This window comes from Bubalus kerabau, chromosome 2 (assembly GCF_029407905.1).
Source record: "Bubalus kerabau isolate K-KA32 ecotype Philippines breed swamp buffalo chromosome 2, PCC_UOA_SB_1v2, whole genome shotgun sequence".
Lineage (NCBI taxonomy): Eukaryota > Metazoa > Chordata > Mammalia > Artiodactyla > Bovidae > Bubalus > Bubalus kerabau.
This window is the reverse complement of record NC_073625.1, coordinates 141,074,353-141,218,531: the sequence shown is the minus strand read 5'-3', so window position 1 is coordinate 141,218,531 and position 144,179 is coordinate 141,074,353. Positions and strand designations below refer to the sequence as shown.

Below are 144,179 nucleotides of genomic sequence, written 5' to 3'. Positions count from 1 at the left end.
CTGCAGCCAAGAGTGGGATTGGCTTCCTCTGAGGAAAGGAACTGCATGGAGCATGCAGAATAAAGATAGATAAATGAACAAGATCAGAATTTTGTGAGGAAGGAAAAGAAGATATTTCATAGTGAGGAGAGATAGTAGAAGACAGGAGGGTAAACTGGTGGTTCTCAACTCAAACTCCACATCAAAAGCATCCTTTTTAGGATTCCAATTAAAATCCAGTACTGTCTGGCTCCACCAGGGCAGGGCTTGGACTGCCAAGGCTCTGGGTGGCCTGGACCTCGTGGCTGTGGGTGGTCCTGAGCCCATGGGCTCTGTGCCTGGGGGTGTGCCTGAAGCTCCTGTTGCAGACCTGGCGGCTCTACCTGTCTGGGGCCATGGGGCTGACCCCAGCTCCATGACTGCTGAGTATTGCCCTAACAGGGGGCTCTCTAAGTGGCCCCCTCTTCGGGAAAGAGTTCATCTGAGCCTCTTTTATAAAAATGCTAATTTTATTCATGAGGATTCTGCCTAATAGCCTCCCAAAGGCCCACCTCCTAGCACCATGGCATTAGGTACTAAGCTTCAACATATGAACTTGGGAGGCATACAAACATGCAGACCATAGCACCAGAGAACATGTTTAAAGTGAAAATTCCTGGGTTCGTTTCTAATAATTCAGATTCAGTAGGTTTAGGATGAATTCTAGGAATCCACTTAAAAAAAAAAAAAAACACCAAAAAACACAGATTTACTAGGTAGCTCTTAGGTAGAAGCTTTTTAAATAAGATGAGTCATTTTTAATGGCTATCATCAACAAAATCCACAAACAATAAATGCTAGAGAGGGTGTGGAGAGAAGGGAACCCTCTTACATTGTTGGTACATGTGTTCAGTTCAGTTCAGTCACTCAGTCGTGTCCGACTCTTTGCGACCCCATGAATCGCAGTATGCCAGGCCTCCCTGTCCATCACCAACTCCCGGAGTTCACCCAGACTCACATCCATCAAGTCAGTGATGCCATCCAGCCATCTCATCCTCTGTCGTCCCCTTCTCCTCTTGCCCCCAATCCTTCCCAGCATCAGAGTCTTTTCCAATAAGTCAACTCTTTGCATGAGGTGGCCAAAGTACTGGAGTTTTAGCTTTAGCATCATTCCTTCTAAAGAAATCCCAGGACTGATTTTAGTGAATGTACATTAGTGAAGGTAAATTGGTACAGCCACTATGGAGAACAGTATGGAGGGTCCTTAAAGAACTAAAAATAGAGCTATACTATGAGCCTGTAATCCCACTCCTGGGCATGTATCTGGAGAGAAAGATGATCTGATGCAGCCCAATATTCATTCCAGCACTGTTTACAATCGTCAGCACATGGAAGCAACCTAAATGTCCACTGACAGAGGAATGGATAAAGAAGATGTGGTACATATATAATGAACTATTACTCAACCATTAAAAAGAATGAAATAATACTATTTGCAGCAACATGGATAGACCTAGAGATTGGCATACTGAGTGAAGTAAGACAGAGAAGGACAAATTTCATATGACATCCCTTATAGGTAGAATCTAAAAAGAAATGATACACATAAACTTATTTATAAAACAGAAACAGAGTTGCAAACCTAAAGAATGAAGTTATGGTTGCTGAGAGAAGTATGTGGGGGAAGGGATAGTTAGGGAATTTGGGATCAAAATGTATACACTGCTTTATTTAAAATGGATAACCGACAAGGTCCTATTGTATGGCACATGAAACTTTGCTCAAAGTTATGGAGCAGCCTGGGCGTGAGGGGAGTCCGGGGGAGAATGGATACATGTATACATATGACTCGGAGAAGGCAATGGCAACCCACTCCAGTACTCTTGCCTGGAAAATCCCATGGATGGAGGAGCCTGGTAGGCTGCAGTCCATGGGGTCGCTAGGAGTCGGACACGACTGAGCGACTTCACTTTCACTTTTCACTTTCATGCATTGGAGAAGGAAATGGCAACCCACTCCAGTGTTCTTGCCCGGAGAATCCCAGGGACGGGGGAGCCTGGTGGGCTGCTGTCTACGGGGTCGCACAGAGTCGGACACGACTGAAGCGACTTACCAGCATACATATGACTGAGTTCTTTCACTGTTCACTGGCAACTATCACAACTTTGTTAATTGGTCATACCCCAAAACAAAATAAAAAGTTTTTTAAAAGAGAGGAGCCATTTTTAACCATTCACAAATTTTCCCCTGTACGTATATGCACCCAAGGACCCCTCACTGCTCTGTAACCCTCCAGGACCTGCAGCTTTCATGTTGAGGTCCACTAGTGGACTCTGCATTACTGAAGGAGTATTCATACGTCCACATGCAACACTAGAAGGATCATGGGAACATCCACACAGGATAATGGATGGCTACAAAAATTGGATGGGACAAAAGGAAAACACCAGTCCGACTGGACACTGAAGAGGCACATGGAATTGTTCACGGCAGACATTAGTGGAACACAGAGAACACCCACATGGATAATGGATAAGCAGACAATGTAGGACATGGAAGGACCACATGGGAATGTCCCCACGAGACACTAAAAGGTGATATGTATCCATAAGGGGCTCTGGAAAGGTGTGTGGGTTCTGCATACTAATTTTTTAATATATATATTTTGTTTTTACTGAACAATTGATTTACAATGTTGTTAGTTTCAGGTGTATAACAAAATGATTCAGTTATTCATACTTGTATGTATAACTCTTGCTTGTTCCTTGAAAGAAAAGCTATGACCAACCTAGATAGTATATTAAAGCGCAGAGACAGCACTTTGCCAACAAAGGTCCATATAGTCAAAGCTAGTCAGTAGTCAGTAGTCATGTACAGTTGTGAGAGTTGGACTATAAAGATGGCTGAGCAGCAAAAAATTTATGCTTTTGAACTGTGGTGTTGGAGAAGATGCTTGAGAGTCCCTTGGACTACAAGGAGATCAAACCAGTCAATCCTAAAGGAAAGCAATTCTGAATATTCATTATTTATTGGAAAGACTGATGCTGAAGCTGAAGCTCCAATACTTTTGCCACCTGATGCGAAGAGCCAACTCACTGGAAAAGACCCTGAGAAAGACTGAGGCAGGAGGAGAAGGGGACAACAGAGGATGAGATGGTTGGATGGCATCACTGAGTCAATGGACATGAGTTTGAGCAAGCTCCAGGAGATGATGACAAGACAGGGAAGCCTGGCATACTGCAGTCCATGGGGTCGCAAAGAGTCAGACATGACTCTGCAACTAAACAACAACAAGGGCTATATATATATATAATATATATATATTAGTATATATATTTATATATGTTAATATACATAAATATATATTGGTGTATATATTTATATGTTAATATATATAATATATATTAGTATATATATTTATATATGTTAATATATATTATATATTAGTATATATATTTATGTATGTTAATATATATATAATATATATTAGTATATATATTTATATATGTTAGTATATATATTTATGTTAGTATATATAAGTATAAATATATAGTATATATATTTATATATGTTAGTATTCATATTTATTTACATATATATGTAAGTATATATATTTACATATATATATTTTAAGATTCTTTTCCTCTGCTATACAGTAGGAACCTAGTTGGTTTTCTATTTTATGTACAGTAGCCCTTCACACTAATTTTAAAGAAACATGGTTCTTATTAAATAGTAATATATGTTTAAAGAGATAAAAGCAGTGGTTTGGTAGGTGGTTTAGTTGCTAAGTCATGTCTGACTCTTGCAACCCCACAGACTGTTCTGCCAGGTGCCTCTGTCCATGGGATTTTCCAGGGAAGAATACTGGAGTGGGTTGCCATTTCCTTCTCCAGGGGATCTTCCTGACCCAGGGATCGAACCTAGGTTCGATCTGCAGGCAGATTCTTTACCAACTGAGCACCAGGGAATACCTCCTACAGGATAAAAGCAGAAACAATGTGAAAGTGAAACTATCAGGACCTGAGGAAGTAGTTCTAGGCTTAACCTTCCCCACCCATACAAGGTACAGACCCCAGCCTAGACCCCATGCTGTCACTCCTGCCAGAAGTTTGAACTCTGCCATGCCCCTACGCCCCAGGCTACAGCTGTCTTCTTTCCCCATTTTAGAGCAGAAGAGCCACAGACTTGTGTAACAAGCAAGAGTCAATTTTGACTTCATGCTGGATCTGTTTCTTTGACTTTTGACCCTTGATTTTTGCCGCTTTTGTTATTATAATCATACACAATGGCCTGCCTCAAAGGATCCTGCCCACCTGCCTGAACTTTAAGCTAAAGTGCCTTGGTTTAGCTCAAAGGGTGATAATCTGACCCTGCCTGCTGTGAGTGACTATAAGAAAGAAAAGACTAACACATACCCCTGCCTGAGGCTTGCCATTCTAGGAGATATTGCAAGATTAAATGGCCTTTCTACTTTGTTTCCTCACCTCCCCTTTCTCTGATCCATAAAATAACCTAGCATCAAGACCCAGGGAAGATGCCTTCTTGATCTGCCGGCTCTTCGAATAAAGTTAATGTTAAGAATAAATATTCCTTGCCTCAACACCTCGTCTTGGATTCATTGGCCTGTCATGCAGCGAGCACAGTGAGCTTGGAGGGTAAAAGAAGGTAAGTAGTCCAGTAAGACTGTTTAGACGTTATGGACATAAAAAGTATTTACAACCTAAAAGTTGAGCGTTACGTTTTACTGAGTGAGTGGGAATTTTTAGGACTTCAAGTCTGGGAAGGGCTTCCCTTGTGGCTTGGCTTGTAAAGAATCCACCTGCAATGTGGGAGACCTGGGTTCAATCTCCGGGTTGGGAAGATTCCCTGGAGAAGGGAAAGGCTACCCATTCCAGTATTCTGGCCTGGATAATTCCATAGACTGTATAGTCCATGAGGTCGCAGAGTCAGACACGACTGAGCAACTTTCATCATCATCAAGCCTGGGAGATAGCATCTCAAATAACCCAGAGAAAACTGCTCCGAGAAGGCGAGTAGAGGGCAGCGGGGCGGAGAGCCAGGTTATATAGAAGTTTTACAACAAAGGGCAGGTAGTCAGGACATCAAAAGATGATTTGATTAAATCAAAAGATGATTTAATTAAAGAAAACCAGATATCCCAAGTTACGGAATTTAGTACTTTTCTGTGTATGGGAAGACCCAAGAGTCTAGGCTCATTGAAATCATTCGTTTGGTATGTACCTCAGCTGTAAGAGCCAAGTATTCTGTGTTTTCACAATTTGAGTTTCCTCAGGGCTCAACACCTCACCACCCCTGGTGGCTGCGTTGCTGATGACTGTGACATGCTTTGTCTACTTATACGGCAGGAAATACTCCATGTCTCAGTGCGTTTGGTCATGCCTTTCAGAAGGAGCTATGTGTACTCTGGGCACGCCTGTTAACTTTCCCGATGGAAATTTCTTGTCTGGAAAGCTTTAGTTCTAGCAGCTGTGTGGCATTCAGGGTAGGCCCAAGGATGCAAATGAGATATAAGAGTGGCTTCCTCCCCTTTTCCCAGGCTTTCTGCCTTTAGCCCTGCAGTTCAGAACACTGACAGGTTCAGTGAGTTTAACCGCAAGAGGGTGATATACAAGGACCAGGAAATTTACTTAATGGGAGGAGGCAGAAGGCAATACAGGTGTAAACTCCTGGGGGAACAGTTTTTCACTCTTTATTTTCTATTGGACAACAGGTGATGAACAATGTTGTGTTAGTTTCAGGTGTACAGAAAAGTGATTCAGTTATACATATACATGTATCTGTTCTTTTTCAGGAGAAGGAAATGGCAACCCACTCCAGTGTTCTTGCCTGGAGAATCCCAGGGACGGGGGAGCCTGGTGGGCTGCCGTCAATGGGGTCACACAGAGTCGGACACAACTGAAGCGACTTAGCAGCAGCAGCAGCAGTTCTTTTTCAAATTCTTTTCCCATTTAGATTTTTACATAAAATTGAGTAGAGGCCCCTGTGCTATACAGTAAGTCCTTTTTGGTTATCTATTTTATATATAGCAGTGTATACATGTTAATCCCAAAGTCCCTAACTATCCCTCCCTCACCAACCACAAGTTTGTTCCCTTAAAGTCTGTGAGTCTGTTTCTGTTTTGTAAATAAGTTCATTTCTATTTTTTAAATATTTCCCATGTAAGCAATATCATATGATATTTATCTTTCTCTGTCTGACTTACTTCACTCAGTAAAATCTCTAGCTCCATCCATGTCACTGCAAATGGCATTATTTCATTCTTTTTAATGGCTGGGTGATATGCCATTCTGTGTGTGTGTGTGTGTGTGTGTGTGTGTTGAGAACTGGAAAAAGGAATGGATAAAGATGTGGTGTGTATATATGTGTATACACAGCACATCTTTATCCATTCCTCTGTCGATGGACATTTAGGTTGCTTCCATGTCTTGCTTATTGTAAACAGTGCTGCAATGAACACTGAGGTGCTTGTATCCTTTCGGACCATGTTTTTCTCCAGAGGTGTGCTCAGTATTAGGATTGCAGGATCATATGGTAGCTCTTTTTTTTTTTTTTTTTTTTTAAAGAACCTCCATACTGCCGTGGGAACAGTTTTCTATCCTTCTACCCATACATGTAGAATCCTTGCTTCATTCTTTGTCTCTTAGTTTTCAAAAAATCTGTGACACTTTATTGCATTTGAAACTCATCACAGGTTGAATTCCTTCACAAGATTGTCTCCTACACAGTCAGAGACATCTAGTGTCTTTGGTTTCCAGTGCTAGGAGTTCTTAGCACTTAGTAAGTAAGCAGCACCTGTTCGTATGAAGGGATGAAGAGAGAGAGGGAAAGAGACAAAAGCACTGGCAGAAGCCCCATGCTGTGGCACCGGTGCAGCAAGGGAGTGGGCATGTGTGGATGCTGAGAGGGCTTCCTGGAGGACGTGTGCCTCATTGGCAGCCTTGGTCCTGGAGCCCCCACCCAGTGCTAAACGCAAACCCTCGTGACTTGGGATTCGACCTCCTGACCTAGGGACCTGCCTGCCTGACCTGCCTGCCTAACCCTAACCGCTATGCTACTGGTGCTGGCTGGTCCGGGGCCGGCACCAGAGCAACCTTCAACCCTAACCCCAACCCTAAACCTAACCCGAACCCTAACTCTAGGGGAGGTTCCCTAACCCTAACTCTAACCCTAAAAAGTGGGGGTCCCCGCCCACAACCATAAGCCCCGCCCCTTCCGGGTAATCCCCCTTCCTGTCTAAGTCCCACCCCTTACTGTCTTAGTCCCGCCCACGAAAAAGAGAGGGGAGGCCCTAACTCTAATGCCTGAACCCTAACCCTACAAAGATCCTGACCTGGGATTCAACCTCCTGACCTAGGTACCCTAGCCTGCCTGACCCTGACCTGCCTGCTTGACCCTAACAGCTGTGCTACCAGGGCTTGCTGGTCCTGGGCTGGTTCCTGGGTGCCCTGCAACCTCTAACCCTACTGCCTAACCCTAAGGATAACCCTAGGGCCTACCCCTCGGCTCTGGCCCCTTCCGGTCTGAGGCTCCGCCCCTTCCAGGCTAAGCCCCTCCTCTTTGGCCCAAAAGTCCCACCCCCAAAAGAGGAAGGCCCGCCCCTCATTTTCTGTCCCAGGCTCCTCCCCTTCCAGCCTATGCCACCCCCATTCCTGTCCAAATGCCCTGCCCCCTGGAAGTTTGGTCAAGGAAAGGGAACAGCGCTGAAGAGCGTGAGAAATTTCCACAACACATGCTCTATGACAGTTCGGCCTATTCCAGGTCCTAGATACCACAGCTGGCAGTGTCCCAGGAAAAGCTGGTGGAGACTCGAAGGCCAGGAAGGCTTGTTTTTAAGTTGGTGATAAGCATGTAAGTGTAGGAAAGGAGCTTTGGGGCTAGTGTCACTTTTCAGTACATTAGTTCCTGCCCCTTTTCTGTTCTATCATGGGAAGGCAGAATCAAGCCTCAAACACCTGCCAGACAGGCTGTGAGATTGCTTGAAGGCTGAGACTTTTGCTATTGATCTCAGCATTAAGGTGGCACCAAATAAATGTTTAAGAACGGCAGTGCTAAAGAATGTTCAAACTATTACACAACTGCACTCATTTCACATGCTAGCAAGGCAATGCTCAAAATCCTTCAAACTAGGCTTCAACAATACATAAACCAAGAACTTCCAGATGTACAAGCTGCATTTAGAAAAGGCAAAGGAAGCAGAGATCAAACTGCCAACATCTGTTGGATCATCAAAAAAGCAAGAAAGTTCCAGAAAAACATCTACGTCTGCTTTATTGACTATGCTAAATCCTTTAACTGTGTGGATCACAACAAGCTGTGGAAAATTCTTAAAAGAGAGGGAACTACCAGACCTCCTTACCTGCCTCCTGAGAAACCTGTAGGCAGGTCGAGAAGCAACAGTTAGAATTGGACATAGAATAACAGACTAGTTCAAAATTGGGGAAGGAATACATCATATTGTCACTCTATTTAACTTCTGTGCAGAGTACATCATGTGAAATGCCAGACTGGATGAGGCTCAAGCTGGAATCAAGATTGCTGGGAGAATTATCAATAATCTCAGATATGAAGATGACAGTATACTTATAGCAGAAAGCAAAGAGGAACTAAAGGGCCTCTTAATGAAGGTGAAAGAGGAGAATGAAAAAGCTGGCTAAAACTCAATATTCAAAAAACTAAGGTCAGGGCGTCCAGTCCCACCACTACATCCCGTATTGTCTAAAAGAGGAAATTCTACTACAAACACCAATGAGAAAATAATCTTCCTGTCTGCATTCAAGAGTCTGGGTAAACAACATTTGCCTGTCTGTAAAATGGTAGCCTTTGAGCTGAAGGATATTTTCTGTACAGCAAAATGTGCGAGAAGAATAAATTTTGAATGGTTATATCCAGACACCTGTTGACTCTGCCTCAAAGGCTTTTAGGTCACTTCTACTGAACACAGAGGAAAATAGGGCTGTGTGATTGGCCAGGAAATAAAGATGCTCAATCTGTTTGCACCTCCGTTGTAGTAGCAGTATCTAACTAATGGAGGTCACTATGTCCAGTTCGGGACCAAGGTTAATCAGTCTGTCAGACGTACCCATGGAGACTAGGGCTGTTACTTTGCTTGCCCCTTGAGTGAAGTGGATCACGGTCTTATTTCTTTGGGGTATGGCAGCCAATTTACTGTTTCTCAGGAGGTTTCTTTTCCTCTCTTTTTCACGGACTCCACTCTGACATGTCCCACCAGGTAGCTCTGCACAGGGACCAGTTCCTCTTCTTGACCAAGAATCACTCAGCAAGCAATGATGTGAAGACCTCCATGAGGGAATGGGAAGAGGGATGTCTGGAATCCCATGACTGCACGTTAAAAACATCTTTGTTTTCCAAAGTGAATTCAATTTAGAATATCTGAAGAGTATTTATTCGTAAGATACTAACAGTTCTAAGATTATTATAAAATGCAGCAACTCTAGGTTTTGTCTCTCAGGGAAGACTTCTGCTGTCTGAAAAGCCAGGTTGATGGCACATGAATTGTATCCAATATCTGCAGTCAATCTGTGTTTGGTTACTGCAGGGTTTTATAGCTGGTAAAGAAGTTGGCATAGAGTTAAATCTCAGAAGTGAAGTAAACAGCTTGTTTGGTGCCTGACTGTTGATCTAACCAGGTCACTCCCTACATTAGTAAACTATTAAAATTTCGTATCTGGGATGGTCATCGGATGTAGTGATAAAGACCATGGAGTTAGTAAACAGGAGGTTTGATTCAAGGCCTTGTGGTTATTTCCTCTAGGATTTTTAAAACAGTGTATTGTTTATTTTTGGCAGCACTCGGTCTTTGTTGCTTTGTGCGGCTTCCTCTAGTTGCAATAAGTGGGGGCTACTCTTGTTGCGGCGCTCAGGTTTCTCACTGCAGTGACTTCTCTTTTGCTGTAGAGCACAGGCTCTGGGCATGCAGGCTTCAGGAGCTGTGGCACACGGGCTTAGTTGCCCCATGGCATGTGAAATTCTCCCACACTGGGGATCAAAACCATGTCCCCTGCATTGGCAGGAGGATAATAATCCACTGTGCCACCAGGGAAGTACCTTCTGGGACTTCTTTAGGCTGTAGTTTTCTCATCTATAAAGTGGGAATAGCGCTAATATTTATGTCATGTGCGTTGTGTGGAGGTTAAGTAAGACAAAGCATATAACTGAGTGAACACAATGCCTGGCACTTACAAGGACTGAGAGCTCTTAGCAGGGCTGGCTTAGCTACCAGCCACAGCAGGCATAGTACCTAAGGACCAGACAACTTTGAAGGGCCTGGGAAAATGGTTTAATTTCTTTTAGAATTGGAAGGAAAAATATGAATATGATAATAATGAATTCACTTGGCTTATAATTTGCCTTTTTACTAATATGGTCATAAACCATGTGTTTTAATATAAAATAAGGAGCCTGGGAAAGCAGAAGCACCTGGGGCCCAGGAAAGTCATAACGCAACTCCAGCCATTAGCAGTCTTATTTGTCACTTTGCAGCAAAATTGAGGTGAACAAAATGATAAGGTGTGACTGAGTCCTTTACAGAGTGTTGTAGTTAATCTCTCAGTGAAAGCAATACAGTGCTGGTAAAATCAAACATTTTGTAGGATTAGTAGTAAAATAGCTCTAAAGATGGGGGGGAATAAACATTTCTTTTGATAATATCAAGACTGCGTCATCACTGAAGAATGCATTGTCTGGAATGACTGTGCGTGACTGAATCACACTGACTTTCTCCCCGATCCTCCTGGATTAAGTAGACCCCAGCTGGGCCCTTCACTTGCCTGGTGTAGCTCCCAACAGTTACATGAGACCAGGTTCAGCAATGCAGAGCAGAAACTTTATTCACTGATCAAGGATGGAGAAGGGAAAGCTCATGCTCTATAGCTATCTTCTCCCTGAAGGGAAGAAAGAGGGGGTGGGGTGGGGTGGGGGTATGGGGGGAGGGTGGTGGTTTCTAAGTGGCGAAAGGCAGGTGCATCATCAGAAGCTGAGGGAAAGGGCAGAGGTTTCCATGAGTAGCTAGGGCATCATGGTCCCTTAGGCTCCCTTGCACAAGGCACTCAACGTGCCTAGAAAAGTACAAGCACTTTGACCAGATTTCTTAGCATGATAATGAAGCAAAGGGGCTTTGAGGAGACACCTAGGTTTTCTCTGCACAGGAACTGCTCTTGCAGTTATGCTGGATCCATTCAGGTCAGTTGACTGTCAAGTTTCCTCTGGGGTGTAATTGATAAACATCTTTGACAAACATCAGGTGTTTTGGAACAAGACTAGAAATAGGTTAAAATAGACCTTTCAGCTCCCTGGGGCTTCCCTGATAGCTCAGTTGGTAAAGAATCCACCGACAATGCAGGACACCCTGGTTCGATTCCTGGGCCAGGAAGATCCCTTGGAGAAGGGATAAGAAGGGATAAGCCAATATTCTTGGGCTTTCTTTGTGGCTCAGCTGGTAAAGAATCTGCCTGCAATGTGGGAGACCTGGGTTCGATCCCTGGGTTGGGAAGATCCCCTGGAGAAGGGAATGGCTATCCACTCCAGGATTCTGGCCTAGAGAATTCCATGGACTGTACAGTCCATGGGGTCGCAATGAGTCAGACATGACCGAGTAACTTTCACTTTCACTTCACTTTTTCAGCTCCTGGAATGTGTATGGGTGACAACCTAATTTTGTTAGTCCCACATGAGGCCCAAAGTCCTACCTCTCCCTCTTTCTTTTCATGCCTGAACTTTAGACTAGTTGCAGGGAAGCTCCCAAGCTGGAGATGTGGCCTATCAGCTTTTACCTTTGCTTTCATTTGATATGAAATCTGGAAAAATACCTTTAGCTGATGCAGATGATTAATGGTTATGAGACACCCTGCCAGAGGTGGGGGTGCTTCTGACTCTCACTGGTAGTCAGATTCTATCTTTAGTTTCAGTCCCTTGGAATACCCTGTATCTCTTTCAAAGACATGGAATACAGCTGTGAATACCTCTGGATTATCTTCTGCTCCATCCTGCCTGCACCTAAGTTACTCATAATAAACTCCAAAATTGCACTTATGGAGTGGCCTGTTCATTTTTCAGTCTCAAAGTCCTTTCTCGGCTCAGAGGAGATTATTTAATATTCTTGCCTTGGTGCAGACAGAAATGGTCATGCTTACCCTACATGCTCAGGAGAAGAAAATCATGTTCTATACAAATTGTATCAAGGAGTAAAACACACCAGATATTACTATATTTTGTTTCACTTCAGTTCAGTTCATTTCAGTTCAGTTGCTCAGTCATGTCTGACTCTTTGTGACCCCATGAACTGCAGCACACCAGACCTCCCCGTCCATCACCAACTCCTGGAGTTCACCCAAACCCATGTCCATCAAGTTAGTGATGCCGTCCAACCATCTCATCCTCTGTCGTCCCCTTCTCCTCCTGCCCTCAATCTTTCCCAGCATCAGGGTCTTTTCAGATGAGTCAGGTCTTTTCAAATGAGTCAGCTCTTTGCATCAGGGCCAAAGTATTGGAGTTTCAGTTTCAACATCAGTCCTTCCAGTGAACACCCAGGACTGATCTCTTTTAGGATGGACTGGTTGGATCTTCTTGCCGTCCAAGGGACTCTCAAGAGTCTTCTCCAACACCACAGTTCAAAAGCATCAATTCTTCTGTGCTCAACCCTCTTTATAGTCCAAATGTCCTTGACTAGACGGACCTATGTTGGCAAAGTAATGTCTCTTCTTTTTAATATGCTGTCTAGGTTGGTCATAACTTTCTTTCCAAGGAGTAAGCATCTTTTAATTTCATGGCTGCAATCACCATCTGCAGTGATTTTGGAGCCAAGAAAAATAAAGTCAGCCACTATTTCCACTGTTTCCCCATCTATTTGCCATGAAGTGATGGGACCTTATGAACACATAAATGCCATTTCTTTTAAAAACAACATAAAACATCTATATTTTATCCACATTATGGTTAGTCTACTTTAGTAAATTTCTATTTTAATTAAAACTGTCATATACAGAAAGAAAAGTACTGTATGATCTAACTTATATGTGGAATCTTAAAAAAAAATAATAAAAGCTCATATAAAATGAGATGAAATTTGTGGTTACCAGAAGAAGATGATATAGAGAGGGGGAATTGGGAGAAGGTGGTTCAAAAACATAAAATCGCAGTTATAAATAAGTACTAGTGGTGAAATGCTTAACTTGATGACTAGAGCGAACTCTGAGGTATGACATATAGGAAAGTAGTTAAAAGAATGAATCTAAGAGTTCTCACTCATTACAGGGAAAGATTTTTGTTCCTTTTTTTTTTAACCCCCTTTTTTTTTGTATCTATATGATAAGGTCTATGTTAACAGAACATATTATAGTAATCATTTTATAGTATATGTAATTCAAACCATCACACTGTATGCCTTAAATTTATACAGTGATGTGTGTCAATTATTTCTCAGTAAAACTTTGAAAAGCTGGATGTTATAAAACTACATGTTTTATGAAACAAAAAAAATTCCTGCTAAACAAGCAATGGGACACATATTTGTTTTTGTTGGAAAGTGTATTTATAACTGAGCTAATCAGCTTGTTTCTCCACTGATCAAAGACAAGGGTTATTGGTGGGATTAAAATCATTTCCAAACTTACTGAATATAATCTTATATATTAAGCACCTATAAAATGAAGGAAGATAAAGGAAAGGAATGAATGAAGACCATGTCCGCTTTGGCCTCAGACATTAGGGACAGCAGCATTGTGGAAGGGTATTAGGAAAAAGAGCAACTTGGTAATAGTAGTTTTTCTCATTTGAATTTCTCCCCAGAACATCTTTAGTCTATGATTCCATTTAATATATTTTAACATCAAAATGGTTTCTATTGACAAAGTGTTTGTCAGTTCAGATTTGATCAGTAGTTTTAAACAACTGGATGGATTCCTAGTCTTAGTGGCTTTCCCAGAACTTTGTCTCTTCTCTCATTGTCTGTAGAAAGATGTGGGAGGTTATTCCTCATATAAACAAGTCTCCTGGGTATTAAACATTTTTCTATGAAGGTCTATTACCTTGTCCAGTAACTTGGATACTCCCTGTGTGCTCTCACTGCTCCCAAAGAAAATAGCTATCTTGATTTTTGTGATACTTAGTTTCTTGCTTTAAAAAATATGTAGTTTTACTGCCTGATTTCTATGTAGAAAGTGAAAGTCTCTGCAACCCCATGGACTATATGGTCCATGGAATTTTCCAGGCCAGAATACTGAAGAGGGTAGCCTATACCTTCTCCAGGGGATCTTCCCAACCCAGGGATCGAACCAGGGTCTCCTGGATTGCAGGCGGATTCTTTACCAGCTGAGCTACCAGGGAAGCCCTGAATTCTATGTACATGGATTCATATAGTAAATGTTCTTTTGTGAGTTGTTTTTACTCAATCATATTATGTTTAAGGTTCATTCATAGTGATCTATGAAGCTGCAGTTTGATAAAATTCTCACCACTTTAAAATATTCCATTACGTAAAAATTTGACAATTTATCCACTTAATTGTTAAAAGGCTTTGGGGTTGTTTTTTAGTGCTGCCATGAACATTCTTATACACAGGTGCTCTGATGCACATGCCCATTTATCTGTATTATAGGTTATGTTCCTGTCACTTTAACAGGGAAAGTTTCTAAAGGCTAGTACCAATTGGTAATTCCATCTGCGGTAAAAGACTTCCTGAAAGTTCACCAATACTTGACATTGTAGCAGTCTTTTTTTATCAGTCTGTTTGATGTATAATGAGAAGCTATTGTGACATAATATGCATTTCCTTACAATAACACTCAGTATCTCTTGATATGTTATTATTCATTTACAGATCTATCTTCTGTGCAGTGACTGTTCAAGTTTATTTTTTAACCTTCTCTTTCTGTGGGATTACATGAAAAATCTTCATATATTTGGGATTCATGTGTTTTGTTGTTTGTATATGTTGTAGATATCTGGTACTTTTCTGTATTTTCTTTGCACTCTCTAAATAATGCCTTTTGATAAGCAGATAGTCCTAATTTTTATATAGTCAAATTTATTAATCTGTTCCATTATGGCTTATGTTTTATGTCTTGTTTAAGAAACCCTCTCTGTCTCCAAATTGCAACTATGGTATGAAACTCCATTTACTTAGGTCTTGATATTTATGCTTTCAATCACCTTGAATTTATTATTATTATTTTGGGGCTTCCCTGGTGGCTCAGACAGTAATTAATCTGCCTGCAATGCCGGAGACCTAGGATTAATCCCTGGGTTGGGTAGATCTCCTGGAGAATGGCGTGGCAACCCATCGCAGTATTCTTGCCTGGAGAATCCCTATGGACAGAGGAGTCTAGTGGGCTACAGTCCAAGGGGTTGCAAAAAGTCAGACACAACTGAGCAACTAAACAAACACATTATTATTTTTTGGTTTGGAGTATGGTAGGATGTCTCAGTTCCTTTTATATGGATAGCCAACTGTCTCAGAATCTTTTATTGATAAATCCACACTTTGCCTATCTATCTCAAATACTAACTCTGTCACATACTGAATATCTTTATATGCATAAGTCTTTTGAGTTCCCAGTTTTGTTCATTGATTTATTTGTTTGTTGCCATGGGAATGCCACATTATCTTCGATAGAAAGCCCTCTCACCTTCTTCAAGATAGTCTTGGATATTCTTGTCTTTTCTTAACTTCAGAATTAGGAGTTAGTACTAGATCATCCCTATGGTTCTCTCTAGATCCAAAAGATGTATTATATTCTACATCACATTATACTGTATAATAACATGGTTGCTTTTCTTCATGGTACCACTGGATATACCAATTATTGCCAAACTACATTAATCTTTTAAAATAATTTTACATGGTTCTGTGGTTATTAAATTAATACCTGTCCTTTTTTGAGGATTTTAATGCTCTTAGCCTCAATACCATTTTAGAATAATGGCATTGCTGATATACAAGTATTTATAGAGTATTACATGCGCCCAGCAGTTGCCTGGGGTTTAGAGGAAATGCAAAGAACCATGCATCACTGTCTGATGGGGAATAACACATACTTTAACTGGGGAGACATGGCAATGACACAGTACTACCTTTGACTATATCTGGATTTAATCATCAAATTTTCAGGACCTCAGATTTTTGTCCCTTATTTGAAAAAACACCCCTTTTAGGCCCTCATATATGATGAATTGCCATACAACAGCTCTCTCTGTACCCTGCTCATCAGAAGGCTGTCAAAACACAGATAACTTCCTGAAACTTATATAGTATTGTATGACAACGGTGACTCCATTTTTTAAAAAGCAAGCCAACCTACACATAATAGGGATTCCAGGAAGAGACCACAGCAGTATGCAACTAGATATCCACCACAGAAAGAAAAATGAGAAAAGAAGAGATTACATGGAGACTAAACAACATTCCACTAAAATACTAATGGGTCAATGTGGAAATCAGAAGATAGCTTGAGACAAACAACATTGAAAACACCACCACAAAAAATCCATAGGATGCAGCAAAAGCAGTTTTAAGATGGGTGTTTATAGCAGGACTTTATGCTCAGTTGTGTCTGATTCTTTGAGGCCCTATGGACCATAATCCACCAGGCTCCTCTGTCAATGGAATTTTGACAAGAATTCTTGCCTGGAATTCCAGGCAAGAATACCGGAGTGGGTAACACTTCCTGCTCCAGGGGATTTTCTCAATCTAGGGCTCGAACCTGTGTCTCTTGCATCTCCTGCATTGGCAGGTGGTTTCTTTACCACTAGCACCACTTGGGAAGCCCCAGGCCTTCCTCAAAACCCAAGAAAAATTTTAAATGAAGAGCAAATGAAACCATAAACAAAATAAAAGGAAAATCAACAGAATGGGAGTAAATATTTGCAAACAAAGCAACTGACAAAGAATTAGTCTCCAAAATTTACAAATAGCTTATTCAGCCCAATATCAGAAAAACAAATGACCCAATCAAAATATGGATGGAAGACCTAAATAGACATTTCTCCAAAGAAGACATAAAGATGGCCAACAGGCACATGAAATGATACTGAACATCATTAATTATTAGATAAATGCAAATCAAAACTATAATGAGGTGCAATCTCACACTGGTCAGAATGACTATCATTAAAAAGTGCACAAATAACAAATCCTGGAGAGGGTGTGAAGAAACGGGTACACCCCTACACTGTTGGTGGGAAACTAAATTTGTGTAACCACCATAAAGAACAATATCAGATCAGATCAGTCGCTCAGTCGTGTCCGACTCTTTTCGACCCCGTGAATCGCGGCACCCCAGGCCTCCCTGGCCATCACCAACTCCTGGAGTTCACTGAGACTCACGTCCATCGAGTCAGGAATGCCATCCAGCCATCTCATCCTCTGTCGTCCTCTTCTCCTCCTGCACCCAATCCCTCCCAGCATCAGAGTCTTTTCAATGAGTCAACTCTTCGCATGAGGTGGCCAAAGTACTGCAGTTTCAGCTTTAGCATCATTCCTTCCAAAGAAATCCCAGGGCTGATCTCCTTCAGAATGGACTGGTTGGATCTCCTTGCAGTCCAAGGGACTCTCAAGAGTCTTCTCCAACACCACAGTTCAAAAGCATCAATTCTTTGGCACTCAGCCTTCTTCACAGTCCAACTCTCACGTCCATACATGACTACAGGAAAAACCATAGCCTTGACTAGACGAACCTGTGTTGGCAAAGTAATGTCTCTGCTTTTGAATATGCTATCTAGGTTGGTCATAACTTTCCTTCCAAGGAGTAAGCGTCTTTTACTTTCATGGCTGCAGTCACTATCTGTAGTGATTTTGGGGCCCAGAAAAATAAAGTCTGACACTGTTTCCCCATCTATTTCCCATGAAGTGGTGGGACTGGATGCCATGATCTTCATTTTCTGAATGTTGAGCTTTAAGCCAAGTTTTTCACTCTCCTCTTTCACTTTCATCAAGAGGCTTTTGAGTTCCTCTTCACTTTCTGCCATAAGAGTGGTGTCATCTGTATATCTGAGGTTATTGATATTTCTCCCGGCAATCTTGATTCCAGTTTGTGTTTCTTCTAGTCCAGCATTTCTCATGATGTACTCTGCATATAAGTTAAATAAGCAGGGTGACAATATACAGCCTTGACATACTCCTTCTCCTATTTGGAACCAGTCTGTTGTTCCATGTCCAGTTCTAACTGTTGCTTCCTGACCTGCATACAGGTTTCTCAAGAGGCAGATCAGGTGGTCTGGTATTCCCATCTCTTGAAGAATTTTCCACAGTTTATTGTGATCCACACAGTCAAAGGCTTTGGCATAGTCAATAAAGCAGAAATCGATGTTTTTCTGGAACTCTCTTGCTTTTTCCATGATCCAGCAGATGTTGGCAATTTGATCTCTGGTTCCTCTGCCTTTTCTAAAACCAGCTTGAGCATCAGGAAGTTCACGGTTCACATATTGCTGAAGCCTGGCTTGGAGAATTTTGAGCATTACTTTACTAGCATATGAGATGAGTGCAATTGTGTGGTAGTTTGAGCATTCTTTGGCATTGCCTTTCTTTGGGATTGGAATGAAAACTGACCTTTTCCAGTCCTGTGGCCACTGCTGAGTTTTCCAAATTTGCTGGCATATTGAGTGCAGCACTTTCACAGCATCATCTTTCAGGATTTGGAATAGTTCAACTGGAATTCCATCACCTCCACTAGCTTTGTTCATAGTGATGCTTTCTAAGGCCCACTTGACTTCACATTCCAGGATGTCTGGCTCTAGGTCAGTGATCACACCATCGTGATAGAGTTTTCTTAAACTAAAAAGTGTTACCCCATGATTCAGCAATCTCATTCCTTGGCATATATCCAGAAAAGATAACAATCTAACTTGAAAAGATACATGCACCCCAATGTTCATTGCAACACATAAGACATGGAAGACATGGAAGCAACCCAAGTGTTTGTCAATGGAAGAATGGATAAACAAGATGCTGTACATATATACAATAGAATATTCAGTTCAGTTCAGTTCAGTCACTCAGTCGTGTCCTACTCTTTGCGACCCCATGAATCGCAGCACCCCAGGCCTCCCTGTCCATCACCAACTCCCGGAGTTCACTCAGACTCACGTCCATCGAGTCAGTGATGCCATCCAGCCACCTCATCCTCTGTCATCCCTTTCTCCTCTTGCCCCCAATCCCTCCCAACATCAGAGTCTTTTCCAATGAGTCAACTCTTCACATGAGGTGGCCAGGGTACTGGAGTTTCAGCTTCAGCACCATTCCCTCCAAAGAAATCCCAGGGCTGATCTCCTTCAGAATGGACTGGTTGGATCTCCTTGCAGGCCAAGGGACTCTCAAGAGTCTTCTCCAACACCACAGTTCAAAAGCTCAATTCTTCGGCCCTCAGCTTTCTTCACAGTCCAACTCTCACATCCATACATGACCACTGGAAAAACCATAGCCTTGACTAGATGCACCTTTGTTGACAAAGTAATGTCTCTGCTTTTGAATATGCTATCTAGGTTGGTCATAACTTTCCTTCCAAGGAGTAAGCGTCTTTTAATTTCATGGCTGCAGTCACCATCTGCAGTGATTTTGGAGCCCCCCAAAATAAAGTCTGACACTGTTTCCACTGTTTCCCCATCTATTTCCCATGAAGTGATGGGACCAGATGCCATCTGAGCCATAAAAAGGAATGAAATAATGCCATTTCAGTAATATAAATGGACCTAGAGATTATCATATGAAGTGAAGTTAGAGAAAGACAAATATTGTATGTAGTGTATCATACAAATATTGTACGATAGCACTTATATGTGAAAGTGAAAGTTACTCAGTCGTGTCCGACTCTTTGCTACCCCATGGACTATACAGTCCATGGCATTCTCCAGGCCAGAATACTGGAGCAGGTAGCCTTTCCCTTTTCCAGGGGATCTTTCCAACCCAAGGATTGAACCCAGGTCTCCCGCATTGCAGGAAGATTCTTTACCAGCTGAGCCACAAGGGAAGCCCACTTATATGTGAAATCTAAGCTATTTTACAAGTGAATACACAAAACAGACCCACAGACATAGAAAACAAACTTGTGATTACCAAAGGGGAAAGAGGTAGGGAGGGATAAATTAGGAATATGGGATTAGCAAATATACAACTCTCTATACAAAATAGATAAACAAGAAGATTTTACTGCATAGCACAGGGAACTATGTTCAGTATCTTATAATAATGTATAGTGAAAAAGAATCAGAAAAAAAATATGTATAACTGAATCTCTGTGTTGTACATCGGAAACACAGTATTGAGAAAGATGACCTTTCTCTGTACTATGTGAGGACACAGCAAGAGGATGTCTGTCTTCAAACCAAGGACACACTTACCAGACACCAAGTCAGCCAAAACCTTCATCTTGGACTTCCCAGCCTCCAGAACTGTGAGAAATAAATGTTCATTTTTAAGACAAAAAACCTAAACCAACAACAACAACAAAAACTTCACACAAACAGAAACAGATAACCTGCAAGGTGATTCGTCTAGGGAAGAGAAAAGAAAAACTTGGAAGAGATAGTATCTCCTTTAAAGAAACAGGAAACATAAAAATAACCCACCACATCTGTGCCAATTAAAAAAACAAAAAAACCTTTGTGTTCTCTTCTCTCTGTTGAAATCAGAGTCTCAATTAAGTTGTTTGGTTAGGAAGGAGCCTGGACTCTTGCCATAGTAATCTGCTTTGCTGCTTTGTATGCCATCCAAATGTTAGGTATGATGACAAAGGAACTGCATGAAAACAGTAACGCACCAATGATCTTTGAAATATTTTGAACCTAAGTGAAAAATGCTGAAAGGGAGCCTCCTTCCCAAGTGAATGCTGCAGGGTGACTTTGCCTTGCCCTACAGAGGCAGGGTAATTTTCCTTAGATTATCCAACTAGACAGAGGTAAAACCATGACTAGAATTCTGATTCCCAGACTCCTGATTGGCTCTTCCTCCACACTGTTGGTGTTGTTTAGTCACTAAGTCATATCCAGCTATTCCCTACCCTCCCCCCACCCGCCATGGAAAACCTCCAGGTTCCTTTGTCCTTGAGATTTCCTTGGCAAGAACACCGGAGTGGGTTGCCATTTACTTCTCTAGGGGATATTCCTGACCCAGGGATTGAACCCACATCTCCTATTTTGGAATGTGGGTTCTTTGCCACTGAGCCATCAGGGAAGCCATCTTTCTCCACATAGAAATAAATAAACCTGATCCATATAGCCTTTGGGGGAAGCCTGTGGGAGACAGGAAATGCACTCTCTCCTAAATGATATTAAAACAAGTATTTCAAATGCAGATAGCGATGGCATTTTCCTAGGAGTGCAGAGAGGGAAATCATGTATTTCATATACCACAGAGGTAAATATTTATAGTCTGAGTTCAAGGTTAATAAATATTTTTCAGGAGATAGAATTTTGGGCAGTACATCAAAAAATATGTTTGATCTATATTAATATCTGTTATGGGCCTGATTGTGTTCCTTCCAAAGTGATATGTTGAAACCTAATCTCCAGTACCTTAGAAATGCAAATGGAAGCTTTATAGAGGTAATTAATGAAGGTTATAAGAATGGAGCACTAATCTAATATGTCTGATGTCCTCATAGGAAAAAGAATAAACCACAGAGATGGGCACACACAGAGAAAAGGCCATAGGAAGACACAGTGAGAAGGCGCCCATCTACAAGCCAAGGAGAGCGGCCTCAGGAGAAACTAAGTCTGCTCATATCTTACATGTTTGGCCTCCAGAACTATGAGAATGCAAATATATATAGAAATGTAAATTCCTGTTATTTAAGCCACCTAGTCTGGGATATTTTATTATGGCAGCCCTAAGAAATGAATACAGTATCTATTGAATCTCCTTATCTAAAAATTACTCATTATCCCTCTAAATGTTTTATTGTCTTAATTCTATAAAAAATATTCTGCTGAAGTCTCCTTTCTCTATTAAACAAAGTACAAGAACCTTCACCTGGCTGTCTTGGGCTCTGGCTAACTGCTTTTCCTGTGTATGTATTTTGGGCCAAACTCTCCTATCTGAGAGTGGAGCCTCTTACTCTGGCCTCCATGTCCCCTGGGATTCCTCTCAGGAGTTCAGGGGATACTGTAAAGGTAGGGTCACCCAGACTTGAGATGCAGGTGGACTGCAGTTTTTCACATCAACACATAACATGTTATTAAGTAAATAAAGTCAAGAGTATTTTTGCCAGAATATTATGTGGCCAAGGTGGAAAATTGATGTTGATTTGGAAAACACTAGCAAGGTAGATGCTAATTTTCCTAGAATTAAAATAATAATTCTTTTTTTAAATGCAGAGATCTCTGGATTGTCAATAGGGATATCTGTCCAAAGTTATCTTGCTTAATTGTTTACCCAGTTCAAATTCTTCAGATAATACTCTCCATTTTGTGATGAGTAAGTATGGTTCAATTTTACTGAATCAGTATTTTGTAAAATGTAATTCATGGAGTTTCTCTGGGTTGTATTTAAAAAGAGAAAGTTTTCTGCTGCTTAAGAATAGTAAACAGTCCTCTCTTGCCCCTGTAACCCAAGGCACTTTTATTTATTTACTTGTCCTTATTGACTTTGTGCCTGACACTGTGCTAAGTGCCTTTTATGCATTCTAGCATTTAATTCTTGCAGTGTATTTATCATTCATGTGCTAATAAATTTTATATGTAAGAAACCTGGGATCAGAAAAGTTAAATGATGATCCTAACTAATGGTTTGTGGCTGAGTTAGGATTTGAACACAAATCTGCCACTTAACACAAAGTATTTTACTAATTTTTTTTTCTTTCTTGAGTGTCAAATTAACCTGAGAAATGTTTTCCACAAAGCATACCCTAGAGAAATTTTAAAACTGGAGGAAAAAAATGCTGCAAATATACCAGTTTTAATGGTGACAAGTATCTTTTTATAGAAGCACAATTAAAATGCCACTAATTAAAATGTTGGCAATTTGATCTCTGTTTCCTCTGCCTCTTGAGAAACCTGTATGAAAGTCAGGAAGCAACAGTAAAAACTGGACATGGAACAAGAAACTGGTTCCAAATAGGAAAAGGAGTACGTCAAGGCTGTATATTGTCACCCTGTTTATTTAACTTCTATGCAGAGTACATCATGAGAAATGCTGGACTGGAAGAGACATAAGCTGGAATCAAGATTGCCTCGAGAAATATCAATAACCTCAGATATGCAGATGACACCACCCTTATGGCAGACAGTGAAGAAGAACTAAAGAGCCTCTCTATGAAAGTGAGAGAAGAGAGTGAAAAAGTTGGCTTAAAGCTCAACATTCAGAAAACTAAGATCATGGCATCTGGTCCCATCACTTCTTGGCAAATAGATGGGGAAACAGTGGCTGACTTCTTTTTTGGGCTCCAAAATCACTGCAGATGGTGACTGCAGCCATGAAAGTAAAAGACGCTTACTCCTTGGAAGGAAAGTTATGACCAACCTAGACAGCATATTAAAAAGCAGAGACATTACTTGTCAACAAAGATCTGTCTAGTCAAGGCTATGGTTTTTCCAGGAGTCATGTATGGATGTGCGAGTTGTACTATAAAGAAAGCTGAGGGCCGAAGAATTGATGTTTTAGAACTGTGGTGTTGGAGAAGACTCTTGAGAGTCCCTTGGACTGTAAGGAGATCCAACCAGTCCATCCTAAAAGAGATCAGTCCTGGGCGTTCATTGGAAGGACTGATCTTGAAGCTGAAACTCCAATACTTTGGCCACCTGATGCAAAAAACTGACTCATTTGAAAAGACCCTGATGCTGGGAAAGATTGAGGGCATGAGGAGAAGGGGACAACAGAGGATGAGATGGTTGGATGGCATCACCAACTCAATGGACATGAGTTTGGGTAAACTCTGGCAGTTGGTGATGGACAGGGAGTTCTGGCGTGCTGCAGTTCATGGGGTCGCAAAGAGTCGGACATGACTGAGTGACTGAACTGAACTGAATTAAAATGTAATTAATCAGAAAGTTTTTTAAGTAACGTGAATGGTGACTGTTTGGGGTCACCCTAGAAGCGGAACTTGAGATGGGGGTTCTTATGCAAGGGATATGATAAAGAGTGTTCTCAGAAGAGGGAAAGGGTTCCCTGAGCATGCAGGACAGAACAAGGGAAGAAGTTAGGCACAGATGAAGCCTCAACACAGGCTTAGCTTTGAGCTGATCCCAAGAGATGCTCTGGAGCATGAATTTCACCACATCATTTATCCCACAGCAGGACAAGTGAAAGTGTTAGTCACTCAGTCATGTCTGATTGTTTGTGACCCCATGGACTGTAGCCTGCCAGACTCCTCTGTCCATGGGATTCTCCAGGCAAGAATACTGGAGAGGATTGCGATTCTCTTCTCCAGGGGCTCTTCCCAACCCAGGGATCGAACCCAGGTCTCCTGCATTGCAGGTAGATTCTTTACCATCTGAGCCACCAGGGAAGCCCACCAAGACAAGGGGACTGTCTTTTTGTACTGTGTATCAGTCAGTGATTTGTTTCACATTGCTCCTATGGGGAGGAGAGATGGGAGGGCATAGCTTCTTGAGGCAGCTCCCATTGGTTAAAGACAATTCTTTGGAGACTGAACAGCCAATAAGGCAGAGGACTGGGGACTGGGTCACCAGCTCCCTAGAGGAGATCTGAGATATGAAGAGCACCCACTCTGTCCTCTCTATGTACTGGTCAAATCCACTTGCTCCTTGTATTAATTTCACTCTGTCTAGGTATAGATTCTTTAGGGTCCTCATTGATCAAAATTCCTGGGAAAGTTTACAAAAAGATTTGATGGGATGAACTACAGTGTCCACTGTTGCAGTTGGTCCTGGGACAGTAAATGATGCTCAATTATCTTCCTCCCCCACTGATAATAGTTGCCATCCTTGTCTATTAATACTTAGGCTGGTCTGGTTAAGTGTCCCAGACCATCATCTCTGGGGTAATCTGAGCCATTGGTGACTGTGGCCAAAACAGGCTGTGGTTGCTACCCTTGCCCACATACAGCTAAAATTCAGCACAGAGTGCTAATATATGCCCTAGTAGAACACACGAGAACCAAATATATTCCCATTATGTAGTATAAGCTCTGCATCTTAGGGAATATCTCTCAATTAAAGAAAACTGAGTGCCAAAGAATTGACGCTTTTGAACTGTGGTATTGGAGAAGACTCTTGAGAGTGCCTTGGACTGCAAGGAGATCCAACCAGTCCATCCCAAAGGAGATCAGTCCTGGGTGTTCATTGGTAGGACTGATGTTGAAGCTGAAACTCCAGTACTTTGGCCACCTGATGCGAAGAGCTGACTCATTTGAAAAGACCCTGATGCTGGGAAGATTGAGGGCAGGAGCAGAAGGGGACAACAGAGGATGAGATGGTTGGATGGCATCACCGACTCAATGGACATGGGTTTGCGTGGACTCCAGGAATTGGTGATGGACAGGGAGACCTGGAGTGCTGCAGTTCACGGGGTTGCAAAGAGTTGGACACTACTGAGCGACTGAACTGAACTCTTGCTGGTGTGCTCTTTTTGTAGCTATTGCTCCATTTGTGCAAGCACCCTAAAATGACCAGGGTGAAGCTAAAGCTTCAAACTTAGTGGTACTCTTGCTATGTGAATAGTGTAATTGACCATTGGGAAACCAGGATATTCAGACCTACAGAGACTAAAGCTATAGGAATAGCAAATATAAATTTCCCAAATGAGTTTGGAAATGAAGTCAAGTGGTGCCCTTCTGATTTTTGCATCTTGTTTCCCAGGCTCATGTATTCTACCTACTGAGTTCAGCTTCACAGACTGGCCATTGGTTTAGGGTATATATTGCACCTTGAAGTTTAGTGCCTCATCATTATATGTGTGTGGGGGGAGAGGGGAGGGTTACCTCCAAGCTGGTGTCTCAGTTTCAAAAATCCATCCTAGCACTCTTAGTGGTCAGCATCTTCCAGATGGAACGTTATGTGGTAGGGTCAGTGGGTCCCATTGCCATTTTCCTGCCAACTCACTCGTTATACTATAAAGAGGATCCTTTGGGCTGAGGTGATATTATATGGAATCCCATGTTGGTAGATTAGGCCTTGAGTGGTGGTGCTGATTGAAATATCAAAAGCAAAAATGTAATTCACTTGCTACCAAGTGACTGGTGAGCCCCTTCAAGGAATGGTTTCAGGTCGGGGGCTCTGCATTCATCTCTATACCAACAGGGTGGATATTCAGCAGTCATGCATTTTGACAAGAGTCTGCACAGTTGGATACATGTGTAAGTCCCTCTCTGCTATCATGAGCCCATTGCACAGTTGGGGTGGTTGAGACAGTTGCTGCCTGACATTTGCTTTCTGAGTTATCCTGTCCACTTGTTTGTTTAGTGCTTCTTCTGTGATGGATGCTTTTTGGTGGACACTAATGGAGACTATCAACGATAGTGAGAGATCAGGCTTCAACAGCTGCTACAGAAGCCAGGGGAAATAGACATGACACTTCCCATAGCCCCGGCAGCTGGATTGTCCAAGCAGATGCCTCTACCAATTCTTGACTCTCAAAGTAGACTCAGATAGCTCTCAGTTACTGCAGCTACAGCTACAAAGTCTAGATTCCAGGGCCTGAGGGTGGAAGAGTCCTGCAGCATAGAAAGCTGAGATGAGAGTCAGCCAGCAGCATCAGCAATAACAAATGATGTCCTAAGAGGCAGTTCAGGCAGTTCAGTTGCTCAGTTGTGTCTGACTCTGTGACTCCATGGATTGCAGCATGCCAGGCTTCCCTGTCCATCACCAACTCCTGGAGCTTGCTCAAACTCATGTCTATGGAGTCGGTGATGCCATCCAACCATCTCACCCTCTGTCGTCCCCTTCTCCTCCCACCTTCAATCTTTCCCAGCATCAGAGTCTTTACAAATGAGTCAGTTTTTCACATCAGGTGGCCAAAGTATTGGAGTTTTGGCTTCAACATCAGTCCTTCCAGTGAATATTCAGGACTGATTTCCTTTGGGATGGACTGGTTGGATCTCCTTGCAGTCCAAGGGACTCTCAAGAGTCTTCTCCAACACCACAGTTCTAAAGCATCAATTCTTCGGTCCTCAGCTTTCTTTTTAGTTCAACTCTCACATCCATACATGACTACTGGAAAAACCATAGTTTGACTAGATGGACCTTTGTTTGCAAAGTAATGTCTCTGCTTTCTAATATGCTGTCTAGGTTGGTCATAGCTTTTCTTCCAAGGAGCAAGTGTCTTTTAATGTCATGGCTGCAGTCACCATCTGCAGTGATTTTGGAGCCCAAAGAAATAAACTCTCTCACTGTTTCCATGGTTTCCCCATCTTTTTGCCATGAAGTGATGGGACCAGATGCCATGATCTTCGTTTTCTGAATGTTGAGCTTTAAGCCAACTTTTTCACTCTCCTCTTTCACTTTCATCAAGAGGCTCTTTAGTTCTTCTTCACTTTCTGCCGTAAGCGTGATGTCATCTGCATATCTGAGGTTATTGATATTTCTCCCAGAAATCTTGATTTCAGCTTGTGTTCCTCCAGCCCAGCATTTTGCATAATGTTCTCTACATATAAGTAAATAAACAGGGTTACAATATACAGCCTTGATGTACACCTTTCCTGATTTGGAACCAGTCTGTTGTTCATGTCCAGTTTTTACTGTTGCTTCTTGACCTGCATACAGATTTCTCAGAAGGCAGGTAAGGTGGTCTGGTATTCCCATCTCTTTTAGAATTTTCCACAGTTTGTTGCAACGCACACGGTCAATGGTTTTGGCGTAGTCAATAAAGCAGAAGTAGAATGTTTTTCTACATCTAAGAAAAAGATACCTCTTTTCTGTCCTAAGAGGCAGTTCCTGTGAAAAGGTTGTGGCTGTGCTTTCCTCCCTTGATTTTGCTGGGATCTGGCTGTTTGAACTTCTCTCCAATGCTGTCAGCAACCCAAGACTCTTTCAATGATTTCCTTTTCTTACTAAGTTATCTAGAATCAGTTTTTGGTTTTGCAAGAATCATGACAAATCCATTCTTTTGTTAATATCAATGAAAACTGGAAAGGTAGGTAGTGCTAGATAATAGACACAGAAAGACCTTTAGAAAGAGAATTACCAAGCCAAGATAGTGTAAGGAAATGAATCCATGTGTCAGGCACTCATATAACCTGGCCAAGTAGGGAAGAGCCTCATTAAAGGGAAGAGATTTTACTATTTCAAGAAGTGAACTCCGGGAGTTGGTGATGGACAGGGAGGCCTGGTGTGCTGCTATTCATGGGGTCACAAAGAGTTGGACATGACTGAGCGACTGAATTGAACTTAACTGAACTGAACTGATATCTTGTTATTGAAGTTACAAACAAACACTGACACCATATTTGTCCCCATCATCTTTTGTTTATAAACTTCAGGGACCAAAGTCCACCTACTGGCTCTCCATTTCATTTAAATTATTTGCCTTTCCTCCTCATGCCACGAAACACTTTGAAAAGGAAAAATACTCTTATCTATATTGCCACATTTAGCAGTTCAACCAAAATTTTTATGTTTTCTTCTTTTCCAGAATATAATTAAAAAAAAAAAAAAAAAAGATATAGAGCTTCCCTGGTGATAAAGAACCTGCCTGCCAATGCAAGAGACACGTGTTCAATCCCTGGTCTGGGAAGATCCCACATGCCTTGAAGCAACTAAGCCCATGTGCCGCAACTATTGAGCCTGTGCTCTAGAGCCCAGGAACCGCACCTACTGAAGACTGCATGCCCTGGAGCCCATGCTCCACAAGAGAAGTTACTGTAATAAAAAGCTTGTGCAACATGATTAGAGAGTAGCCCCCACTTGCCACAACTAGAGAAAATCCCTTGCAGCAATGAAGACCCAGCACAGTCAAAAATAAACAAACAAAATTTTAAAAGATATTTACTTACTTCCAAACCACTCTGAAATTAATATTTCCTTCCTTCCTCCATCAGATGGAAATCTGTCTCTCCATCCTTCCCACACTTCCTTCCTTTCTTTCATTCTTTGTCCTTTTCTTTTACAACATTTATTTAAGAAAATTTAATATATATATATATATTTTAAGGGATTAGAATGGACAAAAATGTAAAAGAAAACAATCATCAGTAATTGTACTTGCCATAGGTCTTTTGTTTTTGTTTCTTTGATATATTTCCTTCAAGATTTTTTCCTGTTCATTTAGGTCTGTAGTAACAAAATTGTGATAAGAAATTAACAATGAAGGGAAATATTTGCATACATACAATATATGTATAATATGTATATCGTACATTTTGCTTTACCCACTTAATATTTTAATTTTCCATTTTATAAAGCTATTTGAAGATATCATTTTTATTATATAATATTCTATCATGTGACTTAACTTTTTATCCATTTCTCTGATAACACTTGGATTGCTTCCAAATATTACAACTAAAATAATATTGTGAAATTTCATTTATTCATGACTATTTCCTTCCCCACATACCAAATTACCTTGTAGCAGAACTACTAGGTTAAGAGATATAAAAATCTTAAGTTTATTGAAGCATACTGTCAAGTTATTTTCAGAAAGATTATACTAATTTACATTCTCACCAGCACTGCATAAGAATACCAATCTCAATATTGTATTTTTATTTATTTATTTTTTTAATTTTATTTTATTTTTAAACTTTACATAATTGTATTAGTTTTGCCAAATATCAAAATGAATCCGCCACAGGTATACATGTGTTCCCCATCCTGAACCCTCCTCCCTCCTCCCTCCCCATTCCATCCCTCTGGGTCGTCCCAGTGCACCAGCCCCAAGCATCCAGTATCGTGCATTGAACCTGGACTGGCAACTCGTTTCATACATGAAAGCTTTACTGAGTTGATAATTATCATCTCAATGATGATTTACCCAGCTTTAACATATAAATTCTGTTTCTGCTTTGATGATTAAAGCTGTCATTCATCTTTTATTTCAGATTTACAAATGCACAGCTTGTTGGAAGAGAACCGATGATTTTAAAAACATTCTTTATCAGAAAAATATCTAGTGTGAGTTAGACTACTGTAGGAAAGGAGAAATACTCTGTTGACTAATTTCTTCGTGTGACTAGGTAACTCCATGTGAAATTTCAGACAGGTTTGCCCCCAAGCTTTTGACCTTTCATGGCTGGTTCACACTTCAAAAAAATTTTTTTGTACTTGATACTTTAGAGAGAATAACAGCTTTCCTTTATACCCAGTCAGTTGTTACCTGTAGAAGAATGAACTTCAGGATCCCCAAATATACACTCATACACATATTTATGCACACACATTTACCATACCACATCCCCCTCAGCCTTCCTTCACCAGTTTCCATTTAAGGCATCGGAGAAGCAAGCCCAAAGTGTGGCTTCTGCATCTTTCAGTGCAGGTTAACTTGATAATCATAAATTAAGCACTGGACACTATGCTTAGAATCATATCTGGTCTAGAGGGTATGTCTAGAGGAAGTGATTTGAAGATAAGGCAATTCTCCCAGTTCTTTAAAGAGGCTCTCAAGAACTAAAGAGCTGCATGACTGTATGTGAGCAAGTTTCATCCTCAGACCTACATTAACTAAGGATTTAGAAAGGTTCTGGACACACAAAAATACTGTTTCCTAAAATTTAAACTGAAAGCCTATGCTGGAAGGTGACTAATAGTTGCATGATTTCATGGTATTAGTATGAGGATTGACTAATTGTTAACTGCTCAGTCATGTCCGACTCTTTGCAGCCCCACGGACTGTAGCCACCAGGCCCCTCCGTCCATGGAACTCTCCAGGCAAGAACACTGGAGAGGGTTCCTAGCTGAACTCAATAACATAATAACTTTTTAAAAAGTAGTGAGAATGCTAAATAAATCAGCATTATCTAGAGGAAAAACTGGAAACACCTATCACAGGCCATAATACAAGCCAAAAACATCCATCTTTCTTGATCTAGCAATCTCACTACTAGAAATTTATCCTAAAAAAACAGAGTCTTCAAAGAGATTTATCTCAAAATTCCCACTGCATCATTATTTATAAAATAAAAAACTGGAAATAACCTAGAAATCCAGGAAGAGGGAAATATTGGGTTGAAACACATAAAGTTGATGATATTCAACTTGTGCTAAGTTGCTTCAGTCATGTCTGACTCTTTGTAACCCCATGGACTGTAGCCTGCCAGGCTCCTCTGTCCATGGGATTCTCCAGACAAGAATACTGGAGTGGGTTGCCATTTCCTTCTCCAAGGGATCTTCCCATATTCAACTATTTTGACCTGCAAAATGGCAATTTTACTTAGTTCAACTTAAATATATATTAAATATATTGTGTTAGATATGATTTTAGACCAGATACTTCAATAAAGAAGATACTTCAATAAAGAATCATGTATTTAAAAAACACTTAATGATGTGAAAAAACATCACAACATACTGATGAGAGAAAAACATAACAAAACAGTGAATAGGACATGTTATTTTAGTGACTGGATAGATATACATCCATGACTTAACATGTATTATCTCTGGCTACGGAAGTATGGGTTATTTTATACTCATCTTTATGACTTTGTCTTCCTGGTAATCATGTATTATTTTTGTAATCATTGGGTTTCCCTGGTGGCTCAGTGGTAAAGAATCCACCTGCCAAAGCAGGAGACGCAAGTTTGATCCCTGGGTCAGGAAGATCCCCTGGAGAAGGAACGGGCCACCCACACCAGTATTCTTGCCTGAAAAATCACAGAGGAGCGTGGTGGTCTACAGCCCATGGGGTCACAAAAGAGTTGGATATGACTTAGTAACTAAAAACAACAATAACAATATGTACACACAACTCAGTAAAAAGACATGGGAGTGTATTTGCACTTTGCTTTCCCTCACAGCTTTCCACAACTCTTGTCATGGGGCCATTTTCATTTGAAAGTAGGCAGATTGTCATGGACGTAAAATAATGTATTGTTGTTGTTGTTGTTGTTTAGTGGCCCAGTTATGTCCAACTCTTTGTGACCCCATGGACTGCAGCTTGCCAGGCCTCCCTGTCCCTGACTATCTCCCGAAGTTTGCCCAAGATCATATCCATTGCAGTGGGGATGCCATCCAGCCATCTCATCCTCTGACACTCTCTTCTCCTTCTGCCCTCAATCTTTCCTAGCATGAGGGACTTTTCCAATGAGTCAGCTATTCGCATCAGGTGACCAAAATACTGGAGCTTTGGCTTGATTGATTGATTGATTTCCTTTAAGACTGATGAGTTGGATCTCCTTGTCCACCCTTAAATCAAGGTTGGCTATTAGTTTAGACAGTTAATTAGGTGAGGGGTGATGTGCCTTCAGAAAAAGCATTCTCTGCTTCTCAGATGGTTGAAATATCTTTAAAAGAGGAGAAGCTTTCAACAGGACAGGCTTCTTCCCTGAGAGGTAAAATTCTCATTAGATTGGGGGAAGGGCATGGGGCTAGTGCACAAAGACTGATCAGAGGCCAATACAAGAGCAGTATAGAGGGCAGGGCAGGAAAAGCTGAGAAAGAGTAGGTTGGTGCCACTGCAGACCTCCTTGAGGTCCCAGTAAAGCAACAGAAAAAATAAGAAAATAAAATGAACAAGAGCAATGAGCTTCTAATACCTCTTCAAGTTGGGATATTAGAGAAAGATCTTGGAGTCCCTCTGAATACTTAGGTTTAGATCCAGTTGTTGAGAAATCTATTTGGACTAAATTCCAAAATTCACTGGAGATAGTAAAAACATGTCAAAACATTAGGGTAAATAATTACAAATATGAATAATTCCATTCTTGTTTCAATACGTGTGACATCTCAAAGCATGAATTTCGTTGCTTCATCATTTGGCAAGACTGAAACAAGATAGTTCTCTGCTAGGGCCTTCAGATAAACTGCTGGATCCACCTAGAATTTCAGAATTCTTGTTTCAGTGATAATAAAGTAAGTTTCTTTCCTATGGTTTAATAAAACAAAGAGTTGAGAAAAACACAGTGATTTACTACGTAGTTCATATGGACAACTATTTTAACATAAATGAGTGTCATTTTAACTGCTGTTTTCTTTAGTCAGGGACTAGTAACAGAACTAACTCCGGAGCCAGACTGCCTGGGTTTGCATACCAGCATAGCCATTCATCAGCTGTGTGACCATAGTCAAGTTACCTAACCTCGCTGTGTCTCAGTTTTTCTATCTATAAAATGGCAGTAGTTATAATAAATAACCCCCTTGTTGGATTATTGTGAAAACTAAATGAGTTGAAATATGTAAAGCACTGTAATAACTGGGCATAGCAAACAAAAGGGAAGTATTGGCTCTCAGTATCTCAGCATTCCTTTGTCTTCTATATCAGTCATTAATTTTTCTCATCACAGTGAGAAATACAATATGCTCGTCAGTAATGGTTGCTTATTATGGCAGTGATTTTTAAAAGGAGGGCATAAGACTTCCCATGTGGGAGGAGGAGGTCCCTCACTTTTTAAAAGCTCTCTAGATGATTCTGATATCCACTCACTTCCAGGAGAGTGATAGGGTAGAACAGGTCATCCAGTGACACTGTTCTGCATTGTACTCCTCTCATCCACTCTAATCTATTTCTTGGATGGCTTTAGTCCTGGACAGAATAGTTCTTGGATACCACCCCCACCCCCACAACTCACACACCATTTCAAATTATTAATAACATATATTTGATTCTCTTTGTGTAAAAGCTTGATGACAATGCTTATACCACACCTGTCACGGGTGTTCTTTTTGCCACTGCACACTCCATTCACTAGCCAATCCACTCTTTATCCCTCACTGAGTCATGCCACCTGTCTAAGTGGGAAACAGCTCTGTATACTCCATACTTTGGCAACATGTTATGGATTAACCCTGTGATTTGGGGCAAAAAGAGCCAATATATGGGGATGTTGTTAAAGCATTACTTCTTCCTTTTGCTATAGGAAAACCTCCAAAGGCCATCTCTCTGCAGGTTTCCCTGTCTTCTACTACAAAAGACTACAGGTCAAAGAATTACCTTTCCCTCAGGCCACAGCCAGAACTACACAATGACTCTCCTGGGCTCAAGGCACTTCGGCTTGATGGACCCTTCCTTCATAAAAATATTGTTACATTTTATGACTATGTTGGTATAAAGAAGAATATATCAATATTACATATTAAAATTTTTATTTTAACCTAAAAGTTTAGGGTTTATTTCTGATTTTGAAAGAAGTTAATTCCCATTTCTATGGGCCTGTAAAAGCACAGTGGACCTGAGTTATGGCTCTCATTATGCCTAATGACAAGTTGGCTCTGGCCACACACTTGCCTGGGGCCCAGCACAGAAGAGCCTTATCATTATTCCCAGCTTTCACCATGGCTGCACTAACTCCATGGCAAAACCTAGGAGGGGTAACTCAATAAGTCGAGATTGGGGTATGTTAGTATCCTACACCCAGGGAGCAGATACTATTGCCTTTTATGCTGAAGGAACGATTGTCATCAAAGCCTGCACTGTATACTACAAATGCCAGTGCCTTATACTAACTATGTATGGATTGTTAGTTGAATTGGATGGACTGAAAATTCAAAGGGCAAAACTAGTCACCTAAAGTAACCAGGCCCTACTCAGTGTCTTTTGTTGTTTCAGTTGCTAAGTCATGTCTGACTCTTGGACTGCGGTACACCAGGCTTCCTGGTCCTTTGCACTCTTCATGGGGTTCTCACAGCAAGGATACGGGAGTGATTTGCTGTTTCCTCCTCCAGTGGACTACATTTTATCAGAACTCTTTGCTATGACTTGTCCTTCTTGGTGGCTCTGAACAGCACCACTCATAGCTGCATTGAGTTGTGCAAACCCCTTCTCTACAACAAGGCTGTGATCCATGAAGGGAACTCAGTGTCTGGGTACTATCATAAGAATTCTGTACCTATGGAGTCTTCAGGGCTTTTTATTTTTATTTTGTCTTTCAGACATTCTTGTCCTTTCATATATATAAGCATACCTCATTATATGCTGAAGTAGCACTGATTGGTTATAATACTATTTATCTCAGAAATAAGTTATTTAAATATGTGTGTAGATTCATGCAAATGTAGCATATTTATTTGTATATTAACATTTATATGTTCTTTTGAGTGCTATGTATATTTTCAGGAAACAAAAACAGGGATTACAGATTTGTGTACACTCTTGGCCATTGAGCTTTAATTGAAAATGCAAAGACTATTAACCAGTGAGCACTTTGGCATGCTATTCTGAGTTCTGATTTCCATAACACATGTAATTTACTTCACTGTAACTTCTTTTTCTGCAATTTATTTGGTATTTTGTAAAATACTTAAAACCATTAATGGTTCACTAAAGTTGTGTAAGTAATACTGCTGAAAATGATGCAAAGAATTAAAGGAAAAGGTACCATGGTGAATGTTAATATGCGTATTTTAAGGGGTCTAGAAGCTAGGCCTCTGGAGGATGAAATGACAACCCACTCCAGTATTCTTGCCTGGAGAATTCTATGGACAGAAGATCCTAGAGGGCTACAGTCCATGAGGTTGCAACAAGTCAGACATGACTGACGCGACTTAGCACACAGGCACAGAAGCTAGACCTAGGTGGAGATCAACAACTAATTTGGGATTGTTGTAGAGGTTTAAAAGACAATAAAAGGACACTGTGAAATATTTTATGTCAATAGATGTAAAAATTTAAATGAAGTAGATGAACTTCTGAAAACAAATAATATACTGAATGGACTCAGAATGACTGACAATCACCCACTTGAGTTGGCAGTTGGGTAGTTGATGACCTTGACAAGACTGATTTCAATGCAACCGTGGATGGAAGGAAAATAAGAAGTAAGAAGAAACAGTTCTATTAAGGGGTTTTTTGTGAAGGGGAACAAATTTAAATCTGCTTCACATCTCATTTTAAGCACACTCACACACACACACACACACACACACACACACACACACAGATCTTGCTTCACCAGGCTTCACCACTTGATTGAATCCATCTCATATGTTAACTTCTGGATTCTATATTGAATTGTTTTTATGTTATCCCTGTATAGATGGATCGCAATACTTATAGATACTTAGATAACATTGCATGTCAGTTTGCATAACTCTAAAGGCTTAGCCTGTCTCTAGAGTCATAGAGTTATGCTAATATGCCAAGTTATTTCATTTCTCTCTTTTAAGTTTCTAATTGGATTTTTTAAGATGTCTCACTCCCCCACTCTTAGTTATTATGTAGTATCTGCTATGGCACTATATCCAGTCTGCCAGTCTTTAGGGTTTTTTCTCTTGACATCTATTTACAAAATTCAGCTGGACTGGCATTTTCCAAAATGGTTTCTCAGTTCAGTTCAGTTGTTCAGTGTGTCCAACTCTTTGCAACCCCATGGACTCCAGCACACCAGTCTTCCCTATTCTTCACCAACCCCCAGAGCTTGCTCAAACTCATGTCCGTCAAGTAGGTGATGCCATCCAACCATCTCACCCTCTGTCATCCTCTTCTCTTCCTGCCTTCAATCTTTCCCAGCATCAGGGTCTTTTCCAAGGAGTCAGTTCTTTGCATCAGGTGGCCAAAGTATTGGAACTTCAGCATCAGTCCTTCCAATGAATATTCAGGACTGATTTTCTTTAGGATTGACTGGTTGGGTCTCTTTGCAGTGCAAGGGATTCTCAAGAGTCTTCTTCAACATCACAATTCAAAAGCATCAATTCTTCAGTGCTCAACTTTGTGGCCCAACTCTCATGTTTTCTAAGGAACACTAATTTCACAAGCCACACAATCAAAAAGGTTTCCATGGTCAGCTAAGTTTAGGAAACACTGCATATTGGATCCACCACCACCCTCCCGATTATCCTTTTGGAAATTTACACTGTGCATAGATAGCATTGTAAAGGTTTTAAGAGGCTTCAAACTTGTTGAGTTTTATTTAGCACAGCTTTTTACAATAGAAATACTTGTAATTGGGTCTGAAAATATGTAATGATATCTGCACTTTAACTTTAGCGTGGACTCAAACTGTGTCCCTAAAAGAATGGGCCACAGCCAACATTGCTGATCAGCCAACATTTTAAATGCCAGAAGTGATTATTTCAAATGCTTCTCTTGGCACTTACTGGGAGGTCCAGTGGTTAAGACTCTGCACTTCCACTGCAGCAGGCATGGGATCAGAAAACTAACATCCCACATGCTGCACGGCATGGCCAAAAAAAAAAAAAAAATTTTGGCATAGTAAATATGAGAAATTTTTTGATGAAAATAATGGCTGATTAACTCACTTTCAGGCAATGGATAAGGAAATGGCAACCCACTCCAGTGTTCTTGCCTGGAGAATCCCAGGGACGGCAGAGCCTGGTGGGCTGCTGTCTATGGGGTCGTACAGAGTCGGACACAACTGAAGCGACTTAGCAGCAGCAGCAACTAACCTAACAAATGATAGAAATGAATTTCACTGGTGAAATGAAGGTTTTTAGGATATGTAAATTGACTACAATCTGATACTTGGCTTTCATTGTAACCTGGCAGCAAAGTTGCATGGAGTTAATGACCCAAACTCTCTGCAACCTTTTTCAGTGACTACTATTATCTACTGAAAAAACTGAAAGAGTCAGGCATTCCCAAATTTTGTTTGCAAAACAGTATTTAAAAAAACAAACAAAAAAACCCCCACAAAAACAGGTGTTATGGATTGGAGAGTACAGATGAGTAAGTGAAGGGTGATCTCTGAGGCAAGAATTCCAAATAAAGTGAGGATAAAAGCGTGACTTCCCCTGAGTCTACAGATGATTACGTATTAGTTCCTCTGATTGTATTACCTCAGGCAGAAGACAATGGCTAGAGAAAATGAGTCTGTAGAGGATTTGTCCAGGACACCTGCCTGAAAATTAGTCAGAGACATCCACAACTCCCACATATCCTCTCAACTCCATCCATGATAGAACTGTCAGAAGAAAATAGTGCTGCTGCCATGTTAATGCATCTATAATTCATGGAGCCCAGGGGATCTAAGCAAAAGTGAAAACTTCTAACTGTTCTATGAGCTAGTAAGTGTTGTGAACTGACTTAAGCATGTTTGGCTGATTACAGAAATCAGATTCTTTGGGGGAACCTCTAATATTTAGTTCAGGGCTAGAACTCTCCTCTTCTCATAACCTGCCTTCCAGGTAACAATGACGTCAAGGATCAGTTAGCATTCTGCTACACAAACACCAGCAATGGTTATCGCAGCTGCCCTTATTAGCTTGATGAAGTGCAAACTCTGTTCTATCAAAAATGGGCTCAACCTGCATCTTTCATAAACAGTTTACTTCAGGTAAACTCAATAAATTCTAACGGCAGAATTCAGCCTCTCTTCCTAGTGAGAGTCAGTGAACAGTAATACTCAGGGAAATCTACTGGGCAAGGAGTACACTGGGGTCCTAAATCTAAGGGGTCATGACAAAGGGTGTGGACTACTGGTCTCATTAAATACTTTGACCTTGTTCAGGCTGGCACAGAAATGCAGGTACAAAATCCCCAGAGAGCCTGAACACCTTGATTACCACGTGTTGCACTGAAGAAAAATTTATTTCTACAAGTTAATTATGGTACTCAACCAGGTCCCTTTTTTTGATCTAAGAGAAACACAGCAGAAACACTAGTAGGTTTTTAAAGGTTACTATAAATCTCAGGCATCTGGTCCCATCACTTCATGGGAAATAGATGGGGAAACAGTGGAAACAGTGTCAGACTTTATTTTTCTGGGCTCCAAAATCACTGCAGATGGTGACTGCAGCCATGAAATTAAAAGACGCTTACTCCTTGGAAGGAAAGTTATGACCAACCTAGATAGCACATTCAAAAGCAGAGACATTACTTTGCCAACAAAGGTTCGTCTAGTCAAGGCTATGGTTTTTCCTGTGGTCATGTATGGATGTGAGAGTTGGACTGTGAAGAAGGCTGAGCGCCAATGAATTGATGCTTTTGAACTGTGGTATTGGAGAAGACTCTTGAGAGTCCCTTGGACTGCAAGGAGATCCAACCAGTCCACTTTGAAGGAGATCAGCCCTGGGATTTCTTTGGAAGGAATGATGCTAAAGCTGAAACTCCAGTACTTTGGCCACCTCATGCAAAAGTTGACTCATTGGAAAAGACTCTGATGCTGGGAGGGATTGGGGGCAGGAGGAGAAGGGGACGACAGAGGATGAGATGGGTGGATGGCATCACTGACTTGATGGATGTGAGTCTGGGTGAACTCCAGGAGTTGGTGATGGACAGGGAGGCCTGGCGTGCTGCGATTCATGGGGTCGCAAAGAGTCGGACACGACTGAGCGACTGATCTGATCTGATAAATCTCAGGAGTATATGCTCAATTCAGATAGAATGTAGATTTAAATTAATAAAACCTTCTATTCCAACCACAATTGGGTAACTTGTCCTCGACCCATCTTTCTACCATTAAACAACTAGATGCATGCATGAATGACTATTTTCAGATGTTGAACTGCAGGGAGTTGTAGTGATCCCTGAAAGAAGGAAACAAACAAGGTGAACTCAGAGATCACCCAGCTCTGTGCCTGGAGGCACTTTTGAGACTGCAGCACTAACGGGAAACCCAAGTACAGCATGGCCCCCTCCCCGAGCTGAGTACAACCAGGGAGAAAGGAGCTACATGAAAAAACCTACACATTGGTCCCTTGGTCTCTGTGTCCTAGCCTGCTCATTCCCTGGATGCAGTTTCATGAGGCTAGACAAAGGAGAACTACTACTGAGGAAAGACAAACCACCAGGGAGCTGTGAGCTGAACAACTGTCAGAGATTCGGAGAGCTGGAAGATGTTCCCAGCTACTCTGAATGAAAGGACATCTGTAGCCTATGGGCATTCAGTGGTGACCCTAGGAAGGTGGGGCCTTGCTGCTGCTGCTGCTACTGCTGCCAAGTCGCTTCAGTCGTGTCCGACTCTGTGCGACCCCATTGATGGCAGCCCACCAGGCTCCCCCGTCCCTGGGATTCTCCAGGCAAGAACACTGGAGGGGGTTGCCATTTCCTTCTCCAATGCATGAAAGTGAAAAGTGAAAGTGAAGTCGCTCAGTTGTGTCCGACTCTGTGTGACCCCATGGACTGCAGCCCACCAGGCTCCTCCATCCATGGGATTTTCCAGGCAAGAGTACTGGAGTGGGGTGCCATTGCCTTCTCTGAGGTGATGCCTTAGGAGCCTACTAATCCTAGTCTCTTGAGGGCCTACCAGGGGCTAGAGAGTAAATAACATAGGGTGTTTCTACCCTTTATGTAACAGAGGACTTTTCCCGAATCTCATGACAGTCTGGATTATGCAACTTTGGGTATAGGAGTAAAGACAGAGCTGAATTCTCCCACCAAATATTAAAAGAAGGGAGGTGGGACAATGGTGAGAAGGGATTCGGGAGAAACAGAAAGAGTGGCCAGTAAACTGGGCCAGGGAGCAGAAAGTCCAGGGTCAAGTTTTTGGCAGCTAAAACAGCTACAGAAGGAACATTGAAGAAAGAAATACCTAATAGACATGAAAAAAAAAAAAAAATGAGATGAGGAGTGAGAGGAGTTGTGCAATGCAAACTCATCTTGTTCATTTCCCCTTTGACATTTTCAGCAAGTCTACATACTTCTGTGCAAGAGAATTCTCTTTAGCAACTTCAGAGTTGACAGGCATTAAACTGTGAGACCAGCTTGACCCAGCAAGAAACAGAGATAACATATAAGAGATGTAAGGGCCAGGGGAAAAGGAGATAGCTGCTGACTGCATGGGCCTGCAACAACCCTGGCAGGGAGGTGAGGTTTTCTCCAGCACCTCAGGCCAAACTCAAGGAACCCTGCTGCTCCCTCACTGACATGTCATACAGCGCAGCATCCCACCCACCCTTCAATACGTTTGCAGTTCTCCTTGAACGTATTGAAGGGTGGGTGGGGAGAAACTTTGTGAGGAATCGTGGTCTAGGATAGGAAGTTTTATATTCCATTAAATTCTCCTTTGTAGAAAAAGAAAAACATCTTTATGCTAGTGTTTAGAACATAACAAACTGTACATGTTGCCAATACTTTTTTACTCTAGGTAGCATTAAAAAAAATGCTCTTACTCTGGCAACCTCAATGTTGGCTCTGGAAAATGTCATTTCTAATTGTGCCTTGGTATACTGAGTATCAAGGAACATTTATGTAGGGATCAGTTTTCTTTGAAGGAATCATCTTTTTTTACATATGTTACTGAATTCCTCTCCTTCAGTGCACCAACATCCTTAAGTGAAAAATGAAAACTGTGCTTTCCCAGTGGAGTGAATGAATTCTTAAACTAGAGCTTCCAAAAGGCTGCTGCTGCTACTGCTGCTGCTGCTAAGTCGCTTCAGTCATGTCCGACTCTGTGCAACCCCATAGACGGCAGCCTACTAGGCTCTTCTGTCCCTGGGATTCTCCAGGTAAGAACACTGGAGTGGGTGGCCATTTCCTTCTCCAATGCATGAAAGTGAAAAGTGAAAGTGAAGTCACTCAGTCATGTCCGACTCTTAGTGACCCCATGGACTGCAGCCTACCAGGCTCCTCCGTCCATGGGATTTTCCAGGCAAGAGTACTGGAGTGGGGTGCCATTGCCTTCTCCTCCAAAGGCTGAGAGAATATGAATTGGTCTTCTTGCCTGGTCCTGAGTAACATTTCTTCTTGTTTATGAAATAAGGAGGCTGTTGTTGACTTGCAGAACTCTCCACATGCAAGCCTCTGAGAACATGAAAAGCAGTTTGCTAGATGTAGAGAACGGACTTATGGACACAGTGGGGGAAGGAAAGGGTGGGATGAATTGGGAGGTTAGCATTGATATATATATATATATATATATATTATATATATATATATATATATATATATATACAACACCATGTGTAAAATAGATACCTAGTAGGAAGCTGCTGTATAACACAGGGAACTCAGCTCAGTGCTCTGTGATAACCTAGAGAGGTGGAGTGGTGGTGGGGTGGGAGGGAGGCTCAAGAGGGAGGGGATATATCTATACTTATATCTGATTCATGGTGATGTACAGCAGAAACCAACACAACAGTGTATAAAGCAATTGTCCTCCAATTAAAAAAAAAACAAACAACAGCTTGCCAGGAAGGAGATGCCCTTCATGGATCACTGCCTTGTCATGGCAAAGGGGCTTACATAACTCAGGAAAGTTCTGAGCCATGTCGTTCAGGTCACCCAAGATGAATGGGTCATAGTGGAGAGTTCTGACAAAATGTGGTTCACTGGAAGAGGGAATGGCAACCCACTCCAGTATTTTTGCTGGGAGAACCCCATGAACAGTATGATAAGGCAAAAAGATATGATACTGGAAGATGAGCTCCCCAGGTCAGAAGGTGCCCAGTATGCTACTGGGGAAGAATGAAGGGCAATTATGAAGTGCTCCAGAAAGAATGAAGTGACTGGGCCAAAGCAGAAATGATGCTCAGCTGTGGTTGTCCCTGGTGGTGAAAGTAAAGTCTGATGCTGTAAAAAACAATATTGCATAGAAACATGGAATGTTAGGTAGGTGAATCAATGTAAATAGGACATGGTCAAGCAGGAGATGGCAAGAGTGAACATCAACATCTTAGGAATCAGTGAACTACAATGGACCAGGATGGGTGAATTTAATTCAGATGACCATTATATCTACCACTGTGGGCAAGAATCCCTTAGACTAAATGAGGTAGCCCTCATAGTCAACAAAAAAAGTCTGAAATGCAGTACTTGGGTGCAATCTCAAAACCAATAGAATGAAATCAGTTTATTTCCAAGACAAAGCCATTCAACATCATAGTAATCCAAGTCTATGTCCCAAGCAGTGATGCCAAAGAAGCTGAAGTTGAATGGTTCTATGAAGACCTACAAGACCTTCTAGAACTAACACCAAATAAAGATGTCCTTTTCATCATAGGGAACTGGAAAGCAAAAGTAAGAAGTCAAGTGATACCTAGAGTAACAGGTGAGTTTTGCCTTGGAGTACAAAATGAAGCAGGGCACAGGCTAACTGAGTTTTGCCAAGAGAACAGATAGATTGTATTCTTTGTGGCTGAAGTTGGAGAAGGAGCTCTATACAGTCAGCAACAAAAAAGACCTGGAAATGACTATAGCTCAAATCATGACCTCCTTATTACAAAATTTAGGCTTACACTGAAAACAGTAGGGAAAACCACTAGGACATCCAGGTATGACCTAAATCAAATCCCTTATGCTTATACAGTGGAAGTGATGAATAGATTCAAGGGATTAGATCTGATAGAGTACCTGAAGAACTAGGACAGAAGTTCATAAACCTGTACAGGAGGCAGTGACCTAAACCATCCAGAAGAAAAATATAAATGCAAGTAGGCAAAATGGTTGTCTGAGGAGGCTTTACATATGGCTGAGAAAAGAAGAGAAGCAAAATGCAAGGGATAAAGGGAAACATATACCCAACTGAATGCAGAGTACCAGAGAATAGCAAGGAGAGGTAAGAAGGCCTTCTTAAATGAGCAGTGCAAAGAAATAGAGGGGAAAATAGAATGGGAAAGGCTAGAGATCTCTTCAAGAAAATTGGAGATATCAAGGGAGCATTTCATTCAAGGATGGGCACAATAAAGGACAGAAGTGGCAAGGACCTAAGGAAGCAAAAGAGATTAAAATAGGTGGCAAGAATATACAGAAGAACTATACCAAAAAGGTCTTAATGACCTGGATAAGCATGAATGTGTGGTCACTCAACCTAAAGCCAGACATCCTGGAACATGAAGTCAAGTGGGCATTAGGAAGCATTACTACAAACAAAGCCAGTGGACGTGAGGAATTCCAGCTGAGCTATTTCAAATCCTGAAAGATGATGCTGTTTAAGTGCTGCATTCAATATAGCAGCAAATTTGGAAAACTCAGCAGTGGCCACAAGACTGGAAAAGATGTTTTCATTCAATTCCCCAAAGAGGGCAATACCAAAAAATGTACAAATCACCATACAATTGTGTTCATTTCGCATGCTAGTAAGGTTATGCTCAAAATTCTTCAAACTAGGCTTCAGCAGTATATGAAACAAGAACTTCCAGATGTTCAAGCTGGATTTAGAAAAGGCAGAGGAGCCAGAGATCAAATTGCCAACATCCCTTGGGTCACAGAGAAAGCAAGGGAGTTCCAGAAAAACATCTACTTATGGTTCATTGACTACACTAAAGCCTTTAACAGTGTGGATCACAACAAACTGTGGAAAATTCTTAAAGAGATGGGAATACCGGACCACCCTACTTGTCTCCTGAGAAACCTGTATGCAGGTCAAGAAGCAGTTAGAACTGTACATGGAACAATGGCCTGGTTCAAAATTGGGAAAGGAGTATGTCAAGGCTGTATATTGTCACCCTGCTTATTTAACTTATATGCAGAGTACATCATGTGAAATGCCAGGCTGGATGAAGTATAAGCTGGAATCAAGATTGCTGGGAGAATTATCAACCACCTCAGATATGTAGATGATACCGCTCTAATGGCAGAAAATGAAGAGAAACAAAGAGTCTCTTGATGAAGGTGAAAGAGGAGACTGAAAACACTGGCTTAAAACTTAACATTCAAAAAAACTAAGATCATGGCATCTTATTCCATCACTTCATGGCAAATAGATAGGGAAAAAGTGGAAGCAGTGACAGATTTTATTTTCTTAGGCTCCAAAATCACTGTGAATGTTGATTGCAGCCATGAAATTAAAAGACACTTGCTCTTTGAAAGAAAAGCTATGACAAATTTAGATAGTGTATTAAAAAGCAGAGACATCACTTTGCCTACAAAGGTCTGTCTAGTCAGAACTATGGTTTTTCCAATAGTCATATACAGATGTAAGAACTGGACCATAAAGAAGGCTGAGCACTGAAGCATTGATGCTTTCAAACTGTGGTGCTGGGAAATACTCTTGAGAGTCTTGGACATCAAAGAGATCAAACAAGTCTATCCTAAAGGAAATCAACCCTGAATATTCATTGGAAGGACTGATGCTAAAGCTGTAGCTCCAATACTTTGGCCATCTGATGCAAAGAGATGACTCATTAAAAAAGACCCTGATGCTGGGAAAGATTGAAGGCAAAGAAAAAAGAGGGCGACAGAGAATGAGATAGTTAGATAGCATCACCAACTCAATGGACATGTATCTCAGCAAACTCAGGGAGATAGTGAAGGACAAGGAAGGTGGACATGCTGTAGTCCATGGGGTTGCAAAGAGTCAGACAGGACTTAGTGATGCAACAACAGGAAGGAGATAGGGTATGGCAAAATAAATGTTTTTACAAATTGAGGTGTTTCTCCTTGGCCTATATCTGCCTATTGTTTAGAGGTCATTTTTAAATCTACCTTCTCAGGATCTGTGAATTTTCTGGTTCACACCCTCCTCTCAGACGAGCGTGGGGTTGGAATGGTGGGATCTAGAGTTTTGACTCAGGTGGGGAGTTTTGGCCCGCATGGGTTTTTGAAAATGGGCATGTCCATGGGCTTAAGAATATGGATCTAAGGGAGGCTGGGGGAAATATGCACCTTCACTGTCATAACCTCCAATGGAAGGTGAGGATGATTATCAAACGGATTGAGTCATTGCTGACTCTGGAGCTTTCAGAGAGAGAGAAAGAATCAGGTAATAGACACAAAGCAGCAGGCGAAAGAACCCAGGATGGACATGTGGATGTGAGATGAACCATGGCAGGAAGCTGACCTGGAAGATTCTCTGCGATCATTTCTTTGGTAGATGGGAAGTGAATCATTAGGGATGCTGTTTTTTATGGGTTGAATTGTGTTCACTCCCAAATTCTTATGGGGGAGTCCTAATACCTAGTACCTCAGAATGTGAACTCATTTGGAGACAGGGTCACTGCAGAGGTAATTAAGTTACTATGAGGTCATTAGAGTGGACCCTCAATGGCTCAGCAGGTTAAGAATATGCCTGCAATGCAGGAGACACAGGAGACGTGGGTTTGATCCCTGGGTTGGGAAGATCCCCTGGAGGAGGAAATGGCAACCTACTCCAATATTCTTGCCTGGAAAATCCCATGGACAGAGGAGCCTGGTGGTCTACAGTCCATGGGTTGCAAAGGGTCAGACACAATTGAGCGACTCACACACAACTTAATCCAATGATTGGTGCTAAGGGCATTTGGCACAGACATGCATACAGAAGAATGCCACATGAAGCTGAAGGCAGAAACGGAGATCAGGGTGATGCTTCTGTACACCAAGGAATGCCAAAAACTGTCAGTGAAACTCCAGAAGCTACGGGAGAGGTGGTAACAGATTCTTTCTCACAGCTCTCAGAAGGAGCCAATCCTGATAACACCTCAGATGTGCAGCCTCCAGGGCTATGAGACAACAAATTTCTGTTGTTTAAGCTATCAACTTTGTGATACTGTTATAGCAGGCCTGGCAAATAAGTACAGATGCTGAGGGATTTTAGACACATGCACCTAATTATAACCTCTCTGCTTTTAGAGATAAGAAACAATGGGAAGTCAAATTAAAAAAACAGAAGCACACCTGCTTAGTGATTATCCTCTCACAGTAACATTTATCAGATCAAAATCAATGATAATTCTGAAAGCGAAAGTGTTAGTTGCATCCAACTCTTTGTGACCCTATGGAGAGTACTTTTGTCCATGGAATTCTCCAGGCGTGAATACTGGAGTGGGTTGCCATTCCCTTCTCCAGGGGATCTTCCTGACCCAGGGATCACACTTGGGTCTCTTGCATTGCAGGCAGAGTCTTTACTGTCTGAGCCACCAGGGAAGGTGATGGCTTCATATTCCATTGAATCCAAACTGTCATTTTCAGATGTGGAAACCACAGCCTGGAGAGCAGGAGGGTCCTGATAAGGTCACATGCTGAGACAGAGGTCCACAGTAGACTCCTGTATTAGCCCACTAGGGCTACCATAACAAAACACCATGGACTGTGTGGCTTAAACAACAGAAATTAATCTTCTCACAGTTCTGGAGACTAGAACTCAAAGACTGAGATGTCAGCAGGTTTGGTTTTTTCCTGAAACTTCTCTCCTAGGCTTGCAGATGACTGCCCTTTTGCTAGGTCTCCACACGATCTTTCCTCTGTGCATACACATATCTGGCGTCTGTGTGTCTAAATTTTCTCTTCTTATAGAGATACCAGTCAGATTGGATTAGCACATAGCGTGATGCCTCATTTTAACTTAATCTTTAAAACTCCGATCTCCACATACACATGCTGAAGCACTAAGGGTTAGAGCTTCAACATATGAATTCTGGGGGCACACAACCCAGCCCATGATATTCTGCTTCCCCAAATTCATGTCCTTTCACATGCAAAATACATTCACCCTCCAATCCCAACAGCCCCAAAGTCTTGACTCTGAACATCAACTCTAAATCCCAAATTTCATCTAAATATCTAAATCAAGTATGGGTGAGACTTGAGGTTGATTCATCCTGAAGCAAAATTCCTTTCCAGCTATGAACCTCTGGAATCAGATTAGTTGTCTGCTTGTTTTGTGGTTAATATGGGATCTATCCTTGAGAATGTTCTGTGAACACTTGAGAAGAATGTATATGCTGCTGCTGTGGGTGGGATGTTCTATACCCATCTGTGAGGTCTATTTGGTCTATAGTGTTCTTAAAGTCCACTGTTTCTTTGTTGATTTTTCTGTCTGGCTACTCTAGCCATTATTAAAAGTGAGGTATTGAATCTCTATATACTATAATATTAGAGTATTGCTGTCAATTTCTTCTCTAGTTCTGTCAATATTTGCTTCATATACTTAGGGCTCTAATATTGAAAGAAGATTGTATCTTCCTGTTGAACTGATCTTTTATCATTATATAACACCTTTCTTTGTCTCTTGTGATAGGTTTTTTTTTTTTAGTGACAGTTTTTGACTTAATGCTTATCTTGTCTGACAAAAGTATAGCCACTCATGCTGTTTTCTGGTTATAATTTGCATGGAATATCTTTTTCCATATCTTCACTTTCAGTCTATGTGTGTCTTTAGACCTAAAGTGAGTTCCTTGTTGATAGTTTATCAACTTTGTTATACCTTATTCTTATATCCATTCAGCCATTCTGTGTCTTTTGATTAGGGAATTTAATTCATGTACATTTAATGTAATTATTGTTAAAGGATTTATTATTGCCATTTTGTTTTGTTTGCTTTGTAGTTCTTTCATCTTTTTTCCCTTGCTTTTCTCATATTTCATTTATTTTCTATATCGATATGCTTTGATTTCTTTCTCTTTTTCTTTTGTGTAGCTTCTATAGGTATTTTCTTTATAGTTACCATCAGTTCAGTTCAGTTCATTTCAGTCTCTCAGTTGTGTCCTCTTTGTGACCCCATGAATCGCAGCACACCAGGCCTCCCTGTCCATCACCAACTCCCTGAGTTCACCCAAACTCACGTCCATCGAGTCAGTGATGCCATCCAGCCATCTTATCCTCTGTCATCCCCTTCTCCTCCTGCCCCCAATCCCGCTCAGCATCAGGGTCTTTTCCAGTGAGTCAATTCTTTGCATGAGGTGGCCAAAGTATTGGAGTTTCAGCTTCAGCATCAGTCCTTCCAATGAACACCCAGGACTGATCTCCTTTAGGATGGACTGGTTGGATCTCCTTGCAGTCCAAGGGACTCTCAACAGTCTTCTCCAACACCACAGTTCAAAAGCATCAATTCTTCAGCACTCAGCTTTCTTCACATAGAGCTTACCACAGTCTTAAAAAGTTTAAGTTGATGAGAACTTACTTGCAATCACATATAAAAACTCTACACATTTACTTCTTTCCGTACCACAGTGAAAATGAAAGTGATTTCGCTCAGTCATCTCCGACTCTTTGCAATCCCATGGACTGTAGCCTACCAGGGTCCTCCATCCATGGGATTTTCCAGGAGGCAAGAGTACTGGAGTGGGTTGCCATTTTCTTCTCCAGGGGATCTTCCCAACCTAGGGATTGAACCCGGGTCTCCCACATTGCAGGCAGACACTTTACCATCTGATCCACCAGAACAATTTCCTGTACCACATGCACTTGGTTATTAATGCCACAATTTATGTCTATTTGTACTGTGTGCCCACTAACATCTTTAAAGTTATAGTTATTCTTAATATCTACCATCATTACAATAATATTCTGTATTTATCCCTATATTTATCTTTATCAACAAGTTTTGCACTCTTTCTTATGCTACCATGTTGTTGCTGTTTAACATCTTTTTATTTCAAATTGAAGAACTCCTTTTAATATTTCTTGTAAGGTGGGTTTTTGCCTTTTCATACTGCAAGGAGATCCAACCAGTCCATTCTAAAGGAGATCAGCCCTGGGTGTTCTTTGGAAGGAATGATGCTAAAGCTGAAACTCCAATACTTTGGCCACCTCATGTGAAGAGTTGACTCATTGGAAAAGACTCTGATGTTGGGAGGGATTGGGGGCAGGAGGAAAAGGGGATGACAGAGGATGAGATGGCTGGATGGCATCACTGACTCGATGGACGTGAGTTTGGGTGAACTCAGGGAGTTGGTGATGGACAGGGAGGCCTGGCGTGCTGCAATTCATGGGGTCGCAAAGAGTCGGACATGACTGAGCAACTGAACTGAACTGAGGGTGGGTTTAATGGTGATGAACTTCTTCAGCTTTTGTTAATCTGGAAAAGTCTATCTCTTATTCATTTTTGAAAAACAGTTTTGCTGAATATAGTATTTTTTGTTGGCAGTTTTTTTTATTTCAAAAACTCTGAATATATCTTGCCACTCTCTTCTGGCCTGAAAATTTTCTGCTAAAAAGTTTGCTGATAGTTATATGGAGATTCCCTTATACATACAGGTTGTCTTTCTCTTGATGCTTTTAAGATGTTCTCCTTGTCTCTAAACTTTGACAATTTAATTATAATGTGTATCAGTATGGTCTCTTTGGATTCATCGTGTTCACTTTATTTAAAGCTCTGTAGGCTCCTGGACCTGGAATGAATTTGTCTAAGTGCTTTTGCCATTGACTAAAAAAATCTACACAGTCTGAATATCTAAATAATACCTGTGAATAATTATCAGAGTCAAACAGAAAACATGTTCTTGAAAGGGAGGAAATGAAACAAAACTTCACCCATTTTACACTTTGATTACAGGCTAGCCTTGGTAATGAAAAGCAAGTCAGTATAAATTAATCAGAAATCCTAATAATAACGGTCTTATGTTGCTAAAGAAGAAAAAACCATCTGCATTTACATATAAGAAGAAAAACATTTACATATACATTTACATATACTTTTTTACATACAAATTTTCTCTCAGAAGTTGTTTTAAGGTTGTCAGCATCTAACCTTTCTTTTAAAGTTTCTGTTAGATGGTTTTCACAAAAGAGGAATGAGTCAGGAAACAGAAACCAGAGCCAAAGTAGGGGAGAGAGAGGTGGGGGGAGGGAGTAAGGGGGAGAGTGTGACATGGGGGATGGAAATGAAGTGGAATGATTGGGTGGGTTTGCTATCCTGCTCCTGGGTTCCCTGAAGTGGGGAAAGTTCCAGGAATAGACACTGACTTGAGAGCCTCCTATGAGAATTCTTTCATACTAATTGGGCCTTTTTCAAATTGTTAAACAATTGAATTTTAGCTATTTATCAGTGTTCTAATTCTCTTTCACTTCTGGATAATGTAACACCAAGCCAAAGAAAACTAATAAATTTTTCTTCACGTTTTGGCAACTGTATTTATAAGTTAAAGATCTAGATATGAGAAAGAGTTTGATAAAAATGAAGTTGCAATTAGAAAATGGAAAGCCACAGAAACATACTTACTGGTCTCTCCTGGGTGAGATTTCAAGTTAATTATTTTCAGCAGAATGAATCACATATCTTCATGGTTACTAGTCAAGTGGAGATTGTGTGGGTAACAGAAATGTTGCTGTACTTTCTGCCAGCATGATTGGTGAGAATGCCCCTGAATTCAGATTAGAGGATTATTTACTGCTGTTACCTCCAATACTGATATATGACTTTGTTTTGCAGTCATATTCAGGTCACCTCTCATGGTATTGAGAACTTTCTTTTCAATGCAGATGATAAGTGAACAGTTCAGTTCAGTTTAGTTGCTCAGTTGTGTGTGAATCTTTGCGACCCCATGAACCACAGTATGCCAGGCCTCCCTGTCCACCAACTCCCGGAGTCCACCCAAACCCACGTCCATTGTGTCAGTGATGCCATCCAACCATCTCATCCTCTGTCGTCCCCTTCTTCTCCTGCCTTCAATTTTTCCCAGCATCAGGGTCTTTTCAAATGAGTCAGCTCTTTGCAGCAGGTGGCCAAAGTATTGGAGTTTCACCTTCAACATCAGTCCTTCCAATGAACACCCAGGACTGATCTTCTTTAGGATGGACTGGTTGGATCTCCTTGCAGTCCAAGGGACTCTCAAGAGTCTTCTCCAATACCACAGTTCAAAAGCATCAATTCTTTGGCGCTCAGCTTTCTTCACAGTCCAACTCTCACATCCATACATGACCACTGGCAAAACCATAGCCTTGACTAGACGGACCTTTGTTGACAAAGTAATGTCTCTGCTTTTGAATGTGCTATCTAGGTTGGTCATAACTTTCCTTCCAAGGAGTAAGAGTCTTTTAATTTCATGGCTGCAGTCACCATCTGTAGTGATTTTGGAGCCCAGAAAAATAAAGTCTGACACTGTTTCCACTGTTTCCCCATCTATTTCCCATGGAGTGGTGGGACCGGATGCCATGATCTTCGTTTTCTGAATGTTGAGCTTTAAGCCAACTTTTTCACTCTCCACTTTTACTTTCATCAAGAGGCTTTTGAGTTCCTCTTCACTTTCTGCCATAAGGGTGGTGTCATCTGCATATCTGAGGTTATTGATATTTCTCCCGGCAATCTTGATCCCAGCTTGTGCTTCTTCCAGCCCAGCATTTCTCATGATGTACTCTGCATTTAAGTTAAATAAACAGGGTGACAATATACAGCCTTGACGAACTCCTTTTCCTATTTGGAACCAGTCTGTTGTTCCATGTCCAGTTCTAACTGTTGCTTCCTGACCTGCATACAATTTTCTCAAGAGGCAGGTCAGGTGGTCTGGTATTCCCATCTCTTTCAGAATTTTCCACAGTTTATTGTGATCCACACACTGTTATAGCACCAAAGTACTTTCATGGCCCTAAAAATTCTCTGTGCTCTTTCTCTTCATCCCTCCCTCCTCTCCAACCCCTGGCAACCACCGAATGAGCTTTTTACTGTCTCCACAGCTTTTCTTCTTCTAGAAAGTCATGATATTTGGAATCATACAGTATGTAGCCTTTTCACATTGGCTTCTTTCACTTGGTATTATGCATTTAAGTTTCCTCTATGTCTTTTCATGGTTTGATAGTTCATTCCTTTTAGAGCTGAATAATATTCCAGTGTCTGAATGTACCAGTTTATTTATTCATTCACATACTGAAGGACATCTTGGTAGCTTTCAACTTTTGGCAATTATGAATAAAGTTGCTATGAACAATCATGTAAAGGATTTTTGGGGACATACATTTTCAATTCACTTGGGTAAATAAACAAGAAGTGGGACTGCTATAGCATATAGTAAGAGTGTGTTTAGCTTTGTAAGGAATTGCCAAGCTGACTTCCAAAGTGGCTGTACCATTTTGCATTCCCTCCAGCAATGAAGGAGAGTTCCTCTTGCTACACATCCTCCTCAACAGGTGGTGCTTTCAGGATTTTGGATTTTGGTCATGTGTAGTGTGTGGTGGTATCTCTTTGTTATTTTAAATTTTCAATTTGCTAATGACATGTGATGTTAAACATCTTTTCATATGCTTATTTGCTATTTGTGTATCTTTGGTGAGTTTTCTGTTCAGATCTTTTGCCCATTTCCTAAACAGGTTGTTTGTTTTCTTATGTTGAGTTTTAAGAATTCTTTACAAAATTTGGATAACAGTCTTTTACCAGATACACCTTTTGCAAATATTTTCTCCCTGTTTGTTTTTTTTTAAATAAAATCATAGCGCACAACCTGGTACTAAGCCTTGATTTGGGGGCGAGGTGGCTTGATGGGACAATATCAGGATGTTAGGGTATGTTGACTACGACCTGGAAACTTAAGTAAAATCATGAGTGAGAAGCTTCTACTAAGTGTGGCCTGTCTAAAAGGCAGAGAAGGAGGAAATACAGCTTATCTAAGAAACATTTTGCTATGACTATAAATCCAATATGGTTGAATGACAGACAGACTTGAGCTTTGCAGAGTTCACAAGCTGGATTCTTTGTATTAAACTAAAGTCAGAGGAAGCAAAGAAAGGGGAAAGGGGTTGGATATAAGTTTGAGACCTGGAGGAGTCTGATTCTTCAGCCACTAACACAACTTTTGGCGCTCTTTTTATTGACAGAGATGACAGTTACCCCCACTGTAGAAACCATTCCATGATGCAGAACATGGTGTAAGGGGAAGAGATGAACTAGTCTTCCCCAACCCAGGCTATAGTTCTCCACTGCCATGTTTAATGCTGAAAACTTACAGAATGGATGGAGCTCTAGAACCTGTTGCTATATGACAGAACCCCTTAGATTTAGCTTTTGACTCCAGAACCATAAGTCATCAAGATCTGTGGAACTGAAGAAGGAATTCATAGGGCCTGGACTCCATCTTAGGCCTGTTCATGCTGATTGTGCTTGGCCACCTTTCCAATGGACTCTGAACTCTGTGTTTAGTGCCTATGAAGACAACAACAGAAGGATAAGACCCCCTCCAGACGGGGGAACCTTGAAGATCGTATCTAGGTTACTCATTGCCTAAGAGAAAACATACACTAATCACCCCTTCCTCCAGACAGGCCATAAATTTTTCTGTATCTATCAGAGTGTAACCTTGGGTTTCTTGATTATTGGCTAATTGTTTGACTGTTTGAGCACATGAGCACATAGCATGTGAATGATGGGTTATTGTGATTGTATTTTCCTTGGTTTATGTAAGTCTCAAGGAATTTTGGAGTGGTGGGTTCAGACACGTATACATGGGGTATAAAAGATTTTCACAAATGCTGGTCGGGGTCCTTGGCTAAGAGGAGACTCTGCCTCGGGCCCGCCGGTGTAATAAACTGCACTCCACTATCTGCATTGTCCTTCTGACTGAGTTTGTTTCCTGGAACGTGTGGCTACAACAGAACTGAACAGATGTAAATCAACAAAGGCTACAAGAAGAGAAACTGCAAGTTTATTTCCCAAGTAACCAAAGGCTTCTTTAGGTCATTTGAGGTAAGAGAAATTACAAGTGAAAGCTAAGTAAAACGAAACTTACTTCTAAATGGGCTAATTCTAGGAAATCAGCTCAAAAACGGAAGAAATAAGTACACATTCAAACAGATCCCTACAGTCACTCTTCCACCCAAACACTCAGACACACGCAAGGAAAAGCCATCTCATGAAAGCACCTTATTTTATTTAAACTCAAAATATGAGATAGTGTTACAGGCATTTATTTACTTCTGGGATATGGATCTATAGTACACTGATCCTTCTCAGACTAAACTGAGAATATTTAAGGCAAATTTTGCCAGCTTACCTAGGTACGCTTAGGTTCATCTCTTTCCTTATTTGTTTACTCTGGTAAAAATACATTTGTAAGTCTTGCAGTGTGGTAAATACACACCTAATTTTTTTCCTTCTTTTCTTTTCCTGATTCTATCTTCCAAAACCAAAGAAAATCAGAGAGACTAGAGATCAGAAAAGGAGAGCAGAAAAAGGAAGAAGAGAGAAAAGAGAAAACACGGGAAAAGGATTTAGGTCTGAGCATAAGAAATATATCTCTTTAATGTGTTTACTACAAGATGAAAACATTTTAAAGAATCAGTAGGGCCATTTTCTAAAGAAAAGAGGAAAACATTCCTCATCTTTACAAATTAAATATATAAGTATGGATATTTATCTTCTCCAATGCATTTTTTTCTTTGAAATAATGATAATTCTTTGGAAAGACCCTTGGGGTTTAAGAACATCAGCTTCTATGCAGAGTCAATTCCTTATTATTATGACTTTTTTTTCTTTCATGAAGTGGGATATGGTAAATCTCTTTTAAGTCTTTTCCTCTTTTCTTTCTTTTTTAAAACAGTTTTATTTATTTACTGACTGCGCTGAGTGATGCTGCCCGGGCTTTCCTCTAGTTGCAGTGAGCAGGGGCTGCTCTCTGGTTGTCGTGTGCAGGTGTCTCACTGTGGTGGCTTCTCCTGTTGTGGGGCACGGGCTCTAGGCACGTGGGCTTCGATAGTTGCAGCACCCAGGCTCAGTGGTTGTGACCCACAGGCTTAGGTGCTCTGCAGCATGTGGGATCGTCCCTGATCAGGGAACAAACCCATATCCCCTGCATTGGCAGGCAGATTCTTAACCACTAGACCACCATGGAAACCCCAGGATAAGCCAAATCTTGACAGGCAAAGCATTCAGTTAAAAGGATTTGGTTTTGTTTGTTTCTTTTGTTTGCAGTTTTGCTAGGGTAGAATGAGGGAAGAATTAGTCAATCAGTTCCTTCCCTAGGTCCAGCTGCCTCTCTCTCGTTCACCTGTGGTAAGGCTTCTCAGTAACTCATGAACTTCCTGCCACACAATAGTGTGAAAGGAAAGAAGGAAAGTAAGCTTCAGTCCAAAATATCCCAGTGGATTTTCTTTAGCACTGGAATCTCTACGGAATAACTTTCCTTAAAACTTTTGCCTTTCCTAGGTGAAGATGCCTGGTAGAAAGATGGGCAGGGGTCCAGAGGCCAGAGATAGGTTGTTTGGTTCCCTTTTCTGCCCAGCAAATCTAGGTACCATGGGAACACAGTTCTGAGCTATATAATGTGTGTATGCTGATGGGCACTGAAGCAGAATTTCAGAGTCCTGAGAAAACTTTCTCCCCACGTCCCTGAGGATGTGATTGTCATGCTGATTTTGTTATAAACACAGCAAAGACCAAGAAACAATTTATTGTTTCTCCTTAAAATTCTGAAAATTCTAGAAATCAGCCCAGACAAATCCACGCTAAGTCACTTCAGGCAATCAAGGCCTATGAGTCTGTGTGTGTTGGAAGTTTCCCCTCAAGTGCCAGTCTAACAGGCAGGTGTTCCTGTCTGTCCAAACTCACCCAAATTCCCGGGGTGACCTCTAAGAAATCTCAGTTTTGATTTCTCCTCCCTTCTTCCCTCCCTTGGTCCTGCCTTCCCTCCCTCCCAAAGACAATGCAGACAGGAAAATAAGAGCAGTAATTATACTTTGAGTTCTCCAGAGGTAAATAAATATTATTACTTTAATAATTAGTTATCAAGATATAGATAGATATTGCATAGGGTATATATTCATGTATATAGTAAATGAATATATATATATATATATATATATATATATAGTTAATATGTATGTATCCTGAAAGCTGTAGAAATAGCTTGTCTATCTTATGGTTCTTTTAGATGAGAACAGTATTCTCCCTTTACACTTTATTCCTCAGGTAAAGAGAACATGTGGGCCATGAATTCAGCTAAGCTGGTACAGTCATCTAGAAACTGTTCCCTCAGTGCTAACACACTACTTATCTGATTAACCACTTCCCTGGTGACTCAGATGGTAATCCACCTGCAGTGCAGGAGACCCTGGTTTGATCCCTGGGTTGGGAAGATCCCCTGGAAAGAGAAATGGCTACCCATACTCCAGTGTTCTTGCCTGGAGGAGTCCATGGACAGAGGAGCATGGTGGGCTACTGATGGAAAGTTAATCTGGACTTTGCCAAGGACAGGGTGGAGTTCTTAGATAAGTTTTGACCTGAGTCCAAGATTTTATGAGACTGCACATTTCTTTTCAATTAAAAAAAAATCTTTCCTTGGGTGGAGAGGAAATCCTGATAAACATGTTAGAGAAGAAAAAAGGAATAATAACTTCTTAAAACTAGCTTTAGAAGTAGGTGAGCTCAGAATGTGTATTTAAATTTTCCAGTAGTTTGCTTTTATTTCAAGTTACTGCTTCTTCTCACAGGCTGAAGTGTAAAACTGTTGGTTTGTGATTTTGCCATGCCCTGCAATTGGGGGGCACCCTGATGCTTTTTTCTGTTGCTATGAGATATATTCAGTGGGGGAGGAAGTGTGCACTGATCAGGCTTATTAAAATAAATCTTACAAGTCTGTAGAGCCTGGAATTCCATGAGAAATAAGGGCTAAACAGGGTTTATAAATCCTGGTGTATGCTTCTGTGGTCTTCAGCCTTCCCTTGACAAGAATGCAAATTGAGAACTTAGGTTAAGAAATAGAAAGTAAAACTGACAAAGCTATTTGAAATAAAACAACTCCGGGGTTGACTTTCACAGCATCTCTGCCCTCTGTCGGCTCCCCAGGATAGTACACTGGGTGGGACAGGAGCTTTGAGAGATCCTTTTGCTGGTTTTCTTTCTGATACAGAATTCAAATGCTAGAACCTTCTTGAGCCTTGGGAGGGGAGGGGAGAGCGGAAATGTGACCTTGATACCTCCCTCTTGCAGGGATAGTGTGCACCCCTCTGGGAGGGAGACTTCAAAAAAATGTCACAATAGAAGGCCATGTATTCAGTGGAGACGTTCCTTAGATGTTAACATGGTCAATAAACCTGTAACTTCCCCCATGTCTGTCCATCCTTGGAGACAGCTGTAAAGAGAAAAGGCTGCTGCACTTTCCCAAGTCTAAAGGCGCTCGTTCCAGTTACAGCACTGCTGCTTGTGAGCTGGGGCGCCTTGGATGAGGCATTCAGTTTCCCGAGTCTGAGAGTCCTCCTCACCTGTGTCTCCTCCACCTCTCTGAAGGTAGTAAAGAGATGTGTGTGGAGGTATTTTGCCCTTGGAGTCACTGAAGCATCAGTATCGGTGATAACGATAAGAACACAGACACTCTTTCTTACTCAAAGGACTGAGGATTGGAAAGGAAAAAGAATCACCCTGGGTTTCTGCTGCCTCCACTTTTGAGGAAGAATTCTGATTTAAAGAGTCAGACACACATAGATACAAGCACTGTCCCTGTGGCCCTTCCAGATCACTTATGTGCTCTCTGCTTCTACTATGTTATCGACAAAGTGAGGACGGTGCAGATGCGATAAATAAATTATATCTCCTCTAAACTTCTTCACAGAGACCAGAGTTACAAGAAACACTCCTCATCTAAGGATAAAAGGTAGCAGCAAAGGATCAAGCTGAATTAATCCTCTTATAATAAGGAGCAAATTTCAAAGTATATAATAAAAATAATTATCTTAAAGTCAACAGAGTATATGGTTATTTGCAACAATGTGCTAATTCTTAGTCCAAAGAATGTTAGGGGGCTGATGTGGCTTAGAGAGGACATTTTCTTGGACAGAACTGTAGAATGGCACAATGCAATATCCTTTAGTTCATGTTACCCTGTGTAACACTATCAAAGGGGATCATTTTTCCAAAATAATTTAAAAATCAAGATTTTTTTTAAAACCAATGGTGTTAATCAATCTTCCAAAGAGATTTTTAAAATTCTTTGGTATTTAAGACAGTACCTTTTGGAATCATTTATTGTGTCATCATCCTTACCCATTTTATCTTATTTTATTCTTCAGTTTTTACCTATCAGTGCACGCAGCCAAAGTCATGTTTGACTCTTTATGACCCCATGGACTATAGCCCGCCAGGCTCCTCTGTCCATGGAATTCTCCAGGCAGGAATACTGGAGTGGATTGCCATTCCCTTCTTCAGAGGATCTGCCTAATCCAGGGATTGAACCCAGGTCTCCTGCATTTCAGGCAGATTCTTTACCATCTGAGCTACTGGGAAAGCCCCAATTTTTACCCAGCCTTTAAAAATATATATATTTATTTATTTTTGGCATGTTGGGTCTTTATTGCTGCAAGGGCTTTTCTCTAGCTGCGTTGAGCAGGGGCTACTCTTTAGCTGTGGTGCAGGCTTCCCATTGAGGTGGCTTCTCTTGTTGCGGAGCATGGGCTCTAGGGTGTGGGCTTCATTAATTGCAGCTCATGGGCTCCGTAGTTGGGGCTCCTGGGCTCTAGAGCACAGGCTCAATAGTTGTGGCTCACAGGCTTAGTTGTTCAGTGGCATGTGGAATCTTCCCAGACCAGGGGTCAAACCCATGTCTCCTGCATTGGCAGGTGGAGTCTTTACCACTGAGCCACCAGAGAAGCCCTATCTAGTCTTTTGATACATAAATATACATGAGATTGAAACAGTTCTCTAACATCACTTTTATCAAGTCATAGAACTCTGCACATTTTGCAAGAATTGCAATTTCATTTTGTCACCTACATTCTTGCACTGTGGGATATATAATATCCCACAATCGATGAGAGACAGACTATAAAAATTTTGACTAGTTGATCAAGTCATTTAAGCCAAGCTTGGAAGGTTGTTTGAGAGATGAGAACAATAGTTACCCTGGGTTGGGGGGCAGTATTGACTTGAGGTGACACAGTGAGCCTCCTGGAATGTTTTATATTTTGACATGGTGGTGGTTACATGGGTGTATGTAAAAATTAACTGAGTTGAACTCTCAAGATGTGTACACTTTGTATGTAAGTTAGACATACATCAGCAACCCACTCCAGTATTCTTGCCTGGAGAATCCCATGGACAGAGGAATCTGGCAGGTTACAGTCCATAGTATCACAAAGAGTAGGACACAGCTGAAGTGATTTAGCATGCATGCATGTAATATATATGTTATTATACATGTTATATTTTACATATACATATAATTATATATATTAAAGGAAAAAGCTAGCAGTGAGTGAAAATTGTGTTGCTGAGAAACCTATACCTTCAGATGCAAACATTTTCAATTAACAAAATAGCTATATTTCACTAGGGACAGAAAACCTAAAAATATTATCCTTAAATTTAAAAAACTGAAATTACATTTAACAAAATGTTAGGGAATTAATTCCCTGGCTGCCCAATGTTTAGGATTTTCCAATGCTTTTGCTGGGGAGAGTACAAGCTCAATCCCTGGTCAGGGTACTAAAATCTCCCAAGCTGTATCACACAACCAAAAAAAATAAATTTTTAATACTGGGATTGTATGTTATTTTTATGGTCCTCTTCACTCTTTTCAATATTCTCTCAATTTTCTATGATGAGCATCTCAATTTATAATTGGAAAAAAATATGCAAATAACTTAAAGTATCCGATAAAATGTTAACTAAAGTAGTATTTCATTTAATTTCAATTTTGTGAGTTATAATATTAACATTAAAGATGGTTCCTTTTGTGTTCTTTTTTTTAAATAAAGGAGAGAACTGACTATTAGGTCACTTTGGGCTAATACTTTTTTGGACAACAGACACTAAAGGAATATGATTTTTCTTTAAAATCATATGCAAGCTTATGTCTTTCTTCCTTTACATGAAAGCAGGGTGGCCTGCTATGGACTCATGACTGATTGGTTGAGTTTATAAACTCAACTATGCCTTTTTATAGTCCATTTCTAGTAGGCAAGTGATTTACTCCCTTTAATTTTCAGTTTCCTCTGAATAAGGGATGATAATAGAATGGTAAAAACTAGAGATCTCTTCAAGAAAATTGGAGATACCAAGGGAACATTTCATGCAAAGATGGGCTCAATAAAGGAAAGAAACAGCAAGGACCTAACAGAAGCAGAAGAGATTAAGAAGAGGTGGCAAGAATACACAGAACTGTACAAAAAAGGTCTTAATGATCTGGATAACTAAAATGGTGTGGTCACTCAGCTAGAGCCAGACATCCTGGAGTACGAAGTCAAGTGGGCCTTAGGAAACATTACAAACAAAGCTAGTGGAGGTGATGAGCTATTTCAAATCCTAAAAGATGGTTCTATTAAAGTGCTGCACTCAACATGCCAGCAAATTGGGAAAACTCATCAGTGGCCACAAGACTGGAAAAGGTGTTTTTGTTCCAATGCTAAAGAAAGACAATGCCAAAGAATGTTCAAACTACCAATTGCGCTCATCTCACACGCTAGCAAAGTATTGCTCAAACTTCTCCAAGAGAGTTTTCAACAGTACATGAGCCAATAACTTCCATATTTTCAAGCTGGATTTAGAAAAGGTAGAGGAGCCAGAAATCAAATTGCCAACATTGCCAACATAGAAAAAGCAAGAGAGTTTCAGGAAAATATCTACTTCTGCTTCATTGACTACACTAAAGCCTTTTATTGTGCAGATCACAACAAACTATAGAAAATTCTTAAAGACATGGGAATACCAAACCACCTGACATGCCTTCTGAGAAACCTGTACACAGGTCAAGAAGCAACAGTTAGAACTGGACATGGAACGACTGACTTGTTCAAAATTGGGAGAGGAATATAAGACTATATATTGTCACCCTGCTTATTTAACTCATATGCAGAGTACATCAGGTGAAATGCCAGACTGGATGGAGCACAAACTAGAATTTAGATTGCTGGGAGAAATATCAACAACCTCATATATGCAGATGACACCACCCTAATGGCAGAAAGCAAAGAGAAACTAAAGAGCCTCTTGATGAAGGTAAAAGAGGAGAGTGAAAAAGCTGGCTTAAAATCAACATTCAAAAAACTAAGATCATGGCATCTGGTTCCATTACTTCATGGCAAATAGATGGGGGAAAAGTGGAAACAGTGACAGATTTCATTTGCCAACAAGAGTCTGTATAGTCAAAGCTATGATTTTTCCAGTAGCCATGAATGGATGTGAGAGTTGGATTATAAAGAAAACTGAGCGCTGAAGGACCAATGCTTTCAAACTACGGTGCTGGAGAAGACTCTTGAGAGTCCCTTGGACAGCAAGGAGATCAATCCAGTCAATCTTATAGGAAATCAATCCTCAATATTCATTGGAAGGACTGATGCTGAAGCTGAAACTCCAATACTTTTGCCATTTGATGTGGAGAGCTGACTCATTGGGAAAGACCCTGATGCTGGGAAAGATTGAGGGCAAGAAGAGAAGGGGGTGACAGAGGATGAGATGGTTGGATGGCATCACTGACACTGGACTGTAGCCAGCCAGGCTCCTCTGTCCACGGAATTTTCGAGGCAAGAATATTGGAGTGGATTGCCATTTCCTTTTCCAGGGAATCTTCCCAACCCAGGGATCAAATCCACATCTTTTGTGCCTCCTGTATTGGCAGGCAGATTCTTTACTAACTGAGCCACCGGGGAAGCCCCAGTGGACATGAGTTTGAGTAAACTCAGATAGCGAAGGACAGGGAAGCCTGGTGTGCTGCAGTCCACGGGGTCACAAAGAGTCAGACTGAGCAACTGAACAGCAACAACAACAAGGGATGATAATAGTATCCATATCGAGAGGGTTATAAATAAATCAAAGTAAATTTTATCATCATTATTATGATATATGATTAAACTGGTTTTGCTCTACATCGAGGAGTCACATTGTTTAAGGAGGGATGGTTTTACATTAAAAATGAATTAGTGTTCTAAACTTTCAGAAAATGAATAGCATGGTGCTAATCAACTGATCTTCCAATCTACACAGGACGTCAGTAATCATCTGCATTGTCTAATCCTCATAAAGACTCTGAAGTAGGCAGAGTAGTACTCCTATGTCAGACATATCGACCCTGAGACCCAAATTGGTGAAACAAGCCCCCAGAAGACAAGGAGAGACCAGAATAGAGCTAAGGTTTTCTGACTCACAGACCTGGCAGTACCTGCTCCACCATGTCACACTGGCCATGGTATGCAGAGGGCAATTTCTTTCTGGTTAAATTTAATCTTTAATTTCTATATGCTTCTCTGGTTTCTCCATTGATATGAGTTGGGTCCATCACCCTATTCCAATCACTCATGCTCTTTTCTTCAATCAAACTGTGCTGGTCAGTGAACTTTTCCACTTATAAACATGTACTCATAAGGCCCTTTTCCTGCCAACTTCAACACTAAAATCATATTCTGTTGGGGGCCAGAGTGAGGCACTCCGCCCGTGGCAAAGGTCATGAGGAAGGAGGCTCGACATAAGCAAAGGTGGGATCGAGCCTCAGGAGTCCCCCTGGAAATCCTCGAGCATCTACCCCCATAACCAGAGCCTGCCTGCTTTACTACTTTGTGCTCCCACCTACACCTCTGACTTTATGGGGGGCTGTCCCCCACCACCTCTTTCGGAGAAGGAGTAAACCTAGAGCTCCAGATAATAAAAACTCCTGGGTGTGACAAGAGTGTTTTAACCTATAAACTCCTCTGAAGGTTCTCTAGCCTGCCTGACAGGCTTGTCTGGCCACATGTGATTGCTCACAGCCTCCCAACCGTGAGAGGCACGAGATGCTTTAAACCTTCTAAAAACAGGTTCCTTAGAAAAGTTAGAAAACTATTAGTATAAGTATAATGGGCTGATTAGAAATTGTATTGGTGAAGGGTTTTTCATTTGTTGAGCCAATGTTTGTTGCTAAGTCTCCATATCCCCTGCCCTTACACACATTAATGAATATATAGAAGAAATAAGTATTAACCTTTGATATTAATCACGTTAGACCTTAGGCTAAGTAAATTCTTTCCTTAACTAAAACCCACTATACCCTCACCCTATAGGAATGTAACTTTATTTGGGTGGCGTCTGTTTTAAGAATAATCACCCCTGGAGAAATAAGTGTTCTGGTTGACTGACCGTTGTCACAAGGAGAGGGTCATAAATTGTCAGCAGGCCCCCTGGCCAGAAGATGATGTAACACCCCTAAGACCTCTGTATACATTTGTATGAAGCACCTGACTTTGATAAAAGTCAGGACTGCTGACCCCACGTGACTTTTGCATAACATCTCAGTGTATAAAAGTAGACCATGGAAAATAAAGAATTGGGATCAGTTCCTCGAAAGACTGGTCTCCCCATGTCGCTCTCTCTCTCTCACTCTGGCTGAGTCTCCATCTGGAGCGTGGAACCCGCCATGCTTACTAATTATGCCTGGGCTTCTAAGATCCGACTGGGGAGGCCTCAGTGTCTCCTCTCCTTCGGGAGAATGGAAGGACGCCTGCGGACTACGTAAGTGCTGCAAACTTCTTGTCTTGAAGTTTTATTGGTCTCCCGTGTAAACCAAGCTACTCAGCCTCTTTTCTCCACTGAATTTTCCTACTGAGCTATCCTCATTCTATTACTCTTTACATCTCTAATTAATATCTAATTGAAGCTATTGTATCCTGATCCTCGCCAACGCCGTCCCCGCTTCGAATACCCTGGATCAGCCGGGGCTAGACCCCAGCAAAATTCTTCATCCTTCGTAAAGTATTTCCTAATTTTCTTCATGTAGTACTCTGTTTAAACTTAAGCTTGTTTTGAATCCTGATAACTGTTTGTTCTCCCTCTTACTTGTACTTATAAAGCTGTTTTGCATTTCAATTATTTGGGGCAATCGTCTTCCCCCCATGCTTCTATTATTTATCTTAAAATCTCTTATAGTACCCAGCATAATGGTTAAAAATGAAAGATGCTTAATGGGTGTGTATTGAATAAATGAATGAGTTAATGATGTAACAGCTAAACAGATACACGTTTTTAATATATATTATGAAATGAGCTTGGGGGCATACATCATAACACATAGTAATACCTTCCTTGGTTGGGATATTTGAATGCAGCCCATGACTTGCAGATTCTACTTGCATTTCACTCATGAACAAATTTTGAGATTTTAAAAACAGTGCTTGGGTCTGATCTCACTAATATACTGGAAACTAATTTGCTCCTCTTTGTGGGCATAATTACTCCTACAGGCCACAGAGATAAGGCAGTCACAGAAAATCCCCTGAATGTAAAAATGGATCAGAGAGCCAAGCCAGAGCTCATTGGTGGCAAGTAGGCAGACAACTTTCCCCAGGTGGGTCACAATGCTCCTGCCCACAGTAGCATCCTATTCAACTTGTTTGTTTCACGGACTCCTCCATATAGTTAAGGAGACTGGTGGGAAATCCCTCTTAGGTGTGCCATAGTTGATTATACTATCTAATGCAAAATGTGGTCTTAGAATTGGGTGAATTATCCATTTTGATTTTTATGCACTTCAATTTTTTAATGTCCCCTTTTCTGACCTAAAGATGAGTTTCGTATGACTTGAGATAATTTATACAATATATTTTATCTATTAAGAGTGTTTAACTAAGTATGCAAACTACGATATAAAATCGCTTTTACTTTGAACCAAAGAACTTGAGCTTTTAAAAAATAAATTTTATGTTTAAAAGATAAAAGGCTTTAGTTCTTTTTGGATAATAAGTCATTATTATTTCCTGAAATTCTCAGTAACATCAAAGGTAAGTGGGTGTGAATTTTGCCATCAGGGAAGTACAGTGGGAATTTCCAGAATGTTATCTGAGATGAGTGTGTCAGAGGCTTGGAGGTGAACCAGATGAAACATAAACAACAGCTGAATACCAGATGAAATAAATAACAGATTGGCTGATCTCAGAACACTTGATGAGAAGAGTTATGTATTAGTCTGAGTCCTCCCAAGAAAGAAAAGCAATAAGAAATGGGAGCTATATATTCAAACATACATACACACACACACACAAATATATGTAGTTGACCCTTGCACAAGTAGGAGAATAAGGAATGCCAACCCCCACCCTCTGATCCCCTATAGTCAAAAATCTGTGTACTGCTAGCTCTTCCTCAAAAACAAAGAACAGATTAATGACTCACCCAAGGACAGAAGCTGAAACAGTTCAAATAAAACCAGGACTAAAACCCTATTTCTGCTTATTCTGCATATTGTGATCTTTAATGGAACACAAACTTTTCCCAATGCTTTGTTAATATAAAGATCTGTAAAATGAAAATACAGGCACTATATTTATTGAAAAAAATCCACATCTTTATAAGTGGATCTGCCTAATTCAAATTGTTCAAGGGTAACTGAATATATATATGTATATACATGTATATATTCAGATATTTATAATATGTGAGAGTAATATATGTATATACATATATGTTTATATGTATAAACAAATATTTTCAGATATTTATAATAAGGAACTGGCTCATGACAGATGCTGAGCCTCCCGTGATGTGTAGTCTACAATCTACAAACAGGAGAGTTGGTGGTATAATTCTAGTTCAATTTCAAAGGCCTGAGAACAAGGAAAGCAAATGGAGTAAGTTCCAGTCCAAGTCCGGGTTCAAAAGCAGAGAAGACCAATGTCCCAGCTCAAAGACAGTCAGACAGAAGGAAATCCCTTTCTATTCACAGGCAGTCAGTCAGCCTTTTTGCTCTAGTCAAGCCTTAGTTGTTCGGATGAGGCCTACCCACACTGGGGGCTTCCCTGGTAGCTCAGCTGGTAAAGAATCCACCTGTAATGCGGGAGACCTGGGTTCTATCCCTGAGTTTGGAAGATCCCCTGGAGAAGGGAAAGGCTATCCACTTCAGTATTCTGGCCTGGAGAATTCCATGGACTGTATAGTCCATGGGGTCTCAAAGAGTCAAACACGACTAAGCAAATTTCACTTTCACCCACTTTAGGGAAGGCAATCTACTTTACTCAGTCTACCAAGTCAGATGTTAATCTCATCCCAAAACACCTTTACAAACATTCACAATAATGTTGGACCAAATATCTGGACTTCCTGGTCCAGTCAACTTGACTCACAAAATTAACCATCACTAGTTTTTTAATAGGATATCCTTCCACTCCCCAAAACAGTCAATGCAGCTTTTAGGACTTTAAAGTCAGGATCAGAAACTCACCTTCTTTGGGTTGGAGTGATGTGATGAAAGAGCACAGAGCACAGACTTTTGAGTTAAATTGATCTGAATTCAAATCCCTTATCTCAGCCACTTTCCAGCTATGTGATCTTGGATAAGCTAATTAACCTCTCAATTCCCTCATCTCCAAAGCACAAGATACTGCAGACTGTTAGGGAAAAATATTGCAATATGCTTATCACATATATAAGCATTCAATACATCATATCTATTATTATTAGAGTTTCCCTCAGGATTTATTGTTCCAAAAGTAATAAAAAAGTTTATTGTTCCAAAAAGTAATCTCTGGGTACTTGGTACTTTAGGTAAAACAGAAAATAGTTTGTACATGGAAGATAAATTAGAGTAGCTTAAATGTAGTATTTTTTAAGGCATGTTCAGTGTTTTTTTAAAATCACCAAAGTGTATCTAAAACTTTTGGTAAAGTCTTAAAAATCAAACCAGATCATGATGTTAATACTTAGTATGCTCCATGTTCCTCCATCATGTGCTTTGATTTGATACATCCTGAATCTTCACTGGGTGTCTGATGTACCAGATTTGGCAAGGTAAGCCAAAGAGGAAATAGGACACCTCTCCATTGATGGACAACAAAGTGTTTCCCCTTGTTTACAGAACTCTTTCTCTTTTAGGTCATGCCAATTTGGAAACTGGAAAAAAAAAATCATGATGGGTTGGGTTACCTATTATGTAGGCAAGATACTAGAGACTGTTAGGGGAAAATATTGCAATATGCTTATCAAATATGTAAGCATTTGATACATCATATCTATTATTATTAGTGTTTCCCTCAGGATTTATATAGCATTGTTCCAAAAAGTAATTATTGGGCACTTGGTACTTTAGCTCAAAATTCTCCAAGGCAGGCTTCAGCAATACGTGAACTGTGAACTTCCAGACATTCAAGCTGGTTTTAGAAAAGGCAGAGGAATCAGAAATCAAATTGCCAACATCCACTGGATCATCGCAAAAGCAAAAGAGTTCCAGAAAAACATCTATTTCTGCTTTATTGACTATGCCAAAGCCTTTGACTGTGTGGATCACAATAAACTGTGGAAAATTCTGAAAGAGATGGGAATATCAGACCACCTGACCTGCCTCTTGAGAAACCTGTATGCAGGTCAGGAAGCAAGAGTTAGAACTGGACATGGAACAACAGACTGGTTCCAAATGGGGAAAAGGAGTATGTCAAGGCAGTATATTGTCACCCTGCTTATTTAACTTATATGCATAGTACATCATGAGAAATGCTGGTCTGGAGGAAGCACAAACTGGAATCAAGATTGCTGGGAGAAATATCAATAACCTCAGATATGCAGGTGATACCACCCTTCCTTATGGCAGAAAGTGAAGAAGAACTAAAGAGTCTTTTGATGAAAGTGAGAGAGGAGAGTGAAAAAGTGGGCTTAAAGCTCAACATTCAGAAAACTAAGATCATGGCATCCGGTCCCATCACTTCATGGCAAATAGATGGGGAAACAGTGGAAAAAATGGCTGACTTTATTTTTGGGGGGATCCAAAATCACTGCAGATGGTGACTGCAGCCATGAAATTAAAAGACACTTACTCCTTGGAAGGAAAGTTATGACCAACCTAAACAGCATATTAAAAAGCAGAGATACTACTTTGCCAAAAAGGTCCATCTAATCCAGGCTATGGTTTTTCCAGTAGTCATGTATGGATGTAAGAGTTGGACTCTAAAGAAAGCTGAGGGCCAAAGAATTGATGCTTTTGAACTGCAGTATTGGAAAGACTTTTGAGAGTCCCTTGGACTGCAAGGAGATCCAACCAGTCCATCCTAAAGGAGATCAATCCTGAGTGTTCATTGGAAGGACTGATGTTGAAACTGAAACTCCAATACTTTGGCCACCTGATGCGAAGAGCTGACTCATTTGAAAAGACCCTGATGCTGGGAAAGATTGAGGGCATGAGGAGAAGGGGACGACAGAGGATGAGATGGCTGGATGGCATCACCAACTCGATGGACATGGGTTTGGGTGGACTCCGGGAGTTGGTGATGGACAGGGAGGCCTGGCATGCTGCGGTTCATGGGGTCGAAAAGAGTCTGACACGACTAAGCGACTGAACTGAAACTGAACTGGTACTTCAGGCAAAACAGAAAATAGTTTGTAGATGGAAGATAAATTAGAGCAGCTTCAATGCCTACATAGAACTTTAGTTTTGGGCTCCTGCATTGGCAGATGAGTTCTTTACCTACTGCTGTCTAGGTTGGTTCCTTCCAAGGAGTAAGCGTCTCTTAATTTCATGGCTGCAGTCACCATCTGCAGTGATTTTGGAGCCCCCCAAAATAAAATCTGTCACTGTTTCCCCATCTATTTCCCATGAATTGATGGGACCAGATGCCATGATCTTAGTTTTCTGAATGTTGAGTTTTAAGCCAATTTTTTAACTTTCCTCTTTCACTTTCCTCAAGAGGCTCTTTAGTTCCTCTTTACTTTCTGCCATAAGGGTGTCGTCATCTGCATATCTGAGGTTATTGATATTTCTCCCAGCAAGCTTGATTCCAGTTTGTGCTTCCTCCAGCCCAACGTTTCTCATGATGTACTCTGCATATAAGTTAAATAAGCAGGGTGACAATATATATCCTTGATGTACTCCTTTTCCAATTTGGAACCAGTCTGTTGTTCCATGTCCAGTTCTAACTGTTGCTTCTTGACTTGCATACAGATTCCTCAAGAGGCAGGTCAGGTGGTCTGGTATTCCCATCTCTTTAAGAATTTTCCACAGTTTGTTGTGATCCACACAGTCAAAGGCTTTGGCATAGTCAATAAAGCATAAGTAGATATTTTTCTGGAACTCTGTTGTTTTTTCGATGATCCAGTGGATGTTGGCAATTTGATCTGTGATTCCTCTGCCTTTTATAAATCCAGCTGGAACATCTGGAAGTTCACAGTTCACATATTGTTGAAGCCTGGCTTGGAGAATTTGAGCATTACTTTACTAGCCTGTGAGATGAGTGCAATTTTGCGGTAGTTTGAGCATTCTTTAGCATTGCCTTTCTTTGGGATTGGAATGAAAACTGACCTTTTCCAGTCCTCTGGCCACTGCTGAGTTTTCCAAGTTTGCTGGCATATTGACTGCAGCACTTTCACAGCATCATCTTCTAGGATTTGAAAGAGCTTGACAAAGAGCCTGGTGAGCTACAAAGAGTTGAACACAACCGAGCATAGGACAACAAGAAAATAGACTCTTCTCTTCCCCACAACGACTCAACAAACGAAAAGCCACCAGCTCTTTGTTTACTGTGTGAAAGTCAAAGTCGCTCACTTGTCTCTGACTCTTCGTGACCCCATGGACCATACAGTCCATGAAATTCTTCAGGCCAGAATACTGGAGTGGATAGCCTTTCCCTTCTCCAGGGTATTTACTGCACAGTCCTCCCAATTTCCCAATTTCCTTTTCCTCTGTGTAAAAACATTCTCCTTTCCCTGCCATGCTGGGACTTGCATGTGGATCACCTTGGCTGCAGACTATGAATTGCAATTCTCTGCTGATCCCAAATGAACTCATTTTTTGCTGGAGAAATATTTGGTTGCCTACTTATTTCAGGTCAACAAACTCATAACTTTCAAAAAAAAATGTTCTTCTTTAGCTTTGAATAGTCCTTTGAGGTGGGCAGTAGGGTAAGCACTCTTACTTTCATTGAGTGAACATATGGATACACTGAGGTTTAAAATAATGTCCTCAGTTTTCATCAAAATTGACTAAATAAATAGTTATGTATGAGTTCCTATTGTATTTGCTTTAAAATAATTAAGGATATTTTTTCATTAAGTTGCAAGGAGGGATTTTTTTTTTTTTAATTCAGTTAGGGAAACACCAACCCTAAGAAACTGGAATGCCTCAGAAACACTGACAGAAACACCAAATCACTAATCATGTTTTTTATTCTTTTCCTTAACTGCCAGGGGACTCAGAGCCAAACCAGAAGTTAACCACAACTGATTTTTCTAGTTGGCATATTTTTGTTCTTTTCTTTGGCCATAAGTGCCTATTTCTATATCACTATTTCATTATATTTTTACATTATCAGCTGTTTCAAGTATTTTCAGGCAGTAAGGAAGTTTCAGTTTTCAGTGAGAAAGTTTCATGCCAGGCCACCCCGTCTATCACCAACTCCCGGAAGTCACTCAAACTCATGTCCATCGAGTCGGTGATGCCATCCAGCCATCTCATCCTCTGTCGTCCCCTTTCCCTCTTGTCCCCAATCCCTCCCAGCATCAGAGTCTTTTCCAATGAGTCAACTCTTCGCATGAGGTGGCCAAAGTACTGGAGTTTCAGCTTCAGCACCATTCCCTCCAAAGAAATCCCAGGGCTGATCTCCTTCAGAATGGACTGGTTGGATCTCCTTGCAGTCCAAGGGACTCTCAAGAGTCTTCAACACCACAGTTCAAAAGCATCAATTCTTCAGCGCTCAGCTTTCTTCACAGTCCAGATCTCACATCCATACATGATCACTGGAAAAACCATAGCCTTGACTAGACGAACCTTTGTTGGCAAAGTAATGTCTCTGCTTTTTAATATGCAATCTAGGTTGGTCATAACTTTCCTTCCAAGGAGTAAGCGTCTTTTAATTTCATGGCTGCAATCATCATCTGCAGTGATTTTGGAACCCCCAAAAATAAAATCTGCCATTATTTCCACTGTTTCCCCATCTATTTCCCATGAAGTGATGGACCGGATGCCATGATCTTAGTTTTTTGAATGTTGATCTTTAAGCCAACTTTTTCACTGTCCTCTTTCACTTTCATCAAGAGGCTTTTTAGTTGCTCTTCACTTTCTGTAAGGAAGTTTAGGTAAATATAAATTTTAAATGGCAAAACCAAAACACAAATGAAGAGTTCCCTAAATTCACTGAGAAATTTCTAGCAGAGCTAGGACTGGAATTGTGGTTTCCTTAATTCTAGCACAGGCTATTTCTTCTGTTCTAACGTGAGCTGGGTGACAAGCTTTTTCCCTTAACCATGGAACATATTGTGTGTGTGTGTGTGTGTGTGTGTGTGTGTGCACGCACGAGCACATATGCTCAGTTGCTCCGTCGTGTCCAACTCTTTGCAACCCCATAGACCGCAGACCTCCAGGCTCCTCTGTCCATGGGCTTTTCCAGGCAAGAATACTGGAGTAGGTTGCCATTTCCTTCTCCAGGGGATCTTCCCCACCCAGGAATGAAACTTGTGTCTCCTGCATTGGCACACTGATTTTTTTTTTTTTTTAACCCACTTAGCCACCAAGGAAGCCCATGGAACATATCTGTTTTTTAAAGTATAGCAATATGAAAATGTCACTGCTGAATGTTGTTTGAATTGAAAATGTGCTTTAGCTTTTAAAGGCTATCTAGCTGTGCCTTACCTATTGTTTTCAAAGGCAGTCTCTTCCCAACTAAGGATTCATCCAGCACTGGATGCTGGGTTTGGCCAGCAAGCACAACAAAAGATGAAGGTCCTATATTTCCTGCTATACTAAATGGTACAAAAATGAAGAACACTGTTATTCTGTCAGCCTTTTCCCAAATGGATGGCAAATATCCACCTTGAATAAAAACATGTTTTTTTAAAAAAGACAAAACACTTTGGTAGGCAGAGACATGTTTTAACAAAGAATCAGTGTGAGTGCTTTTTAGTTTTGCCTTGCTTTGAAAATGCAGTCATGGGGAGGGAGGTGGGAGGGGGGTTCAGGATGGGGAGCACGTGTACACCCATGGTGGATTCATGTTGATGTATGGCAAAACCAATACAATATTGTAAAGTAATTAGCCTCCAATTAAAATAAATAAATTTTAAAAAGAGAATGTAATAAAATAAAGTTAACACACACCCATACACACCCACACACACACACAATGCAGTCATTTACTCTAGGTGCATGTGGGGTGCTCAATCGTGTCTGACTCTTTGTGACCCCGTGGACTGTAGCCCGCCAGGCAGGTGGACTTTTTACCACTTCCCACTGAGCCTGGGAAGTCCCTCTAGGTACTTTTGAGGATTTTAAAGTCTCTCTATTTTAAAAACGCTCAGTTTAACTTATTCTGTGATTAAATACAGCATGCCCTTTTATTTACCTATTATATATGCTTAGTCGCTCAGTCATATTCGACTCTTTGCAACACTTTGGACTGTAGCCCGCCAGGCTCCTCTGCCCATGGGCTTTTTCAGGCAAGAATACTGGAGTGGGTAGCCATTTCCAGGGGAATCTTCCAGACCCAGGGATCAAACCTGCATCCTCTGTGTCTCCTGCATTGTAGGTGGATTCTTTGCCTGCTAAGCCATTTGGGGCAGGCCCTTACCTTTCATAGTGGAGAAAAGTTCTTAGTTGTTTAGTCATGTCTCTTTGCAACCCCTTGGACTGTAGCCCGTCAGGCTCCTCTGTCTATGGAATTTTCCAGGCAAGAATACTGGAGTGGGTAGTCATTACCTTTTATCAGCTGTTAGGAAATCTCTTTTTAAATTCCAGGTGAAACAAGCTGCTGTATGGACGGCTAATGCCATCTATTTTCAAGCGCGCCCTCTGCTGGCTGTTGCCTTGAATTTTAAAAATATTCTGTAGGCACCAGGATTTCATTTGTTGACCGGATGTCTTTAATGAATTAGTAGAAAGAAAAACATTTGGGGGGGGTGGGGGGAGGGGAGGCGCGGAGAACAAAAACAAACAAATTTTTGTCTTAAGAGTAAATAAGCAAATATATGTAATGGCACCAGGCATAATTTTCAGTCAGTTCAGTTCAGTTGCTCAGTCCTGTCGGACTCTTTGCAAGCCCATGAACCACAGCACGCCAGGCCTCCCTGTCCATCACCAACTCCTGGAGTCCACCCAAACCCATGTCCATTGAGTCAGTGATGCCATCCAGCCATCTCATCCTCTGTCGTCCCCTTCTCCTCATGCCCTCAATCTTTCCCAGCATCAGGGTCTTTTCAAATGAGTCAGCTCTTCGCATCAGGTGGCCAAAGTATTAGGAGTTTCAGCTTCAACATCAGTCCTTCCAATGAACACCCAGGACTGATCTCCTTTAGGGTGGACTGGTTGGATCTCCTTGCAGTCCATGGGACTCTCAAGAGTCTTCTCCAACACCACAATTTGAAAGCATCAATTCTTCGACGCTCAGCTTTCTTTATAGTCAGTCCAACTCTCACATCCATACATGACTACTGGAAAAACTATAGCCTTGACTAGACAGACCTTTGCTAACAAAGTGGTGTCTCTGCTTTTTAATATGCTGTCTAGGTTGGTCATAACTTTCCTTCCAAGGAGTAAGCGTCTCTTAATTTCATGGCTGCAATCACCATCTGCAGTGATTTTGGAGCTCCCAAAAATAAAGTCTGCCACTGTTTCCACTGTTTCCCCATCTATTTGCCATAAAGTGATGGGACCGGATGCCATGATCTTAGTTTTCTGAATGTTGAGCTTTAAGCCAACTTTTTCACTTTCATCAAGAGGTTCTTTAGTTTTTCTTCACTTTCTGCCATAAGGGTGGGTCATTGAAAATAACACTGTGTTTTAATTGTGACAACATAAAAACATTTGTGCAGCAAAGATTTATTGAGTCATTATTCCATGACAGGCACTGTGTCAAGCACTGAAGTTATAAAATTGATGCCGACATGACCCTGCATCAAGGATCCCACAGTCTTATGAGGAAGTCAGACCCACTAACTGGCCATCATCTGCTATGTGTTGAGTGCAAAATGGGGCCAGAGGAGAGATGTCTAAAAATCTCAAGGAGGGAGGAGTTAGGACAGGCTTCCTGGAGCAGACTGGCAAAGGAAGACAAGGAAGGGCAAGGGCAAGTGTAGAGAAGAGTACTAGGTAAGAGAAACATGGTGTGCGTGCAGAAGTGTACGCTGGTGTTGGCTGACTGCAGCCTAGCACCATGTATAGGGCTTGCCCAGGAATGATGCTGTATGGCAGCACTTCTCAGCTCTTTCGGTCTCATAATTTTCTTATATTTATAAAAACTACAGAGGACCCCAAACAGCTGTTGTTCATATGAACTTTATTGATGTTTACTGTATTAGAAATTAAAACTGAGACATTTTAAACATATTGGATTAGCTAGAAATTCATTTGGGTTTTTCTATAACATCTTAAACAAAATTTCTGGCTAACTCAATAGTTAATAATGTACTTAGTTATTATATGTTACCTTAAGCTACATCCTATGGGGGAAAAAAAGTTACTAAATTTTCCAAACACAAACGAGTGAGAAGTGTGGCATTGTTTTATGTGTTTACAAAACTTTTTAATGTCTGGCCTAACAGGAGCCATCTGGATTCTCATATTTGCCTCCACAGTCCATATATTAAACCACTGCATGTCAAGTAGCAACTGGAAAACTCTACTCTTATGAAAGAAAAACAGTAACAAATAGCTAGTCTGGGTAGAAAGTCTATGTGAGAAGATGGAGCTCTCAATCTGAAACATTGGGAGGAACATTCCAAACAAGACACAAAATGTCACCAGCCTCTCTCTCTAATGACAAAATGCTGGTGCTGAGTGACAGGGCTGAGCAATACATGTATGCCTACTGTAAATCATATTTACATTTCCAACCTCTGAAATCATGGGAATGTCATGCTGATATCAGTATCTTCTAGATGTTTAAATAAGGGATCTGTTGGAAAATATGAGATTTTTAAAAATGGGGGGTTAAAAAAGAAAGATCACAAGAAAAAGCAATACTAAAACACATACAGTGCATTTTAAATGCCCCAAAGGAACCATTAGTGGATCCCACCAGCAAAATATAGCCACCCACCAGAGGTTTTGTTGGAGAGGATGAAAATAACTCTAATTGAATAGGAAAATCTAATTTATCCACATGTATGTGACCATTTAGAACCAAATCAAACAATTTATTTTGAAAAAAAAATTTTTGTTAATTCCTATGATTTTGAAGTAAACTGAGCATAACAAAACTCAATCATGAAATTATTAGCTTTACTTGTAATGTTAGGGTTAGTGTGAAAACTTGCCTTCAGTGGTATCAATACTTCTTTGGTTGAACTTGTTCAAATACAAATTCATATGCACTGTGATACACCTCTAATGTGCATTGAAAGTCCTCAGATTGTTGCAGGGTCTGCCTAGTTTTTATGACTATTTTAGCCAGTTCAAGGCAGGTTTCCAGTATGAGCAGCACATACTATATCCAGACATGAAATGAATGTCATAAAGGAGGCCACTGAGCCCTTCTCAATAATTGAAAGGGAGCTGGAGGACTCCAGGGGGTGAAGATTTGCACAGCATTGTGGCTAGGGACCTGGGGTATGGAGAGAAAGGGAGATGGGAACCAGAAAATGAATGAGGGGAAGTGAAAGAGGCACATTCCCAGACAGAGACAGTTTATTTACAAACATGAATCAAAACAGATTTATACTTTCCTGACTCCACAGTGGATTTTCATCTTACAAAGTAGACTGGCTACCAAAATCCTTCATAAAATCTGCCTTCCCCTTTGCAGTGAGAAATAAGCAAAAAGTCAAAGGTTAAAAGATCATGCACAAAATATTATATTCCCAAATATAATTATACAAGTCTTTAACTTCTTCACAAATCAATGATAAAAGATTAACTAATTTATACTTCACTATATTTTGTAGCACAGATTTTTTTCATCATATATTTATGTTCACATTTCACAAACAACATTATAAAAAGACTGTCCACTTCTTTTCTTAAAATGGGAAAACAAAGCCATAACACTTAAAAAATTCAATTTGCAGAGCATAAACTTTTTTTTATAAGAACAGAACTTAAAATAAACTCATTTCAAACCAAAATATCTTCAGCATAAACTCTGTATGTTTCCCAAAGGAATTCTTAGCGCTCAGATTTTGGTTGGTTTAGCCTGTCTTGCAGGCTTCCCTGGTGACTCAGTAGTAAAGAATCCATCTGTCACTGCAGGAGATGTGGGTTCAATCCCTGGGTCAGGAAGATCCCCTGGAGGAAATGGTTACCCACTCCAGTATTGTTGCCTGGGAAATCCCATGGACAGAGGAGCCTGGTTGGCTATAGTCCACGGGGTCACAAAAAGAGTTGGACATGACTCAGCGACTAAAGAGCAATAAGCCTCTCTTGCATCTAGTGGTTCTTGTGTATCATGATTCCCAATTATTATCCCAAGGAAAACTTCAAGCGAGGTGGGATACAGTGTAAGTCATTATCACATACATAAAGGCTTTATTTTTGACCTTGTCACATGGCTTGCAGGATCTTAGTTCCCTGACCAGAGATCAAACCCAGGCCAAGGCAGTGAAAGGGCCAAATTGTAACCATTGGACCACCATGGAATTCCCAATATAAGCTTTAATGAAACTTGAGATGCTTCATCAGAAACAGTGCTTGACCCCCTTTTTCTTTCACTCCCTCTTTTCATCTGAGAGAGCCCTTTGGAGACCTAGAAGGGCTGGATTTATTGTCTGTAGTTACTACAGAATTTGGCTCACAACTTTGGGGGGAAATGCCGTTTTAAGGAATTTTGTGCATGTATTATATTTTCTTTGCTTCCCTAGAGATGGATAACCTCAAAATAAGATCCAAATATTGGTTCCTTCAAATGATGTAAAAAAGAATAGTATTAAATGAGGAGGTTAGCTATCATAAAATAAGAACTAAAGTTCAAGTTTTTTAGGAAAAAAAAAACTGATCTTGCATATGTCTGTGTATATGAAATAATGACCTACAAAACAAAACACTGTTGAAGAAGAAGCCAATACAATTAGCCAGTCTGACAAAATGGTTGGAATGTATAATTGGAAGATACCTCATAAAGTTGTTCAATTCTCTGATTTTAGAGGACAGGCAAAAAAGGCCCAGAGATGGTAAGTGACTTGCCTGAGTCCATTAGCAGGTTAATCTGTATGATTATTTTTATACACACAGGCACACACACATATACTCACTGTTGCATTTACTTCCGTACATCACATGCTTGTAACTTAAATAATAAATGAATAATAAATATGCAGATTCTCATTTGTTATTTCATCCTCATAAGTAGGAAATACCTATCTTTCAAATGAGTAAAAAGGCTCTACTTTCTTTCCACTGGTGAATTTACTGTATCAAGGCTTGGCTGTATGTCTGCTTTCTGCAGTGCCTGAAAGAAGCACAGATTGGAGCAGTAGGAAGAGTGGCAGGAAGGAGCAAAAACATAGTCAAGTCGAATCAGAATTGGAGCTTCTTTCGGTGCCAAGGATGTCCCACGGGCAGTGAAGGCTTCACATGAAATGAAACTTGGTCTACTGTAACTTCAGACTTAGCTGGAAGGTGATAATGAAGGGTATCACCACAAGAGTATGAAGTAGCTCCTCCAACCACAGAGAGCAGAAATGACCAGTGCGTATCTCATCTAAGTTACTGAACTATGAACTTAGATGACTTTACTAGGTGTAATCATAGTGTCTAATTATTTTAATTTGTTATGCATATAAACATCAAAATATTTAGGCTTTATATTCAATATATAATAATATTAATAGCTATTTTACCTCTTTCCATAAAATTATTTGTGGATATAATTCTAAAGTCACCTTTTTAAATCTTAAGGTAGTTTTTTTTTTTTAAAAAAAACATCATTATCTTTAATATTCTTTACTGACTTTATCCTGAAAAATCTTGTCTAGCTATATATATTAACATTAAATAACTTAAAAAAATAAATGATACATTATATATACCAAAATAGCCCCATTTTAAAGCTACACAAGTGAAAAGGTTGAGTTTTCAAGAATAAACTAGACCCTCTAAAGGCATTTTTCATAATTTTAATATTAAATGTATCTTCTTCTCTGACTATGCCAAATATATATACACTATTCTTAGTAACTTATGTCAGATGTAGCCATTATGAAAACATTGGGTTGGTTCACTTGTCTATTTTTACTTGTTTTGTAAAGGAACATTTATTCTAAATCTAAATAAATTTGCTCCCAGATCTCCCCCAGGGAGATGGCATAACCAAAAAACAACGGTGTGCAGATATCCAGTGCATGCAACCTCATATTTTCTAATAATAGTGGTAGAAAGTAACTTTCAAGTATTATCATAATCCAACTGGACTTATAGATAGCTATCATATAAATTAACACTGTAAAGGAAGAAAGTCATTTGAGAAACTTGTCCTTGCTAGAACAGCTTTGCCAAAATTCCCATAGGAAACAAAGCCACCCATCCATAAAGAACAGAGGGCATTTGGTACCCAGCACTGACCTTGAAGTACACATATTTAACACTGCTCTGAACTCAAAGTAAACTCTAGCAAGTTGAAGAAGAGCCCACATTTTCTTTACTCATTAAAGGTCATCCGCAGTGGGTAGAATTTCTTCTAAAAAGAACTTGACGGAGGCAAAACCTAAGCCGAATTCCAGCTCCTAACCCTGCTGTCTGTAGCTGTGGGCATTAGTAGCAATTTGGTTAAAACATGAACAGACAGACTGGCCCACTTAGAGAACAAGATTCAGATGTTTCTGCACTCATGTTACTCAAAAGCATTTCCTAAAATTAAATTAAAATGAAGTCTGCAGAGAATAGAGATTCCATAATTCATAAGTAATGAGAGGAAATTAGTCGACTAAAGAGTCAATGTTTTTCCAAAGCAGGTGTAGGTCATCAGGAGGGGCTCAAGCTTTTCAGAAATCTCGCTCCTTCACAGGTTTTGATCCAGCCACTTGATGTAACTATTCCTAGTCCGAATTCCCACTGAGAAGTTGGTTGGCCAGCTGGTGAAAATCATGCACCCGTGGAAGCCATCCTCAAAGTGATCCAAGGTCACCTCCACACCCGCACTCTCCAAACGCTTTGCATACATGATTCCGTCATCTCTTAGGACATCGTGCTCACAGGTCAGAATATAGGTCTTTGGGAGGTGCTGCAGGACCTCCTGGTCTGCGATGAGTGGGGCCGAGCGGGCATCCAGCAGCTGAGGGATCTCCTGGACAATCCTGGAGTTGCCAGTGGTCTGCATGACAGGCTTATAGTTCTTTGTGATGGAAATGGGCAAAAGGGATGTCCAGTTTAGACGAGCCCTGAGGGCAGAAGCCTCATCCACATCCATTGACGTGTGATTGTTGACTATCATTGCCTGGACAAAGTCATAGTTGCCGTTGAAGTAGTCCACCCAGTACTTCACCATGACATACCGGGGCAGAATGGGGGTGTTCATATTTTGCTGATAAGAGGGTGTATTAAAATCTAAAGCTTGAAGAACTGGATAAATTAAAGCTTGCACTTTGAGCTTGTTTTTTAGGTTGGTATCTTGATTAAACTGGAGAAGAGAAAGCAAACACATTATTTCATTTCACTTTGAATGGCCACCACCATCACCACCACTCTTCAAGCTGTTGGATATTTACTAAGAAAGGTGTGATGTTTGCAACTCATACTTTTGAGTGAATATTTCAAAAGTACGTGATCTCTTAGGTCTTTAAACGCCCATCAACACTCTTTATCCATCCTTTGGCACAATACTCATCATGCTGGGTGTTATGGATGGATAGTTTTGTATTCCCAAGAAAGGCCCAAAAGGCAGTGCCTTACTGGGGAGAAAAAACTAGTCTGACTCTTCCAGAGGACATGGGTATGAAAAGCTAAATGAACAGATGATGGGACTCCAAAGTCTTTTAATAGGACCTCAGGGTCTCTCCTCTGATGAGCCTAGAGTCCTCGCGGTTGGTGAGAGGGAGGGAGTTTCAATCATGCCGGCAGTGCGCCTTCCATTGTACTTCACGAGTGTGTGTCTGAGAGTGCAACTGAGACGGGAACGTGACTGAACCCCTACCACTGCAGAACTCCATTCCCCCAGGTCTCCCTGCAATGCAAATATATTGCCTCATTTTGTAATTCTAGTGTCTAAAATGATATATTTTTTACATAACATCTAAAAGGCAGCTAACTAGGTCACTGTGTTTCACAGGCTACTAAACAATCTTCAAGATAACTTCAGCCAAACAATTTTGTTTCGCAACAGACTTTAGAACCCTATCCTGAGGGAAGATGTAGTTGCTCTTTAAAAGCAGTTCTTAATACATGCCAAGAACTGTACATACATCATCTCACTCAGTCCTGGCAACAGCCTTTCATTCAGATGGCACGATCCTCATTTTCCTGAGACTTGCCCAAAGCTGCACACCTCCCCTAGGGGGGCCTGGATTCCACCCAGTTCTGTCTGGTTTTAAAGCCCATGATTCTCTGTGCAGTGCCCCAGGACATATGGATAGCAAACCTACCAGTGCCAAGCAGAGAACTAAGTCCTTTAATTACAGTGAAAGAGAAGAAATCAGGACATCCCACAAATGAAAAGGCAGATGCTATTTGAGAATGCCAAAAGAAATTTGGAGGTAAGAAGACAAAAATGCCATTCTTAAATTATTTAACCCATTAGAGGGAAAAAAAATGTACTTATCTTTGAATTTACACAGCTGCCCAAAATTTGGGATGCCATTAGAGCTAGACAGAATTTAACCAAGTAAAACTCAGTGAGTGAGTGAAGTCACTCAGTTGTGTCCGACTCTTTGTGACCCCATGGACTGTAGCCTACCAGGCTCCTCCATCCATGGGATTTTCCAGGCAAGAATACTGGAGTGGGTTGCCATTTCTTTCTCCAGGAGATCTTCCTGACCCAAGGATTGAACCCAGGTCTCCCGCATTGTAGGTAGACGCTTTACTGTCTGAGCCACCAGGGAAGTCCCTGAAGTAAAACTCAGATTAACATATATTTTAACATTCAAAGTGCCTGAAGCACTTAACTTAAAAGTTAACATTTAACTTTTTCTTTTATATTAACAAACACTTTTAAATTTTTAAATTTGGCTCAAAGTTTAAGGAAACAATCTTAGCAATGGAAACATAAGCAAAAATACTCTGTTTTTCAAGTCCAACATGGAAAAGGAGCAGAGAAAACTTAATTTCCAGGCATATCCCTGAGGGGCAAGGGTAGGATGCTAAAATGCTAGCTCTTCTCTCTCATTCACTGTAACCAGGGCCTTTCCAAAGACTCAGAGATGACACTTCTTTCAATGATCCATTTTCCTACTTCAGAAAGATCTCTGAGACGTTTCCAAGTGCAGTCATCTCAATAACTTGGCCCCCGAGTAAGCAGCCTACCCGGCTAGACCTTTGCCATGCCTAGTGGACATGTGCTGCCTGCTGAACATCAACATGCACCCTCCTTTCACCAGCACCGCAGGGATCTCTATTACCTGCTGGCCCAGGGCAGCTGCCAAATTCCCACCAGCACTGTCACCAGAAATGCCGACTCTGCCTGGGTCAACTGAATACTTGTGTAAGACCTCTGGCTGCAGGAAGTACTTCGTGGCACGTACAACATCGTGAATTTGCTCAGGAAAATAAACCTTTGGAACTAGCCTGTATCTGTGAAGAAAACACAAAGTCTTTACAGGCCTTTTAAAGGTTAAAGGGAAACTGGTTCTTTTGAAGCCATGAACAAACAAGTAAGGAATTATAATAAATATAAAAATAAACCATTTTCATATAATTCAAACGCTTAGTTTAAAAAATGTAATGATTTTGTCATATATATATATAGCTGAGTTCCTTCGCTGTTCACCTGAAACCATCACAACATTGTTAATCAGCTAAACCCCAATACAAAATAAACAGTTTACCAAAAATGCAATGATTTTGTAATAGTAATTTTTTCTATCAGTCACCAAACCAAACAAGCGAAACAAAAATCTACAGCTGTCACCAAGGAAGATAACAAAACTTTGAAGTAAAACGCAGATGTTGATTATTAAAATACCAAGAGAACCATAGCAGATTCTGGAATACTATTTCTGGAAATCAGTGTTCCATTCACAACACTTCTGGGTTAGAAGGTGACTTGGCAGCACTAACCACTTCGTTGGTCTCATGTTTATCGAGCTCACATGGTATTTTTCATGACTCATTTGATAAATAAAATCGTACTCCAATAAAGAGGTCAGGCCTTCCTGACATTAAGCCCAAGCAATGTGTTTGCTCCTTGGAAGGTTGAAACTAAAATGTCAGCTGTCAACCAGTAAAAGGGAAACCAAGTTTCCAGAAGGCCCATGGCAGGCCCTCTGGGACACTTCTGAGGCTTCTTCTACCACCTTACTTTTCAAGATTAGAGTCTCTTTGGGATTCTACTCTGTACACTTAGTTAAGACTGATATTCCCTAAGAGCCCCAAGAACCTTGGTTTTGTCAAATGCCCCTCTTGTAATGTCATCTTATGAATCCATTAGTAGTCTCAGCTTGGAGCATCCCAAGGTCTCCACCCTCCTTTCCTTGTTTATTATTTCTCACTCATCCTTTAAGTTTTACTTGAGAGTTTGCTTCCTCCAAGAAGCCTTCCTTGAGTATAACTCCACTTGCTTCTGGGGCTGAGCTGGCAACCATTCCTTGATAATTCTATGTGCTGGGGTATATTGCTGTTTATATTGCCTCATATTAGCATGACTTCTTTCTGTATTTCCTCTTAAGAGTGTGTTCTCCGATATCAGGGACTGTGTGTTTCCAGCGTATATTTATCAATGTGCTGAGCACACAATCATCCATCTAGTAAACCATTTTTGAGTATTAATATATCTTCATTTTGCAAATGAAACTGAGGCATAGAAAGCTATTTAACTTGTAAAATAAATCAAACACCAATCAAAATAAGGTAGGATAGAAACCAATTAATTAAAATCTAACAATAGTTAATACTCAAGTCCTTTGATTTCAAATTTATAATTCGCATATTTATTCTCAGAAATTAGTTTTTTCTATACTACTCTACATAGGCCACTCATTTCCCCCATCTAAATTACAGATATATAGTTAATTAAATATCTTGACATTCTGGGAATTCCCTGGTAGTCTGCTGGTTAGGATGCCATGCTTCCATTTCAGGGGGCAAAGGTTCAATCCTTGGTCAGGGAACTAAAATCCCAAAAGCTACACAGTGCAGCCACCAAAAAAATCTTGACATTCTGTGCAGACACAGATCAACAACACAGACACAATCAGATCAACAAATATTTTTGAAATACTTGATAAATAGTGAATGTATGTCTTGGTCTTTTAGGAATTATGACATTTTAAAACATAAAATGCAATAAGAAATCCCCTTAGTGGTTGCCCTGTAACAGATAAAATAAGTTTTCTAATTTCTTTTCTACTTTTCCATCTGTGATGATCAAGGAATCATCTGAAATTATTTTTCTCCAGTTGATTTTCACAGTGCCTTAGTGAAGCTCCCACATCTTTGGTTCATTTATTAATAATGGGTGATAGGAGTAGGAGTACACCACTTTGTCCAATAGGTGGAGTCATCTCATATGAGTCTATTTACCATCAGTTCTGGGATGAGGTTTCAATTTTTTAATTTCATTATTACCAAATGGAATTCTTAATTCTTTCAATGAAATAAGAATAAATGCACTTTAAGACTCAAGGTGTGAAAATAAAGGCTGTTTTGTCTCAGAAAGATGCCAGACAGCGTGAGAGGCTGTCTTCCTGGTGGCCCAGGGGGTGAGAACATATTTTGCTATGTTCTGAACATACATGTGAATCAAATGTTCAGATGTTGTTTCACAAAAGATCTTAGTGACTTTTGAACCTAGAGGAACTGATAATCTAAAAAACATTCTATTGCCTCAAATCTTATGAGTTGATTAATGGCGCTAAGTTGCTTCAGTCGCGTCCAACTCTTTGTAACTTCACAGACTGTACCCTGCCAGGCTCCTCTGTACATAGGATTCTCTAGGCAATACTTGAGGGGGTTGCCATTTCCTCTTCCAGAGTTGATTAATAACTGGCTCAAGCAACAGAGTAAACAACCTAGTCCTCTTGGTTTCCTTGGTCAGTCTCCTAAACTGCTCCTCCCCTTATCTTTGTTCATTCTGGAAACATTCTCTAGTTTTAGTCACCAAGAAAGGATACTATTTTCACAGACTGAAGAATGCAGTGAAACTAGATATTTCTGAGGTCACCTAGTGTAAGATGAGCCTTCAAAGTAGCTCAGAGTTGACCTGAGAAGCATCACAATAGTTCTGTAATAGCATTACAGACACAGAAAACTGAGAGTCAGGAGGAAATTTATGAGTGGTATACTCAAAGAAAGCATGCATAGATACAGGTATCTGCTGCTTTTGTTCAAGGCTGTGTCCCTGCAAAGCACTCAAAGAGGATTCCGCCTTTTCCCTCCCCAGTTGTATTGAGTTAAAGCACCTGATGAATTTGTGGCAAATACAGTCTCAATTTGCCTAACTCAGGGAAGGATAGATGACTCTGCAGTGTTTAGCTTCTGCCTACCTATTACACCACGTGCCTCCTACCAGAAGAACAAAATTTGGTGTAAACTCAAGAATGAGGTTTACTCAGTTTAATGAATATGTACACTCTATAAAAATTAACTTTTTTCTGCTCACCAGGTGCTCTACAGAGGTTTCACTCAAATCTCAGAGCGAATCTGTGGGTTTAAGGGTGTGAACATGCAGCTCAAAGGGGATGCATAACCAGCCTACAACAGCTAGTAAGTGGCAAAGCTACAATCCAAATTTACAACCCACATGCCTCATCCTTTTAAAATATTCTCATTCTTCAAAACCCGCAGACTTCAAATGTACATGTGTGTTCTTATTACCTCGTCAAAGCAGTAAATTCTCAAAACTGTAGATTTCTCACATCCCAGAACTTCTCTCATGATTTCAATGTTTTTGTGATATTCTCAAAACAAATCACCTGAGACAGCATCTGGCCCATGGTACATCTTTAGTTATCCGTACATGATAAATCTTTAAATAAATTTAATAATTTAATAATGATATTTTTATTCATCCCAAACAAAATTTTAATTTTTATACCTTTTATATGTAAAATCTGTCATTACAGCAGCAGTGTTATAGTAAGGGAAATATTAAGCCATATACCTTTAAAGACATTAAAAAAAGAAATTGTTCCTTAATCACCTACTCTTCAGGCATGTCTCCAAGGGCTGTCTGTAGGCCCTGCATAGCTCAGAGTTTCTCAGCTCTGTATGCACTTTAGGATAATCTTGGGAGATTTATAAAAAACAAAACACTGAGGTTTGAGCTCCTCTACAAAACATTCCATTTGATCTGAGGTGGGGCCCAACATATCTGTATTTGAAGAAAAAGTCCTCCAAGTGATGCCAGGGTTCTGAAATATCACTGAATCCAGCCGTACCATCAGTATCCTCTGAACACATCTTCCTGTTCCTGTTCCCAAAGCATTGATCCCTTTCTCCATCCCATGTGCCCTTCACCCAGCAATTCCATATCAAATGTTCCCATTCTTTAAGTCTCATCTCAAATGCAGCTTCCTCCATGAAAACTTCTAAGAGCCTGGCCAAATGCAGCTCTCCTTTTTTGGAGCCCTCAAAGTCTCTCTTACAATAAGTCATAACAGACATGCCAGCTTCTAGGAATAGACAGAAAGTCATAATTATGTACTAAAGTGGTCCAGGTATAAGCAGTGCCATTTCCACAATCTATTAATTCATTACCTACTTTATCAGTGAGCAGAGAGATGGAGCAATGCTCAGAAAGACTGACAAACTCCTCCTTAAGTCAAAGGTAGATACATGAGTCCAGAGTTGAGGGGGGATGACTCTGGAAATAGAATCCCTGAGTGACACTAGTGTTCTGAGAGTGTTATAAAGTGCATCTTCCTCAAAATAACCTGGCCTGGAAACACCAGGACAGCCTTCTGCAGTGGGCAAGGACACTGAGTTCTATTCATGCAGTGCCAGGTGGGTGAAAGGTACACATGATATTCTGGAATGAAATTCTACTCCTATTTGATTCAAGAGGAAGACAAAATCACATTCCTTTTTTGCCCTCTGCCCCCACCTTTTTTCCCCCTTTTTACTGTCTCCCAAGAAGAGCTCAATAGATTCATCTTGAGAACATGAAAAATGTTAATATTTTGCTCAGTCTTAAAGAACCTGTATGTTCAGCAGGGGTTATCTGAAACAAATCAACAATTACACTCTTACTGTGCTGTTTGAGGGAGACAACTCCAGAGGAAGAATCTATTTATTCTTCTAATAGGTAAAGCTTCCTTTCCTTTAGAAGAATACATAATAAAATTTAAAATAAAATTATGAAACACTGTGAATAGATAATTGTTTCTCTTTTCATTTGTGCAATAATGTTTGTGCATAAAGGTTGAGGAAGCGTTTTCCTTTCTGTTTCTTCTCTCAGAATTGCCTCCAGAGATAGCTTTGACTATCAGTCATTCAGCAAGGGAGAGCTGAGCTTAACAAAAACTTGGTTGATTGGACAATAAGTACATTCAAAAGAACTGACAGATGTCAGGATGTATCACCAAAATCCTAGGAGTGACTGATCCTAGAATTATGATTCATTCAAACAATGTGATTCCCTAATACTGTTTACAAGTTAAGGCTTCTCTATGGACACAGCTGGGAGATCCCCAGCCTCCGTTCCCCCATTCAGATACAAACCTTGCCTTTAACCTCAAGGGGCGCTGAAGAGCCAAGCAGTCCCCCAGGGGGCCACTGGAGCCCAAGTAGGCTTGGTGCAAAGTCCCTCTGACCTACTTTCTCTGTGATTTCAGAAGTTAAACTGAGCTCTGGGCGCAGGTGTGGGTGGAACTAAGCTTCCCTACCTTACTGCTTGTTTACAGCACAGGCTTTCTGTACAGCTTCACCCTCCTCCCTACAAATTCTAAAAGGCCTAAACCACAAGAGAGAAGCCAGTGGATTTTTTTTTTTTTTAAGTCAAAAACAGAGTCAAGAAGACTTTACCTTAATATGTCTAAAAAGGAGACATTCATTAGTTAATGATTGTTAAGGATCTAAAACAACCTACTTTTTAAAAAGAAGCCACAATATCTTTCTGTAGCATTAAACTGTTTGTAACACTGGCCTTTAGGTTTGCTAATACAGTGGCCTGGACTGAGTAAAAAGAAAGTTTGGGACAAATCTTCTCTTTCGTAGAGGGAACCCTCAAGAATTCAGTCTGCCCACCTCCCAGGGCTGCCTGAGTCAGGGTGATACGTGAGGATTTCTCCACTCAGGACAGGGAGGAAGAGCAGGAAAAGGAGCAGAGGGCAAGTCACAGTGAGGTGACTGTCACATCGTGTCTTTCACAGTATCTTGTTTGAACAACTATCAACATGTATGTCTCACTGTGCCTCCGAGAAGCTTTGTGATTTTGTCAGCTTGCACTCATCTAATCTTATGCATGAGGAAGACAGAGTCATAAAAGTCCCATTGCTTGTAACTCTGTTAGCAGCAGACCAAGATACACATTCCAGCTTCCTTTCTGTCTACTGAGCAATGTTCTTCTTTACAGCTCTGTCAGGTTTTAAGTTCTCTGTGCATAGTGCTACCTGATATTTGGTGGATGGGAAAAGGTCTCCATCAACACAAAACAGAAAGTTTGAGTGTAGCAAAGACTTAAGCAAAACACAACTTGAAACCATTTTTCACAACCAAAAAAGCTGGAATTTAATAATATCCAGCATAATAATACTTTGTTATTATCTTACATTTTATCTTTTTGTAGTTGAAGTACAATGACCACACAATATTATATTGTATGTACAACACACTGATTTGACATTTATATATGTTATGACATGATGACTACAGTAAGTCTAGTTAACATTTGCCACCATACATAGTTAATACAATATCGCTGACTATATTCCCCATGCTGTACATTAGCATCTTATCTTTCAAAAAATTTAAATATTCCTTCTCCCTGATGTTTTATGGTTTTAGTATTGTGTTTCATCATATAAACTGTAGTTAAACTACACTGAAGTTTATGAAAACAAGCTTATAAACATAAACTTCCCTCCCAGATTATGTAAATGAGGATACATCCATGTATTTTTGATATTATAAGGTGAACTCTTTCATTTACTTCACAAATACTTATTGTGCTGCTGCTGCTAAGTCGCGTCAGTCGTGTCCGACTCGGTGTGACCCCATGGACGGCAGCCCACCAGGCTCCCCTGTCCCTGGGATTCTCCAGGCAAGAATACTGCAGACTTATTGTGCAATTATGTGTAAAAATAGCATAGCATTATTGAAGCTACTGAATAGAAGTCATGGCCTATTTTTATGCCTTGAGATCTTTATCTACCTTGTTAGATAAAGATGAAGTTGTTAGATCTGTCCCCAGAATCTTGAGCCAATACCAATGATGTTAACTCAGGAGTTCCAGCTCATGGTTGTGCTTCATATGAAGTGATTTCATCCTCAACCCTTGCCTATCAGCTTCCTCAGATTACATATAACCTTCCAGAAGGCCATCCCCACACTGAAACAAAGCCATGACATCACTACCCACTCCTGTTAGCCTCAAGGATAAGGAGCAGTTGTGTCCAGACAGCCTCCCTGCTAGGAGAAGGAATTCCAAGAGAATCAAGAGTCCACCATATTTCTGAAGGCTCCCAGGTATACACCCATATTTCTTATTTTCCTTAGTTATTTCCAGAAGCATGAGTCCCTCCATTAGTCACCTCTCGTTTCATTTCCTTAATGTTCTCATCCTCCTCCTTTCCTCCCAATCCCTCTTATTTCCCCACTTTGTACTTCCATGACCAACTCACTCTTTTAACTAGGTTCTGCTCATCCTTAGGAGTGCAATTCAAACCTTCAAACTAGGTAACATCTTATCTATTAGATGCCTCCATTACTACTTCCCTTTCTATTTCAAATCACTTATCACATTATTAACATTATTTGTTCAAGATTTACTTTCCTGTCTAGACTGTATACTCTATGAGGGCAGAGTTTATGTTTGTCTCACTGTTATGCATCAGAATTTAACAAAATAGCTGGCACACTACAGGAAGTCAATAGATATTTATGGAATAGAAGAAGGAAGAAAGAGGTGAACAGTGAGAAGAAATATGGTCCCACATCAGACCTCTGAACATACTTTCCAAGAGAAACATCAGTCATATGGTGTTGGCCATACCTCAACTAGAACATAAAGGTTATGTGGCTCTTCAGGGGTGGCTGGCCTGGATGGATCCTAATCACCTTAGCTCAATATTGCTGCAAAGAAAAGTTCTGTGAGTTCCAAACATGTTGATGAATCAAGTTGGACCTTTCTGTACATGGGCTAGGGCACTGAGCCTCCAGACTTGCCTAGTGCCTTAGAGCATCCAAGGCCCTTTCATCTCAGATGTCCAAACCGATTCTTGTAACAACTCTCTGAAGTCATTAATCCAACTCAAAGTGTATTTATTCATTCAGTTCAGTTCAGTTCAGTTGCTCAGTTTGACTTTTTGCAACACCATGAACTGCAGCAGGACAGGCCTCCCTGTCCATCACCAACTCCTGGAGTTTACTCAAACTCATGCCCCTTGAGTTGGTGATGCCATGCAACCATCCCATCCTCTGTCGTCCCTTTCTCCTCCCTCCTTCAATCTTTACCAGCATCAGAATCTTTTCAAACGAGACAGCTCTTCACATCAGGTGGCCAAAGTATTGGCGTTTCAGCTTCAACATCAGTCCTTCGAATGAATATTCAAGACTAATTTCCTTTAGAATGGACTGATTGGATCTGACCTTTTCCAGTCCTATGGCCACTGCTGAGTTTTCCAAATTTGTTGGCATATTGAGTGCAGCACTTTCACAGCATCATCTTTTAGGATTTGAAATAGATCAACTGGAATTCCATCACCTCCACTAGCTTTGTTTGTAGTGATGCTTCCTAAGGCCCACTTGACTTAGCATTCTAGGATGTCTAGCTCTAGGTGAGTGATCATACCATCGTGATTATCTGGGTCATGAAGATCTTTATTGTATAGTTCTTCTGTGTATTCTTGCCATCTCTTCTTAATATCTTCTGCTTCTGTTAGGTTCATACCATTTTTGTCCTTTATTGTGCCCATCTCTGCATGAAACGTTCCCTTGGTAACTCTAATTTTCTTGAAGAGATCTGTAGTCTTTTGAATAAGTGTCTCAGGTATTTCACTGGCTTATAGGTGTATTGTTCTTCTGCTGTGACCTGCAGGGTTTCTGTAAAAGAAACCCTGCAGAAACCCTGTTTCTGTCAGACCCAACTGAACAAGTCAGACCCATTCTATTGTTCTATATTTAACTCCTTTTAAAAAAATCTTAAAAACATCCTATCTATCTGTCTTTGTTTTATGATACGCCTAGGCTTAAAAGAACACTTGGAAGATAAGGCTCATGTGGAGAATCCTCATGGTGCCAAGTAAAACCAAGACCACCTTCTATCCTTTCCTCAGGCCTTTGAGGAGCTGGAGCTACACAGGAAACCACTGAAGAGGCCCTGAGGCCAGTTCACTAGCACTGAGCTTCAGGGCCTTGATCTATAATGGGGTTTCATCTGCTTAAATAGCTGCAGTCTTCCTCTGACCAGCTGCCCAGGCCATATGATATAAAGGTTTACTTGATGCTTCCTGCAATATAAAATTGCACCAAGGGCCCCTTGAGTGATCTGGGAGGCCCTGATGAGTATCCAGGATGGCCTGGAAGTTGTCCAGGGCTGTCTAGTGTCAAATTTGCTGAGGAGGCTGCCACTAAGACTCTTGTTCACAGGGTCAGAGCTGCTTCAATGACTTTGGAGACTAGCCCTTCCAAGGGACTGGAGAGGCAAGGATTCCCTTAGGTTCCTGATCTAGAGTAGGGGCAAAGAAGAGATAAGCTGTGAATGGGATCTCAGCTGGCAGAGAGAAGCAGAGGGAAGGTAAGGCAAGGTCAGGGCATGGAAAGTGGCAAATGTTGCCATAAACCCGTCACTCGTCATCATTAGCTTCCTTCAATGTTATATTTGTTTTTTCAATTATTTTCCATTATAGGTTATATCTTATATCTTATAAAGATATTGACTATAGTTCCCTGTGCTATAAGGTAAACCTCTGTTGCTTGTTGCCTATCTACTTTTTAAAAACAAGAAATGTAGCATTCTATTGATACCAAGTCAAACAAGTAGAATCAAAATGTCATAAATTTTTTAGTTAGGCAAAAATTCATAAGTTTTCTCTAAAATATATGTATTATACATACTATTTATGTATATGTATGTGTTTGTGTGCTTAGTTGTTCAGTTGGGTCTGACTGATTTGCAGAAACCCTGCAGGTCATAGCAGAAGAACAATACACCTGTGAGCCAGTGAAAGACCTGAGATACTTATTCAAAAGACAAGTACCATCAATAGATAAGTAAAATGATGTAGAAGGTTGACTCCTATGTAAAGTCTTAATGGAACTTGGGGCCTCTCTTGTTTCCTTGGCTAATGTGGTTCTTGACAATTGTCTGGCCCTTGGTTGCCTTCTGGCAGAACAAGGCAGAGTTTGTACAATAACTAATACTTCCTGCTGCACTTGGATCAATATGACAGGACAGTCACACACACACCAACTAAAAGTTAGTCACTCAGTCGTGTCTGATTCTTTGATACCCGAAAGAGCCCACCAAGCTCCTCTGTTCATGGAATTCTCCAGGCAAGAATACTGGAGTGGGAAGCCATTGCCTTCTCCAGGAGATCTTCTTGACCCAGGGATTGAACCCACATCTCTTGCGTCTTCTGCATTGCAGGGGGATTTTTTTTTTTTTTTTTTTTTTACCACTGAGCTACCAGGGAATCCCCATATATATGTATACAAAAGTTTTTCTACTACTCTTGATAAAGGATGAGAAAGAACACCAAAAAAAAAAAAAGAAGAGCTGGAAAAATTGGAAAACATAAACTATATGAAATGGGAGCACTGAATATAAAATATAAAAAGTGAAACAAACTAGATGAAAGTATAAAATCATCAAATAGTCCAGTTGTTTTTAAACATGACTGTTCATTAGAAACATATTTGGAGCTTTGGAGGAAAAAAAACAATACCTGGGCATTTGTATTTTTCAAAAAATTCCGAGGTAATTCTGATATGCATCTGGATTTTAAAAAGTGATTACAAGTTTTTCTATTAAATGGTAGTTTTGATGATATAGAATTCTATTATTTTTCTGTTTATCAATCATGATACAATGGTATTAAATGGGTAATAGTTACTTAATCACAATAATAAAAGAAGTTTATCAGTTTTCACAATCAATAGCCAGACAAAAAATAAAAGACAATTATAATTGTAAGCCATAGTGGGAATATGATTAACTTAACAATATAAAATAATTACATACAATTTGAGGGGTCAAGCAGAGTGATGTGGTAAGTGGAAGTGCATACATGCACATGTTTTTATCTGCCCATCCAGCTATGTCTTTTGGTTGGTGCATTTAATCCATTTACATTTAAGGTAATTATCAATATGTATGATCTTATTACCATTTTCTTAATAGTTTTGGGTTTATTTTCTGTAGGTCTTTTCCTTCTCTTGTGTTTCCTGCCTAGAGAAGTTCCTTTAACATTTGTCGTAAAGCTGGTTTGGTGGTGTTGAATTCTCTTAACTTTTGCTTGTCTGGAAAGCTTTTGATTTCTCCATCAAATCTGAATAAGAGTCTTCTTGCTGGGCAGAGTATTCTTGGTTGTAGGTTCTTCCCCTTCATCACTTTAAATATATTGTGCCATTCCCTTCTGGCCTATAGAGTGGGCCAGAGAAATCAGCTGATAACCTGATGGGAGTTCCCTTATATGATATTTGTCATTTTTCCCTTGATACTTTTAGAATTTTACCTTTGTCTTTTAATTTTTGTGAGTTTTTTTTCTTCTGGATTCTATTTTAAATTTTATTTTATTTTATACTTTACAAAATTGTATCAGTTTTGCCAAATATCAAAATGAATCCGCCACAGGTATACATGTGTTCCCCATCCTGAACCCTCCTCCCTCCTCCCTCCCCATACCATCCCTCCGGGTTGTCCCAGTGCACTAGCCCCAAGCATGATTACTATGTGTACTGGGGTGTTTCTCCTTGGGTTTATCCTACCTGGGACTCTCTGTGCTTCCTGGACTTGGTTGACTATTTCTTTCATATGTTAGGGAAGTTTTCAGCTATTACCTCTTCAAATATTTTCTCAGATCCTTTCTCTCTCTCTTCTTCTTCTGGAACCCTTATAATGAAAATGTTGGTGTGTTTAATGTTGCCCCAGAGGTCTCATAGGCTGTCTTCATTTTTTTTCATTCTTTTTTCTATATTCTGTTCTGCAGCAGTGATTTCCACCATTCTGTCCTCCAAGTCACTTATCCATTCTTCTGTCTTAGTTATTCTGCTATTGATTCCTTTTAGGCTATTTTTCATCTCTGTTTGTTTGTTCTTTAGTTCTCCTAGGTCTTTGATAAACATTTCTTGCATCTTCTCCATTCTGTTTCTGAGATCCTGAATCATCTTTACTATCATTATACTGAAGCTTATCTCTACTTCATTTGGTTGTTTTTCTGGGGTTTTATATTATTGTCCTTTCATCTGGGATATAACTCTGCTTTTTCAACCTTATTAACTTTCTGTAATGTAGTTTTCTTTCTAGCTGCTGTGGGATTGTAGTTCTCCTTGCTTCTTCTATTTGCCCTCTGGTGGATGAGGCTAAGAGATTTCTCTAAGCTTCTTGATGGGAGGGACAGGGTGGTAAAAGCTAGGTCTTGCTCTGGTGGGCAGGGCCTTACTCAGTAAAGCTTTAGTCCAACTATATGCTGATGGGTGGGATTGCACTCCCTCCCTGGTAGTTGTGCCTGAGGCAACCCCGTCCTGGGGTCTACAGGCTCTGCTGCTACTGCTAAGGCGCATCAGTCGTGTCCGACTCTGTGCGACCCCGTAGATGGAAGCCCACCAGGCTCCTCTGTCCCTGGGATTCTCCAGGCAAGAATACTGGAGTGGGTTGCCATTTCCTTCTCCAATGCATGCATGCATGCATGCTAAGTCACTTCAGTCGTGTCCGACTCTGTGCGACCCCATAGATGGCAGCCCACCAGACTTCTCTGTCCCTGGGGTTCTTTAGGCAAGAATACTGGTGTGGGTTGCCATTTCCTTCTCCAAAATACCACCTAGTCGCACTCATATGTAGAATCTAAGAAACAAAACAAGCAAAATGAAAGACTACAGGCTCTATGGTAGGGTTAATAATGACCTCCAAGAGGGCATATGCCAAGAGGGACCTTCCAGGATTACCGCTGCCAGTGCCCCATCCTTGTGGTAAGCCCCTGCTGATCCAACCTCCACAGAGGCCCTCCAACACTAGAAGGTGTTTTGGTTCAGTTTCCTGTGGGGTCATTGCTCCTTTCCTCTGGGTCTTGGTGCACACAAGATTTTTTTTGTACCCTCCAAGACTGGAGTTTCTGTTTCCCCCAGTCCTGTGAAAGTCCCTTAATCAAATCCCACTGACCCTCAGGGTCAGATTCCCTGGAGACTCCCAGTTCCTTTGTCAGATCCCCAGGCTGGGAATCCTGATATGGGGCTCAGAACTTTCACAACAATGTGAGAACGTTTTTGGTATTACTATTCTCCAGTTTGTAGGTCACGCACCTGGCAGTTATGGGATTTGATCTTAATCTGATTGTACCCCTCCTACTATCTCACTGCGGCTTCTTGTCTTTGGATGTGGGGTATCTCTTTTTGGTGGGTTCAAGCACCCTCCTGTCTGTGGTTGTTTGACAGTTATTTGCAATTTTGGTATTCTCACATAAGGAGATGAGCACATGTCCTTCTACTCCACCATCTTGAACCAGAAGCCCTTTAATGTTAATTTAATTCTGGCTCAAAGAAGCATAGGAACCTAGGGTGTGAGTCCACCTGATTTATTTAATTCTTCACTCCACCTATGTGACTTCACAGAGATTACTTAACTTTATGGACCTCAAATTCCTCATCTATGAGGAAAATTATCAAAATACTTATTTTGGATGACTTTTATGAGAGCTAAGCAAAACTCTTTATTCATTCATTCCATAAATAGGTATTAAATGCTCTTCTGGTGTTTTGTGACTAATTTTCAATGTGTGTTTGTTTGTTGAGGGGGGGTGGGGGGTGGGGCTGGGGTAGGGGAGGGGCTTGTCCCATACCTCCATCAAGCAATGCACCAAACATCATTTGGGTGTCTTACAGTTCAACTCAATTCTGAGAGTATCTACCTGGAGATAGAATCAGATTCCAAAGATTAAGGGATCAACATTTGTTCTCTGTGATTCAGTCAGTAAAGAATCTGCCTGCAATGCAGGAGACCACCTGAAATGCAGAAGACCTTGGTTCAATGCCTGGGTCAGGTTGGGAAGATCCCCTGGAGAAGGAAATGGCAACCTACTCCAGTATTATTTCCTGGAAAATGCCATGGACAGGGAAGCCTGGTAAGCTACAGTCCATGGGGTCACAAAGAGTTGGATACAACTTAGTGACTAAACCACCACCTACAAAACTGTAGATCCCCCCCTACTTCAGACACCGGACACAAGTCCAAGTAATCACCTATGCTTCTCAGCAAGTTATAGATGGGAGGTTCCAACAATCCCTCCAACTGAGGCTGCCAATCCCAAGTCCAAGTTATTACTTATACTTCTGACCACCTGGCTATAAATCAGAGGGTTCCACAACTTCCTCCTCAGGCTCAATTAATTTGCTAGAGCAGCTCACAGAACTCAGAGAAACGTTTTGCTCTCTAGGTTACTGATTTATTATAAAAGGATACAACTCAGGAACAGCCAGATGGAAGAGATATGAAGGGAAAGGTACATGGGAAGGGTTCAGGGCTTCCACATCCTCTCAAAGGTGTACCACTCTCCCATTTACATGTGTTCACCAAGTGGAAGCTTTCTGAACCCTGTCCTTTGGGTTTTCATGGAAGATTCATTACATAGGTATGACTGATTAAATCACTGGCCACTGGCAATTGATTCAGCCTCCAGCCCCTCTCCCCTCCTCAGAGACCAGGCTGTAGGAAAGTTCCAGCCCTCTAATCACATAGTTGGTTCTCCTGGCAACCAGTATCCCCATCCTTAGGTGCTTCCAAAGGTCATCTCACTCACAAAACAAAGACATCTTTAATACTCTGAATACAGGAAATTTCAAGGATTTGGGGAGCTGTGAGCCAGGAACTTTGGATGAATACCAAGTACATATGAAAAATATATATTTGATCATTGGTATGACCAAACATATATCTCTTACAAATCACAATATCATAAATGTCCTCTATCTGCCAGGGACAATTCCAGACACTAATGATCAGCTATGAGCAAAACAGACAACCATCCCTAAAATCTCTGTCTTCACAAAATTTACATCTTCTATTTCTACCTGATACAATAAACACATAATAAGTTATATATATGGTCTGTCAGTCCACTGATAATTGGAGATAGTTTTGAAAATTTGGAGAATTATAATTGATAATTTTGGAGGAAAATAAAACAGAAGAAGAATGGACTGAAATTTTAGGGGTGTGAAAGAAGGCCTCGTTGAAAGGATAATATTTGGACAAAGATCTGAAGGAGGAGAAACAGTGTACACATAGCACCTGCACCATGCCTGCCATGGAACACCATGATTTTTGTGTGACTACAATCACTGCAGTTGTTAAAACTATTTTTCACATTCTTCAGTTCAGTTCAGGTCAGTCACTCAGTTGTGTCCAACTTTTTGTGACCCCATAAAATGCAGCACACTAGGCTTCCCTGTCCATCACCAACTCCTGAAGTATACTCAAACTCATGTCCATTGGGTCAGTGACGTCATCCAATCATCTCATCCTCTGTCATCCCCTTCTCCTCCTGCCTTCAATCTTTCCCAGCATGAGGGTCTTTTCCAATGAATAAGTTCTTCCCATCAGGTGGCCAAAGTATTGGAGTTTCAGCTTCAGCATCAGTCCTTCCAATGAATATTCAGGACTGATTGCCTTTAGGATGAACTGGTTGGATCTCCTTGCAGTCCAGGGGATTCTCAAGAGTCTTCTCCAACACTTCTCAACACTTCTCAAAAGCATCAATTCTTCAGCACTCGGCCATCTTTACAGTCCAACTCTCACATCCATTCATGACCACTGGAAAAACCAAAGCTTTGACTAGACCGACCTTTTTGGCAAAGTAATGTCTCTGCTTTTTAATATGCTGTCTAGGTTGATCATAGCTTTTCTTCCAAGGAACAAGAGTCTTTTAATTTCATGGCTTAAATCATCATCTGCAGTGATTTTGGAGCCCAAAAAATAAAGTCTGCCACTGTTTCCCCATCTATTTCCCATGAAGTAATGGGACCAGATGCCATGATCTTCGTTTTCTGAATGTTGAGCTTTAAGCCAACTTTTTCACTCTCCTTTTTCACTTTCATCAAGAGGCTCTTTAGTTCTTCTTCACTTTCTGCCATAAGGGTGGTGTCATATCTGAGGTTACTGATATTTCTTCCAACAGTTTTGATTCCAGCTTGTGCTTCAGTCCAGCATTTCTCTTGATATACTCTGCATATAAGTTAAATAAGCAGGGTGACAATATACAGCCTTGACATACTCCTTTCCCGATTTGGAACCAAACTGTTGTTCCATGTCCAGTTCTAACTGTTGCTTCCTGACCTGCATATAGATTTCTCAAGAGGCAGGTCAGGTGGTCTGGTATTCCCACCTCTTTCAGAATTTTCCACAGTTTGTTGTGATCCACACAGTCAAAGGCTTTGGCATAGTCAGTAAAGCAGAAGTAGATATTTTTTTGGAACTCACTTGCTTTTTTGATGATCCAGTGGATGTTGGCAATTTGATCTTTGGTTCCTCTGCCTTTTCTAAATCCATCTTGAACATCTGGAAGTTCACGGTTCTCATACTGTTGAAGCTTGGCTTGGAGAAGTTTCAGCATTACTTTGCTAGCACGTGACATGAGTCCAATTGTGGGGTAGTTTGATCATTCTTTGGCATTGCCTTTCTTTGGGCACATTCTTCTTAGTTTCCCAGTTCAGTTCAGTTCAGTTGCTCAGTCATGTCCGACTCTTTGTGACCCCATGAATAGCAGCACGCCAGGCCTCCCTGTCCATCACAAACTCCTGGAAAAACAGCTAATACAGAACTGGTAGAAGCAACGCAAAACACTGATACTAATTCTAACAATGATAATAATAGGCTATACTAAGAACAGTGAACACATCACTGTTTACAAGGTCTGAGTTATAGAACCTGACTCCAGGAGAATACCTTTTCCAACTCTTGGATGTAGGACAGATTCTCTTACAGTGCTTATTGGTTTTTAGATATAAAAGGTGGTAATCAAACTGACTGCATAGATAACGGATTGTATATTTCTCTCAAAAATCTCAGTTAATTCCTTTTCCAGAAGTTTCTAAAACTAAAGTAAAAAAAGATAATTTGAGGCATTATAAAGCTAGTTGAAGAAATTCTAAGTTACATCAGAAATAATTTTTTGTGACCTCAGGAAGATCAGTTCACCTCTCTGGACTTTAATTTACATTTTATCACTTATAAAATAAAGTAACTAGATAGTTACTTAGGATCCTTTGTTAAATTTTCTTGTATGACAATTATTAATTACTTACTCAATGGAGACAATGACAGCATTCAATTCCTCAGCCATGGCTGTGCACAGTTCATCATAATACCTGATTTCTAAAAGAGACAAGAGAGCAATCACTCACTATAATGCAGTCTATTTAATACTGTCCATTCTTAAATTCTGCTAACTGACTCAGACTTAAGTTATTAATGGTAAGAACAATAAAAAGTAAATATGACCATACATCTCATTAACAGAGTTACAAGTACAAATACAAAAGAATTAACCTGGTTTCTGATAAAATGCAATTGCTATAAATAACAGGAAAGCCATACAAGATTACCTTCAAATGTGTTGTTAACTAAAAATTTCTTTCATAATCGTCTATATAAAGTACATTAGATCATCACAGCACTGTTTACAATAGCCAGGACATGGAAGCAACCTAGATGTCCATCAGCAGATGAATGGATAAGAAAGCTGTGGCACATATACACAATGGGCTATTACTCAGCCATTAAAAAGAATACATTTGAATCAGTTCTAATGAGATGGATGAAACTGGAGCCTATTATACAGAGTGAAGTAAGCCAGAAAGAAAAACACTAATACAGTATACTAATGCATATATATGGAATTTAGAAAGATGGTAACAATAACCCTGTGTACGAGACAGCAAAAGAGACACTGATGTATAGAACAGTCTTATGGACTCTGCAGGAGAGGGAGAGGGTGGGAAGATTTGGGAGAATGGCATTGAAACATGTATAATATCATATATGAAACGAATCACCAGTCCAAGCTCGATGCATGATACTGGATGCTTGGGGCTGGTGCACTTAGACAACCCAGAGGGATGGTACGGGGAGGGAGGAGGGAGGGGGGTTCAGGATGGGGAACACGTGTATACCTGTTGCGAATTCATGTTGATGTATGGCAAAACAAATACAATATTGTAAAGTAATTAACCTCCAATTAAAATAAATAAATTTATATTTAAAAAAAAGTACATTAGATTCATTCTGATTTTGTAATTCTTCAAAGAGATATGCCTTTCTAAAAATCATAGTGAATAAGCAGTTCCTCCTTAGAACCCCAACATTTTTCTTTTAATACCCTCATTTGCTGTGATTCAGAAAAGTCACCAACTTGAAAACTATGGTATTCCGTTTAAACCAACATACAACAAATAGAGTTTTAGGAAGTCTTAGCATTTCTTAGAAAGAGAATCCAAAAGTTTTTACATATTTTAATATGTAACACTTTAATCCCTTGTTCTTTGGATATATTAATATTCTTACATTAAGTGCTAGATTGTCTCAACAGAAAGCCACAAAATACCTTATTTATAGACTTTCCAAGGCAGTATTAGAACCAGAAGTTCAATAACTACATAAACAGTTGCATATCTCCTCCAGACTGAGCCTTTCCTCTCTGACAGGACTGATGAGTCAAAATTGTGTGGAAAAGGCTAGGCTGACTCATAATCCATACCATTCCTGGCACTTCCACATCCTGGCCTCTGGTGTACTGTCTCTCCTGGCAAGCGTGCAATGCTACAGATGCTATCCTTTCTAGGGCAGAGACTCTGTTTTACTCATTTTTGTATTCCCATCATCTAGCACACATTAGAGTGACCAAAGGTCCAGGTTTGCACACAACTGTTTGAGGTTCTATACACAAAGTCCTATAACCCAGGAAACCTCTCAGCCCTGGGCAGACCTACATATTCAGTAATCATCTGTTGGAAATATGAACAAATCAATGAATAATAGAATAAATAATGAATATGGAGTTAAATGAAATGAGATTACTAGAGAAAGTTACACTTTTTGGCCTTTGCCACTTTTTTTATTTTTTTTTAAGACAAATCAGAACAAGTTGCCTTTGCCTTTTTTTTTTTAAATTTACTGTTATTTATTTATTTAATTTCCTTGGTGGCTCAGCCAGTAAAGAATCTGCCTGCAAAGGAGGCGACCCAGGCTCAATCCCTGGGTCAGGAAGACCCCCTGGAGAAGGGTATGGCAACCCACCCCAGTATTTTGGTCTGGAATTCCATGGACACAGAAGCCTCGTGGGCCACAGTTCATGGAGTTGCAAAGAGCTGGACATGACTGAGTGACTAAAAACAATAACATTTATTTATTTGGCTGCACTGGATTTTAACTGTGGCATGTTGCAACATGTGGGATGTAGTTCCCTGAAGCTAGGCGCCCTGTATTGGCATTGTGGAGTCTTAGCTACTGGACCACCAAGGAAGTCCCACCATAGCCTTTAAACTTAATGTATGAAAATAATCTCTGGGCTGAAGATGAGAAAGTAGCTCCGTAATAATTATGAGCAGAGGTAAGGCCCTTATCTGTCCTCCTTAGTATGCTTTTCACTGGCTGCTCCACTTGGCTGCCTGCAATTTTTAATGTGTATTCTGCTCATGAAAGTTATCCAATGCTAAAAAGAATGTTCTTGAACTTTTCAAGGTCATTTCCCTTTAACTGGGGCATACATTTTATATTTTCATCTTTGGTTTCATAAGCAGATGAAATGTTGATGAGTTAACATGTATACACAGAAATCCTTGTTCTATTTCATAAAAGATGTCTTCAGAACACAAGTTGGTCTAGAGCTACAGATACCTGCCTTATACTCTGGCCCAACTTTACCTTGTTTGGGTATAGAAAGCAGCCACACTACTTCACAATAAGTTAGTGTATGATTTAGATTACAGGAAATATTTTCAAAACAGTCTGCCTGAATTAACAAACAGGCAAAACTCTTGGTGTAGGGTAGCTATATAATTAATCATCCAAACCAGGATCCTTTCAAGAATGGAAAGTGGGGAGGAGGGGGTGCTATGAATAACTTTGCTGGGATGGTAGGGATAACTGGGACTGCCAGGGGGATGAAGTCCAGTGGTCCCCTTCTCCTCACCCAGTAAGAAAGTCAACCCAGTCATACATCTCTGCCAGGGCCAGCCACAACCCCAAACAACCTAAAGGTGAGGACATACTTGCGCTGGCCAAGGCCCAGCCTCCTCCATGGATGTAAACAACGCTGCGTTTCAGAGGCTCTTCTGGTTTTGGAGGGCCTTCAAACACTCTGACTTCCACACCATCAAAGTCAGTGTCGGTCACCTTCACCTGAGCAGACGACCATGCGCTTTTCTTGCCAAAAGAAACGATGATGAAGTTCAGCGCGAGCAGATGATGGCTGAGGCCCAGGTAGTGTATCAGGTTGCTCTGGAGGATGAGGGGAGGATTAAGGAGAGTTGCATCAGCTCTGTCGTCACCTGAGCCAAACTCACCAACCCTCAGCATTTGAATTCTTACATGCATTTGCCATTACGCTTGAGCACTCACTGGCCACTTTCAATAAAATAACACAATGTATCTATCTTTCATTCCTTGAGCTTCCAGAGTATTTTCTTATATGAGATCTTCTTTGATCTTCAGATAATCTCTGAGTGGGAAAATATGTCACTAGTCTTGTTTTATCAAGTAGGCTTAGGAATTAGCTGAATGTGCCCATCTTGCTGGTTAATTGGAAGTTCTGCAACTCAAACCTGGGAACTGTGAATTCCAGTTTTTAGTCCCTTTCCTCACCCTAAATTAGCACATCACATTTCCAATAACATACTAGGAGTGAAGGAAAAATACTTTATTTGAATACACATAAAAGACTCTTTGCGACCCCATGGACTGTAGCCTACCAGGCTCCTCTGTCCATGGGATTTCCCAGGCAAGAGTACTGGAGTGGTTTGCCATTTCCTTCTCCAGGGGATCTTCCTGACCCAGGGATCGAACCCAGGTTTCCCACATTGTAGGCAGATGCTTTACTGTCTGAGCCACCAGGGAAGATCCCAACTGTATCTCCTAGTGGCTCTCAAACTATCTATCACTGACATTAATGGGGTTTCTGAACAACTATCTGCATTGTTCACAACATTGACAAGGGACAAAAGTGCTCATTGGAGAAGGGACAGTTTGTTTATGAAGGAGAAAAAGGTAAGTAGATGCATCTTAGGCTAGATGGGTGTAAAAATTGTGCTAATATTTGGAATTCATTGATAAATTTGAGAATGAAAAATCATCCTACAGATAATAGTGAGTTTGTTTCAAAATTTGAAAAATTTGAAGGGGAGCAGCTGAAGATTTAACAGTGTGCTTCTGCAGAATATGAAACAGAACACTGACGATTAGTGAAATATTTAATGCCATCATAAGATCAAGAAGACAATGTCATGAGTAGAAATAAGAGCTATATGTAGTCTGCAATACACCATAATACAGCTTCCCAGCACATGCATGGAGCACACTATTATGCCTTGAAGAGGACACACATGTGCCATGACACTGATCCTCTCTGTCCCTGGGCAGCCAAGTTCCTGAGCTGTTTACCCCACTGTCTCATATAAAATATTATTACTGTATACAATGTCCTGCCGTGAAAAGAGCTGGAAAGACTGCATTATAGAACAATTAGCCAGTGTTCATGAAAAGCAAGAACCAGAAGCGATTTATCTAACCATGAACAGTTTTTCCAGCAATTCCATTAATATCTATTGGCTGCCAATATATGCACCAGCAAAGCAAATGAATATTAATAAAATAACTCAATTTCAGTGTGTATCAATTGACCAATTTATTGAAAAAGTTAAAACAACTTTTACTGTTCTTGATATGAAACAAATAAATGTGTTTGTGCACACACACACATATACAGAGGAGTCTAATCATAAGATTAAAGGTTTAAAGTCTTTGGCAAACTAGGAAGAGGTAATCATCATTTGAGTTTTGTGGTAACACATCAGTCTAATGGGGGAATGCAGAGATTCACTGGGACCTAGTTGAGAATCTCTGTATTCACTAAGATTTCTAGACTTCACATGACAAACCCTTGTGACTTAACAGAGAACACACAAGATCAATTCTATTTCTCACAGCCAAAGTAGCTCAATAGGCATGAAACAATAAAATATGAAGAAAGAAATGGCAGGCTTGGCTCAGTTACTTTATGGACTACATTTTTTGCTTTTAGCTAAATGAAGACTTTATTAAATATTTAAAACAAATTATATGAGTTTCTTCACTAAAGGAAAGCTGTAAAACAAGTGAACTATCTTTACAAAACAGATTACAGTAGATTATTCATTTTACATAGAATCTACCCCTGGTTTCCCTTATGTATTGCATGCTCTGATTGCATGCAGACTTACCTCAATCTGCCCATACCTTTCCTAAAGCACTTCTACTGTATTAGCTTATGATCACTGACATTAATGGGGTTTCTGAACAACTATCTGCATTGTTCACAACATTGACAAGGGACAAAAGTGCTCATTGGAGAAGGGACAGTTTGTTTATGAAGGAGAAAAAGGTAAGTAGATGCATCTTAGGCTAGATGGGTGTAAAAATTGTGCTAATATTTGGAATTCATTGATAAATTTGAGAATGAAAAATCATTATCCTACAGATAATAGTGAGTTTGTTTCAAAATTTGAAAATAGAGACAATCAAACAGTAATCTGTCATTAACCAATTTATTATTACTATTATTAATAATAGTTATCACTGCCTGAGTGCCAACAGTGTAAGGAGAGGTTGTTAAATTCTGGTTATAGTTCTATTATTTTCCTCCTTCTGAGGAAGAGAGAAAAGAAGCTTAGAGATTAACCAGTATAGAAGTTGGATTCCAGGAACTATGAGAGGGCTGCAGGACATACAGAATTACCCCAGAGATGCTTGTTGAGAACAGTGTGCGCCCAGGAAGCTGCTCTGAAAACTATCCAGGATAGGATGACATTCTCATGTGTATGTGATATTGTGTGGCATGATAAAACTGTGAATGGTATGCAACGTTTCCCCCTAATATCAATTGCTTTCCTTAGCTTTTCTCACTACTCCCCTCCTATCCCTACTGTCTGGCAAATAAAATCAGTAGCCAAGCCTTTCTGTAGTTGTTACCTCAAGGAAGGGATATGAGAACAAATAGCAAAGAAACAGGAGTGTTTTCCTGCTTTTAATTTTCAAAAGCCTACATCCTTTGGAAAATTGAAACAAAAAACAGACATCAATTTAGAAGACTGCATGATGAATAAGAAGTCGCCTGAATAGAAAGTGAATCTCCAAACTAGGTGGTGGCAGATGGAAGGAGAAAGTATTGGAGATGAAATGAGGAAAGTAAGGATTGATATCTGAGATTCAACAAAAAAAGAATCTTGGGACACAGCAACCCTCAGATATGTCTATGGAATCTGAGAGCAATAGACATGTGTCTCATGCCCAAGACAGAACCCTGGAAAAAGGCAAGACTCTCGGGAAGACTGACTTCAGGATATGTCTAGGAAGGTGGTGCCTCAAATGACCTCAGAGAGCTCCTTGGGCTCCAGATGGTGCAGGAGCAGCAGAAGAATTCCATGTGCCCAAAAGGCACAAAAATAGCAAGGTTGCATGAATGTCTTGCAGACGTTTCTGAGACAACTCCATTATCCACGACCCATGACACATTCTCAAGGGTCCAACAGGAACAGAAGAGAGCACTAATAGATCTAAAAGGCTCTCATAAGTAAGAACAAAGGATATCCAAGGACAACTTGTAGGAACCAAACACCAAGGACCAGGTGGAACAGGAATGTGGGCTGAGGATGTGTACCCAAATGCCTCCCCCCACCACCCTAAGTATTATGTCTCAACGTATAAAACACCCCAAAACCTGAAAGAAAACAGTGATGGAGGAATACCTAAATTCATTGGAATTAAGTTCTACCTAAAGAATAAAGGCTTGAAATATAGATCAAGTTATACTTCTTGCATTCTTGAGTTCATGAAATGAGATTCAGATCCACCCAAGAGACATTCTCAAGTTGTTGTTTCCTGAAACCTTTTTAGAAGTAGCCAGAAAACTCCAGTAGCACAAAGAAGCATTCCAAGCGTTAAGAGTTTCATGGGTTGTGAATTGACCCAGTCTTGGTTAGCTTAAGTACCCTAAGGCAATGCTAGATGTCTTAAAACTTGCCCCATAACTATTCCAGGATCTAGAAGGGAATTCTGCCTGAGGAGGTGGAGATACTCATTACACCTTAGTAGAACCAGATATACAAAATAGGTTGGCCACGGGTTCCCTACCTGGGTCTGATGACCAAAGGTCATAGGACAAGCAAAAATGAAAGGAAGTCAAGCAAAAACTATACTCTGCTTAAATTATACTCTGTTCATTTTTGTGTTTATGAATGGGAATGTTCTCTGCTAATTCATTCATCATTCAAATAAGAAAATATATTCAATGGAAAGGGAAACTTAAGGGGGAGACAAAGACAATCTTCTGGAGCTTAGAGAAATAGAAGAGAACCAAGAACTGTAAACGAATAGCTGATGTTAGTTAGTTAAGTAATACAAGTTTAGTAAGAGAAACCTAGATAAAGGGTTGCACAAGCCCAGAAAAGGAAAGAATTACTTGTGCCTCTTCTTGGTGAGATGAAATTCAGTAAGGCATCTATTTTGAATTGTGCCTTAATAGAAGATGAAGGGGCTTCCCAGGCGGCTCAGTGGTAAAGAATCCACCTGCCAATGCAGGAGATTTGGGTTTAATCCTTGGGTCAGGAAGATCCCCTGGAGAACAAAATGGCAACCCACTAAGCATTCTTGCCTGAGACAATCCCATGGACAGAGGAGCCTGGCAGGCCCCAGTCCATAGGGAGCAAAGAGTCAGACATGATTGAGTGTACACACACACAAGATGAAGCGTGAACAGTAAGGAAAAGGACAGGAAACCAAGATGTGAAAGTGTTGGACAAATGCCTATGGAAGAAAATGTAATCAAGGGAAGTGGAGGCATGCAGAGCATGGCAATAGAGGCTCAATGTAAGAGGCATGTTCGTGTCAGGTTTTATTTTCTTGGGGTCCAAAAACACTGCTGACAGTGACTTCAGCCATGAAATTAAAAGACGCTTGCTCCTTGGAAGAAAAACCATGACGAACCTTGACAGTATATTAAAAAGCAAAGACATCACTTTGCTGACAAAGGTCCATATAGTCAGAGCTATGGCTTTTGCAGTAGTCAAGAACAGATATGAAAGCTGGACCATAAAGAAGGCTGAATGATGCTTTTGAATTGTGGTGTTGGAGAAGACTGCTGAGATCCTTGGACTGCAAGGAAAACCAACCAGTCAATCCTAAAGGAAATCAACCCTGAATATTCATTGGAAGGACTGATGCTGAAGCTCCAATACTTTGGCCACCTGATGCAAACAGTCAACTCACTAGAAAAGACCCTGATACTGAGAAAGACTGAGGGCAAAAGAAGAAGGCAGCAGAGGGTGAAAATGGTCAGATGGCATCACTCAATGGACATGAATTTGAAAAAACTTCAGGAGATAGTAAAGGACAGGGAAGCCTGGCATGCTGTAGTCCATGGAGTCGCAGAGTCAGACATGACTTAGAGACTGAACAATAACAACAAGAGTCATGTCAAACACCAAAGTCAGTAGCATAGACTCCACAGTGATGCCTGGGTTAAAAGCCCAGCTTCCCCAACTGCCAGCAGTGGGATCTCAGGCAAGTTACTAACCCTCTCCGTGCTTCAATTTCTCATATATAAAACGGAAATAATAATACTAATTGGTTGAAAAGATTGTTGTGATGCTTAAAAAAGTAAAAACAGGTACTAGAATAGTACCTGGCTTTTACTAAGCCTTCTATTGTTACTGTCACATCACTGATCTGGAAAATCCTGCATGATGAAATGTGAGCCTAGGGATAGACAGCCCCATGTTTCTAGGGAAACTGAGATGATCGTTTTTTTCCCATTACATAATTTGTTATTAGGACCACAATGATTACCTGAAATTATTACAGGTTAAAAAGATGTAAAATTTTTATCTCTAAAAAGTTCACTCATATGCTCATGTCAAAGTGGGAGGGAGAGGTGGGGAAAAGTCCTAGTACACTCCACACACATCAATAACTCAGTGTGTGATCAACTTTCAACACAAACCAACCACATTAGATACCTGGAGCATCTATTATAACTCACTACCTGCTTTACTTCTCACATTCAAAAGTTGGTATTCCACACAAGTGGTTCTCCAACTTTTCCTGTGATGGCCATTTCATCCTGTCATGCAGTTTTCTAATTCTCCTCTCCAGATTCTGCCTTTTTCCTGCCTGTTATAGGACAACAATTTCATAGAACAAACTTATCTGCATGACCATAAAGTCACATTTAAAAGAAAATGTATTTATTTTGACTGCTTCAGGTCTTAGATGCAGCACTTGGGGATCTTCAGCTGTGGTACACAGGTTCTTCTCTGGGGCACCTGGGCTTCTCTCTAGTTGTGGCCCACAGGCTCAGTAGTTATGGTGCATGGGTTTAGTTGTCTCACGGTATGTGGGAGCTTAGTTACCCCATCAAGGATAGAACCCATGGCCCCTGCACTGAAGGTGGATTCTTAACCACTGGAGCGCCAGGGAAGTCCCAGTCACATTTTTTTTTTTTTTAAATTTTTTGATTGAAGGATAATTGCTTTACAGAATTTTGTGGTTTTCTGTCATACATCAACAAGAATCAGCCATAGTCTGGTCACATTTTTTAAACATTGTAAAGTTTGAGTATACTTTAAAATGCATATTTATTTATTTCTATTGGTGTGCAAATGACATGACCTGCAGTTTTTAACACTGTACAGATCACCTGTGACTCACTAATGCAGTACCTTTTTTCTACAAACAACTTCAATGTTTGTGTCAAGAAACTACCAAAAGTCAGGCAACAATAATTCAACAAGTATTAGTGAGGTCCTGACTAGTATGTGTAAGGACTTCCCAGGTGGTGCAGTGATAAAGAATCTGCTTGCCAATCTGCTTCCCTGGGTCAGAAAGATTCCCTGGAGTAGAAAATGGCAACCCACTCCAGTATTCTTGCCTGGATAATTCCATGGACCGAGGAGACTGGTGGGCTACAGTCCATGAGGTTGCAAAGAGTTGGACACTACTGAGGACTGAGCATGCACGCACAGAGTACATGTAAAGATTCTGCTATATGTGACAGTAATACAAAGATAGGTGAAAGATGGACTCAGAACTTAAGCAGTTAAGAATTCAAATCTTGACTGACTGCTGCAAATTTCCATCTGTCTTTAAGCTTTCAAAATTAACTAAACTTTCTCTGACTTTAGCTTTTAAGGGAAATCCTCTGATTTTAAATCATTGGTTCAGATCATTTTTTTTTAAGTTGCAGACCAAACAAAACTTGCCTGCAGGCCAGATCTGTACTAAACCACCAGCTGCAACTTCCAATGTAGAAGATGATGCAGTCTGACTAAAGGTGCAGCTGGAAAGATGGTGGCAGATGAAATGCTCTTAGTTGTTAATGGTTAAACAGCAAGGATTTTGGACACTCTTTTTAATGAGACTATATTTTGGGCAAAATGATGCAGCTGAGGTGCACACAGTAGATGGGTGAGAGGAAACTAGAGGACCACAGCCGTAGCATTTGGCAACTGTCGACAGGAAGAAAATGAAGGTCTGCCCCAGGAGAATATAAGGGAGGGAATATATTCAAGAGGTATCACTGAGGCAGTTGATGCACCTTGGTAACTGCACACAGAGTAAGATATGGCATCAGGAAGCAGGCTGGTAGGACACAGGCAAAGGACTGAAAGACCCTGGAAGTCTTCACTTAGGGTATGAGAAACACAGAATACAGGCAGAAGAACAATCAGGAAAGGTAAGAAAATTCCGTTTTAAAATTATTCCATTTAAAGTCAATGGAACATCTAGGTAGACAGGTATAAAAGACAGAGTCAGAGATTCAAGGAGGCAAGGCCTGGAGGAAGAGCTCAGAGGTATCTGCTAATAACGCAGACAATAGTAAGACTCAAGAGATCTAGCAAAGAAACAAAACACAGTGACAAGGAAATAGACCAAGGAGGAAACTATGCTTTTCCTAGCCAGGAGAAGTTTTGGGCACACTGTGGAGGCATAATCCAATTATTTCAATAGTCTCATCACTGCCAGCTCTGCCCTCTGACCACTGCTCCCTTAAGAGATCTAATGATTGCCAACCTCCTGGGTATTTCAAGATCTTCTCATGCCTTCTGTTCCAACCTGCAGAGAATTCCCATGATCATGATTGTTCAAACCAAGCAGCAAAAATGTCAGTCCAGGCTAAGCAATACTAAGAATTATAGCACCATTATCAGCTTATGATATGATGCAGAAACTTAAAAAATAGAGATACATGACTTAAAGGACAAAGATATGTATAACTCAGTTCAGTTCAGTTCAGTCACTCAGTCATGTTCGACTCTTTGCGACCATATAACTAGTCTTCAAGAAAAGAGAATCTCTCATCTGGTTGCCTGGAGGCAGTATCAGCTGATTAAACAGAGTTTAATAGAGACATTACTTTGCCAACAAAGGTCCATCTAGTCAAAGCTATGGTTTTTCCAGTGGTCACGTATGGATGTGAGAGTTGGACTGTGAAGAAGGCTGAGCACCGAAGAATTGATGCTTTTGAACTGTGGTGTTGGAGAAGACTCTTGAGAGTCCCTTGGACTGCAAGGAGATCCAACCAGTCCATCCTAAAGGAGATCAGTCCTGGATGTTCATTGGAAGGACTGATGCTGAAGCTGAAACTCCAATACTTTGGCCACCTCATGCGAAGAGTTGACTCATTGGAAAAGACCCTGATGCTGGGAGGGATTGGGGGCAGAATGAAAAAGGGACGACAGAGAATGAGATGGCTGGATGGCATCACCAACTCAATGGACAGGAGTTTGGGTAAACTCCAGAATTTGGTGATGGACAGGGAGGCCTGGTGTGCTGCGATTCATGGGGTCGCAAAGAGTCGGACACGAGTGAGCAACTGAACTGAACTGAACTGAGTTCAGTGACCAGTAGGCTGGACAAGGAGAGAAGGGTGGGGAAAGGCACACTGATGTTTGTGGTTGTGGAGCACGTGTTCTACACTTGCACCTTCTGCCCACCACCTTTACTTTGCTTTACAAATGTTCAGCATCCTCCTCCTCCAGTAAGGAAAATATATTGAAGTCCTCTTTCCTACTGCCGCCTAGATTACAAGGATAAAAACATCCTTTTATTTACTGAGGGTTGGAGATCTCTAATCCAATCCAACTCTGATGAAAGGGCAGGCTCTGTTGGGAGGCTCTAGGCCATATGGTGCGTGCATGCACAGTTGTTCAGTTGTGTCTGACTCTTTGGAACCCCAGGGACTATAGCCTGCCAGGCTCCTCTGTCTTTGGGATTTTCCAGGCAAAAATACTAGAGAGGGTTGCCATTTCCTCCTCCAGGGGGTCTTCCTGAACCAGGGATGGAACCCAATAGGTTCACCAATGATATCATGACCCTACTGCCCACATCAATGACATATTTGGCTTCTGCAGGTATTAAAAAACTTGTTCTTTCTCGAAGCTTTCTTCCCTCTATATTTCACCAGTCTCTTGCCACATTAATAATTAATTCCTCCTTTTTCTCTTTTGGATATTTTATTGATTTTTTTCCTTCCTTTCCTGTCCACTGGACCTATAAATGATGGTGTTCCCCAAGATTACATATTTTATTCATCTACATAATTCCTGCTTTCCCTGAGCAAGGCAATGCACTACCATGCCAAAATGCCTGGAAAATAGGAAGTGCTTACTAGCAGCTTAATAAATTAAATGGCTATGATCTCTATCCATGTGCTGATGACTTCCACATCTCCTATCCATGGTCTAACTTTCTTAAGTTCCGGGTCCACATTTCCAACCATCTCCAGGATTATAGCCTATAAACTCTTCAAAATGAATATGTTCTATACTTTTTTCTCCAGTCCTGACTCAACAACTCACTCCATTAAATTCTCCATTAATGATCTGACCATAAATCTAGCTTCCAAGCTAGAAATCTTGGTATTTTCTTCAGCTCCTTCCTTCTCTCATATAATATCCAATCAATCAATTCATGTCAATTCCACCTGCCAGCATTTACTGAATCTAGTTCTACCCCCAGCCTCCACCCTGACTCCCACTCCTGCCTTGATGCTCATTGTTTCCATTATTTGCCAACTAACTTGAATTCTAGAAGCACTTTCTCTCTCTATAACCAGAGTTCTTATCCAAAAAGACTGATCACAACACCTGGCTGCTTAAAAACTTCCACTGACTTCTAGTTTCTTACTGGAAAAAAAAAAAAAAAAACCGAACTTGACATTCCAGTCTTGTCCCTCTCTTCATTCCATCTCCATTTCTCACTGCCCTACCCTTTGTACTTTTTGGGCATAACTTGCATAACTTACTTTTTTTTTCTGTACCTAGCTATTCTCTTTGGCAATACCCTTCTGTTTTCTGCTGGAGCCAGCTCTTGCCATGTCACAAAAACCAGTGTAAATGTGCAAGTCACATGACATCAATTCAGTAGCTTGAAAGCAGCCATGGTGGGGGTATTTATATTATGGAAATCAGTAAAAGCTCCAAATCAGTGTTTCCACCCCACCCCCAACCCCAGAGAGCACTCCACTGCTTCTGCTTGACCGTTCCTCATCCCCAGTCGTCCAGAGCAGAGCATAGTATTTGCGAGTGTGGATGGTAAAGTCAGTCAGCCAAGGTTCCATCCTGGCTCTAACACTTGCTAGTTGGGTAATTCTGGGCAAGTCACAAAATTCTCTTTGTCTCAGTTTCTTTACCTGTAAAATTGGAGTGATCATAAGATACCTGGCATTGAACTTATTACATAAGTGCTCATAATATTACCTCTTTTTATTTGCTTACATCAGGCCTTCACAGCACTTCAGTTTGTCCTATAGGGAAATCTCACTACCTTAGGTCAGCTCTAGTAATTCACAAAGTAAATCTCACTTTAACTTGAAGCTGGGCTGAATCACCAGCTGGGAGAGTGCTAAGTCGCTTCAGTTGTGTCCAACTCTTTGTAATCCTATGGACTGTAGCCTGCCAGGCTCCTCTGTCCATGGGATTCTCCAGGCAAGAAAACTGGACAGGATTACCATGCCCTCCTCCAGGGGTTCTTCCCAACCCAGGGATCCAATCCATGTCTCTTATGTCTCTGGCATTGGCAGGCAGGTTCCTTACCACTAGTGCCACCTGGAAAGCTCGAATCACCAGCTGCACATTCCTAAACTGAGAGCTATATAAGGACTTTAGGGTAGAAGAGCCCTTTAAGTGACATAAACTTCATCCTCAAGGTTTCCTCAGAAGAAAAGTTTGTGAAGAATCACTTCTCATTATCCTATCTTGAGATTCTTTGAGCAAGAACAGAAAGGCTTAAGGAAATATGATAGAGAGACAAGAACACAGAACTTGGACAGAGCCCAAGGCCAAGTCCTGGCTCATTTATTAGCCACATGACCTAAGCAAACTTCCCAAGTTGTCTGGGCCCAAGTTTCTCAGAAAAAAAAAAAAGTTTTAGAAGAGTGCACGTGAGGAGTAAATCCACATCATCTCTTGTTGTCCCTTCTCTCTGGAAACCAGCATTGGCAGGATTCTTGCTCAGGCCTTTAGTAGATCCCCATCTGGTTAAGGAGAGCTTTCGCAATAGCTCAGTTGGTAAAGAATCCACCTGCAATTCAGGAGACCCCAGTTCGATTCCTGGGTCAGGAAGATACCCTGGAGAAGGCATAGGCTACCCACTCCAGTATTCTGGCCTAGAGCATTCCATGGACTGTAGAGTCTATGGGATCACAAAGAGTTGGACATGACTGAGTGACTTTCACTTTCATCTGGTTAAGGAACCTTCCTATAGCTGTCCTTTCTCCCTTTTTTCCTTTAGTCAGCATTTATAAAATAAACCTTCTGGACCACACTCTGAGAATAGGCATGGACCAAAAGAGTTCTAGCAAAGCACTGGAGGGAATTATTAAGCCAACCTGTGAAGCACAAATATAATTATGTATTAATAACAGTAGGGTTCTCTGATGAGATTGCTCTATTACATTTCTTATTTGTTCATTCCTCCATCTAAGATTTTCTTATAAGCTACAAAACAAACCTGATGAAAACCTCACCACCACTCACTGATAAGATAACCTAGAAGAGAGAAAGGCAAGAACTCTCAGAGGGATCTGACACCCTAAGCCCTTCTCCCTAAAGCCTTCAGTTTGTTCTCTCACTACAGTTCAAGCTGGGAGAGCACAAAAAGGAGAAGCTGGTCTCTTTCCAGTGCGTAAACATTTTTGTTTATTTTTCACTACTGCACAGAAGACAATTTCTGTATTGCCAAAGTACTTGCTTAGCCCCAAAAGTCCTCTAAATTTGAGGGGAATAATAGCTCATACATATTGACATTTGCACACAGGCAAATGGAGTCACGAAGAGTCGGACACAACTTAGCAATTAAACAACAACAACAAATCACTGTTCTTCATGTGAAGTCTCAGGCCAAGAGTGGTCCATGAAAAGTGTCACATAGGCATGAAGTGGTGGCCTAGACTGGAACCCACTCTGGCTCTGGAAACCTCAGCCATCATCCTCTACTGTCACTCACTAGTCAATTGATTCTCAAACCTACTTCATGAAACTGGAAGATTTTTACATCTGGAATGACCCTTTAGTTTCCCATATTACACAAAGGAAAACTGAGGCCTGGAATGGATTTGTGACTCTCCCAAGATCAGCAGCTCTAGCCATGAACCCTCTGGGTTGAGGAGTCCCCTCCATCTGCCCCTTTTTTCTCAGCTCTTCCTCACCAGCACGTTTCTTTCTCAAGCCTTTTAGCAACTTGAGACAAGATCTGAGACTTGGAGATCAATTTTTTTTTCCAGTGTCCCATGTCCATGGTCATAAACAAATGTCCTTCATGAGGCTACACAAGCTGCAAAAAGCCTCCCTTATTGCCAGGACAAGTAGTATTTGTTTTCATATGAGTGTTCCAAATAGCAGCTGACTCAAGGCAGCACAAAAGAATTAAACTTCTAAACAAAACCTCCTAAACTTCCTTCTGCTATAGACAGTACAGAGCTTGCCCACTCATGCCCTCTGCCTGACTTCACAAGTGTGTTACACAGGATACTGCAGGAGTTGAGTTAATCTTTTGCTTTATGTAAAGTGCAGAGAAGAAAGTTTGATATTTCTTTGAAAAACTGTTTATTAAATGGCATATAGACCCAAAAGATAGAAGGCAAATGATTTTTATAGATATTAACTACACGTCAGAAGAGCCAGATTCAGATGCTAACTATAATAAGCTAAGATCTCTTTGTGTATATTGAGAATGTGATTATAATAATTCAATAGATACTGTATAAAATACAAAATACATATAAAGTATAATATTTATAATAATTATTCTGTATATTGCTTTACAGTTTATAATCATTTGAACTTTCAATTGTCTGAATTTCACAAGAACATGTGAAATAGGAAGAGCAAATATTACATTTTTTTTGTTGTTGTTTTGTTTCAGGCTTAGAAACGTTAAATGCCTTGCCCAGGATCATAAAACTCCAAGTGACAAAGTACTAGAACCCAAAAGCCCAACTGACTGCCCTATCCCTCTGAATGTTATTACTTAGAGCTCAGAAGAAAATCAACAACTAAACCACTGTTTAAAGCTGAGTTTCTCCCATCACACAGGTTTTGAACACCTAAACAAATAAAAAAGGCCTAAAATCAGGCTGGAGAGTGCAAGAAGGTCATGAAATTTATCTCACCCTACCAGCTACAAGTTCTCTTTGCCAGCAGATCTGCTGGGCTGGGTAGCAGGACTAGTTTGCCTAGGTAAACAGTGCCTAAGAAAACTGGCATCAGTGCAAAAGCCAATGGGTTTACAAGCAATTGGAATTTCTACAGCCAGCAGTTTCAAGTTAATACAGCTCAGTCACTTGTTGGCCTGAGGCATTAGGAGACAGGCTGGATCACCGGGCTCAGGAAGGACAGTAGAAGGCAGGGCTGTTGTGAAAGAATAAGGGTTCCCCAGTGATGGAGGTTTTACTTTTACCCCAGGGGAGGCTTCTCAATTTAACAGAGTCAGGAAATTGAAACAATTTACTCTTCACAAACTTTTATTCATGATTCATAGCTACAATAATCTAATGTCGTTAATGCATAGCCTATTAAGTCTAAGTCAAAATATCTGTACAACAGATGAGATAACTATACAGTGGTCCTCAGTACCCACAGGGGATTGATTCCAGCACCACCACCTCCAGCACATACCAAAATCTGTGGGTGTTCAAGCCCATTATATAAAGCGGCATAGTGCAGTAGGCCCTCCACATCCAGAGCTTCAAGCATAGAAAACTGATCCAGGTGAGCAACAGCAGAAACTAAGGACCGACTGTACTTCTGTCCTAACATGAATTTATGTTACATAGCCCATTATAAGGAAAATGGTCCATATCTATGCTATGACTCTGAATCTCTCTTTATGATACTTTTAAAGAATATCTATTCCTCCTCGCTTGCTTGAGCCTCCTCCCCCACCCATTTCAATCCTAGGGAAGTGAAAGTCTGGTCCCAACAAAAGATATAGAGCCCAAATGAAGAGACAAAAGGAGTTTGGCACACCAATAGATTAGTAAATTGTTTGGTTTAAAAATATACTTAAAAAAAAAAGATCCAAAATCCAAACTATAATATAAAAACAGTAGAAGTTATAAGACATATCCTGTTTGCTATATAGTCTCATTTAACACACTGCATTTTTAATTTATGTATCTTGTTCAAGAACATAACCAAATCTTTGAGTCCAACAGGGATATTTATGGAGCTCTGTAGTTCTACCAATATCTTGGATGGCACTGCAATTTCCCTGAAAAGAAATGTTACTTCTCTATGGTTTAAATTATGTTTTCCCCAAGGAAATGTGGTTCTTTGTGAACTGCATTTGAAGGAATGGCTGTCTAGAGCAGAGAACTCTTACACAATATAGCAATTTATATTTATTCTTTGATGGCTAATTCTAAAAGAAGATCCCTTACATTATTTACTATAAATATACTGGGATCTATTATTTATAATAGAGTGGGGTGAAGCTGGAATACACAAAAAAGCTTAATAATCAATAGAATGCCTTAAGGCAACTTTGTTCCTTAGAGGTAGCAAGGTCACAATATATTTAATTTATATTTTAAAGTATGTCCTTCTACTTTTTGTGTCAAAGAGAATTCTTCTTGTAAACAAAAATAATTTAAAGAAGTTTTTCTCAGCTGGAAAGGTGATGGTCCTCCCTATCAGCTGCTTTGGAATGCTTTGAGAATAAATGACGTTTTAATCAGCTCACACTTCAACAGCTTTAACAATAATACAAAAGTGTTGAGGTCCTTTAATGGACGGGAACTTGGTGGTCTGGAGTCGATGATAAGAAAGTAAAGGAGAGAAAGAGGCTGATATTCCTTGGTTTACACAGAAAGCCAATAAAGCCCATGCACGAGGCTTGCTCTGTTCACGAAGGCCTCAGGTGCCCTCTCGATGGGGTGAAGGTGCAGAGTGCCTTCTCACGAGGGTCTTAGAAGCCCGGGCAGGAAAGTGAACTCAGAGAGCCTCTGCACTCCAGGGGATCAGCCTGAAAAAGAGAGAGAGGGAGAGAGAGAGAGAGAAAGAAAGAAAGAAAAAGAAAGACACGGGGACCAGAGCTCTGATGGAGCAAAGGTGTTTTAATCAACATGGTGTGGGCATATATACTGTCTTACAAGGTAATTATTCTCAGCAAAGATAAAGATTAAAATTCCAGACTTACAAAACATAGGCGATCCATATTAAAGAGAGAGAGAGTTGTAAATAATCACTTTTACCGTATGGTTCACAAGAAGGAAGAGGGTACTTATCACCATATAGAAACACTAATGAAGGAAATGCCTGGATTCCTCAGTCCAGGGAGAGGCTTGCCTCTCCTCTTAATTCCTGAATATTCAGGAATTAATAAGGAACAGAGAATTCCTAAAAAATCCAAAACAGCACACAGGAAGCTTCCTGACACAAAAGTATATATATATAACTGATTCATTTTGCTTTACACCTATAACTAACACAACATTGTAAATCAACTATACTCTAATAAAATTTTTTTTAAATACACTTATTTTTAAGAGAAGGTCATTGAGAACGGGTTCTTTTGTCCCTTATCTCTATTATCCTCATTACATAATCAGGCAAGTTGTCTAGTCCGAGATTACACAAAAGGTGTTCCCTAGACTGGCAGCATCTGAGCACAAATTCTTGTGGCCTACCTCTGGGAGTAGGACCCAGGAACGTCTCCAAGTAGTTCTTCTGCACATTAGACTTGCCTATAGAGCCAGATATCCTGGAATGTGAAGTCAAGTGGGCCTTAGAAAGCATCACTATGAACAAAGCTAGTGGAGATGATGGAATTCCAGTTGAACTATTCCAAATCCTGAAAGATGATGCTGTGAAAGTGCTGCACTCAATATGCCAGCAAATTAGGAAAACTCAACAGTGACCACAGGACTGGAAAAGGTCAGTTTTCATTCCAATCCCAACGAAAGGCAATGCCAAAGAATGCTCAAACTACTGCATAATTGCACTCATCTCACACGCTAGTAAAGTAATGCTCAAAATTCTCCAAGCCAGGCTTCAGCAATACGTGAACCGTGAACTTCCTGATGTTCCAGCTGGTTTTAGAAAAGGCAGAGGAACCAGAGATCAAATTGCCAACATCTGCTGGATCATCGAAAAAGCAAAAGAGTTCTAGAAAAACATCTATTTCTGCTTTATTGACTATACCAAGGCCTTTGAGTGTGTGGACCACAATAGACTGTGGAAAATTCTAAAAAAGAAATGGGAATACCAGACCACCTGACCTGCCTCTTGAGAAACATGTGTGCAGGTCAGGAAGCAACGGTTAGAACTGGACATGGAACAACAGACTGGTTCCAAATAGGAAAAGGAGTACGTCAAAGCTGTATATTGTCACCCTGCTTATTTAACTTATATGCAGAGTACATCATGAGAAACACTGGGCTGGAAGAAGCACAAGCTGGAATCAAGATTGCTGGGAGAAATATCAATAACCTCAGATATGCAGATGACACCAGCCTTATGGCAGAAAGTGAAGAGGAACTCAAAAGCCTCTTGATGAAAGTGAAAGAGGAGAGTGAAGAAGTTGGTTTAAAGCTCAACATTCAGAAAACGAAGATCATGGCATCTGGTCCCATCACTTCATGGGAAATAGATGGGGAAACAGTGGAAACTGTCAGACTATTTTGGGAGGTTCCAAAATCACTGCAGATGGTGACTGCAGCCATGAAATTAAAAGACGCTTACTCTTTGGAAGGAAAGTTATGACAACCTAGATAGCATATTCAAAAGCAGAGACATTAGTTTGCCAACAAAGGTCCATCTAGTCAAGGCTATGGTTTTTCCTGGGGTCATGTATGGATGTGAGATTTGGACTGTGAAGAAGGCTGAGTGCAGAAGAATTGATGCTTTTGAACTGTGGTGTTGGAGAAGACTCTTGAGAGTCCCTTGGACTACAAGGAGATCCAACCAGTCCATCCTAAAGGAGATCAGTCCTGGGTGTTCATTGGTAGGACTGATGTTGAAGCTGAAACTCCAATACTTTGGCCACCTCATGCGAAGAGTTGACTCATTGGAAAAGACCCTGATGCTGGGAGGGATTGGGGGCAGGAGGAGAAGGGGACGACAGAGGATGAGATGGCTGGATGGCATCACCAACTTGATGGACATGAGTTTGGGTAAACTCCAGGAGTTGGTGATGGACAGGGAGGCCTGGCATGTTGTGATTCATGGGGTCGCAAAGAGTTGGACATGACTGAATGACTGAACTGAACTGATACTATGTGCTTGAGGGCTTCCCAGGTGGTACTGGTGATAAAGAACCCGCCTGCCAATTCAGGAGACTTCAGAGATGTGGGTTTGATCCCTGGGTTGGGAAGACATCCTGGAGAAGAAAATGGCAACCCACTCCAGTATCCTTACCTGGAGAATCCCATGGACAGAAGAGCCCAGCAGGCTGCAGTCCATAAGGTCACAAAGAGACGGACACAACTGAAGTGATTTACCATGCACACATACTATATTCAAAGTGTGCAACAGCCTCTCATCAGGCAGTTTTTGTTGTGACTGATTTTCTTTGCAATGTGTGAAAGCCCTGGGATGGGGCTGCCAAGGGCAGGGCTTGCAAATGACAAGCCATAGAGGAACATCTGGCCCACACTGGCCTCCCTCAGGCTTGAATGATCCCTTCCCCTGAACCCTTCCTTATCCTTCAAGACACCTCCTGCCTAAAGTCCGCTCCCCTTCCACCCTTGGCACAGAACTGATTTTTTTGCACTCCGTGTGTCACACTGCGTGTCAACATGTAGCTTGAACATATCTCTATTTCCACACCTCTCCTCTCTCAGTGTGAGGTTTGATTTGTATCCTGCTCTCCCATCAACTCTTTGAGAGTAGGAACCCATTTGAAGACATCTGCATATTCGAGCAGCTAGTGCGCAGAGATGAATGAATGCGGAGCAGGCCTGAGGGCTGCTTCAAAGTTGCTGAGCAGGAGAGACTTCTGTTTCCCTGCCTCCTTTGTGCAGGAGATCCGGTCACAAGCTTGCCCTCTTCCAGTCCTCCAGCCCCTCCCAGGCTTGGACCAGTTTCTTTCCCTGCAGCTGGGCCCCCACAGAAGCCACCCCTCCCCTTGGCCACTTCTCTAACACCACAGATTCGGGGAACTAGTGGCCCTCAGAGCCAAGCCAGATGGTGAAGGAGGCAGTGATGTGATGCCCAGTGCATGATGGAGAATGAGAGTGTGCTGGTCACTTGGTAGAGGAGCCTCAGGCCCTGGAAGAGAATGTACCAAAGCCTAAAAATGACTTCAGTGAGAGCTTGACTCACTCTGTGAAAAGCTGAGTCATTCCACTCAAAAAGCTGCAGAAGCAACAAGATCAGATAGAAGCTAAATTTGAAAGAATTTCAATCTCTGGCAACAAACATAATGACATCTGTAAACTCTTACTTGTCAAGATCCACAAGAACACAGGTAAAATGGAGGGACTCAGGGACAAAGAGGTGGGAGGAGGAAGAGGAAGACAAACACAATGAGCCCAGGATCTTCCCTCCAAAGTGTCTGATGACTCAGAGAAGTAAGAAGGGACACAGGTTGAAGAGGAGAAAGAAAACCAAAGGAAAAAACAAAACCAAACCCAACTGAAGCATTTAGAAACATGGGTGGACTTAAGAAAGGCTCAGGTTTTTCATTAAAATACAATATGAACTTGTTATGACATTATCGTGCTGTGTTGCATGCTGTGCTCAGTCGTGTCCAACTTAGTGCAACCCCATGGACTGTAGCCTGCCAAGATCCTCTCTCCATGGAATTCTCCAGGCAAGAATACCAGAGTAGGGTGCCATTTCTTACTCCAAAGCATCTTTGCAATCCAGCGACTGAACCCATCTCTTGAGTTTCCTGCATGGGCAGGCAGATTCTTTACCACTAGCGCCACCTTCATTTTTTCATATCTATTAAATTTCCTTAAAAACTGATTTGGGAAGAATTGCCTAGTCCAACCCCTTTGTTTTACAATCAAAGCTGAACTGATATCTAACCCAGGCCCTCTGCATTGGGAATGTGGAGTCTTAACCACTGGACCAAGAGCAAAGTCCCATATTATTTCATTTTTATCCTACATCCATTCAATATAGGACTGTGCTGGGTTTCCTCAGTTATACAGTTTTATGCAACACTGAACACTGGGACACAGGCCTGCAAATCCATCCTAAGGATCCTTCCCAGGGGTTACAAGGAATTAGAGGAACAAGTGCAGAACATAATGTCCTGCATTTGACGATTTGAGGCGATTTGAAGGTGACTCTCCAGATAGGGGCCTTAGTTTCTAGGTGAAAGAGTTAGGTAAACCTGAGTCTCTCCTAAAACTTGCTGGTGCTTGCCAAACTAACCCCCCGTTCCTATCCACACTTCCTTTTCATTTTCTCCAAGTTTTCCTAGTTGATGCTAGAGACCTTACTAGGCTAAAAATCAAGGTCTCCTGTCCCTTTTTTCTTGAGGGAGAGAGAGCTAAGAAGCAATAACACAAAGAAGGACTTTTAAAAAAGTGGAAAACGTGCTTTGCATAAAGAAAGATGGGCCAAGTGTTTGCACAAGCTGCTTGCTACTTTTGCTATGGGCATTTCCAGAACAACTGTAAAGTGAATAGACAATGATGGGAAGAATTAAAGAATGGATGTAGGATAGTATTCGCTGATGAGGGGCAGCCCAAAGTCTGCTAAACAGCTCCTTTATCCAACCAAACTCTCAGGCCTACTTACAGTTCCTTCTCACCAACTTGCTTTTGTTCATATTTTATATTCTTTTCTTCCTCTTTCCCCTTCCACTCGCCTGCCTGCAATGTTATTCTGATGCATTCTTCAAGACACATCTTTGATCTTAACACTCTCAAGGTCGATCCAGTCCTTCTCTGAGCTTACAGCCCTTGTTAACTCCACTGCCCATTTGAAAATTACCCATGTATACTTACTGCCTCCTGACACCTCTAGGTTTATGCATCTGTATGATTTTACTGGCTGTGTAAATTATGTCTTGTTTCCCCAAGACATAGATTCTGAACCATTCAAGCATGGGAACCTTTTGGAACACTTGTGCAAAATGAAAAATATGTTAACTATATGAAACATTAAATGAGTGTTAACTGTAGAAAATAGGTCATGAACTCGTGTCTTCAGGGTTCAAGATAGTGCACACAAATAAGTAAAACAGATGTAATACATCAGGAAGTGGGGAGGTTTGTGGCAAACTGGAAAAACAATGCCCTGAATAAGGAAGAAGCTGTGGGCCTTCCCAGGTGACTGTGTGATGTGGCAACTCTGGCCCAGTGTTATCCGATGATCTGATTTTTCAAGAAAGTAGGAAGTGCAGATTATTGTGTGAGAAATTTTTAATTTTAGTTGTTGGCAATGAAGTTTTAAATGTTTAATAAGCAGTATGGGCCAAAAATAACATATCTGCATGTCAATCTATAGTTCTCAAGCTTGCTGTTTCAAAGTCAGATCACTTTTTTTTTTCATACAGACAATGTCCTATTTCAAAACTTGGACAATAATAACAAAATTAAGGCATAAAAATAGATATCATTGACTTTTTTGGTTTCATTTCACGTTTTAAATTGCAGTGACACATAGTAGTTTAAGTAGAAAGTAGTGACAATGGGATTATGGAGAATCTGCATGAGAGCTATGGACCCTCCCAAGGACTGTACAGGCTGATGCACTTGTCTCTTTTTAAAAATTATTTTCCCTTAAGGAAGATGTGGTACCTATATACAGTGGAATATTACTCAACAATAAAAAGAAAGAAATATTGCCATCTCTGGCAATATGGATGGACCTAGAAAATATCACACTAAGTAAGTCAGACAAAGACAAATATATGATATCACTTATATTGAATCTAAAAAACAATACAAATAAATGTATATACAAAACAAAAACAGACTCACAGACACAGCAAACAAATTTATGGTTACCAAAGGAGAAAGGGAGTTGGGGAAGGATAAAAATAGGAATATGGGATTAACAGACACAAACTACTATACAAAAAATAGGTTAGCAACAAGGGTTTATTATATAACACAGGGAACTATATTTAATTTTTTGTAATAACTTATAATCGAAAATAATCTGAAAAAATATGCATAACTGAATCACTTTGCTGTACAACTGAAACTAACACAATACTGTAAATCAACTATACTTCAAATTAAAAAATTATTTTTCCCTTAAAGCCATACAGATTTCCTTCTCCTCAACTACAGTCTTGTTAGCAGTAATTATGGTCATTCTTGAGGGATCACACAAAAAATGGGGGATAAAGACTAATTTTTCTGAGACAATTAATTGGGTTAGAGTAAGAGGAAAGTATGTTTAAGAGACTCTAATATGATATGATATATGAGTATGAAAGGAGGTCCAAACTGCCTTCATGCTACCTCCTTCTTGGCCCTCCCATCCCAAGGATGCCAGGAGGTGACATCCAGCTATTTATAACTGGGTGTTACAATGACTGGTGCCCAGTACTGTGCTAAGGGTCACTGGCCCTTCTCCTTGAAGTTGTGAAAGTGAAAGTCGCTCAGTCATGTCTGACTCTTTGCAACCCCATGGACTATACAGTCCATGGAATTCTCCAGGCCAGAGTACTGGAGTGGGTAGCCTTTCCCTTCTCCAGGGATCATCCCAACCCAGGGATCGAACCCAGGTCTCCCATATTGCAAGCAGATTCTTTACCAGCTGAGCCACAAGGGAAGTCCACCATGCAATATAACCCAAGACTTATTACTCACTTGACAATACTCCCCATATAATTCTGTATACAAAATGAATCTAATTAGTGTAATATCTCTCTTTGGAATATTTCATGGACCCTCTGAAGCATCCCAAAGTTAGCTAGAAATCTTCTTCATTAGAATGATTTAGGAAGCTTTGCCAACAAATATCAAAAAGGTTTAAAACACTCAGTCAGATAGGATTATTGAAGTTGACAGATGTGTTAAACATTTGGTGATAACCCACAGGTGCTCTGGACATGCAGATCCCATAACTCCAGCAGGAGTGGAAGCTGACAGTCCTCACACAAACTGAAAACCAAAGCAGCTTCCATAGCATGTAAATCTAACCCTTGCAAAGAAGTAAGGAGTTCACATATGTAATCTAACTGACCAAAAATACTTTTTACAACTACTTTCAGAGACTTTGGTTCACTCCTTTATACCCTTAATAGGGGCAAATCCTCTTTCCCTGAAGTTGGATTTTATTTCTGGTAAAGTCAAAGTTCCTCTAGATAACATGATGTATGATGAAGCTGAGGATCACATTTCATTCATAAACAAGATGAGACTATAAAGTAATGAGATGGACGTTCACATGCACCTCATGAAATGACTTGAAATGAAATTTCTTAAAAAATATTTTAGACAAGTTCTGAGTACAAGCAAGGCATCATCATTAGATTAAAGCTTAGAGGAAGATACCTGGAGGAACAGGAACTTTGTTAACAAGCTCCTATATTTCCCTTTGAAGGGCAGCATAGCAGATTGCAAAGACCAAAGGACTGAAATAAAAACAAACAAGTCTAAATTCCTTCTTAGCCACTTACCAGCTGTATGAGTTTTGCAAAAATATTTTACTTGTCAAGTATTTCTTTTAATGAAAGTTTCTTTATGGTGTTACAGTGAGACTGTAGGTAAATTTTTCTATTTTCTAAATTTTTATAGCATAATTATGTACCTCATGCTATATAAAATAATTCAGTCCTCCAATTTACTAAAGGAAATATGCTTTTAGAGAAAAAAATTTCAGTGGCTGTGATAGTCAGAGATTACATTCTCTACCCTCTGACATCTACCTACTGCTCAAACAACCTTTTACCTACTCATATTCCTACACACCACTGAGCAGTACACACCTCTGCCTGTAAACTTGCCTGTCCTGCCCGCGTAGTATTTACTTTCCTCAAAGGTACAGAAAGCTGAAGTGCAGGGCTCTATCTTCTAACGGAATTTCTCCTGCTTTACCAAATTCCAGTTCCTCCTTCAGTGACCATCTCAAATGTCCCCTTCCTCTGTGACACCTTGTCCAACTCACTTCTCAGACAGTTGCTCCTGCCTCAATGCTCTCTAGGACCTGGTTCAAGTTTCTATTTTTGACACTTGCTGTATTGTCATTATGAGTTTCAAGGTCTCCATCTTTGCCCCCCTAGGTCTATTATTATACCTGATACATAATTAGTGCTTAGTATAATTGCTGATGATACCACTCTAATGGCAGAAAGTGAAGAGTAACTAAAGAGCCTCTTGATGAGGGCGAAAGAGGAGAGTGAAAAAACTACTTTAAACTCAACATTCAAAAAACTAAGATCATGGCATCTGGAAGACTCTTGAGAGCCCCCTGGACTGCAAGGAGATCAAACCAGTCAATCCTAAAGGAAATCAACCCTGAATATTCACTGGAAGGACTCATGCTGAAGCTCCAATTCTTTGACCACCTGATGCAAAGACCCTGATACCGGGAAAGACTGAAGGCAAAAGGGAAAGAGGGTGATAGAGGATAAGATGGCTAGATAGCATCACCTATTCAATGGATATAAATTTGAGCAAACTCCGGGAAGTAGTGAAGGACAGGGAAGCCTGGCATGCTGCAGTTTAGGGTCACAAAAAGTCAGACACCACTTAGCAATTGAACAACATAACTGCTGAATGAATGGCTTATATTGCTGACTATACTTTCTTTCACTGTTGCTTCAAATTCCCGCTTTCTCAGGAACTTTACTCCTTATCATTTCCTATTTGGGCTCTTCATGGACAGGAAATAGGAATCCTGGGCAAAAGCAAACACATTTTACTGGTTGGTCCTATTGATGACGATCTTATTTGAGAAGTAGGATGTACAGGGAAAATTTCCTGTCTGGTTTTTTTTTTTTTAAATTTTATTTTTAAACTTTACAAAACTGTATTAGTTTTGCCAAATATCAAAATGAATCCGCCACAGGTATACATGTGTTCCCCATCCTGAACCTTCCTCCCTCCTCTCTCCCCATACCATCCCTCTGGGTTGTCCCAGTGCACCAGCCCCAAGCATCCAGTATCGTGCATCGAACCTGGACTGGCAACTCGTTTCATACATGATATTTTACATGTTTCAATGCCATTTTCCCAAATCTTCCCACCCTCTCCCTCTCCCACAGAGTCCATAAGACTATTCTATACATCAGTGTCTCTTTTGCTGTCTCGTACACAGGGTTATTGTTACCATCTTTCTAAAGTCCATATATATGCGTTAGTATACTGTATTGGTGTTTTTCTTTCTGGCTTACTTCACTCTGTATAATAGGCTCCAGTTTCATCCACCTCATTAGAACTGATTCAAATGTATTCTTTTTAATGGCTGAGTAATACTCCATTGGGTATATGTACCACTGCTTTCTTATCCATTCATCTGCTGATGGACATCTAGGTTGCTTCCATGTCCTGGCCATTATAAACAGTGCTGCGATGAACATTGGGGTACACGTGTCTCTTTCCCTTCTGGTTTCCTCAGTGTGTATGCCCAGCAGTGGGATTGCTGGATCATAAGGCAGTTCTATTTCCAGTTTTTTAAGGAATCTCCACACTGTTCTCCATAGTGGCTGTACTAGTTTGCATTCCCACCAACAGTGTAAGAGGGTTCCCTTTTCTCCACACCCTCTCCAGCATTTATTGCTTGTAGACTTTTGGATCGCAGCCATTCTGACTGGTGTGAAATGGTATCTCATAGTGGTTTTGATTTGCATTTCTCTGATAATGAGTGATGTTGAGGGGAAATCTGGTCAACCACTTGTAAAAGAATGAAACTAGAATATTTTCTAACACCATACACAAAAATAAACTAAGTAATAAACCATTACTTAGATTAAAGATCTAAACGTAAGACCAGAAACTATAAAACTCCTAGAGAAGAACATAGGCAAAACACTCTCTGACAGCAGGATCCTCTATGACCCACCTCCCAGAATATTGGAAATAAAAGCAAAAACAAACAAATGGGACCTAATTAACCTTAAAAGCTTCTGCACATCAAAGGAAACTATTAGCAAGGTGAAAAGACAGCCTTCAGAATGGGAGAGAATAATAGCAAATGAAGCAACTGACAAACAACTAATCTCAAAAATATACAAGCAACTCCAACAGCTCAACTCCAGAAAAATAAATGACCCAATCAAAAAATGGGCCAAAGAACTAAATAGACATTTCTCCAAAGAAGACATACAGATGGCTAACAAACACATGAAAAGATGCTCAACATCCTGTCTGGTTTTTATCACCAATTCTCTTTATTGTGGAAGCTGTCCAGGGGCTTTGAATTACTTATCATCAATTCACTTAGCAATTACGAGAGCATTTATCTTCTGCCAGGTACTTTTAGGAGCTGGGTACACAGCAGGGAAGCCCACAGACTTCCTTCTTCCCCTCACAAAGCTTCCAACCTAGCAGGGGAGACCATTACTTAGAGAGAGAAATTACTTAGAAGGATTAAAAGAAACAATTGCCAATAGCAATATGTTCTATGGAGGAAAAAAATCAGGGTAGAACAAGAGAGGAGGTGAGATAGAAACTAGACTGGGTGGTTAAAACAAGAGGTTTCTAATCACAGACACCTAACCCGTTTGATGAGCATACAAGAAGTTCTCATCTCATAAGGCACCACAGCTGCCAACAACTGCAGTGTTTCTTTCAAACCTTAAGCAAAGAAATACTTTCTGAAGCAGCACTTTAGGAACATAACAAGAAAAACAAAAATTTCTTTAAGTTGGTCTAAGGCAAAAAGCGTCTAAAACCAAACAACAGTAGAAAGACAAATTGTTTTTCAATCAAATTATGTATTTGGCCACTAGAATTTAAATGTTATTCTACTAGTCTGTAACACAGAATATTTTTAATAAGTAGTTTAAAGCTTATTTCACCAAGTAGTACATTTTCCTGAAAAATCATATATTGGTTGTATGTTTTCATTATCATATTGGCTTACTTAAATTTACCATAATTAAAACTGAAATATATCTTAACGACACAAGACTGAGACTAGTTCCACCTATGTCTTTGTTATGCAAAGATCTCCTTTACAAGTTTCATATCTCTCTGAAATACAAAAGAAATAACTCCTGGGTATGTGTCCATGCTGTCCCATCTCAGGGATTTGCACCTGCTGTTTTCTTTTCCTGGAATGCCCTTCTTTCCACATCTGTGTGATGTGCTTCTTTTCATCTTTCCAGACTCAGCTGAGCCTGCACTCCCTCTGGGATCCTCTGCCTGAGTCCCCCCCTGGCACACACACAGAGGCTACTCTGCTGGGTTCCCACAGCACCCACTAAGTACCACGAACCATAGCACTTAGTAGGCCTTGTTGGAAGTGTTTCGTTGGTTTTTCCAAACTAGAAATGTGAGCACCTCAAGGTCTCTACAGTGTGTGACACCTCCTGGGTGATCAATAAATTGCTGAAAGCATACTGGCACTTTAGAGAAAGCACAATGCACCATTTTCCTCCATAAACAGAAAGAGGAAGAAGTGTAACAGAACATAACACTATATATTAAGCATTATTTCAGTGGTTACAAAAGACCTTAAGGAAACCCAGCTCTCCCACATGCACTAAAAACCACAGGAACCAATCTTTAAGGAGACACCTTTAAGGATCACAAGTATATAGAACTTAAAACATGCTACCCAGGATTGTTTCAGGTTCTCCAAAATCTGAAAATGGAAATAACAAAAACAAAAAATGGGGATGGGGTAGATAATGGCAGAAGACATTTAACCACTGACAACAATCAAATGAAAGTCCAACTTTTTAAGCAAAAATTTCTCCCAAAACATGCTTTTAGGGAGCCAGGAAATCATCTGGTGTGACCCTCCCTGGAAAGCAGACAGGAAAAGCTACTTAGTCTATAAGAGTCCAGATTTTAAAATATGTTTCCACATAGTTGAATCAACAAACACAAATTTAAAGATAGTCATTTGAGGAAGAAGAGCTTCTTGGCTTTTTATTTCCTCTTGTTTCTTAGTTTTATAAATATATTTTTTATTTTCAAATATACATTTACTTCTTTAATGTGCTACTGCTGCTGCTGCTGCTGCTAAGTCACTTCAGTCGTGTCCGACTCTTCGCGACCCCATGGACTTCAGCCTACCAGGCTCCTCTGTCCATGGGATTTGCCAGGCAAGAGTACTGGAGTGGGGTGCCATCGCCTTCTCCGAATGTACTACTGGTAGTTATATATTGATAATTTTTATATATTTATATATAAACCTGTTTAGCACCTCAGTAATATCCATTGGTAAACTCCATGTCAGGTTCTTTTAATTACAAGCTATGAAGGAGTTTTTGGCTGTTTTCCGTCATAAGTGATAGCTCAGTAACAACACTGCCAAAGTTATAACACTATTTTTGGCAGACATCCTTGAAATCATTCCAACAAAGAGGCTAAAGGTTGAGACGCTGAAATGTAAAAGCCACTGTTGCCTGAAAGTACGCTTTGTGGCTGACCCACTAAAAGGTCCACCAGGATGCCTAATGAAAGGGCTTGAGTCCATCCTCAGATTTCTCATTTCTCAGAAAAATCTGACACAGCTGACCACCCCCTCCTGGTGGAGACTTTGTGGGTTTTGGTTTCTTTGACACTGTTTCCCCAGTTTTCCTTTGTTCCATGACTGCTCTGTCTCCTTTGTTGGCTCCACCTCTTCTCGCCAACTCTAAAACCACTCTCTTATTCAACCCTGTTTCCTTAGGGGATTTCAGGTCTTTAGGGAATTGCAATTACATTGACCTGCCAATAAGTTTCTCCATATTTCCTATATTTCCTTTATATTGGTGTTGTTTTAGTTGCTAAGTTATGTTTGACTTTTTTGCAACCCAATGGACTGGTTCTTCTGTCCATGAGATTTCCCAGGCAAGTGTATTGGAGTGGGTTGCCATTTCCTTCTCCATTCCTTTATACTACTTGCCATATATTTTTGGCTTAGGGTTTTAACTCCAGGAAGGCCAAGTGCTATTTGTTTTGTGAATTGCTATAACCCCAGAGCCTGACATTTACTGATTACTCAATTAAACCAATGATAGAGGCCATGGTGAATTTCCTTTATTATGGTGGTCAAGCTGAAGACATCTGCCTTTAGTAACTTTAAAGGTCAAAGTCATATTTTCCAACTTTATAGGTCAGATTTCTGAGCCCAAAACATGGCAATCATTCAAGCAAATTCAAAGCCCTTTGTTTAGGAAAGTATCAACCCTGCTTGCAAGTGCTTCTTTACTATCTTCACAAGTGTCAGATGGATCACATCAGGGCAGAATTCAAGGAAAGCACTTTCATTTATGTAACAAAATGTCATGTCACCAACTGTACCTTAGATTCTTAAAGTCTAAGGAACTCTTTTTAGGTGACACATCTTATGCTAAAACCAACAGATATCGTGGCAGAGTCTGACAAAGATCTTTGACATAAGACAGTAATGGTCTAAAAGACATGCAATTTCTTCAGCTTTTAGAGTACTAACTTCAAAGCCAGAACGCTTGAATTAGCATTCTGGCTCTAGGAGTGTAATCTGGGCAAGTTACTTAACCTCTCTGTGCCTCAATCTCTACATTTTTCATATAGGAATAATCTCTACATTTTTAATATAGGAATAATAATAATAATATTAACACAATAATATAAATGTGTTGACCTTTAATAACAACACAGGGTTGTTATAAAGATTGAGTTAATATGTGAAATGGTTAGATGGTATATGTTACCTCTATGATGATGACTCACATATCCAGGTAGAACATCAGCAAACTAAGCCCATAGACTCCAAAATTTTAACTACCGGAAGAGGTTTTTCGTTCTTACTATATACCAATTGCTATGCTAAGAATGTTACATATACAATCACATTTATCATAGAAAAAGCAGGGGAATTCCAAAAAGCATCTACTTCTGCTTCATTGACTACACTAAAGCCTTTGAGAGTATGGATCACAACAAACTGTGGAAAATTCTTAAAGAGATGAGAATACCAGACCACCTTACTTGCCTCCTGAGAAACCTGTATGCAGGACAAGAAGCGACAGTTAGAACCGGACATGGAAAAACGAACTAGTTCAAAATTGGGAAAGAAGTATGTCAAGGCTGTATATTGTCACCCTGCTTATTTAACTTACATGCAGAGTACATCATGTGAAATGCTGGGCTGGATAAATCACAAGCTGGAATCAAGATTGCTGGGAGAAATATCAACATCCTCAGATATGCAGATGATATCATTCTAATGGCAGAAAACAAAGAAGAACTAAAGGGCCTCTTGATGACGGTGAAAGAGAAGAGTCAAAAACCTAGCTTAAAACCCAACATTCAAAAAACTAAGATCATGGTGTCCATGGCATCTGGTCCCATCACTTCATGACAAATAGATGGGTAAAAAATGAAAACAGTGACAGATTTTATTTTCTTGGGCTCCAAAATCACCGCAAATGGTGACTGCAGCCACAAAATTAAAAGACGGTTGCTCCTTAGAAGAAAAGCTATGACAAATCTAGACAGCATATTAAGAAGCAGAGACATCACTTTGCTGACAAAGGTCCAGATAGTCAAAGCTATGGTTTTTCCAGTAGTCATGAATGGATGTGAGAGTTGGACCATTAAGAAGGCTGAGCACTGAAGAATTGATGCTTTTGAATGGTGTGGAGAAGACTTCTGAGAGTCCCTTGAATAGCAAGGAGAACAAACCAGTCAATCCTAAAGGATATCAACCTTGAATATTCACTGGAAGGACTGATGCTGAAGCTGAAGCTCTAATACTTTGGCCACCTGATGCAAAAAGCTGACTCTTTGGAAAAGACCCTGATGCTGGGAAAGACTGAGGGCACAAGGAGAAGAAGAGGATGAAATGGTTGGATGGCATCACCAACTCAATGAACACAGTTTGAGCAAACTCTGGGAGAGCGTTAAGGACTGAGAAGCCTGGCATGCTGCAGTTGATGGGGTTGCAAAGAACTGGACACAACTTAGCAACTGAACAATAAAACCAACAAGCCTCGAGGGAAGCACTGTCATTATTCCACTTTTATAGATAAGGAAACTAAATCTTTTAAGTTTTAAGTTACTTAAGAGTTTAAGGAACTTGCCCAATTAGTCTCATGACTAGTAAATGGTAAAGTTATGATTTAAGCCCAGTAGCAGGAGCCAACAGCAGGCCAGGTAAAAATGATCTACAGTTGTATAGAAATCCATGAATTGAGAGCATTAGCAGATTGACAAGAATAAAGGTGAAAATTAAAAAATAAAAAACTGTACACTACTATTGGAATATACTGCAGATGACTGCCAAAAATCAGATTAGGACCAAACATATTTATTTTTTGATGGGTTATTATTCCAAGTGTTTTACATATTAACTACTGTGGGGTGATGACAAACAATAAAGCTTTGTATACATTATCATTTGCAACCTTCAAGATAACTTTAGGAGCTAAGATCGTGACCAGTTACTAGATCAGGAAACACTCATAGGTTAAATACAAGGTCAGAATCACACAGCTAGTATAGCTCAAGTTGGGATTTGAGCACAAGTCTCCCTGATCCCCAAATCCATGCTCTAGAACACTATGAAAATGGACCCCCAAATTCTGTAAATATACCGTCAGTACCATGAGGTTCAAATAAGGATTGATAGTCAATTAAATATGGGACTCAACTAAATATTCTTTCTTTAAAATTCAAAATACATGTCAGTATGATAGGGATTCTGAAATGTTTCACCATTAAAAAAGAAACCCTGATTAACTCTGTTTAACTCAGCATTTCCTAGTCTTATTTACCAATGAACACTTTCCAGTGTATAACATATACTAAAACCCTCTAGGACTAAAATTTGTAAACAGTACATAGCAGGCTCCTTGCCCACGAGATGCTTTTTCAATGTGGATTTACACAAAAGATTTGTGGGCGGAATAATAAGGGGAAAAAAGGGAGACTGAACAATCTAACAGGAAGCTGTGGAAGACAGCTGAAAGGGCTATGGAATCCAGCAGGCCAGGTTCACAGCCAGCCTCCCAGGCAGTCCCATGTCTGTGAACCACTCAACCTCACTGAGTTTCTATCTCCCTTAGCTGAGGACATTAACTACTATTTCACAAGGCGACTGTGTTTATCATTCGATAAGTGTATCTATTATTATGCAGGCACCTACCAGTAATCTTATTCTATTAAAAGTCAATCATCTTTTAAAAGCAAAATAGATTTGTCTTGTGAAGAAAATCAAGGAAGCAGGGATTACGGCTCCTCTGGACTTGCTTCTCTCCAACAGCCATGAAATGGAAGTGACTGAAACCTTGGGATAGAGTGACTCTATTTTTAGAACTGATGCATAAAGTAGGAACAGTGAAATAAACATCTTGTGTTTTAGGAAAGTAGACTTCAGAATGGTCAAGTAAAAGGTAATTTGTGTCCCAGGGCAGGGACAATATTATAGGACAGGTGGCACAGAAGAGTGTCAGTCAAATTAATTTCTCATGGGGCATTCATCAATTATCCATTCTGGAGAAAAAGAGAAAAAGAGAATGATAGCAAATAAATGTGGGAATTTGCCAGTTATCTTTTAAGGAGGTGGCCTTGATATAACTAACACTTAGCTAGAAACACATGATTCATTACAAATTTAAAAACAGCCATAAATCTACAAAAATATTCTGAGGAAATCAGAAACCTAGAAAACAGCAAGGCTTGCAAAAAACAAACCAAAAAAAAAAAATTGCAAAGGACAACAAAAAGCCATTTTGGGATACGTTCAGAGTCAGAAGCACAAGAAAGCACCAGTTCTGATGTTTGGGGCAAATGAAGTAACAGGGAGGACTGAAAGAAAGCAGAACTATGAATTCTTACTTCCTCTATCACGCATTATCTTCAAACCCCTCTCCCCACTCAAAAACCCAAAAAACAAAAATACCAAAATAGTAAGAGAAAAATTATGTCTATGATAGGTGAGGAAGTTTATGATTTGGTGGGGAGTTTGTATGTAAAGAAATAGCAACATTAGGAAACATACAAAGGCCATAAAAGAAAAACAAAATGCTAGCAGTGTATGAAGGAGAGAGAGATGAAGGTTGACTGGGGAAGAGGGGAAGTTTCCAAAAGAAATGATCTTTGAGTGGGTGTTGAAAGATGTGTGGGGTGTTGGCTAAAGTAAGAGGGTGGGAGGGCATGTAAGGCAGAGGTGACAACAGGCGGAGAGGTGTCGGGATGGTCATGGGGACACTGTGAGGCTAGATTCAGCAGAGTGGTACCAGTTTGGAGCAGGCCCTAAGTGCCAAAGAACTTAGTGCTTTCATTCTGCCACTATCCTAGAGAACAGGAATTCCACCTGGTGTGAGGGGTGGGAGCTGGTTCCCTGGAGGATTAACAGTAAACTCTGAGCAGAGCAGGGAGCACAGCAATCATTCCTTATGGAACTTTGAGGTGATTATGCTGATGAATGCACATCACATAAATGCAGGCTGAGCATATGTCCAAATTCGTCTGGGAATAGTTCTGGTTTAAAATGGTTGTCCTGTCATGATTATCAATAGCAACCCCTATTACTCTCAGACATGGCATGGTTTGAAAAATAAAATTTGAGGCTACCCTAGGTACATGCAACTTTGAGGCTACCCTAGGTACATGCCACTTGGGGACAATCTCTCTGTGTTTAGTAGCCATATACATGTATTTAAAGAGTTACAAACTATAGGGCTTCCCAGGTGGTACAGTGGTAAAGAATCTGCCTGCCAACGCAGAAAACACAAAAGATTCGAGTTCAATCCCTGGGGTTGGGAAGATTCCCTGCAGGAGAGTATGGCAACCCACTCCAGTATTCTTGCCTGGAAAATTCAATGGAAAGAGGAGCCTGGCAGGCTACAGTCCATGTAGTAGCAAAGAGCTGGACATGACTGAGTGACTGAGGATACAAACCATAGCAAAGAGAGCTTCCTTACAGTTTGCAGGCTGTACTATTAGCAGCCAACAGGTAGGCTGCTAACAGGTTACAGATGAGCTGTAAGACACTGAAAGTTAGGTGTTTCATAGAGGTAAGAACTTGAAAGCATTTTTTATAACTATTCAAAATCTATCAGAGTTGGCATTCTCTTTGAGAACCCTTTGTATAATTTTCTTTATGAGTCCTGTGAATTCTGTCATTCAAGTTCTTACAGATTCCCCTAGTATTTCCTCTATGTTCCCCTGGCGTGTTTTACAAAGGTCATCAAATCTCTTACAGGAAAAAAGTCTGGAAAACACCAGCGTAGATTTATTTAATAGCCGGAGGTCAAAAAAAAGTCAGGATACAATGTACCCGTAATAAAGTTATCATGAGCATACTCACATGCATCCCTGCAGCTATGAGTACCTGTCAGAGAGACAGCACCAGAGACAAAAACGGGCAAATCCATCATGCAGGACTTTGTTTTCAGGTCACCTGGCCCAGCCATGAAAACACGAAATTAAGAGTCTAGCAATTTTCATTCCAGTCCTGTTTTGCCACTATTACTCATGTGAACTTGGGAGTGTCATTGACCCTTTCAGAACCTGTTTCCTCACTCAACAAATGGAAATAACTAATGTCAGCCAGTTATTTATTGTAAAAATAAAATGAGATCATGTAAGTGAAACCCTTGGTAAAACCTGCAGTGCTATAAAAATGTAAGGTATAACCAAAGAATTATGTTCTTCAGGGTCTCATTCTCTTAGGGCTGGCCTTCTCTTCCTCTCACTGGTGAGCTCCTGGGGTTTTCTTGGTAGGATCCCCCCATCCTCCTCTCACTCTAAACACATTCATTCCCACTGCTTGCACCATTACCCATTCACTGACCTCTGCCAAGCCCATATCTTAAGCTCAGCGCTCTCTCTCTCCCCCAAATTCTGGTCTTATATATGCAAACTATTTATGAACAGCTACACTTAAACTGGTCCCATGGACACTTCAAAGCAAGGTACCAAACTCTATGACCTTCACTCTCAGACCTGCTCCTTTTCCTAATCAGGCTTGTTATCAACATTCACCCAGTTACTGCAGAGTCTGTCCCAGAAGTCATCTTTGACTCCTTTCTCTCCTTCACTCTTGCAGTCAGCAACTCTGGCCAGCCTCACTCCAAACCCGTCCCATTTTATTAGTTCATGCTCTCCCCTCTCATCTGGATAATGGCTTCTCAAGTGGTCTTTTGCCCTCATTTATTTTCTTTAACTCTAGTCTCTATACTGCCACTGAGAAAACCGTTCTCAAATACAGATCTGACCATGTGACTTCCCTGCTAAAATCCTTTCAGTGGCTCTTTCCTGGCCCACAGAACCCTTCATTACCTGGCCTGTGCTTCCTTTCGACCTCACCTCTCTGACTTCTGAGCTTTACACTCCAGCCACTCGGAACTACTTTTAGGGCCTTAGGTTGTACCATCCTCTCCCACTGGAACATTCCCTTTGTCTGGGATGCCCTTTCCCCCTCCTTTCTCTCCTTCTTCTCTTCCTCACCTCTTTCACTCAGCTGGCTCTTATGGAAAGTCAACCTAGCACAACGTTTGAGCTCTTAAACTCACAGTAACACAGGCTCCACCGCTTACAAGTTTTGTTATCAAAAGCAAGTTACTTTTCTTTACAGTTCAGTTTCCTCCTTTGTAAAATAAGGAAAATAAGAACACTTACCTCATAGAATTATACAAACTAAATGAACTGTATGTAAAGCACACAGCACAGTATCTGGCACAGAGTAAACGCTCAGGATATGCTTAACAGACGTTATTTTTACTGTAAATGGGCTTCCCTGGTGGCTCAGATGATAAAGAGTCTGCCTGCAGTGTGGGACACCCAGGTTCGATCCCTGGGTCAGGAAGATACCCTGGAGAAGGAAATGGCAACCCACTCCAGTATTCTTGCCTGGAAAATCCCATGATCAGAGGAGCCTGGCAGGCTACAGTCCATGAGGTTGCAAAGAGTTGGATATGACCGAGCGACTTTTCTTTACTGTAAATGCTCACTCAGCCTTGATAATCCAGAGCTGATATCAGTGTGAAAGGGAAACATCTGCTCCTGATGCCAAGGTCAACATTGTTGTTGTTGTTTAGTTGCTCGGTCATGTCTGACTCTTTGGGACCCCATGGACTGTAGCCTGCCAGGCTCCTCTGTCCGTGGGATTTCCCAGGCAAGAATATTGGAGTGGGTTGCCATTTCCTTCTCCACAGGTTAACATTATGTGTCCTTTTTAAGGCAGCAACCCATAAATGCCTCTATCATAATTCTTCTATCATTCAGGTCACATCACATTCTGTAACTGTCAGTAGACTTATCTCCCTTCACTGGACTGTAAACTTGTAAAGATTAGACATGTGTTTTATTGCTTCATCAACTCCTAGCATTGTTGTTCATTGAATTAATGATGACTTTGGAATTTTAACTTTATTAAGGATAGGATATTAAGCTAGGATATAGATTTTATTTTGGAAACACTAAAAGACTGTTAAAATTTCATACTATGACACATCTTAGACTAGGTAGAGAAGATAGTTAGGCCTGTCAACATGAAATTTAATTACACGTCTTTCTTTATAAACATAAATGAAGGAGAAAATAAATGGTAGACAGTTACTGTATAGTTTCATTTGTCAGTAAAAGTAAACATATGCTCACTAATTTAAAAGAACTAATTGTGCATTAATAGGATGGTTAAGAACGATTATTACACTTTCACACCTCAGAAATATTTTCATATCAAGCTCAGGCCACATGTTAGCAATAGGATATCACACTAAAATAAAGTAATAAGGTTGGCATTTCTGTGCTTAGAGCCATATTTGTAGAGTTTTAGGAAAAGTAAAAAGGAAACTGGCTAAACCTCAATACAAAATAAAAAGTTTAAAAAATAAAGAATTAAAAGGAGAACTACAAATTAGGCATTATCTTACACACTTGTAGTTGAATCAACCTGACTTTAATATTTGATTGGATCCACCAGCAGGTTCTGTCTACCAAGACCAACTCATTTTGCTCACCTGTCAGAACTAATACTAATTAAATATTGTACCCTCAAGCTATTCTTAAAGCCATTCTGCTGCCAGGTGTGTTTAAAGAAAATTTCACTAAATCAGCTAAAAATTACTGTGCTTAGTGAGTGAAATCTCTAATTTACATGAAGAAATATGTGTCAAGGCAAGTCTAGAAGGCAATAAGCAAAACTTATTATACACTAGTGTTTTAAAGTTAAATTTAGGAGTAAACATTCCAGTTCATGAATGCTCATGAAGAAGGTTACCAAGCTGGGGTTCTGCATGACATCCAGCTGAGCTGTCATTTAAAGCATACCCACACAGCCCAAAGGCGCATCATGCACAGAGAATTCAGGTGAGGTCACATTCGATTTCAGCAAGTTTGAGGACATTTTACAGGATGAAATACCTTGTTCAACTAGTCCAAAATCACTGTCATTTATAAGAAACAGGGGAAGCATTCAGCAGAAATATCAGCTTCAATAATCTCTCTTTTACATTATGTCACTGAAAGGATACGTAGGGTAAGAACTAGAAAGTTAAGAGGTGATTGAGGTAAGAAGTCACGCTGTGGCCCATTATTACCTTCAGTCATCATCTTTACCACCCCCTCTAAACCGTACAAAACCACTCCCTCCTATGAGCTCCTGTAACTGTACCTCTTCTGTAATACTTGTCAGGGCTTGCCTTTTTAATAGCTATACGTGAGCATAGCTTCTTCATCGTACTAAGCTGCAATTTCTGTGGGTCAGACTCACACACTAAGCTTTCAATCTGTGTTACATCTAAGTGACTGCACATGAAACCTGCTATCATGATAGTGGTCAAAGGATCCAGGAGGCCTTTTTTAAAGAAATCTATTTTAGGGAATTCCCTAGTGGTCCAGTGGTTAGGACCCAAAGCTTTCAGTACCTCAGTGCCATGGCTGGAGTTCAATCTTTGGTCGGATCCCACAATCCACATGGCACAGCCAAAAGAGAAAATAAAATAAAATAATTTTCTTCATAGAACAATTACTGAAATACTAATCACATTGATATGTATGTGCATTTCAATTCCACTTTAGAAGTAGAAAACCTACTACAAAAAAAGCTTTTAATTAATTTCTTATTTCATGATCATTGCAGAAAAACTAGACTATACAGATAGGAAACCTGAAGATATAATCTTATGGCCCAGAAAAAAAAGCACTATATTTTAAATTATGTCCAGCTTTTTCTATACATCTATATATAGATTTATAAAGCTTTGTGTTTTGATGTATAGATATTTCAAATGGTATAACGGCATATATGCTTTTTGTAGCATTTTCTCACTTAAAGCTCAGTATAAATCACTTGTACATCATTAAACTTTATTTTCAAACTTAATTGTTTGACTGCATAGTTTCCAAAATATGGGTTTACCATATTTACATAGTCTTTTATAGTTCTTAAATTTTTTAAAATAACACTGAAAATAAAAAAAAGAAAAGAAAGGTTGCTGAATGTTCTCTCATATATGTCATATATGGCAGTGATTTTGGACTAGTTTAAAAAGATTATTGTACCTATGAAATGTTTCTATCTTTATAGCTATAGCTTTGACTATATGCATAATTATGTGAATTCATCCAGAGGGATTGTTGGGTCAAAGAATAAATACTTCCACAGCTTCCCATGGACACTGCCAAACTGCCATCAAAAAAGTTGTTAAAATTTACATTTTTTTCCAGCAGTGTATACTTCTCAGTATCTCTACCTGTATCAGGATTACCATTTTATAAAAATTTTTGCTTGCACAGCATTTTGAAATATCTTCAGAATGTCCACCAAACTCCTTCCTTTTGTTCCCCTAGTCTTCATCTACATCTCTCTCCATTGCCCTTCCCAGACTATTTTTGTCTGTGTTTTTCCACTGTCCAAGTCTTATGATGGCTTTGCTATCACACTGAAAGATGCCTAGCTATTTTATCACCTTAGAGCCAAAGTATCAGCTGACTAATCTGATAAACATGCTAATGTAAAGGGCTCCTTTCCAGCAACATGTATGCAATATAACTTGAACAGTTTAAGAAAAATATAATCTACATCAGCAGTGTATTTAACTTACACAGTAGTGGTTCTCAGTTTTTGCTGCACACTGAAATCACCTTGGGAACTGTTTAAAATACTGCTTCCTGGGACTCCTCTCCCAGAGATTCTGCATAAATTTGGTATACGTTGTGAATTGGGCATTAGGATTTTTGAAGGCTTCCTAGGTGACTCTAATGTAGCATCTGTGTTTGAGATGACTTGAGAAAGATCCTAAGTAACTTCTTCTTAGGTAATATTGAAGGACCCCAAGGAAGAAAAGCACAATGAACATAATCTCAATGACTCTGACTCATCAGCAGAAGATAAAGGAGATGAGAAGGGACAGGGAGTGGTGAAGCATTTGCCAATGACAACAGAATAAAAGTAGCTTTCACTTTTTTTTTTTTTGGCCACACCACATGGCATCTTAGTTCCCCAACCAGGGATCAAACCCATGCCCCCTTCAGTGAAAGGCACAGAATCTTACCACTGGACCTCTAGGGAAGTCCCAAGCCTTCACATTTCTTGATATTAGGCAGGTGCCTGCTGTATTAAGAAGTTGACCAAGCCTTACCTATGAAGTAGCTTTTGTAATGAAGCCAATCAATTCAAACTAAAGTGATGTGGGCAACAAACTTTATGCCAGGCAATTTAGTGGTAGCATTCCAGGTTTCAATGAGGTAGTCTACTTCTAGTTTATGTTTATTTTATTGTTTCAACAAAGTTGAGCAGTACTATAGATTTTCCCCACAACCCACAGTGGCCCTTTGGGACAATACTTAGAAGAATATTGGAGTGGGTTGCCATTCCCTTCTCCAGGGGATCTTCCGAACCCAGGGATTGAACCCAGGTCTCCCGCATTGTAGGCAGACGCTTTTACGGTCTGAGCCATCAGGGAAGTCCACTTAGAAGAATAACTACAACCAATTCCAGCCATTAAAATACATTACAGCACTCTTACAAAGCATCAAAAGCTATCAGCCCTACTATACAAGGAAAGCTGAGGGTCAGAGAAGGTTAGTTAATGGGCTGGCCTCGCAGCCAGCAAGTGGCCTGGCTGAGGAGGGATTCAGGGAGGCATGACTAACAGTCATGCTCTGTTTACTACCAAGTGTCAAACACATTGCCTTTTCCCCAGGACAATTTGAAGTGACACTGGTAAATTGCTTTCCTGGGTAGAATATGCTTTCTTGTGGGCTGAATGATCTTTTCTGATGTTTTACAGTTCTGAAGACAAATGATAAGAACCACTTGTGTGCTAACCCAACCCCAGCCACAGTGTCCAGTGAGGATACTCTGCTTGCTACCTTATCTGTCTCTGTGACCTGGCACTATTACATTATCATTCCCAAACACCAGCTAAGGGCACATGCTGCAGATGACTGTAAGGCCCAGAGGCCTTACTGGACTGGTTGCTTTATTGGGGAAGAAAGACATTTGTCCAATCATGGCTTTTTTCAAATTACTTATGATAGGGAAGATTTCCTTGGATCAGAAAGGCAAGAATAATCTCTGTGGCCAACACAGTAGTTTGACTTATTTTTTATTTCTTTCTGTTTTTCTTATCATTAGGCATTATTCTTTTTACTGTAGAAGGCCATTTAAGCCACCCAGGTAAATATCATTGTATCCCAGAATCTTTAAAGGGTGCTACTCCCCAGCTACAAAATTTCTGGAGGAAGACAGTGATTGCAGAGCATCCTGCACAAGACTGCCTTTCTTGGAGCCAATGCTAGAGAAGGGGATTGTCATTCTTTCGTCTTGTCAACATTGTAGTAAGCAGGAGGGAAGGAAGAGGCTCTATTGCCTCATAGACCCTTCCTAAGAGAAAATGCGGGACTTGAGGGTGGAAACGTGGCTGGATTCAAGAAAAGCAAAATCTTCCTAGAAATGTGCTATAATACCCTAGTTAAGGGATTTGTGATAGGATAACGCCTCAGAGACTAGGTAATCCTACACACAGTTGGAATGCACAGGGAAAAGGAATATCAATCCTCTAGGAAAATCCTGTTTGTTTCTTTTTCTCTCTCTCTCTCCCTAGTTGTCATTCTTTAAAGGAATTTACAAAAATAACCTGAGGTTAAAGCCCAAGGTTGGAGGAGGGGAGGAATCTCGGTTTGGGGGGAGGGTCAGGAGTTTAGATAGAGCAGGATGCTCAGAAAACCCTGTTCAGTCATAGGGCTCAGACTTGACAGCTGATTGTAGTTTAGATTTTAGATTGTCTGGCACTAAAAATAATGCCTCTTACATAGAATAAACCAGAAAGTTACATTTTTCTGTCTACGGGGTTAAAAAAAATATACACTCATGGTACAGGAAAGAGAACGGTCACCCTGCCAGGCTAAGCCTGGATATCCTGACTCAGGTAAAGGTTAGCTCTTCTACAGTTAAGGACATACATGAAACGCAGCAGGGCAGGCGCAAAACAAGAGCATCATGCAAACACCTGCTGTCACTACCTCCACAGCCTCTCCCGCAGCCAGCCAGGCCTCTCTGCCTCCTTTGTTGGGCTGAGCTGAGGAGTGTCGGCCATGACGTGCAGATCTGTGCCGTCCCCTAAGTACTGTGGGAGCCCAGGCTGCTGCCCGTGGCAAAGGAGGGCTCCAATGTCGGACACAGTACGAGATCACCGTGCCAAGTCTGCTCTTAAGGTGGCTGCATTCCCAGGAACCAGAGCCTTCCTACAACACTTAACTCGCTCTCTGCCGCCCTCTATAAGAGAACAAAATGGGGGAGGGGTGGGTTATAAAACGCTGGAAGCTTGATTTTTGACGTTGCAAACCAAGATAGAAGGTGACATTTAGGAAAGACGAAGGATTTAAACAGTCGTCAAATTCTGCTCAAGAACTTCCTTCTCCGGTATCAACACAGACAAAGACCTACACACAGACCTAACCCGCTGCTAGCCAAGAAGCGAATGCGACATCCTGAAAATGTCAGCCTGAACCACTTTAAAAAGCAATAGCCTTATTGCGCCACAAAAATATCCATCTCACGGGACGAAGGCCGGAAATTCTCTTTCCCCCTAAAATATTGCTTAAGAGAAGGGACAGAGAATCAGCCCTGGGCTGCGTCTCACCACTTGCTGTGCGCTCCGGAAAGTGGCGTCCAGCAGCATCAGCTTCCAGGGATCGGAGACGGAGCTGGGCAGAGGGATGTAGATGTAATAGGCAGCCAGCGCCACTAGGGCGGTAAGCAGGACACAGGACGACCTCATCCTCCTCCGGCTCGGCGGGCCTGCCGGACGGACGAGGAGGAAAGGGCAATACCACCCAAAGACCTCAAGCAAGTTTCTGCGAGGGCCAGCCGCTCATTCACCCGTTTCTTGTATGCCCAGAGCCAATCAGAGGCGGCGTCGGGAGGAAGTCGGAGCGCTGACTTGCCCCCTCCACTGTGTCCTTGCAAAGTGTTGCAGACACTCCAGGTTTGAGAAAGCTGTGGGGCTGTGCTGGGCGAAGAACAGCGGTCTCCGGAGGACACAGGTGTGTATTGCACACCAGTGACCAAGGGCTTCCCTTCTGCAGGTTTCCAAACGGAAACAGTCCCAGAATAGTTTAAGTGCATTAAGTTTCTGTCTGTCTAAAGCACATTTGACTCAAAATGGAGTCAGATGTGAGAATGATAATAAA

At 40.6% G+C, this 144,179-nt stretch overlaps 1 protein-coding gene across 1 annotated transcript; it reads right to left on the bottom strand.

Moving 5' to 3' along the window:
- Nucleotides 1-75,961: 75,961 nt before the first annotated feature.
- Nucleotides 75,962-143,914, bottom strand: NCEH1 (neutral cholesterol ester hydrolase 1). Its single transcript, XM_055569037.1, has 5 exons — nucleotides 143,630-143,914; nucleotides 102,004-102,232; nucleotides 99,040-99,109; nucleotides 81,831-82,002; nucleotides 75,962-79,897 (listed from the first exon to the last, which is right to left on the bottom strand). Exons 1-5 carry the CDS (start codon nucleotides 143,765-143,767, stop codon nucleotides 79,280-79,282), a joined length of 1,227 nt encoding a protein of 408 aa, XP_055425012.1. The 5' UTR covers nucleotides 143,768-143,914; the 3' UTR covers nucleotides 75,962-79,279.
- Nucleotides 143,915-144,179: the final 265 nt, after the last annotated feature.

Excerpts from the sequence above, each read along its gene's own strand:
- NCEH1 (XM_055569037.1), bottom strand. The coding sequence starts at position 143,767 with ATGAGGTCGTCCTGTGTCCTGCTTACCGCCCTAGTGGCGCTGGCTGCC. Across the intron at positions 99,110-102,003 it reads CTGGGCCTTGGCCAGCGCAA|AAATCAGGTATTATGATGAA; the intron begins GTATGTCCTCAC and ends TGTCTCTTTTAG. Across the intron at positions 79,898-81,830 it reads CAGCTGCCCTGGGCCAGCAG|TTTAATCAAGATACCAACCT; the intron begins GTAATAGAGATC and ends TCTCTTCTCCAG.